The sequence below is a fragment of the Pygocentrus nattereri genome, chromosome 13 (assembly GCF_015220715.1).
Source record: "Pygocentrus nattereri isolate fPygNat1 chromosome 13, fPygNat1.pri, whole genome shotgun sequence".
Taxonomy (NCBI): domain Eukaryota; kingdom Metazoa; phylum Chordata; class Actinopteri; order Characiformes; family Serrasalmidae; genus Pygocentrus; species Pygocentrus nattereri.
Window position 1 is genome coordinate 11,037,855 of NC_051223.1, and position 144,179 is coordinate 11,182,033.

Sequence of the window (144,179 nt, forward strand, 5' to 3'; positions counted from 1 at the left end):
CTGATTAAAACGATCCAGGCAGAAGTTCAGCATTGACGAGCGCGTATCTGAAACACCTGCGTTTGGGCTTTAAAGCTGAACAAACAGAACCAGTACGTCAGTCGACTTTGGGCTGAAAGCAAAAATCTGCAAACCAAAAGACACGGAAACGTGATTTAACATGCAGCCGGCTTCCTACGCTGGAATGGTGATGAGAAAAAAAACAATATACAGTTCCTTCATCCAGAGAACGCTACAGACAACATAATTCTGAAACCACCCTTATGGTTCTAGGTAACAGGAGGGGGCAGAACACATAAGGCTTTATAAAGAGTAACTTTATAAGCATGCGCACAGTCGCCGTTCAGGGCTGCGAAAGGAAACGATCTCCTCAAGTACTTTATTACAGCTGCTTGTACAGTTCGGTATTCTTACAAAACTAGTCTTAGAAAACTACTCCCAACTAAATCACAGTCAGCCAGAGGGACAGAGTAGACGGGCCGTCCCAGAGTAGACGTTTAAAAATATAATCTCACTCCTGTCTTAAACCACTCAACGTATGGACGCTGCTCACGAAAGGCTGATGTATTCCGAGTGGATTCGGTTTGATTGTCCCTTCAGCCATACATCGGAAGCGGGTTTTGGGTTTGAGGCCTGGGGTGGGTGGGGGGGTTATGGTGTGCAATGTTCAAGCAGTCAAGTGATGAAGTTTGTCTACGATTTTCAATATTTCTGCACAGTTGAATGGTTACGTAAACAAAGTCGTTCAGAGTGGTTCAGAATTGTTCACAGTGGTGGTGATCGGAATCAGACCACCTCTAAAATAAACAGAAATTTATGACATGAAATGGTTATGATTTCGCAAGATCTGGGATACATGCTGAGGCAAAATAGTTCTCAGAGAAAACGTATTATTTATACGTTATATATTATACGTTATATTTATTATGTTCCACTATTTTCCATCTTCAACATTCCATACAAACTCAGAAGACTCGTGTAGGTTCACTGGTGGTTCTGGAATTTACGAAAGCTTTCGTAAGAAAAAACTTGCAAAAGCTTCATAAGAATGTTCTTAAATGCAATTCTTGAAAAAACTTAAGTTCTCAAGTATTTTCTTAAGATTATCTTCTTAAGAAAATCTTTAGTGTTTTCTTATGTGGGCTTCGTCGCATTTTACAGCTTCCCATAAACGACTCGAGACACAATTGGAATCTGTATCCACTATTATTTCCATTATTTGGTTTCATCCACTCCGAATAGCAAAATCAAGGAAAGGCGTCAAACCAAGTGTTTAAAAAAAATCAGCAAACTAGAACTACAGGTGACGGTGGAAGAAAGGATACAGAAACAGGATAAACAAAAAAAATCCTCATTAGAAAATACGGTAATTGGGGGGTGACGTACAAGGGTGAGCAGGAGGAGCAGCAGAGGCAGTGTCTGGGATCAACTTAGATGCTCACCTCGTCAACTCTCACAGCCCGAGAGTCTGTCATAAGGTTAAGAAAAGCTTAATATTTAAAAGAACATAAGAATTATTCTTAAGGAAACAGTTAAGAAAAGGAAATAAGATCATTCTTAAGAAGTTATGTGAAGAACAATAATTTCTCAAAACTTTTTTTTTTAGAATGATGTTAAGAAAAAACAGACACTTCTGTGAATCCGCCCCTGGTTCCTATCACCACCACTGTAAAGACGTCTGAACCATTTCACACCAAACTGCTCTGAACCTCTCTGATTACATCTCACACATGGTGTTATGCAGAGATATTGAAACACTGGAATTCCTCCTTAACACCGGAAAGTTTAACATAATAAAGAAGGAGGACAAACGTAGAAATGAAAGCCGACTGCACGGGTGGACCCTGCGGTTCAGGTGTGTGTACATGAGGCAGGGGGCTTCAGACGGACAGCGAGACGAAGCTGTTGTACTGCTGGATGTTGCGTTTGAGGATGTCCGAGCACGGCCCCAGGACGCGCTCAAAGCGCGGCCGATCCAGCTTGACGCACTTCAGCGGGCCACGGGCCACCACGGTGGCAGCACGGGGACGGTTCATCAGGAGGGCGATCTCACCTGGACGAGACAGAGAAAACAGAGAATGGAGAACAGACAGCTGATAAACTACACTCTTAAAATAAGATCTTCGGCAAAGAAAACGACCCTCTAGAGAACCATGAACACTCCAAGAACCCTTTGCATGATTAAATGGTTCTTTGCACTGAAAAAGTATTCTTCAGACTGGTGAAAAATTTGTATGCATGTGGTTCTATATAGAACCATTTGAAACGGGTTCTTCTACTGTTACGGTGTCAGGCCTGTAAATATTGAAGAACCCCTTTCAAAAAGGTTCCATACAACCATACAAAACACATTCTCCATCAGTCTGAAGAACACTTTCACAATGCAAAGAAACATTTAATCATGCAAAGGGTTCTAGGAGTGTTCATGATTCTCTATAAAAGAACCATGAAGAACAATCTTTTCTGTGCATCATGAAATGTTCTGAAGTATGTGCTGTAGATGGTTCTATATAGAACTTTTCTGAAAAGGGTTCTATGTAGCACCATAAAGGGTTCTTCTATTGTTATGATGTCAAGCTTGTAACAATAGAAGAATCCTTTTGGGTGGTGTACTTCGGTCAAGAAAATGGTTCTATATAGAATCATGAACACTCATGCACAGAGCACCAAAAAGGGTTCTTCTACTGTTACGGCGTCAAGCCTGTAATAATAGATGAATGCTTTTTTGGTGCTAGATAGAACCATTTTCAGAAAGGTTCTACACAACCATACAAAACACTCCATCGATCTAAAGAACGTTTTCGCAATGCGGAGAACCTCTTAATCATGCAAAGGGTTCTTTAAGTGTTCATGGTTGTATATGGAATCACTGTCTTTACTAAAAAACCCTTGAAAAAACATATTTTTTTCTGTGCATCATGAAAAGTTCTAAAGAATATGCTGTAGATGGTTCTATATAGAACATTTGTGAAAAGAGTTCTATGTAGCACCATAAAGGGTTCTTCTATTGTTATGATGTCAAGCTTTTAACAATAGAAGAACCTTTTTGGGTGCTATAAAGAATCTTTTCAAAAAGGCCCTATATAAAACCATCTACAGCACATTCTCCATCAATCTGAAGAACCCTTTCACCATGCAGAGAACCCTTTAATCATGCATTTTTCTGCTGAACTGTTCCTTTAATGACTCAGGAGCTAAAATGCTCCAACTAGCTGTGGTTCACCATTTAATAGCCCTGCCTTTAAAAGGCTATCTGAGCACACTCACCAAAGTAGTCTGAGGGCCCTAACCGGCCCACCTCCACAAACTCCTCATTCTCTGACCTTCGCTGCAGAACGGCTGCACAGCCCTGAGGAACCACAAACCCAAAGCTTCAGACACACAGTAACGCAGGAAGAAGAAGACAAGAGTGAAAAAGCAGAGAAGGCAGAGAACCTCCAGTATGATGAAGAACTCATCTCCAGGTTCTCCCTGCACCACGATCTTCTGACTGTCCTCGAACTGCACCGGCTCCAGAGCGTCAGCCACCGTCAAACGCTCCCACTTGTCCAGAGACTCTGGAAACCAAAGGTGATCATGTTAGTTACAAACATCACTGGGCATCACTTCCTCTGTAACAGTGAACCGCAACACTGACGCTGCTGATATTCTGATCAATACATGGGGAGATAATAAGGATTATAAAGGATTATGGTCCTGAAATCTGATTGGCTGAGCTGCGGTGGAAGCCATCTGTAACAGAGTTACAGAGTTTTTAGAGTTTTTGTATATGTTATTCATGTGTAACTACACAGTTATTAGAGACACATAAGTGGGACCCTGATTTTTTTTTGCTTGCTGCTAATAATATAAAAAAATCATACTAAATGTCTGGAGCAGTACTAAAAAGCTGAACCTCTTCCGAAAAATACACTAACCGCAGCTTTAAAACTCAGTGCTGTATTAGCGGAGATGCTCAGAGATAAGCAACACTTACCTAAAATGGACACTTTGCTGAGGAATTCTTCATACATCTTCCTCTTTCTCAAAGTGCTTCCCTAAAAGAAAAAAAACTCAGTTTAGGTAAAACAGCAGCCACTGATTTGTGAGACGTGTTTTGTGTTTTTCCGCTGTGCTGATCTGTTGCTCGGTGTATTACCATCAGTATTCTCCTGTAGCTGTCCCTGTCGATGCCCCACAGTTTGACGTTGGTCTTGGCTCTGACCGTGGCTGCTCTGGGGGTGCCATAGATCAGCGCCAGCTCTCCGAAGCTGCCGCCCTCGCCGATGCTGGTTGCCCACTCGCCATTGACATAAACCTGTCAAACAACCGGAGTGTTTTTCAGCACTGCAGAGCAGGCACATTCAGTAAAATTCAGTTTTTCACTGCATTATTCAAATAACATTAGACGAATACCAACCAGGGCAGCACATTAACCCTAACCATAACATTTCCAGTAAACTACAGTACTAAGATACACATAACTACTTGGGACAGTGCAGTGTGCAACACCGCTGCCCTCTACGCTGTAGACTGGGGTTCAGTGCCCCGTCCGAAGTGTGCTGCTGCGGAAGACACATGACCGGGCTCTGGTTAGCTGTGGTAGTTGTGGGTATTGGTCCCTAGGAGCCTCACGGTTGTTAAAATATGGCATTTTGAAATCAGATGAATATTTCTGAATCACACTGCATTTTGCTGCATGGTGCGGTTGGCACACGTAAAAAAAAAAGACTCCTCGTCTGTTCTCTGAATACCACACTGCTATTTATTTACATCCAGAACTGTCATGTGTGAAATACACATACCAGACTGACATTTAAACTGATTTAAACTTGATAACATGTCTGAGCTGAAAGGCTCCCAAGCGGTTTATCAAAAAAACAAAGTCAAGAATACATAGCATCAGTGTCCAAATAAATAAATAAACAAACAAGCAAACAACACGCATCCTGAATACGGTAACTTACGTTGTGTTCTCCGGTTCTTTACTTCCAAATTGTGTCAAGTTGATGAAGGCTATTCCATTTTTTTTTTTATTTTAGTCCATTGCTTTCGGTCCATTTATCCTAAAACTCTGACACAACATAAAGGAGCTGCTGTGCTCAAATAACGCAGATAAAAACTGTTTTATGTGGACTGTGATGATATTCACAGCGTACAATTATTAATTCCTGTTTATACACTCACCAGCCACTTTATTAGGAGTTTGGACCCCCTTTTGCCTTCAGAACTGCCTTAATTCTTCGTGGCGTACTTTCAACAAGGTGTTGGAAATGTTCCTCAGAGATTTTGGTTGGTTATTTGAGTTCCTGATGCCTTTCTATCATCTCCAACCAGTCAGCCCATTCTCCTCTGAACTCTCACATCAACAAGGCATTTTCTTATACTCAACTGCTGCTCACTGGATATTTTCTCTTTTTCTGACCATTCTCTGTAAACCCTAGAGATGGTGTGCGTGAAAATTCCAGTAAATCAGCAGTTTCTGAAATACTCGGACCAGCCCGTCTGGCACCAACAACCATGACACGTTCAAAGTCACATAAATCCCCTTTCTTCCCCATTCTGATGCTCGGTCTGCACTTCAGCAAGTTGTCTTGACCACCTCTACATGCCTAAATGCATTAAGTTGCAGCCATGTGATTGGCTGATTAGCTATATATTGTTAACATGTATCTGTATGTCAGATAAACCAGAGTGGCACTTACATCCATTTCTCCCTGATCGATTACGTAGAAGTTGTCTCCTTCATCGCCTGCAGAAACAAAAGAAAACATTTATTGATATCCATTATTTTCAATTTCATCAAATCAGAAAGAACGAACCCAAGTCGCACCTTGTTGAATAACAATCTCTCCGGCAATGTAGGTGACTGGAAACATGGCATCAAATATGTCACTGTGGGTGAGAAACAGCAGTCAGTTAGTAGATTTTCCAGAAAACCTATATAAACATAAACAAACAGGCCTGCAGTGCACGGAACTGTGGGCTGATGCCGATATACCGATTCCCGTCATCAACACTGACATGCATAAATATGTTACAAACTAGCTGGATAAGCAAGCAGAGAAACAGAACTTTAGAATTTTGTATGCAATAAAATAAATAAAATGCAAATAAATAGCTCCACAGAATAAACAATGCCATCAAATATCAACTTGAAGTATCAGTCAAATTTACTCATCTGTCTGATGCTGATTTTTGAGCATCAGTAGTAATAAATCAATAAATAAGCATAAATAATTTCCTACCTTCTTTCATTGTCATCCAAGTGTGAAAAGAGCACATTCTTCTCAATGGCTTTGGCGAGGGCTGCCATGGTTTTGTAGTCTTTAGGAATAACCTTAAAAAAAGCAGAAAAAAGACTAAATTACATGCTTTTCACTTTTTTCACACTATTCTTCAGCCTTTTTTGGGACAACATACAACTAACACAAGGGAACGGATTCTTGTACCCAGCAGACCAAGGGATGTGAATGACCATTACAACACAATGGTCAAAAGGCTGATTCATTTTCCACATGAGGCTGGAGTGACGTGACGGCGGCTAGACGCTCAGTACAGACAAAGAGAGCTGCCGTAAGCGCTGCTGACCTTTCTGACGTAGGAGGCGGCGTCCTCCTCAGTGTAGACCTCAGCGCTGATGGCTCCTCTCCTCCGGCGGCCCTTTACCACCGGATTCATGGGAGGAGAAACCTCATCCTCCCGCGAGTCTGACCGCAAACTGGCCTTCTGCTGGTTCACAAGCTGCTTAGCCTCCTCCTGCAAACAAGAGGCACTTTATCACATGCAGGCTGCATTACCCCACAACATAAAAGGGACTTCCACCAAAATTTTTAAACTAACCCTTTTTGTTGTTACATAGAACCATATACAACACATCCTCCATCAATCTTAAGAACTATTTCACCATGCAAAGAAGTCTTTGAGCATGCAAATGGTTCTTTGAGTGTTCATGGTTCTATACAGAACCATTGTCTATACTGAAAAAATCTTTTTAAGAGCTATTGAGAATTAAAGGGGAACTCCACCAATTTTTCTACATAATTCTACATAATTAAACAGTTGAGAAGAAAACAAAGTCGTTCAGAGTGGTTTGGTGCGAAATTCCCTGTTCTAGAGAAATTTAAAGTTAGAACTGTTCACAGTGGTGGTGACAGGAACCAGACCTCCACCTCTAAAAGCTCCCTCACAGAAAGTTATAACGTGAAATATCTACGAATACACTACCAGATGTCTGAGACAATAGCTCTGCACTTTAAGAACACGTCACAAATCTGACGTAGACTTTTTCTTAGGGTCTTTCTGAAGAAAACTGTGCCATGCACATCCTGCCCGATGACGGCTGCGAGAGATGGGAGAAAGGTCTGAACCCATACCGAGGACAAAACCCTGGGAGGATGCTGGAGAGAGAAGGAGAACCGCGAAGGAGTGGTGGACGGTGCAAAAGTCCTGAGACCCCGCTTCTGGGCACCTCCTCTGGTCCAGCAGCAAGGTCGCTTTGATTAGCCTCATGTTCGATCCCAGTGGCCAAGCCGCGGAGCGAGGGCGGTGATGAGGAGGAGAAGCAACAAGCTCTCTTGGCTCAGGAGCTCCTGCTGTGCTTACTAAAAGCCAGCTGAGGCTAATTTGGCATAGGCAGCCTTTAAAAATAGCAGAGGGAGAAAGGAGAGGGACGAGCAGGAAAAGACTGAGGAGCTGTTTTGGAGAAAAGGACTGCTAGGTCTAGCTCGGGCGCAAATAAGTGCTCAACTTTAGTTTTGAGTTGTGTTCGGTGTTTGGAGTAAGAAATAAAGTTAAAATGAGTGCTGCAACCTTCAATCCTGCCTCCAGCGTCCTTCCTGTTCCCTGGGTAACACATGGTGCACTACTAACACACTTAAGAAAAAACTTAGGAAGATATAGTGAACGAGGCCCGTTTATTTAGGGGTTTCAAGAAGATTTTAGCCTTAAACTCCATTCATGGTGGAGGGATACATAACATGCAGGGCGCTGTGAGGCAAAATAGTCCCCCAAGAAAACTGATTATTCCAGATTTTACACTATTTTCTGTGAGGGAGCTTTAAGAGGTGGACATCTGGTTCCTATCACCACCACTGTGAACAGTTCTGACTCTGTAAGTTTATATAGAACAGAGCGTTTCACACCAAACCGCTCTGAACGACTCTGTTTACATCTTAACCACTTAATTATGCTGAAATTAAAATAAGTAAATAAATAAAAACCTGTTACACTTTAAATCCACTTAAAAAAAATAAGAAAACAAAACAAAAAAAAACACGCAGAAATACTTTACTACACTCTTTAAAAAAGACGGTTCTTCAAAGGTTCTTCAATAAAGAAAATGCTTCTGTATAGAACCATGAACACCCAAAGAACGATTAAAGGGCTCTTCGCATCATGATGGCGTTCTTCAAAGGGATGGATATGCTGTAGATGGTTCTATATAGAGCCTTTTTAAAAAGTGATCTTCTATAGTTACGATGTCTTTTGGGTGCTACAGAACCCTTTTCAAAAAGCTCCTTTATAGAACCGTGTATAGCACATTCATGCACATTTTCCATCAATCTAAAGAACCCTTTCACGATGTTCATGACTCTATATGGAACCACTGTCTTTACTAAAGAACCACTGAAGAAGCATCTTTAAGAGATTACACACCAGCAGCTGGCTTGAAATTGTAAATAGCAGAATTTAACATATAAATCCATACAATGTAAACATTATACACAGTTGTGCAAAAGTTTTAAAACCCCAAATTACATGCTTTTCCTGGTTTTATTTCGTTCCAATGTGTTAAACTCAGTAAACAAACAGTAACTGTGCATTAAAATTTGCAGAGGTGCATCTCTGCACAGATGTTTTAACTGATTTTCACTAAAATCAACAGAAACATGTAAGCAGAGGTGTTAAAGTTCTGTAGTTATGCGGCTTCACGATCCTGCCGTCAGCACCAGAACGGGAAAACAGTGAGCGCTGACCTTCTCGAGTCTCTCGAAATACTCTCTGAGGAAGGCCATGGGCCTGTCGGGCCGCGAGGTGCACAGCTGCACGATGCAGTCCTTCAGCAGCTGCTGGATGTTGTGCTTCTGCACGTAGAGCTCACACTCGCGCAGGCTCTTCTCCTCCTCGCTGCTCACGCTGCCCGACGCCATGCTGACCTGCAGATTCACCTCTGACCTAAGGGGAAGAAGGAGACCAGTTAGGAGCAAACTTCTCTCTTTATTTATTTAACAGCAGCCAATAAGAACAGGGCTCTTTTACATACATGAGTCTTGGGCTGAATGATTCAGGGGAAATATCAGACTACGATTTTTCTAATACTGCGACTGGGATTAAAACTGTGATTATTTTCTGCTTTTCTTTGGCAAGAAGATCAGAACATCTACTGAGGCTGGAACCCTAAATGTAGTCTGCCAGAGAGCCAGTTGTGTTTGTGATGTCACAAGACATAGACATATATATACACACACACACACACGCACACACATACATTATATATATGTGTATGTGCATATATATATATATATATATATATATATATATATATATATATATATATATATATATATATATATACACACATATATATATATATATACTTGCCTAACCATAACAGTAAACATAAGCAAGGCCCTGTAACATGAAGTGCTAGAACAACTTTAGTCCCCAGAACAAGAACAGGATTACTGCAGTACTGTGATAACTGGATTAGCACAGTAATAATCTGTATGGGAAGATTATCCTATGTCAGAATAACACTCCCTGCCTGCCGGCTCGACTGATCTACATTATAGATTATAACGCAATATAGTGCATTTCTATGACATTTATAAATGAAATTTAGTCCACATAATACTACAATATGCAGAATTACAGATCACACACACACACCTCTCATGACACAGGTAATAGACCAAATAATTAAATTCAGTTAAAAGGGAATTCCACTGCTTTTTCAAAATTCATGTTTTTTCCTCCATAATTCAGTGTGTGAGGTGTAATCACAGAGATTGAATGGTTTGGTGTGAAATGGTTCAGATGTCTTTACAGTGGTGGTGATAGGAACCAGGTGTTGCCATTACTACAACACAGATATAGACATTTTATTTACCATCCAGTTTATAAGGAATCATGGAAAATAATGCAAAATCTGGAATTATATGTTTTCTTTGTGGACTATTTTGCTTCACAGCACCCTGCATGTTATGTATCCCTCCGCCACAAACGGATTAAAATAAACAGTTTAAAATACATTTCAAGCCTTAAAACCTAAAAACTAAAACAGCATCAGGCAGTGAATTCATCACCATGTGGGAACTTTCTGTGGGGGAGTTTTTAGAGGGGACGTCTGGCTCCAATCACCACCACTGTGAACAGACTATGTTTACATCTTAACCGTTTAACTAATTATGCAGAAATTTTTAAGAAATCGGTGGAGTTCTCCCTTAGAAAATGCAATTAAACTAGATAACGCGTCTCAAAGGCTCTGGCTGAAGAAGAAACGTTACAGCAGCCCTGCTTCAAGCTGGCTTCTTGTATGATTTTTCCGTTCCACCTTAAGTGGTGCAGCAGTTGCATTGCGCCCAGAGCAAAAGCAGTCCAGGCAACAGAATGCTACTACCGCACCATTTAAGGTGGAACGGAAAGTTAGGGCCGCGTTGTTTTTTTTTCACATTGAACAACTGCTTCTCAGCGTTACACCATTTTATTCGTTGTATTAAGAGTTTATATCGCTCCTGGTTTGATGTTTCGGCGGGAATTATAGATATTAAGGCCGCACGCGCCATCTTCACGTATCATAAACAAACGGCGGCAGCGGCTAGCTGTTAGCATGTTAGCTTGGGCTTCGGACCGCATCGCCGAAGGGCGGATTACCCGGAGGCCGAGCGAGGCCCGAGACGCGCAAACGGCGAGGAAACACCCGAAGTCTTACCGAGACTCGAGGCTGCAGCTCGATTCACTCAGTTCGGCGCGGTTTTAGTCCGTTTTCCCCTCTTTTTCTCCTTAGACGTCGGACGGACAGTCAACCGGAAACGGTCAACACCAATCACAAAATTTGCCATTGACGTCAATTCGCATCGCTGTGACGCGAGGCGGTAACCAGGGGCAACCTTAAAGAGACCGTTACCACCTTAAAGAAGCCGTCACCACCTTATAGAGCCTGTCACCACTTTAAAGAGCCTGTCACCACCTTAAAGAGACCATCATGATCTTAAAGAGGCTGTCACCACCTTGTAGATCCCGTCACCACCTTAAAGAGGCTGTCACCACCTTGTAGATCCTGTCACCACCTTATAGAGCCCATCTCCATCTTAAAGAGCCCATCACCACCTTAAAGAGGCTGTCACCACCTTCAAGTCACCACATTTTAGATCCTGACACCATCATAAAGAGCCCGTCACCACCTTTAAGAGCCTGTCATAACCTTATAGAGCCCATCATCACCTTGAAGAGCCCTTCACCATCTTAGAGAGCCCATCACCACCTTATGGATCCCGTCACCAACTTAAAGAGGCCGTCACTACTTTAAAGTGCCCGTCACCATCTTAAAGAGGCCGTCATAACCGTGTAGAGCCCATCACCACTTTATAGAGCCCGTCACCACCTTGAAGAGCCCTTCACCACCTTATAGAGCCCGTCACCACCTTAAAGAGCCCGTCACCACCTTAAAGAGGCCGTCACTACAGTAAAGTGTCCATCACCACCTTAAAGAGGCCGTCATGACCTTATAGAGCCCATCACCATGTTAAACAGCCCATCACCACCTTAAAGAGCCTGTCATAACCTTATAGAGCCCATCAACATCTTAAAGAGGCCGTCACCACCTTAAAGAGGCCATCACCTCCTTAAAGAGCCCGTCACCATCTTAAAGAGGCTGTCATAACCTTATAGAGCCCATCAGGACCTTAAAGAGGCCGTCACGACCTTAAAGAGGCTGTCATAACCTTATAGAGCCCATCACCATCTTAAACAGCCCATCACCACCTTAAAGAGCCTGTCATAACCTTATAGAGCCCATCAACATCTTAAAGACCCGTCACCACCTTAAAGAGGTCATCACCTCCTTAAAGAGCCCGTCACCACCTTAAAGAGGCTGTCATAACCTTATAGAGCCCATCAGGACCTTAAAGAGGCCGTCAGGACCTTAAAGAGGCTGTCATAACCTTATAGAGCCCATCAGGACCTTATACATCCCTTCAGGACCTTATAGATAAAAGAATTCCATTGGTATAAGTATGAGAACTGTGTCAAAATATATTCAATTAAAAGTGGAAGCCTGTAGCCAAAAACATGTTTGAGTGTAAATAAGAAAGTTTCTGTGTTTATGATATTTAATCATATAATAGTAGAAAATACATTTTAACATGTAATAGTTAAAAATAATAAAATGACTGGTCAGGCTACGATTAATGGGCAACTAGTCAAAGACAAAGTTGCAAAGATTTGGGATGCTTTATTTTATATTCCATTCATATTTTGGATGTTTTAATAAAAAGAAAAAATTGACTGGTACTTAAATGACTGGCAAGAGAAATCTTATAAAACGTTCTCTGAGAATTGTGATGAGTGCTTGATGGATCTAAATGGAAATGTAAGGATTTTAAAATTACGTGTTTTGTTTTTTTGGAAATGTAATTAAGCAAAAGCATTAAATATTAATATTAAATGTTTAATATTATTTGGGGTATTTGGGTAAAGTACTATATATATATATATATATATATATATATATATATATATATATATATATATATATATATATATATAGCTTTTTACACAGACCTTATATTCTCTGATTTTGATTTTCTATGGAGTCCCTATGGGGAAAAGAGTGTGATTAATTTTTAATAAGGTAATCCACTAACTTCTATATTGAGGCCATGAATTCAGTTTCTTATCATTTGTGGCCTCAATGTAATAATTTGTAGCCTCAATATATTAATTTGTGCTCTCAACATATAAAATTGTGGCCTTAAAACACAAAGGCCTCATGATATTAACTTGTGGCAACAAAATACTACATTATGTCCTCAATATATTAATTTGTGGCATAATATATTAAATTGTGGTCACACAATACTAAATCATGGCCTCAAGATAGTAAATTGTGGCCTCAATATATTCATTTGTGCCCTAAAACTACTAAATCATGGCCTTACTATATTAAATTGTGGCCTCAATATATTAAATTGTGGCTTCAATATATCAAATATATGGCCTCAAAATAGTAAACTGTGGCCTCAGTATATTAATTATAGAGAGTATAGTATGGTAATTTGTGCCGTTAATTTATTGAGTAGTGTAGTGTAGTGTGTCTTTTTGGCCTTAATATTTGTGTCCTCAGTATAGCAACTCATTGCCTCAGTATATTTATTTGTGGCCTTGCTTTATTAAACAAATAACACTGGTCAACAACAACAAAACAACTTTTTGTCTGCTACTTGAGGAAAAACAACAGATTTTTACTAATTTTGGCATGTTGATTCCAAATATGGAAACAGAATTTCTCTAGCACATCAGGATCTTGAGTTACGTAACTATGCCAATAAATGCCAATCGGCAAACTCGACTTCAATGATTTTATTAGAAAAGTACACCATGAACATACACTGGTGAAAAAAAGACACAGATACCAAAATCAATCATATGAGGAATCTCAAACTCATACAGTCCACAATTAGTCGGACTAAACAGTTTAACAGTGTGACAAACACTTGCTCTTGTGCTTGTGCTTCACAGAGGTTTCATGCTGTAGAAACCAGCAGTAGTCACCCATCATGTTTGCGTTATAGTGCCCCTGGAACCTGGTTTCCATTTCACAGATATCTTGATGGAACCTTTCACCATGCTCATCGCTCACATCACCCAAATTAGGTGGAAAGAAGTCAAGATGAAAGTGAAGGAAGTGAATCTTAAGTGACATTCTGTTTGTGGCTTTGTGGTTGCCCAAGAAATTCTGTACCACCTGAACAAATGAATCCCATGCTCTTAGTTCAAGGGGTCTGGGACTAAGCTCACAGACTTGGGGTCCATCAAAGATCCCAGCTTTAAGCTTGGCATCACTTTGGACTGCCCCAAATTTTTGCTTTAGGTATCCATCTGAGGTATCCATTGCCTTAACAAAGTTCTGGATGAGGCCAAGTTTTGTGTGCAGGGGAGGAAGGTTTATTTTCTTTGGATCAACCCATGCCTGGTGTTTTATATTGTGTTTTCCAACTGTGTGTTGGACTCGATCCGGCCACTTCTTGACTTTGCAATGATTCGCATCATCACGGCTGTCCCAGAGACACATGAAACACATATACTTTGCGTACCCCAGTTGAAGACCCAGGAGAAGAGATACTACTTTGAGATCTCCACAGATGTGGCAGTTATGACCTCTGTAGTTTATGAGGTTTAGAATGGTTTCCATTGATTCATATGTTTGATTCAAGCCATGAGCTAAAGCAACGGGTACAGAGGGCTTTTCATTTCCATGGTGTAAAAGCACTGCCTTCAAACTATCTTTACCTGAGTCAATAAACAGTCTCCACTCATCAGGTACATGGTCATAGCCCAATTCATGCATAAGCCATTTACATCAGTTCAAAAGCAAATATCATTCTCCATAGCATAGAAACTAGCCATGACATGTTCGGAAGTATGATACTATTGTACCTCTCTCCAGCAGATTCTATTCCTGTAACCGTGAAGCCAGAAGCTCAGACTTCTGCTTTGACAGCTGGAGGTCTCTAACAAGGTCATTTAATTCAGCTTGTTGAAGGAGGTGTAGCTTGTCATCTGTCAAGTCAAATTCAAACACATTTTCAGCTCCCTCATCATCATCATTATCGTCAACGGAATGTTCCTGCTCATCAGACACATCACTCTCTGAAGAAGCAGGTGGCAATGGAACCACATTTTCTGAGTCATGAGGAACTGGCTTGAGAGCAGAGTCACAATCTGAATAAACACTCTTTGATTTGTTCTTCTTTGAAAATCCAGCACTTTTTGTCATGCAGAAGTAGCAGTCACTTGTGTGATTTTTGGGTTCCTGCCAAATCATTGGGACTGCAAATGGCATAGCCCTCCTCTTGCTGTTCAACCACTGTGTAAGCCCAGAGAAGCAAACAGTGCAACATATATGGGGAGCCCAGCTCTTGTCTTGATCTCCAATTTTACAACCAAAGTAATACTTGAATGCAGTCTTTACTTTGGAACTTAGGCGCTTTTTCTGGTCATTTGGTGTGTATTTGCCACATATGTAGCAAAAATTGGGATGGTTGACACAACTATGTCTATCCATGATGAAAAAGCAGTCCCTCAAGCTATAGAGCTACTATGCAGTCCCTCAAGCTGAAGAGCTACTATGCAGCTCTAACACAAGTGATTGGAAATGATCTTGGGTGAACAGATTGTTGCTTTCTCAGGAACATTTGCAGTGTGTTGTATTTGGTGCATTTGCCAAATATCTTGCTTTTTTTCATTTTCAAAAAACTATCTTTGAGGCTAGATTAGCAGTCAATGCCCCAGAAACACTATTCCATCACTTGATGTAGCACTAAAACTTTGTTTTTATCTATTGACGGATCAAAGCAGTCACTATAAGAAATTGCAAATTTCTGGCATTGTTGATTCTCAATATTGCCAGTTAAACTTTGGTTGATTGAATTTTAATGACCATATTTGGATTCAGCACCCCAAAATCACCCAAATTATCTGTTCAATTTCAAAATGAGAAAATATTACACTCTACATCTGCGAGAGAAGTGCCAGTACAGCAACACATTAGCTTAACATTGACATGTGCATAACTGAAGAACCAGACGTGCTAGAGAAATTCTGATTATACATGATTATACATGTTGACCAGTGTAATCACCATGGCTACTTAGAGGCTCCGTCTTTTTCTGGGCGTTTCTTGAGTGTCCACTGGGATACAAATCAAACGAGACAGCAATTTGGAGGCGAACCGGGACTCTTATTTTGACGTGTAGTGAGCGCTCAGGGCTCACTGAGCCAGGCCGTGCGGGAAGCAGCAGGGCGGCGAGGTGAGTGAGGCATCGCTGCCGTTCAGGAGAGCGGAGCGAGTCTGTAAACCGAATTTGGCCGAAAATGAGCTGAACTGGGCGCCGTGAAGGAGACAGTCTGGTAGTTTTACGGTAAGCAGCTTAAACCGCCTTATATACGAGTGGCGTTTGGGCTTAAAGCCGAAGCTGGTCTGTTGTGCTGCTTACTCGAATTTTCCGTTCCACCTTAAATGCTGCGGTTGCTATTTGTAGCGTTGTCATGTCCACGCCATACGGGTGCTTGGTTGCTGCACCATTTAAGGTGGAACGGGAAAATACGAAAAGCAAGCCAGCTCCCATCCATCCAGTACCTGACCCCTCTACTGCTCAATCAAATCCTCACAACAATGTTCAACAAGACGAACAATATGATTCTTTAAGGGTTCTTTACTAAGGGGAATTTCATGGGTCTTTGTGTGGTGAAATGGTTATTCAGTTTCACAGAGACGGTCTTGTATATAGTTCTATATGTAACCTTATTGAAAAGGGTCTAGGTAGCACCTAAAGAGGTTCTATAACACTCTTTAAAAATGGTTCTTCAAGGTTTCTTAGTAAAGAAAAGGGTGAATAGTAGAGAAAACGACCACTCAGAGAACCTATAATTAAAGATCTTGAATATATCTACATAACACCCAAAGGGGTTCCTATTGTTACGATGTCAAGCTTGTAACAGTACCAGAACCCTTTTTGATGCTGTATAGAACCATACCCAACACATTCTTCATGGATCTGAATGGTTCACCAAGCAAAGAACCATTTAAGCAGGTTAAAGTTGTTTTATATAGAACTCATGATCCCAAATAGGACATTTACATATCGCTGCTGTCGGATCGAAACCTCATATCTCCAAAATGGTAATTTTACAGGAGAGGGAATAAACCTGCTTTGCTTTTAATGGAAGTCAATGGAACCAGAATTTTTTCCAAGTCGTTTTGGGTTTGCGTTTCTTTTGCTCCATTCATCATGAAATTTACACACAATGTAAAGGGCGATGGGAAATTTCAAATTATGTCAAAAACTGAAAAACATAAAAAATGGAGATACGAGGTTTTGTTCTGAGAACAGTGATATACCTTCTTATGCAGCTGCGTATGCCTATTTGTTTATTTTGAAGTTATGAGGAGTGTTTCGGGGTGGGCTGCTTTTTAAATGAAGCACAGCCAATCAGAACAGAGCTCATTTGCATAGCTCAGTCTTAAAGGCACAGGCTGTTTGATTCTAAGGGATTAAATTGACAGCCGTGGGCCCTTTAAATGCTTGACCCACCAGGTCTGGTGTCAGTGATGATGCCGGAGCTGCTGCAGTAGAAAGTGAATATATGAGGAGTGAAAGTGCAGATGGTTAACAGAGACCGTGACAGTGACCCTGTGCTGTGCTCCAGCATGTCAGTCATAACCATGGCAGCGGAACTGGGGCAGGTTTTGGGTTTCTGTACACTTCAAGGGCAGACAGGTGGAGGACGGTGTGAAGGCTTTGTAGGTGTACAGTGTTGAGATGTTACCTACACGGTGAATTTGATTGACGTGCACTGTTAATCCCTTAAGTGTCGAAATCGCCATTTGGAAGAGTGCAAGTTTAATTATAGACCGTTTTACCAACAGCATTGGCTTCAGTTTTAAGTGGGGAAATTTTACCTAATAAAATGGAGTTTGTGACCCGCCTATAGAAATTGACCAATCAGGAATCAGAAGTAAATACTATATACATGACAACACAACCGCAACTAACTTCCAGTCAGACCATCACACTATAGCCAGCCTCGGGCAAAAAAAGTGGGACTACTGTTTTTTTCTCAGCCCCAAAACAGGCCTGGATCTTAAATTATAGAAAGTATATTCACTGTATTTCAAAAAGTATTCAGTCACCCATCTGAATCATTGAATTCAGGTGTTCCAATCACTTCCATGGCCACAGGTGTATAAAACCAAGCCCCTTTGCCTGCAGACTACTTCTAGAAGCATTAGTGAAAGAATGGGTTGCTCTCAGGAGCTCGGTGAATTCCAGCGTGATACCATGATCGGACGCCACCAGTCCAGCTGTGAAATTTCCTCACTACTAAATATTCCACAGTCAACTGTCAGTGGTATTATAACAAAGTAAAAGCGATTGGGAACGACAGCAACTCAGCCACAAAGTGGTTGGCCACGTAAAATGACAGAGCGGGGTCAGCGGATGCTGAGGCTCATAGTGCGCAGAGGTCACCGACTTTCTGTAGAATCAATCACTACAGATTTCCAAACTTCATGTGGCCTTCACATCAGCTGAAGAACAGCGTAGAGCGCTTCATGGAATGGGTTTCCATGGCCGAGCAGCTGCATCCCCAAGCGCAATGCAAAGTGCCGTCTAAAGCGCCGCCCCTCGATGCTAGACCAGTGGAGACGTGTTCTCTGGAGTGACCAGTCACGATTCTCCATCTGGAAATCCGATGGACGAGTCAGGGTTTGGCGGTTGCCAGGAGAACGGTACTTGTCTGGCTGCATTGTGTAAAAGTTTGGTGGAGGGGGGATTATGGTGTGGGGGTGTTTTTCAGGAGTTGGGCTCGGCCCTTTAGTTCCAGTGAAAGGAACTCTTAATGCTTCAGCACCAAGAAATTTTGGACAATTTCCTGCTCCCAACTTTGTGGGAACAGTTTGGGCATGGCCCCTTCCTGTTCCAACAGAACTGCGCACCAGTGCACAAAGCTAGGTCCATAAAGACATGGATGAGCCAGTTTGGTGTTAATAAACTTGACTGGCCTGCACAGAGTCCTGACCTCAACCCAATAGAACACCTTTGGGAGTCAGGCCTTCTCGTCCAACATCAGTGTCTGACCTCACAAATGCACTTCTAGAAGAACAGTCAAAAATTCCCATAAACACACTCCTAACCCTTGTGGAAAGCCTTCCCAGAAGAGTTGAAGCTGTTATAGCTGAAAAGGGTGGGCCAACATCATAATAAACCCTATGGATATTGCCATAGGGTTTTGGCAATATAGTCTGTCTTCCCTATTCCATTTCACCCTATTCCATCTTTCCAGTCTCATTTGTTTACAAAAGATCAAGGATTTTGCTGATTATTGATCACAGTTGGGTTCCGAGGCTGTTGAGCTTCGCTTTCAGAGACATACTGAAGCACTGTGTTGAAAGGCCACAAACTGAACAATGAGTAACTTTAACGAGCGCCAGTGGAGGTTTTACTGTCATTATTGTGTGAGGAGAATAACACAGTAAAGGCATCGAGTTTTTCACGCCACGTCATACGTCTTTATGTGTTAACATTCCACACAGACTCTAAAAGAAGGTCCGTCTCGATGTTTCAGCTTCAAATGATTTCAATCAACATCGTACTGCTGAAGATGTGATGATAGTAGTAGAACATTCACTCATAACCTCAGAGACGCTCCTTCACCAAGTTTAGACTGAGTTCTCTTTCAGTCATCAGAGTCATCCACTCGGGGAAGAAGCACAACCCACGCTACAGAATGTTCTGTGTGCAGTTATCAAATCATTTGGCAAATCCCAAAAACTTACACAGTGCAGCTTTCACCATTTAGTTTGTACAAAAAAACCTGAAAATCAGTTGGGGTTGCTCGTATTTTAGTTTGTGGTATATCATCCAAACCTACTGCTCCTGTTAGCTACGTTAGCTTTGTAGCTCCAGCGCTAAAATACAAGACTCAAACTTCAGACTTCAAACACGTCGCAGACTACATTTGTGATAACTGTGCAGGTCCGAACTGTTCCTTTAGTGTATATTTCATTTGTTTATAGTGGTTTTATTCTATAATTGCCTGTTTTCTCAACGTAGATTATGTGACCAGGGCCTGGATCAGGTATGCAAGAGGTTGTGGTGGAACACCTGCATTTAATTAAGGGCTTTCTCAGGTTTTCTTACGCCACATACAAGTTCAGCCTCTCCTGCTTGAGAGGCACTTAGAGCTTTACCTTCTCCTATTCCGAAATTAGCAGGAAGCAGTGAGACGACCCGTCGCTTTTGAAAGCCCCTTTAACAATTAATAAGCTGCAAGACGCACATAGGATGTGCTCTTATCTTCGGAGCCAATAACCTGCTCACTTTCATGAAATGATCCTGTATCAGGTGACTCCTTATTCTTCCCTGGAGGAAATTCGTTGAGTGCAGGGTTACAGTGGTCCTGCGTCTTCCGTTCCGAGTTGGCCGTGGTGATGGAAAGTGTATTGGGAAGAAATTACTAAAATATTTACAGGTTCTGGCTTTTCGTGAAGATTGAAATGAGCTCGTTTTCAAGATGCTTCCATTTATCTGAAAGGCAGATGTACCAGGATGTCCTTCGTCGTGATGGAGCGCTGCAGGACACGTCGGATGAAGACTGAAGACGTTTTCCTCCTTGATTAAGATGATTTAATGAGCTTTTTTCCGTCTTGAAGCCCTTTTTAATGGAAGCAGGAAATTAGAAACTGGGTAAGAATGATTATTTGTGAGTTTTGGCAAGTTATAGGAGGAGGTGAATGACTTGGTAGGACTATCTCTCTAATAAAAACAGATGAAATAGACTGAGAAACATCACGTTCCACCACTTCACCTTTCGCTGTCTTTTTTTTCGACAGCTCAGTTACTTTGAGTCTGTATTTACCTTCTAAAGTTGCGCAGTAGGAGGTTGTATTCTAGTTGTGCTGCAGGAAACCCTTACTGCCCCTTACACCGCTGAATAATTGGAGTAATTTTTGTCAGTTGATTGCTGGAATAGTCTGAATATGCTCCATCATAGTTTATTTATGATATCCATAAATAAGCTATGATCCAGATATACTGGAGATATATTATCCAGATATACTGGATTTTCAGTAGAAGGCTGTGTTTATATGTGTAACAGCAGTTATATGAGTTTATTTACAGTACTGTGCAGAAGTCAGAGATTGTTTTCATTATTTTAATTCCAGGAAAGTACAAGTTATTAATTTTTCAGCATCAGAAAGCAGATTTAACAGAAGATCCCACTCGTTCCCTTCATTCCAACTTCTGTTCTTCTCAGGATCCTCACTTTCAGCGCCTCAAAGAATCTGCAGACACGCCTCTAAAGTCTTCAGTCTTAGAAGCTGGTTCATGATTTTCTGAAGTAATCAAACCCATTCACTGGTGTTGAGGTCTGGACTCTGGGGTGGTCAGTCCATCGTTCAGCTTCTTTCTTTGAGGTGTCCATCTCCTTTTCTCAGTGAGGTTCTTCTCGATCACCCACAGCGCTGAGTGGGCTTCTCACAGTGGAAGGATGGACAGAAACACCTGTGGATGTTTTCAGATCTGAAGCAGCTTCTCCTCTCTCTCAGAGATCAAAGCGTTAAGTGCTGTTTATCTGATGGGGACGGTTGATGGGGTCGACCAGCTCTTCCAGGTGGTTGTTAGGAGTATCTGAACTCTATTTATTTTTTTTGTTCTCCTTCCTAATGTAAGTGTCTTGCATCTAATCTCCTCAGAAGTATCTCCTGAAACATGAGTAAGTTATACCTACTGCCAGTGTTGAGTGGAAATTAAATAAGTACAGTTCTCTGACTTTTGCACAGTGTTGTATACAGCGTGTTTCATTGATTTATAGAGAAGTAGCAACTAGGGCGGAATGATTTTGGAAGAATATCTAATTGCGATTTTTCTGACCGATATTGTGATTATGATTTTAATTACGATTGTTTTCTGTATTTTGAGGTTTGGGCCTTTTTGGGCTCAGAAGACCAGAATGTACTTCTTCTGGTTTGAGGCTTGAAGGTTTAACACAGTATCTAAGTTACATCGTACAACAGCCTGCCAGTTAATCGTGGTTGTGATGTCACAGCACATGGACGTTAAGCTGATTCGGATTAGTTGGATTAGTCGCAGTTCACCAGTTATTAGATTAAATTTCCTTTATTTAAAATGTGCAACGTATTAGCGTTGCTGATAACAGACTATAAGGTTATGATAATCTCATTTTGAATGCTATTTTTTTTTATATAAAAACGTTTAATCTTTCAGCCCTAATAGTAACATTTGGGAATCACATAGATAACTAACTAAGGATTCTAAGTGTGGGGAATTGTAGGCCTGTGTCGGTATAACTGCACTAAACAGTTAAACTGATGATTTAACATTCATTGCTATAGTAACAATAATGTTGACATTAGAGCCGTACGATATGGCATAAATATAATACCACCATATTATTCATGATACACGATATGTGACGAGATTTATTCTTCTGACTTCTGGAAAGTTGGAAGACAAAGTCGTGCCACATTTATTCATACTGTCTGTATTCTGTATTCTTGTATTCAGCATTTCACACCCTGCACTAAGGCCCAATTTCATTTCTCAATTCTACCCCTACCCCTTGTTTTCGAGTGTCTCCTCGTCCCTTAGAACTGAGTTACAGGGCAGGTCGTTGAGATCTTCCCTCTGAAATGGGACCCTCAAATAAAAAGAACATCACTTCATTAAGAGCTACTAGCGCTGCACTGTAGGCGACCCTGCCCGTCTGCAGTGACGGCAGAGGAGGGGAAATTTCAGCTCCTCACTGCTGGGCTTTAGTTGCATTTAGGGATCATACGCCTTCAAAGGGGGGGGCAGTTATTTATTATCACCCACCACTAATTCTTCAGTGATATGAAGCTGAAGTCAGATATTCTCCATATTCTCGTTTGAATTTTCCTGTTCTGCCTTAAATGGAGCAGCAGTTACATTTTGGTGCCTCTGATGTGAGAACTGCTGGACTATTTAAGGTGGAATGGGAAAGTTAGCTAGCTAGCTACCAAGAAGACATTACTATGCTATTAGTGATTTATTATGGTTGTTATGAAGAAAAATGACCAAAATACACTGAAACCACATTAAACTAAGATAAAACAGTGGTTATCGTTATAGTGGTTATTTTTTAACAGAGAAAATTCTCACATTTGTGGGTTTCTTTGGTTTCTTGTTCTCCAACTTTCTGGTTTAAATTTTTCTCATATCTCTCTGTTTGGAGTCTCTGAAAAACCTCTGTTTGGAGGGTCATGTAGTCTCAACACTTCACCTCACCCCTCTATCTCAACAAGAATCAGGACACCTTACCCCTAGACATGACGTGGAAAACGGAGGGGTAGGGCTGAATGGTAGGGGTGAGGGTGAAATGGGATTGGGCCTAAATCTGACTAAAGAAGGGGAATTATGCCATCTTTGTATTCAGTCATGCATTTGTGAGTGTTTAAGTGCTGATGATGTCCACAATACGCTCAGAAAAGGCATTGTAATGTAATTTATGTATTGTCATGTTGCCAAGCCCTGGCAGGCAGCGAATGAGTTCTGCTGTAACCTGTTTAATCTCAGGCGCTGATGTGCTCAGTTGTGTTTGTGTCGGTGACGCTGTGAAGCGGTTTGGTGTGAATGGATCCATGTTCTCTCAGGCCGCAGAGGGAGGAGGTTCTGTGTTTGATGTAGTCTGTATGTGGTGTGTGTGTTTCAGGAGGGGGATGCGCAGCTGGAAGTGGTACTTCTCCAGGGTCATGCACCTCTCCCTTTGCTGGTTCCGGCTGTGTCCGCGGCGGAGGCGGGCGAAGCGGCCCAGGAGACTCCGGGATCTGTGGAACTACGGAAAAGTGATCCTCAATTCCGTCTACTTCAACACCCTCACCAACTGGGACACGATCCTCGACTCCATGTTCGAACCCGTTTACTGGTTGGTGGACAACCTGACCCGCTGGTTTGGGGTGGTGAGTGACCCGATACGACTCGCAGTGCTGTAGTTCCTGCTCGATTTGTAGGTCAGGTCATGTTTAAGCATCTCGAGCACCAATATGAATAATGATACCAATAACTGGTGCCCAATAAATGTGAGAGTGCTGATATATTAGTGATTTCAATGAGCTAAAACTTCTGATAAACGATATCAGTTGATATAAGCTTCAGTGTCACAAATTTTTTTATTTTATTTAATCGATACACACTGACCACACATAACGTCATGGCCACCTCCTTGTTTCTGTGCTCTTTATACATTTTATAAGCTCCACTTACTGTATAGGTGCACTTTGTAGTTCTACAGTTACAGACTGTAGTCCATCTGTTTCTCTGATACTTTGTTAGCCCCCTTTTACCCTGTTCTTCAGTGGTCAGGACCCCCATGGACCCTCACAGAGCAGGTACTGTTTGGGTGGTGGGTCATTCTCAGCACTGTAGTAACACTGACGTGGTGGTGTGTTAGTGTGTGTTGCGCTGGTCTGAGTGGATCAGACACAGCGGTGTTGCTGGAGTTTTTAAACATTGTGTCCACTCACTGTCCACTCTGTTAGACACTCCTACCTGGTCGGTCCACCTTATAGATGTAAGCACACACACCGCCACCACGTCAGTGTAACTGCTGTGCTGAGAATGACCCACCACCCAAATAGTACCTGCTCTGTGAGGGTCCATGGGGGTCCTGACCACTGAAGAACAGGGTAACAAAGTATCAGAGAAGCAAATGGACTACAGTCTGTAACTGTAGAACTACAGAGTGCATAATATTTCATTTCCCATTTCTAACGCTCATCTGTCTGTCTCTCTGAAGGTGTTTGTCTGTCTGGTGATTGCTCTCACAAGCTCCGTGGTGTTGATCGTCTACCTCTGCGTTCTCCCGCTGATTATAGACACATACCCCACTCACTGGATCCTCTGGCACCTCTGTTATGGCCACTGGAACCTCGTAATGGTGGTCTTTCACTACTACAAAGCCACCACAACCTCCCCTGGACAACCTCCACAGGTGCCTACTGCTTTCTTCAGTGACTCAGGGGGGGGGCTTTAAATTGATTTGCTCCACCCAAGCTATGACCTTTGACCCACAAATTTTAATATTTTCAGCCAGCTGTGTTTATCTAGATGCATGACTAGTGCTGTTAAAAGAATTCAGCATTTATCTCTTTGCTTTCAGGAGAAGAGTGATATTCCTACAGTGACCATTTGTAAAAAGTGTATCGTTCCCAAACCTGCAAGGACGCACCACTGCAGTATCTGCAACAAGTAAGTAGAAGAATTTGAATATTCAAATTGTCATGAATAGTAAATTTGATATTGCAATATGAAAATTAGCTTCTCTTTAAGGCCAGAAACAACAAAACACAAGTACACAAATGACCGCTCTTGGACAATGCATAGCAAGCGCTTGGTTCTTTTGTACAAACTCACTGTGTGTTCTTATGTTACTGTGGCACCTAAAACCCTGTGAAGGGGGCACTAGAGGAAAAATCATAATGGACATAGTGGATCATATTTTTATGTTTATCTTTGCATGAAATTCAGCTGCTCATCTGTTATGATAGTTGAGAAAGCACACTGGTGGTACAAGACCCCTTTGACAGCCTTGGCTGTCGTTATAGCGCCCCCTGCTGTAACGCTCACAATGCAGCTCATGCTTGCATTGAAAATGCCATGAGCTGCTGAACTCTGCACTCCAGTGGAGGGCAACGTAGAGTTTGCGTCTTACATTTTGGTCAGAGTTTTTGCTTTGTTTAGTCTAAAGAAAGAAGCACAGAAAGACTACTGCAGCTACTTAAAGGCTACAGCACTCCAGACAAGAAGCTACACACTGCAGTGGGTGGCTAGTACAGAGCACAGCTATAGCACATAGGTAGCGTTGCAGAAAAGGGCCTATAAACAAGAAGCTGAAGTTGCTTTTACACTCCACTCGTAAAGATTTGGTGGAATAAAACTTTCTGTATAATTTAGATTATTTATACGGTTTAATATCAGTGACAGTTCAGTTGCATAGTGTCTTTGGAGCATCTCATGCAGCATCATTAGTTAACTGTAATGGATATGATCATCTCTCTGGAGTGATGATTCACACAGTATCTGGCAGTCTGACGAATTGATCTGGGTTTAGTAGATGCCAGGTGAACCTGCCTGAATGCAGTTCTGACTGCCGTATTTGGTGGAGGGGGAATAATGGGCCAGGGCTGTATTACATGGTTCCAGTGAAGAGAAACATTAATAATACAGCATACACCGATCAGGCATAACATTCTGACCACCTCCTTGTTTCTGCGCTCATTGTCCATTTTATCAGCTCCACTTACTATATAGGTGCACTTTGTAGTTCTGTAGTTACAGACTGTAGTCCATCTGTTTCTCTGATACTTTGTTAGCCCTCTTTTACTGTTCTTCAGTGGTCAGGACCACTGTGGACCCTCACAGAGCAGGTGCTATTCGGGTGGTGGGTCATTCTCAGCTCTGCAGTAACACTGATGTGGTGGTGGTGTGTTAGTGGATGTTGCACTGGTATGAGTGGATCAGACACAGCAGTGCTGCTGGAGTTTTTAAACACCTCAGTGTTGCTGCTGGACTGAGAATAGTCCACCAACCAAAAATATCCAGCCAATAGCGTCCTGTGGGCAGCGTCCTGTGGGCAGCGTCCTGTGGGCAGCGTCCTGTGGGCAGCGTCCTGTGACCACTGATGAAGGTCTAGAGGATGACCAACACAAACTGTGCAGCAGCAGATGAGTCATCATCTCTGACTTTACATCTACAAGGTGGACTGACAAGGTAGGAGTGTCTAACAGAGTGGACAGTGAGTGGACACAGTGTTTAAAAACTCCAGCAGCACGGCTGTGTCTGATGCACTCACACCAGCTCAACACACACTAACACACCACCACCATGTCAGTGTTAATGCAGTGCTGAGAATGACCCACCACCCAAATAGTACCTGCTCTGTGAGGGTCCAGGGGGTCCTGACCACTGAAGAACAGGGTAACAAAGTATCAGAGAAACAGATGGACTACAGTCTGTAACTGTAGAACTACAAAGTGCATCTATACAGTAAGTAGAGCTGATAAAATGGATAATGAGCATAGAAACAAGGAAGCTGGTCAGGATGTTATGCCTGATCGGTTTATAATAATATCATATAATATAATTATAATTACTGTAGAGACCTCTGTGCTTCCAACTTTGTGGAACAGTTTGATGATGAACTTCTTCTCGATGCTCGATGATGCCACCCCTGTACACAAAGCTACACACTTAAAAAGGATCGTTCTTCAAAGGTTTTTTAGTAAAGAAAATGGTTGTGTATAGAACCATGAACACAATTTGCATGATTAGAGAGTTATTTGCATTGTGAAATGGTTCTTCAGATTGATTGAGAATAAGATGTAGATCTTTTTGAAAAGGGTTCCACTACTGTTACAGTCTTGATGTATTAATAACAGAACCCTTTTTGGTGCTGTATAGAACTCTTTTCAAAAAAGTTCTCTACAGAACCTACACAAGACATTTTCCATCAGTCTAAAGAATCATTTCATGACGCACAGAGCCCTATAATCATGCAAAAAGGTTCTTTGAGTGTTCATGGTTCTATATAGAACCATTTCCTTTGCTAAAGAGCCCTTGAATAACCATCCTTTTTAAGAATATGTAGCTCATAAAGAAATGTTTTGGAAAGTTTTGTGTGGGAAAAACGTGACTTTGAAGGCATCGTTTATCACCACAACATGCAAAACATTCACTCATATAACAAAGTCTTTGTTTCTAATAGTAAATATTCCATATTCCATGTTTTCTGTTTCTTGCAGGTGTGTTTTGAAGATGGACCACCACTGTCGTATCCTTTTTTGTTATTGTTAATTTATTTATGGTACTGGGCGGCACGGTGGCGCAGTGGGTAGCGCTGTCACATCACAGGAAGAAGGGCCTGGGTTCGATTCCCCAACTCCTTTCTGTGTGGAGTTTGCATGTTCTCCCCATGTCTGCGTGGGTTTCCTCTGGGTTTTCCGGTTTCCCCCCACCATCCAAAGACATGCAGTCAGGCCATTTGGACATGCTAAATTGCCCCTAGGTGTGTCTGTCCGTCCGTCCGTCCGTGATGTACTGGTGACCTGTCCAGGGTGTATCCTGCCTTCCGCCCAGTGAGAGCTGGGATAGGCTCCAACACCCCCCGTAATCCAGAAGGCTAAGCATTTTAGATGCTGGCTGGCTGTCTGACAGGAGAAGCGGCTTGGATGATGTCTGTCTGTCTGTCTGGAGAAACGGTTTAGTTGGTGTGTGTGTATTTATGGTGCTAATTTATTTTATATATATATTTTTCTAGCTTTCTGAGCCAAATGTCATGATTTGAACGCTGTGTGTGGATTTTGTCCTTAACCCATCTCTCTGCAGCCTGGCTGAATAACTGTGTGGGCCACTTCAACCATCGCTACTTCTTTTCCTTCTGCCTTTATATGACCATGGGCTGCTTCTACTGCAGCATCAGCGCCAAAGACATGTTCTTGGACGCTTACAATGCCATCGAGGTAGGCATGAAATCAGCTCTCATATTGGGTTTAATCAAGGTCTTGTTCTTCGTTCAATAAAGCCTGATTCTTTTGTTTACTGTGCACTAGGCTTTATTCACAAGTACACCATTAGCTTTAATAGTGTGCAATAGTGTGCTTTGTGGAGATCTTATTATGCAGATTATTACGCATGATTTAATGACTGAAATCACATTGTATTAGTATAAAATTGTCAGCATTTATTCCTGTAGGTTCTATGTAGCATGAGGTGACTTAAGGGGTTTATTGCATTAGAGTTAATAAATTTTCAATAATAAGTCACTAAGACTTTAAGGTATGTTCTATAGTCTTAAATTATCACCAAGCAAGGCTTGAACAAGATCGTTCAGAATTATTAGACATTAAATGGTTCATTGTAGTCAGATGTCTTTACAGTGGTGTTGATAGGAGCCCTGGTGACTACAGTGCAAATATAGTACTGTGTGAAGGTTTTAGGCATCTAAGCAAATTTTTTAACAACTGACCTCAGCAGTGAGTTTATCACAATATACATTAGAATAAAGTCATATTCATAATTCAAATAAACATAAAAACAATAAAAAGTAACAAGAATTTCTTGGGTCCATATTTTTCCTTGACACCTTCACAGCCGCCAAAGAGACTTGTTAATATCATCAATTACATCATGAGCTCAATTTACTGAAGCACTGATTGGTCAAACCAGGAGTTTTAAACACTTAATACTTGTTTTTTATATATATATAAAATAACTAATATTCTGTACATTTTGTTTATTCAAATATTAACACTTTTCTTAGCAAATAAACACAAACTACACAAATAAATAGATTTTGAAAATGGGTCTTGGGTGCCTAATACTTTCACAGTACTGTATAGCCATTTTATTTCCTATCCAAAACCACGTATGAGCTTACACACTTCTGAGTTATTATGTAATATGTATAATGGCAAAATAGTGATTAAAAAGTTAATCTTCAAGGACTATTTTGCCTTACAACACTCAGCAGGTATCCTTCTACCACAAATGCATTAAACAATTAAATAAATAAATACATTTTAAGCCAAAGCCTGATCTTAACTGACCCAAAACATATCGGGGATCAGGCCACATATTAATTTCATGTAGGAACTTTCTGTGAGGGAACTTTTACAGGGGGACGTCTGGTTCCTATCACCACCACTGTGACTGACCACTCGGTCAGTTTCTTTAGAGCAGAGCGTTTCACACCAAACTGCTCTGAATGACTCTCTTTAGATCTTAAATTTCTACATAATTAACTGGTTTTGACAAATTGATGGAATTCCCCTTTAAAGATCCCCGAACTGAGTGTAAGTGGGTCCTCCACTCACGGAGTGGCGCTGTGACTGAATGAGCTGACTCCAGTGAACGGCAGGAGTCTAACGTTAGTCTTGAGACATGGTTAAACAATTAAGAAGTTCTTCATGTAAACTCAATTTGTGTCCCATATGCTAAAGATCATTTCCTAGCGTATTTGGGTGCCAAAAACCGAACGGATTATAACTGTACCTCAGACAACTGTACTAAAATTAATACATTAAAAACAATGAAATATTCAGATCTTGGATATTTATGAGGATTATGTTCTGATCAATTTAAAACCAAGGCATTAATAGAGATAGTAACAAGCTTAATATGTACACAGTTGTCATTTATAGGGTACGTTCTATTGGGAGTCTGTTCCAATCTCAAACACCTTAAATTCACACTTGTAAAAATAATATTTAAATTTTTTTCGTGTTTATTTTCATGTTTTTTTGTTTTTTTTTATTTCTTTTAAAGTGAAGTTGAAAGACTTGGATTTATTACGATTTTCATTTTTAAATAAAAAATTAAATTAAAAAAAATGCTATCCCAAGTTTTAGTCTGTAGGCAGAGCCTTATTTTAGCCCCGTCCCTGTATTTCAGAGCAGGAAGTGAGGCTGCATCCCTGTCCCTCATGGCCACATGGGAGCAGTTAGATCCCATTGTTTTGAAGTAAATGTGTCCCAAAGTCTGAAAGTCAGTGAGGTAACAATAGGAATCGCCATATTTTCTGCAGTTCAGCACTTTTTATTGTTTTAAGGTAAAATATAATTATTTTCTGTGTGAACAGCTGCTCAAAGCTGGGTTTGCTGAGTTTCTGAGCTCAAAATGAGCTGAAATTGTCACCGAAACAATCACGACTGAAACATTTGGTCCAGTTTGGTCAACTTATGATTGTTATTGTAGAGACTAAATGAAATGTTCACTTATTAGTTTTAATAAAATAAGCATAATTAAGGTTTAGAGTCACTCAGAGCAAAAGGGTTTTATTCTGAAGTCCAAGATCAGTTAAAAGTCCCAAATTTGTTTACCATTCAGGACAATGATCCATATAGACCAGACTTTGATCTAAATAAATGAGTACCATATATGTGCCGCTGGGTAGACCGGATGAAGTTCCACCTTAAATACTACATAATGGGTGTGTCTGCTGAACCATTTAAGGTGGAAAGGAAAGTTTTGAATAAGCCCTGAAATCCTTTTCTCCTCTTTTTGGGTCCGTTTGGTCTAAAATAAGATGGTAAAGCTCCGAAGTGTGAAGTTCACAGAATTCAGGATGTATTTTCTTTTTGTGTTCACATGCATTAATGTTAACTATATTATCCAGCATGCATTACGCAAACACGCCATACAACCAGTGGGAATCCCTGAGGGACTGTAAATGATGGCATGTAATGACCGTGTTTGCGCTGTTGTTCCTGCAGTCGTATGGCTATGCTGAGGTGTACCTGCAGGGAGAGCCAGTGTTTGGGGCGGGGGTCCTCTATAGCCTCATGCCCCCTGGATATGCTGCAGGGCAGGTAGCTCAGAGAGGCTGCAAGCACTCACTGGACAGTCTGAATCACCGTGGCTGCATGCAGTCGTCTATCCTCTTACCTATGTGGCTGGTTTTAAACGGCGTAATCTAAATGGCGGACGGACTCCAGGGTGGCAGAGCTAAGTGGATTTCACATCAAGCAGACTGTAGTCGTATTCAGGGAAGGTCCAAGATGTACCTGCTGTTCCAAGAGGAGCCAAGAGCTCAATCCACTTACCAGTGAACTTGCAGCTCTCTCCACATACTCAGTCCGCACTTTAGATTACATAAAGTGATCGCAGCCTGTGTTTGGTGCTGGTAGTGGGCGTGATGTGGTGGTGGTGCTAGGCTGGTCAGAACCAGAGGTGGGTGGATAAGAAGTATTACTGCAGTGAAACAGTGACGAGCGCAGTAAAAGTAAAGGTACCGTTCCAATGTTCCAGTGCTGCTCAAATCTTTCAGTTCCACCTTAAATAGTACATTATGGGTGTGTCTTTTCCACCATTTAAGGTGGAAAGGAAATTTTTGAATAATCCCTGAAATCCTCTTCTCTTTTGGGGTTCTTTTGGCCTAAAACAAGATAGTAAAGCTCAGAAGTGAGAAGTTCACAGAGTTCAGGATGTGTATTTCCTTTTTGTGTGTACATGCATTAATGTTAACTACATTACCCAGCATGCATTACACAAACATGCCATACAACCAGCGGGAATCCCTGTAATGTAGCCATGGAGTTCTAGGCTACACTTGTGCTGTAGAGGGTTCTATATAGAACCTTTTTGAAAAGGGTTCTATATAGCACCCAAGAGGGTTCTTCTGTTATAAGCCATGACAATAGAAGAATCTTTTGGGGTGATTATATAGAACCATTTTCAAAAAAGACCTATCTACAGCACATTTTCCACCAAGCTTAAGAACCATTTCACCATGCCAAGAACCCTTTAATGAAAATGGTTCTTTGCGTGTTTGTAGTTCTATACACAACCGTTTTCTTTATTAAGGAACCCTTAAAGCACCATCTTTTATAAGAGTGTAATTAATACAGACGGGATATTCGGCACCCTGGTGATCAAAACGCCTTTATGTATCGCCGAATGCTTGTAGCTCCTCCCACCTTCAAGATGCATCATCAGAAGGTGATTTTCCAGGAAATTAAAGGGAAATTCTGGCCTAATATGTGAGGTAACGTTACAAAGCACAGCAGTGCATTCCTCACAACTCAGGATGTGCGTTTCCTTTTTGTGTTTACGTTAATTAATGTTAAATACATTACCCAGCATGCATTACATGAACACACCATACAACCAGTGAGATTCCCTGTGGTGCCAACCAAGCGTGACTAATGTAGCCACTGACTAATGGGCTAATGATGATCCTATAGATAGTTCTATATAACACCAAAAAGGGTTTTTCCATTGTAACAAGCTTGACACCATAACAATAGAAGAACCCTTTTACGAAAAGGTTCTTTATAGAACCATCTATAGCATTAACCTGAAGAACCCTTTAAATGACGCAAAGAACCCTGTAATCATGCAAAACGGTCTCTTGAGTGTTCATGCTTCTATATAGAACCATTTTCTTAGCCAAAGATCCCTTGAAGAACCATCTTCATTAAGCGTGTAATAAATACAGGCAGGATATTACATTTATATATCTGCTCCAAAGGCTTGTAGCTCCTCCCATCTTCAAGATGCATCATCAGAAGGTGATTTTTGTCTGTAAACAGCTCCAGGGGGTTCTGTGGTTCCACTGCGAAGGCGGAGAGTAGGAATATTCTTGATTAGGCACAGATGAAGCCGTAGCTAGATTTTTTTTATTTAGGCCGCATTGACCCTTTAATTAAAAAATGGAGTTGTCACCTAAACGTTAATGACTAAAATGGGATGTTTGATCATTTGAGAATACTCAGGAAAGTAGGAATTTACCAGAATGTTTTCCAGATTAAATGGGACTAATACCTGCCCACCTCTGGTCAGAACACTTGGTGTAATGTATAAATAGTAATATAAAAGCCTGAAAGCCGTAACTGTTTGCTAGTTTTCCAGTATGAACCTTGTGTTGCCACTTAGAACTCATTTTTTTAAATACCCGCTTCTTTGTGATATAACTAAACATGTATGTTTCTCAGTGCTGGACGAAGTACACAAACCCTGTACTTGAGTTAAAGTAGAGACACCCGAGGTAAAATATCCAGTAAAAGTAGAAGTTCCTCCCTTTAGACCTCCACTTGAGTAAAAGTACTAAAGTATCTACCTTCAAATGTACTTAAGTATCAAAAGTAAAAGTACTAAAAGAGTAATTATGGCTCTGATGTCCTGTTATCATTTTTATAACAAGACTCGCTTCACAAACTCATTTTAGGTGAAAATCCTCCAGTGTCTCTCTTGGTAAACCAGTCTTTTAATAGAACGTCATTAATTAGTGACACTGACGTCTATTAAAATGATCATAAGCACAAAACACTGAAGGTAAACAGCTTCTATCAGGGAGAACCGAGTGGCTCTGAAATCACTTTTACAGACAAGCAAAGTTTCAGTTTAAGATTTATTTACAACTTAGTTCCAAGTTTAAGTTGAATAAAAACTGGCTTTAAACTCAGGATCACAAATGAGCTCCTTTACTATGTTGATCTGTAGGCCTCTGTTCATAAACATAAACCAGCCCAAACTAATTTATTATAAAATGAAATGGTGTTTGTATAAATTCAGAAAAAAGCCGTGTCGGTCACGACTGCATATGTGGACATATTTCTATATTGTGCTCTATTTAAACAAAGTTAGGTTAGTTCATCATTTATGTTGAACAGACTCTCCCAAAATTTTATGCCGCTGCGCTGACATTGAACCGTGTGCTGCACTGGGTCAGTATGACCACCAGGTCAAAACAAGCTCTGAACAAAGTGACCGCTGTGCCCTGATTGGTGCCCTGGCTTTGCGCTTCTTTCATTTTGACATGTTACATTTTAATACGCACAGAAACCAAAAGGAACGACAGATTTCTCAAATTGTAGCGGACTATTGGACTTTAAAATGTAGTGGAGTGAAAGTAAAATGTCGCCCAGAATGGAAAAATTTTAATTACATTTACTTAGTTACTGTCCACCACTGACGTTTTTTAGATATTTCCATAAGTGCTTGTTTACTTTTTATGAAATTTTCTTGTAATTCTTTTCTTCTTTTTTACTCTATTTGCCCCCAAGAGCTATTATCAGACTCCTCACCCTCCGTTCACATCTCAGGAGAGGTTGTTTCATAAGAGCCTTCTGTACCTGTGGGTGCTCACCAGGTAAGACTCTGCTTTGCTTCTTTAAAACTCCGCTTTGCTTCTTTAAAACTCCTCTGAAGGGTCAAGGCATTTAATGAAATGTTTTTATTGATCTCAGCTCTGTGGCGCTTGCCCTGGGAGGTCTGACCATCTGGCATGCTGTGCTCATCACCAGAGGTGAGACGAGCGTGGAGAGACACATCAACCGCAAAGAGAGGAAACGGCTGAAGGAGCGGGGCAAGGTGGGCTTCTTATTCTAATGATAATCTTTTTTCCCTCTAGATGTTCTCATTCACACCTGTAGAGCTTCAGTGGAAGGCAGGCTGTCATGTTTACCATAACTTGGAATTTCAATTTGCAAGAAAAATAAATAAATAAACGAATTAATAGCACAGGTAATGCACTTGAAAGGTGTCCTCCAACACAATTATAAAGATTTGCAGCTCATGCCATGTTATCCTCGCTAATTTTGGCAGCATGCTTGAGAGAACATGAGAAACACTTGAGAAACATTTGTTGTTGTTTATCTCGCTATAAACAACATCCAAACCCCTCCAGAAACCAGGGGGCAGAAGGTGACATTTAGCCAGTGGACTTGACACAGTTTTATAGGCTGGACTGACCAGACTGATGTCAAGATTAGGCCCAGTCTGTACATGATATGTGACAGGTGTGACAGACGTGACCATGTAGGAATAAACCAAAATAGGCAGAACAGAATGTTCTAGATACAAACACAGCACAGTCACACACAACACTGTATATAATGATAATCAATAACACAGCACGAAACACCAGGGGTGGGAATCCCAGGGCCTCTCATGATACAATAGTATCATGATACATTGGCCACAATAATGGTGGGATCACAATACTGCGATATCTGTGTAACTGAAGGAGATAAAATACTCCTGAAAAGGTAAATAGCAGGAATTATGTATTAATTTGTGTAAACAATGTACAACAAAGCACAGAGCTTAGCTTTAACACTGACTGTATGCCATCGTTCCAGTGTAAAATGGCCATAAACTGCCAGAAAGCAGAACAGCTCGGGTAAAATGTCTAAAGGTAGAACACGACTGTGCCTCATTAAAACCAGTGTGTAGCCTCTTATGCCCTCCTTGGTTCCAAACCGCACTTCATGTTCTTCATAGCATTCATATTCCATAAGCTACATTCAGAAGCTGGGCATCATATGAGGCTGTAACTCTTCTTTCCAGTCAAATAGATGGTGACGTCATTTTAAACCCTTATAATAAAAGAAGCTGAACTCCGTTTGTTTTTCTACTGAAAGTCGACCCATTTTTCCCCAAATCTGGGCTATAAACTATAAACAGACGGCATCTCTTCAGTGATCTGCTCTGTAAACATTACTTTTATAAAATAATGCAAAGAGCGTCTGAGATTTTTGGCTTTCAGCAGTAAATTGTAAGGATATAGTAATATGTGTAGATCATAAAACACATTCTGTTCATTTGAGGGAAACCTTTACAATAAATAAATAAATAAAAAGTTGTTACTGAATAATTTATGTCACGATTTGGTCAAAAAATTTCAGATGGGCAAACCAAAATATACCCTGGAGAATAGGAGGTTAAAGCATTTGGCAAAAAGCTCCTTTTCCCACTACACTTTATGGGTGAAGGTCCCTTCGAAACAATCCCAGCGATAGACTTAGTAATACTGGAAGCCCTCGGGGATGCAAAAGCTGTATTCATTGTAGGCCGACATTGAATTGAGGCAACGTCAGCTGTTTTCTCAACAAGCAGATCAGAATAATGGTAATAAAAGCAGAATAAGCCGCTGTGTTGCCCCTGTACTTTATTTTAATGAGACACTACTTCTTTGTTTATTTAATTTGCCCCGTCAATCCTATGAAAGCCGAAGTGGCCCAGACCTTGGGTTTGAAAGAGGACGGTTTCTCCCCATTATTGGCCATTTCTCCCCTGTCAGCTTCATTTTCTGCACCGCAGGTTTACACTATTCATTCAATTAACGGCTTAGCGTCACCATGTGGAGTCATTAAGTAGTGCATCGATAATGTATCGCAAAACAAAGTGATGTTTTATCCCACCCCTACTAAAGCCCCTACACAGCAATGCATTGCAACGCTAATTGTCATTTTTGACTTTAAAACATGTTGGATTACAAGCACTAAAGCACTACTTATAGTAATAATAATAATAATAAATTGTCTTTCTAGGTGTTCCGGAATCCATATCACTATGGAAAAATAAATAACTGGAAGATACTCTTTGGTGTAGAGAAGTCCAGGTATGATTTTTCCCTTTGTGCATCTTTTCACTCTCTAACAGAGTCTGATACAGATTGTGTTATGTTTTTATTAGGCCTGGTGCTATAATTACATAATCACTTGACTGCTGTTATTTAAGCTGCCTGCAGTCGTTTTCCAGTGTGGTTTGGTTTCGCTGTCATTTTGTGCCACAACAAGCAAAATGTGGACACTGTGTTTGACTGGATTGAGGCAAATAAATGGAATAACAGAAAGCAGTAAATGCGTTAATGAGATGCATCGTGCGACTTGGTTCTGACTTCTGACTTGTTTTTCCAACATGTTTAGAGGGCAGCACTGAGGAACGTTTGTTTATTAGTTAGCTGTGTAGCTAATTCTAATTCTCTTAAACTCTCCTCTAAAGGCTTTTCATAGAACATGATCCTCATATGTTTCATATCTAAATGCTCTGTTATCTTCATTCCATCTACTTTCCAAACCCGCTGCAGCAGCTGCAGCAGCTTCAGCAGCTGTAAACTCTCTGACGCCGTTTCACACGAGTCTCCGATGTGAACTGAATGAAGAATGAAGGGTTTCCGGCGTGATGGTCAGTCCTTAGTGATTTCCTGAGTGTTCTTCGGTCAGTTTCACACAGAATGTAGACGGACCTACAAATCCACCAGCATCCACCAGAGGCAGATGACATGCATCTCAGACCCTCTTCATAGGCTCATAACTCCGCATGAGCTGGAATGGAAAGGGTGGTTCTATGCATTAAGGAAGGATTTGAACTGGATTTCTGAGCTGGATCATCACAGAGATACAGACACAGATATAGAAACAGAGAATTTGACACCAGGGTGAGTTCATGGACCCCAGAGGGTTAATCAGCTGCTGTGACAGCCCTGGTTCTTATAGAGGAAATCCAGTGAAAGTACAGGTGCAAATGGTTATTTATTATTCAGTGATATGCACATAGTAAAAAGAGTTTTTTTAGGGTCAAAATGATACAATAATTTGGTGACCAATACAACTTTTAAAGAGCTAAAAAAACAGCTAACAGAAAATATAGCCCAGTATTTATATATTAATTTTAAACTCCAGTAGTTTTATATGTAATCAGTCATTCAGAGTGGTTTGGTGTATAATGCCCTGTTTACAGTGGTGGTGATGGGAACCAGATGTCCACCTCTAAAAGCTCCCTCACAGAAAGTTCCTATATGAACTTGATGAACTCCATTCATGGTGGAGGGATACATGCGGGGCGATGTGTGGCAAAATAGTCCCCAAACAAAACTTATTATTCCAGATTTTCCATCATCAACATTCCATATAAACTCAGAAGACGTGTAGGTTCTCTGGTGGTTCTGGATGGTAAATAAAATGTCTATATTCTGAGTTGTAGTCATGGTGACCCCTGGTTCCCATCACCACCACTGTAAAGAGCCATTTCACACCAAACCTCTCTGAATAATTTGAATGATGCTGCAACCAAAAATGTTAGTATTAATTGCTGTATTTACAGACATTTTTTAGCAAACACAATTAAAACAACAGGCATTTTCCAAAAAAAAGAAAGAAAGAAAGTAAGTAAATAAATAAATAAAATTACTCAGGTATTCACTCATCCATCCAAATCATTGAATTCAGGTGTTCCAATCTCTTCCATGGCCACAGGTGTATAAAACCAAGCCCCTAGGCCTGCAGACTGCTTCTACAAACTTTAGTGAAAGAATGGGTCGCTCTCAGGAGCTCAGTCAATTCCAGTGTGGTACCGTGATCGGACGCCACCTGTGCAACAAGTCCAGCTGTGAAATTTCCTCACTACTAAATATTCCATAGTCAACTGTCAGTGGGATTATAACAAAGTGGAAGCAGTTGGGAATGACAGCAACTCAGCCACGAAGTGGTCGGCCACGTAAAATGACAGAGCGGGGTCAGCGGATGCTGAGGCTCATAGTGCGCTGAGGTCGCCGACTTTCTGCAGAGTCAATCACTACAGACCTCCAAACTTCATGTGGCCTTCAGATCAGCTCAAGAACAGCGTAGAGAGCTTCATGGAATGGGTTTCCATGGCCGAGCAGCTGCATCCAAGCCTTACATCTCCAAGCGCAATGCAAGTGTGGAATGCAGTGGTGTAAAGCGCCACCACTGGACTTTAGAGCAATGGAGACATGTTCTCTGGAGAACAGAGAACAGACGAGTCTGGGTTTGGCGGACAGCCCCTTCCTGTTCCAACATGACTGCGCACCAGTGCACAAAGCAAGGTCTATAAAGACATGGATGAGCCAGTTTAGTGTGGAAGAACTTGACTGGCCTGTGCAGAGTCCTGACCTCAACCCGACAGAACACCTTTGGGATGAATTAGAGCGGAGACTGCGAGGCCTTCTCGTCCAACATCAGTGTCTGACCTCACAAATGTGCTTCTGGAAGGAACAGTCAAAAATTCCCATAAACACACTCCTAACCCTTGTGGAAAGCCTTCCCAGAAGAGTTGAAGCTGTTATAGCTGCAAAGGGTGGGCTGACATCATATTAAACCCTATGGATTAAGAATGGGATGTCACTCAAGTGCATATGCACTTTTTATTTTTTGTATTATTTTATTTTTATTCTCTCCAACAGTCACTGGTTAACGCGGGTGCTCCTGCCCTCTAGTCACCTGCCCTGCGGAGACGGGATTGTCTGGGACAGCCCTCTGCGTAGAAAGGAGGCCATGGCCATATGAGCTCCCAGTCACACAGAATGGACCCACATTTAAATCCAGACCTTCACCAGCGGAACCGGTGGAATCGCTGCAGCTCGTGAAAAGGAGAGAATCTGCACTGCTGTGCCGCTGAACCTCTGCTCCTCTTCAGCCTCATCACCAGGAGAACCTGTTCCTGTGTGTGTGTGTTTGTACTGTAGTGTATTAGTGAGTCTCAACTGTGTACCGAGTTCAGAACCTGCACTTGGTGCCAAAGATCTTCTGCAGAAAGATCTGAATGGGATCATAACCAGTGTTTTATAGAATTAGAATATTTATTAAAATATTAAACTCTTAGAAATAAAGGTGCCAAAGAGGAGCGATGCCATAGATGAACCACTTCTGGTTCCCTAAAGATTTTGGATGATATTTCTTTGAAAAAAACTTTTTTTTTTTTTAACCCTCCTGTTGTTTTCACATTTACTGATATATAACATCTTTGAGGTCAATTTGATGCCAGCAATTTAAACCTCTGGGAAATGTAACACCCCTCCATGTGGTGTGAACTATCGGTGGTTCTCGCACTGCTACAGGTCAGGGTCCTAAAGCAGGGGGAAGCCTTTTAAACACAGTGACCTCATTTAAAACATCCAAAACAAATGTGTAAAATTAAATTTTTTTTTTGCAGTTAAAACATCAAATTGACCCCAAACAGATGCATAGAGAATGTATACATAAACATATCAGCTTCTTCATTTTATGTTGACTCAGTTGTCACCATATTTGACCCCATTCAGTGTTTAACAGTATCAGTGTGACTGTGTTAAACAGGGTCCAGTTGAGCCCCAAAGACAATAGGAGGGTTAAAGTAATGGATTGTTAATTGGTTCTGTACTTAGTTCCTTATATCCATTTCACAATAGGGATGCACCAACCATGAATTTTCAGATTTCTTTACAGTTAAACTAGTGATTTTTAATTTCTTTTTTATCAGCGTTAGAAGCTCAAACTGGCTGAATCTCAAAGGGCTCCCCACTCCCTGATACAGTGCACTGAACAGGCCATGAAACTTGCTTCTACACCCAAACGGTGCAGTGTTCTAGAATGTGTTCTATAGCGAGTCATGCCGCTTATAGTGGAGTATAAATGGCTTTCTGTAGGACATATAAAGCACTGCTTGGCTTTAAAAGCCAATTTCATGACCTACATGGTGCACTACATAGGGTTGAAATGTGCTAGACTTCCAGTACTTTCTATTATTTCATTATGAATAACCTTATTTGCTCTTTAAAGGAATGGCTCTGAAAATCTTCTTAACCAGTTTCCACTTACCCCAATTATGTAGTTGAGACATGTTTAATGTCCAAATTTAGCATCTGTAGCAGGTGGAGCTGCAAGGTGAATGATGCTTAAACAGTCAATTGTCACCCAAATCTTTTCTGTGAAAACAAAAAATTACTATGAGCTATAAAAATGAATAAAACTTCACCATGTAGCTGAACTAACCAGTGTTCCCAATTCAGGGGCTGGATCCTTTGAAGGCTGCTTAACTGAAATGAGACGGTCATGAAACGCCGCTCCTGTCAATTTCTGTAAAGTTCTTTAAAGATGGAACCAGAAACTTTGATTTTAGCTGTTTGTTTTTCATTTATTAGAGCTGGAGATGCTTCACTGTCGACTGCTGCAGAGTTTTTTTAATATAATTCTTGTATAATTAGCTATTCGCCTCAGTTTAAACCCAATATTTATTATATTTATATAAGTAACATATAAAAGTGTCTCTTCAGCCGCCAGTGGCTTCTCTGTTGATGCCACCCATTGGATCCTTTGCTGCCCTGAAAAAGGACACATTTCACGGCCACATATGAAGGAGCCTTTGAAATGCTACGGCCTCGTTGCGCCGCTGTGACACAATCGGCCTTCCAGTGCAGCCTCTGAAGGATGCAGCCCCTGAATTAGGACCCATTGGAAGTGCAGCTGGGCAGACGCTTTACAGAGTAATTGACTGAGTGATGTGTGCAGGCGAAGGAGAGGCAGAGTTTAGCACAACACCAGGGGGCGTTCAGTCTTGAAACACTGCTGTTTTCCTGCAGTTTCTGGATTGAACGACTCGTTTTATTGTGCGACGGGTTTCGAGGTACGTTTTCTCTCGTTTGCTGGGCATCAGAACTGTTACCCAATCAGCAGCAATGTGTATGTTAACCCTGCCGTATTAAAAAGTGCACATGAGGGTTCTAATAAAGTTCCCTACAAATAAGGCTGCTGCAGCTCAGTGTTCCCAACAATTAAAAACATATTTTTAAGTGTTAAGAACATAAAGAAACCCATTTCATCTCTAAATATTGTTCAAAAAGGACACTAAGGCTTGGTCCCATTTCTTAGTTCTACTCCTACCCCTTGTTTTCGAGTGTCTCCTCACACCTTAGAACTGAGTTACAGGATAGTGGTTGAGATCTTCCCTCTGAAATGGGAGCCTCAAATAAAAAGAGCATCACTTCATTAACAGCTACTAGCGCTGCTCTGTAGACAACCCTGCCCGTCTGCCATGACAGCAGAGGAGGGTAAAATTCAGCTCCTCACTGCTGGGCTTTAGTTACATTTAGGGATCATACGCCTTCAAAGAGGGGGGCAATTATTTATTATCACCCACCACTAATTTTTCAGTGATATGAAGCTAAAATCAGAGGTTCTCCAGTTTCTGGTTCTGATTTTCCCATTCCACCTTAAATAGAGCAGCAGTTACATTCTGAAATGCTGGACTATTTAAGGTGGAACGGGAAATTTAGCTCCTGAGACATCAGGACTGATAGTGATTTATTATGCTTGTTATGGAGAAAAGGACCAAAATACACTGAAACCACATTAAGATAAAATGATGGATATTGTCATTTTTAACAGAGAAAATTCTCCATGTGTGGGTTTCTTTGGTCTCTTGTTTAGCCATTTAGGTTTTTCATTTTATCTCATAACAATCCATTTGAATTCCCTGAAAAACCTCCGTTTGGAGGGTCATGTAGCCCGAACACTTCCCTCTACCCTCCTACCCCTAGATGTGAACACAGAAAACAGGGCTAGGGCTGAGTGGTAGGGTTTGGGCTGAAGAATGGCCTTCACAGCTGCCATAGTTGCAACACTTGCATTCAATGCACCACTGTTTCCGTTTAAACAAAGCAGCTTTACAGAAAAATCAGAGTCCGAGCTCCCATGAGTGTCGCCAGTGGCAAGGAGAAACTCCCTAAGAGCAACAGGAAGAAACATGGAGAGGAACCAGAAAACATGTTGCTCTGTTTTGTCAGCCAAGCTCTCTAAAGTCACCCACATTCAGCTACACGGTGACGTCTTGGTTCATATTTTATAGCTCATGCTGTCCTAAACCACACCAAGTCTGCACCCCCTTAATGAAGAGCTGGGTGTCAGTTGAACAGGCTGAGAGAAGCGTTGGGGCTGTATTTGGGTGACTATTGACTTCTAGTGTTGGCAGCGTTAACCTGTTTACCTCATAAACCTGTAACACAGTTCTGACTGATTGCTGCTTGCATTTTGAGCCGATTCCAAATCGCAGCCCGACCTTTATTTGTAAGAGTCTATAAGCTTTTTGAATGTCCAGTCATTTTCTAAAGTGCCCCAAGCATTTCAGAGAGTAGGACAGCAGTTTAGTGCAGTTCCTGATGGGTGCAGTTGTGTATGCAGTGTGTTTTGAGTACTTTTTTATAATCATTCACTTTTTTTTGAGCATACATCTCCATAAGCATGCTGAAAACATCTGACGGTGTGCCTGTGATTATATCCGAAATCCAACATAAAACATTTACACAAGGTTTCATTTCATTTCATTCCTGTACAGCGACATGAGGAAGCAGCATGGTAGCAATAACGACCACTATGACTGTAAAAGGTCCAGGAGCTGTGCTCCATCTGCTGTGCATATTTGTACCTTTACTTTTTACAATAAAAAATGTTTTAATTAAATGATTGCTTTTGTCTCCAGGTGTTAAAGTGAGCTGATCAGCCTATCAAGGAGGTGCTGAATGATTTCTGATGATGATAACAGATCAACATGATATTAATAATACTAGTTTGCCCCGCCTGCTGGTGAATGGTGACATCATCAAAAAATCAGATGGTTTAGGTGCATCAGTTACATTTTTGGCACCTTAGGCCCCATTTAAGGTGGAACGGGTAAATTCGAACAAGAAGCCGGCGAATGAAAAGTGACACATTTTACAAGAATGTGTTCTACTTTTGCTGAAAAGTTTCCTGCTGGAGATGGGAGAAAAGCGGCTATAGCTGAGCTAAAGCAGAGCAGAGTGAGTGTGTTTTTGTTTAGATTATATTTTTAGCCTGTACTAGTTCATCAGCACATACTGAGATGTTTACAGCAAAGATAGTAAAACGTTACTTCCATAAAATGAACGTAAAATGTGGTTTGTTTTTGTTGAAAGAACAAAATTACTCTTCTTAACATTTGGGTTGCATTTGTGGCCCCTGATCTAAACCATCAAAGACCTTTTAAAACCAGCCTCTGACAAAAGCTGGATTTTTCAGCAGGGTCAAATTAGACACTTTAGAATGACATAAAATAACCAAAAAGTCCTTTAAACTGCTAATGGGAGTTATAAATGATTCCAGCTGTCTGAGCAGGAGAGAAATGAGTAAGAACTAGAACCTTAAGTTCAGTCATTCCTGCTGGTGTAGGTCTTGGTCTCACTGTTCACTGCTGTTGGAAGAAAACCTTGTAACTCCAAAATAATAACTTTACAGGAAAAGGAAAAAACCTGCGTTACTTTCAGTGGAAGTCAATGGAACCAGAAATTTTCCAAGTCATTTTGGGTCATTCCTTTTGGTCCAATCATCATGGAATTTACACACAGAGTAAAGGGCAACAGACATTTTCAAACCATCTCAAAAACTAAAAAAGCTACAAAAACTGAGAAACGAGGTTTTCTTCCACCAACGGTGAAATGCTTCTTTATTAAACCCTGCAGACAAATTTGTGGCCGATGGTTCGTGATTATGACAACAACCACACAGACGTGAAGCTCTTTGCTGCTGTGATGTAGCGCTGATGTGTCCAATAATGCTGGTGTATCAATTCCACTCCACACATTTACAAAGAGAGGTTTATTGACAACTTATTGACACTTAAATATTACCCACTATATCCTTGGCTTAAGTTTCACCGTGAGGTTCCAGTGTTAGTTAGTCACCCAATAAACCCTGCAGCCTTAAGAACCGTTTAAAACACTGAGGAAAGTTTGTTAATCTTAATACACAGAATCTAGTCAAATTTAAAAAATGAAGTCAGTTTATTTATTCATCCACAATCAAATGTCAGTGAACGCTCAGTTGGACAACCAGGTTCTCGTCCTTCAGTTTGACATCTGCTGCGTCATAAAACTGCTTAGGTTTTTGTCCTGCAGAAGAGAAAAAGGTGCTGCCCAGGTGTAAAAAGCGTTCATAACAATTCAACATCTCTAACCAGCATTAACCGGGAATGGCACAAGATGTTGGCTCAGAGCTACAGCACCACCTGCTGGACAAAACCAGCTGACTGGCTGCTTTAAAGGCAAAACGTTACAGTGCAGTATTTTGGTACATTTCCATAAAAGTAGCTCCCAGTGTCTGTTTAGACCGGACTCGGCCAGAACTCAGACTGTGCGTGTTTAGAGTAGACGCAGTTAGATTTCTGGGGGTGGGGTTAGTGAGGTGGAGGCTGAGGATGGTGAGGTGTTTGTCTCCAGAGGAGAATCTATGCAGGTTCTCTCTCACAGGGAACTTGAACTTCTCCCCCAGTGTGACTGACTGCAGCCCTGGGGTCTTCACCTGCCCCCTGGACTCCCCAACAAAAACCTGTAACAGACAGAGCACAGCATGCCAACCTCCTGTTCAGGACAAGTAACAAAGCCAAAATCTGCCTCAAATGCACTACAACAAAGACAATACAGCCAAAATATCTAACTTTAAAATCACTTTTAATGAAGTTTTAAAGCATTAGTATCAAAACAATTTAATTCTGCCCCTCATCCCCTCCGCTAATCGTAGTACCTGCTCTGTGAGGGTCTTTGGGGGTCCTGACCACTGAAGAACAGGGTAAAAGGGGGCTAACAAAGTATCAGAGAAACGGATGGACTACAGTCTGTAACTGTAGAACAAAGTGCACCTATACAGTAAGTGGAGCTGATAAGATGGACAATGAAGATAGAAACAAGGAGGTGGTCAGAATGTTATGCTTGACCCGTGTATATCCAAATAAAATAAAGGACTGTGAGGGGAAAATTAGCGATAATGAGGGGAATTTTGTCTAATACTCTGCTTAAACACGGGTTTGCCGGTGCAGAACAGGATGCAGGATCCACCAGGTTCACCATTGGTCTATTATCCTCTTGCTATCAGGGATGTTGGAGTCTATTAGTGTTCACACAGACTCACCATTCTCCTCGCGCAGACACGGCCTCCTTCCTCACCAGCCTCTTCTTGTCGTCCAGAGGAGCAGCCAAAGCTCTCAGCACTCTGGCTCGGAAAGGCAGGACCTGCAGCGGGACAATGTTAGGACAGTTAGACTGTTCAGACAGCAGGAGGTCAGGTGTTTTTCCACTGCACACGGTTTCAAACCAATGACAATTTGAAAGAGTGCAATTTTTATTATAATCTCATGGTCTTTATCAACACTGACACACTGCAAGGTTTAAAAAGGAGAAGGGACATTTTAAACAAAAGGAAATTAGACCTAATAACATGGAGCTCGTCAATTGCTTTGAGATCACAACCTCAGTTAACTGGCAGGCTGTCATGTTATTTAACCTAGATATTGTGTTAAGCCTTCAAGCCAAGCTTAACGTATCGAAAACATTCGCTATTAAAGTCATAATCGCAATATCGGTCAGAAAAATGTCCAAAATCACTCTGCTCTAGTTTTGGCCTCCAGTCGACTCAAAACAGTGTTTTGCTTCACTAAAAACAGGCTTTGTGAAACACTCTCAATGTTTATCCACCTCTAACTTGAGCATCTGTAGCCGTTTTCATTTGTTAAGTGTGCAGAACTGAAATACGATTTGTTTCTGTGTGCTCAGCACTTTGGGGGCTGATTTGTGAGTTACAAGCATGATTATAATTGAATTTGGCTTTACTTTCCATTAAGATGCAGTGTGGAGGTTTCAGGGTGTAACATTACTGCTCTCAGCTCTAATATATGGGCTGGAGGGTCAGGGAACTGGCCCTGTGACCAGAAGGTCGCTGGTTTGATCCCCTGAGCCGACAGTCCATGACTGAAGTGGCCTTGAACAAGACATCTAACCCCCAACTGCTCCCTGGCTGCTGTGGATAGGGTTGCCCACTGCTCCATGCAAGTGTGCTCACTGCCCCCTAGTGTGTGTGCTCACTAGTGTGTATGTGGGTGTTTCACTGTTAAATGCGGAGGTCTAATTCTAATAAAGGTGGCTGATGGTTCTGAATCCTATTCTATTCTAAATGTTCCGTCACCTCGACTGTAAATATGAAAAATACCTGAAAGATTCTAATGATCATAACGTCAGATTCAGAATAAATACTAACTGCATAATTGAAAAGGGATCAGCTTCTCTGCCCAATCAGGACTGTGTGGACGTTTCTGAGACGACTGCACGGTGAGCTTTAGGTTTGCTTTGCTGCCATCACCCTGTTAAAATGCTGCCATCACACTGTTCGGAAATCTCTGCTTCAGCTCTGTGTTTACAATTTGACATCTTCAGAAAACACTGCCAGTCTGAAGCGCCTAATTTGGCTAAGAAGGTTCCTTTTTTCCTCATTCGCTTAACTTATGAAACTATATATTTCTGCGCACACACAAATGTCTACATTTACACAAAACAGGGCGTAGAATCAAAGATCACACAGGGTGTCCCAAAAAAATGACGTCACTTCTTGGTCTAATAACAGCCAATTCTCCCTCAAATGACCTCAAATTTGAACAAAATGTGTAAAAACTAGCCAGGTTTCATTTTTAATGTTTTTTTTCCAGGTTGAAGAACGGCGGTCACTAGAAATGAAAGGACTGTGTGTGTTAGAATATGCTCGAACACAGTCAAACGACTGAGCAGCGCATTTTCGAGAAAATTCAATAGAAATGCACCTGGACTGGACAGCAGATTTGGACACGTAACAAAAAAAAAAAAAATCCTAAGAGTATGGCCATCTGTGCAGGACATCGGGATCTGGACGACCACCAGTATCAGAGGTTATCGTGGATCAGGTTCCAGAAACATTTGTGCGAAGCCCCAGAAAGAATCCCAGATTCATCGCACAATGCTTGCGAATGACACTACAAGCTGCAGCTCGTTCAAATGAAATCGGCTATAAAATCTACACCCCTCTGAATTTCTTGTTCGAGTTTTGATAAATAAATCCTGTTCAGCTTGAAGCCGATTTAATTCCGTTTGCCAGGACATGTAGTTCCTCAGATACTCACATCTCAAATGATGTCGATTTTTTTGGGGAAATTTTTTTGGGCATTTTGGTCTGTCGAGTGTGAAAATATCTACAATGTTTTGAGGAGGCTAGCACACAGGCTAATAGTGTTAGCATTAGCTCCCAAAATTGCCAGTCATTCTCCAGGGCATATTTCGGTTGGTCCATCTGAATTTTCATGACACAAAAAAACACCAACAATTTACATTTATTTCATGCAGCTTCAAGCAATTATTCACTAACTGCATGAAACAAATGTAATTCATTTATTTATTCCCCCCAGATTAACAGAACATGTGTTTTATGATCTACACATCACTATACGCTTACAATTTACTGCTGAAAGCCAAAAATCTCGACGCTCTTTGTGTTATTTTATAAAAGTAATGTTTACAGAGCAGATCACTGAGGATCTGTTTATAGTTTGTAGCTCAGATTTGGGTAAAAAGGGGTCGACTTTCAGTAGATAAACATACTGAGTTCAGCTTCTTTTATTATAAGGGTTTAAAATGACATCATCTATTAGACTGGACAGAAGAGTTACAGCCTCATACGATGCCCAGCTTCTGAATATAGCTTATGGAATATGAAAGATATGGAGAATATGATGAAATGTGTTTTGGAGCCACCTGTGGTTCCACAGAGTTAAAGAGGCTGGCTTATCACATTCTGGAGCTCTTATTGATGATGTAACAGCACTTAATGACTTCATCCTCACCTGGAAGCGTAAAGAAATGGGTAAAGTGTCATTAGCTTCAGCTGAGGTGTGAGCAAAGACCCTTCGGTACCGGAACGATGACCAATAGAAGACGCACAGTTCCAGCTTTCTGGTGCCAAGCTGTGCTCAATGTAAAACACTCCTGGATTTACTTATTTGTGCATTTATCAACCACTGCACATCATGAATAAGCATGTTACCTGGTGTTCAGGTAGGCGGGAGAGAGCGTGGACACAGCGCAGGGCAGCAATCCGTACTTTCTTTTTGCATAAACAAAAAGAGAGAAGAAAGACATTAAATATTAAACCAAATGAGTTAACGTGGCAAGCAAAAATGGACACTACACTGACAGACACAGCAAACCTTCTTGCCACAGCTCGCATTGATGTGCCATCCAGGATGAGCTGCACTACCTGAGCCATTTGTGTGGGTTGTAGAGTCCGTCTCATGCTACCACGAGTGTGAAAGCACCACCAACATTCAAAAGTGACCAAAACATCAGCCAGAAAGCATCTGTACTGAGAAGTGGTCTGTGGTCCCCACCTGCAGAACCACTCCTTTATTGCGTGTGTCTTGCTAATTGCCAATAATTTCCGTCTGTTCCATTTGCACAACAGCATGTAAAATTGATTGTCAATCAGTGTTGCTTCCTAAGTGGACAGTTTGAATTCACAGAAGTTTGATTTACTTGGAGTTATATTGTGTTAAGTGTTCCCTTTATTTTTTTGAGCAGTGTAGAACTATTTTCTTTACTAAAAGAACCCTTGAAGAACCACCATTTTTAATAGTGTAGTGAATAAAGTACCATCGAAGGGCTGGAAGTGAGAGACAGCAGACGGGAGAACAGGGCCTCCAGCTGAGTGGTCAGTGCAGGGGGAGGGTCCAGCAGCACAGGCTGAAGGCAGGACAGCGTGGAGAGCTGCACTGCCTGGTCAGGACATGACAGCGCCTCCAGCAGGAGGGGCAGCAGCTGAACATTAAATGACAGAAAGGAGAGGCTAATGTAAAATATCAGTGCACACATCACTGAACAGAACACTACAGTACACAGGGTCCAAAAAAGTTTAGACGCTGTGCAAATGTAAATAAAAACAGAATGAAATGATATGCAAAATCATTTTAACCATACTTTAAAGGAAAACATTACAGACATCATATCAATGGTCAATATATATATATATATATATATATATATATATATATATATATATATATATATATATATATATATATATATATATATATATGTATGTATGTATGTATGTATGTATGTATGTATGCATGTATGTATATAAATTGCCCATTTTGAATTTGATGCCAACAACATGCAATATGTTCCGAAAAAGTTGGGACGGGAGGCCTGTTTACTGCTGTGTTTCATCACCTCTTCTTTAACAGCACTCTGTAAGCATTTGGGAACTGCTGTAGATTTGGGAGATGCTGCTGTAGTTCTGAAAGTGAAATATTTTCTGTTCTTGTTTGATACAGGATTTCAGCTGCTCATCAGTTTCAGAGTCTACTTTGTCGTATTTTTCATTTCATAATGTGGCAAATGTTTTCAGTGCTGACCGGTCTGGACTGCAAGCAGGTCAGTTTAACCTCCGGACTCTTTTAATATGGAGCAATGCTGCTGTAATACATGCAGGACGTGGTTTTACATCATTTGCTGAAATAATCAAGGCCTTCCCTGAAAAAAATGTCGTCTGGACACCAGCATATGTTGCCAAAACATTATATATATATATATATATATATATATATATATATATATATATATATATATATATATCACTCAGCTTCAATGGTGCCTTCACAGATGATCATGTCACCCATGCCATGTGCACTAATGCCCCCCTATACCATCATGAATACTGGCTTTTGAATTGCGCACTGAAAACAAGCTGAGTGGTCTTTAGCCTGGAGGACACAGTGTCCATGATTCGATTTGTCAGACCACAGGACACTTTTCCACTTCCCTTCAGTCCATTTTAAATGAGCTCAGGCCCAGAGAATGTGGCAGCGTTTCTGGATCCTGTTTATATTTGGTTTCTTCTTTGTGTTTTAGAGTTTTAACTGCCCATGCAGTGATTTCCACTACAGAATCCTGTCTGTTTTTAATGCAGTGCCATCTGAGGGCCTAAAGATCACAGCCAGCAGATACTGGTTTTTGGCCTCGTCCCTCACACACAGAGATCTCCAGATTCTCTAAGTCTTTTAATGATATTCTGTACTGTAGACGATGAAAAGCAGAAGTTCTTTGCTGTTTTATGTTGAGAAAAGTTCTTCTTGAATTGTTGCTCTATTTGATGGTGCAATCTTTCACAGAGTGGTGAACCCCTCCTCATCTTTATGTCTGAAAGACTCCGCCTCTCTGAGATGCACTTTTATACTTAATCATGTTACTGACCTGCTACCAATCAACCACCAGGTGTTATTTTTAGCACTGGAACTGAAGTTCAATGGAAAAATGTGTAACTGAAACAGCGCAGACCTCTACTGTACAGCACACGGTTCTGCTATGAACTGCTATGCCCTCTCTTTTGTTTTTCACTCATCCCTCTTTAATCAAGCTGTTGAAACGTGCTGGAACGCTACCATCTGCCCAGAACACTCACCGCAGGGAGCTCCGTGAGCTGGACCTGCCTGGGCAGGTTGTTTACCATGTGAGACAAGGCCTTCAGATAAACAGACTTCTTGTCTGAAAAACACAGAGACACATGATCATCAGAAGCTGTTTTTCAAGGTTTCCACATTTGATGCCACATTTAGCTGCACTGCTGATCTTCTAGTGGAAGCACCTTTCTCCGCGCTGGTGAAGCCTTCTATGAGTTTGGCGGAGTTCTCGGCGAAGAAGCGTTGCCGGTACATGATGCGCACGTCGGCGTGGCAGCCACGGTTCAGCACGTCGCTAGAGTCGCTCATGAGGAGGGAGAAACTGTCGGCTGCCTGAGAACCCAACTCAGCATCGCTTAGCAGTGAGAAAAGCTGGGAACGAGACAGAGAGAAAGGAAAGGCTTGTGAACATGAAGGAGACATGATGCAAGACTCATATCAAAAATAAATTAGAATTATTAAAATCAAACAGTTTGGATGAATTTTTGGTATTAACCTGATGACTAAGCTGTTTGGTTGCTCAATTCGGTATCAGCAGCCACAGCAGCCAGCTGGGCTCAGCAAATGTTACTTTTGTTTATTCTTCAGGTTTTTAAATATGTTAGTATAGTATTACATATCATCGCCTTCCAAAGAAAAACAGGCATCTCCAAAATAGTAAACTCCAAAACGCAAAAAATGGAGATACGTTTTTCATTGGACAGTGACGATGCATTATCATACCTATATCTATGACTTTTCCATACAAACCCCCTGCGATCATTGACATTCTGTCATTATAAGCTACAACAGCGTGAGGTTGTGCGGCTGCAGCGAACAGTAACTTACTTTTCCATCTTTTATCTACAGTTATATGCAGAAGATTGAACTCCTCTGTTCAAACAGCATGTTTTGTTCATTTTCTCAGAGAGAATAAGTTTACACATCCTCTGCGGAGAAGACTCTAAGATATGACATTTTTCTGCACAATTTCTATTTATTTTGCTGTGCACAACATAATGTGACGCAAGTTTTGCACAGGTCGCCTTTTTTGTTTGTTTTTTTTCCCTCATTATGTTAAATAGACAGTAACTGTATGTTACAATGCACTGAAGTGTGTCTCTGTAGATGATGATGTTCACTTATTTACACTCAGAAAATCAATAACGTGGAATTTGACATGGGGCGCACAAACTTTTGCACACGACTACTGTATGTCAGCTTTAGCATGCTATGCTACAAAGCATCCACATCCCTTGTCATAACGTTTAGCAAAATCATACAAGAATACATTTCTGTCTATTAGTGTAAGTTATACACATTATATATATTATACACCAATCAGCCATAACATTCTGACCACCTCCTTGTTTCTGCGCTCATTGTCCATTTTATCAGCTCCACTTACTGTATAGGTGCACTTTGTAGTTCTACAGTTACAGACTGTAGTCCATCTGTTTCTCTGATACTTTGTTAGCCTGTTCTTCAGTGGTCAGGACCCCCATGGACCCTCAGAGCAGGTACTATATGGGTGGTGAGTCATTCTCAGCACTGCAGTAACACTGACTGGTGATGTGTTATTGTGTGTTGTGCTGGTCTGAGTGGATCAGACACAGCAGTGCTGCTGGAGTTTTTAAACACCTCAGTGTCACTGTTGGACTGAAAATAGTCCACCAAAAATATCCAGCCAACAGCGTCCAGTGGGCAGCGTCCTGTGACCACTGATGAAGGACTAGAGGATGACCAAAGACAAATGGTGTAGCAGCAGATGAGCTATTGCCTCTGACTTTACATCTACAAGGTGGACCAACAAGGTAGGAGTGTCTAATAGAGTGGACAGTGAGTGGCACTACTGTGTCTGATCCACTCATACCAGCCCAACATTTATCATTATTATCATTATTATTATTATTATTATTATTATTATTATTATTATTATTATTATACAACATTGTTATTGTTGTACAGCAACAACAACAATAATAGTAATGATAATAATAATAGTAGACAATAACACTGATACGGAAAACCATATCATGGGAAGATTAATACATTGTGGGAAGACCTGTGGTCATATCAGCCAGCCCTGTAGTTACTCAAGAACTTTAGCAGAACTTTTATTACCTTGTCAGTGAAGACAGTGGACAGAGGATGGTACCGCAGCAGCAGAGCTTTGGCCACCTGCACAACAAGGGAAACATCTCAGAATTACACAATCAAATCACTGCATAAAGACTGAAACCACAGTCCAAACCACAGACGCTAACAGAAACTATAATAATCCAGCAGTTAATGAGTACAGAAACGATGAAGTGTAAAACCCACAAATTAAAGAGACGTATTTATAGTATTTATATTTGAACCCCAGTATATATTAATTTGTATTTATTCTAATGCTACACAATGTTTACAGGGGGCCATGACACAGGTGTGGCATGGGCGATCATGGACGAGCAAGAGAGAGAAAGACAGACAAAGACAGAAAGATAGATCGAGATCGAGATCGAGATCGAGAGAGAGAGAGAGAGAGAGAGAGACAGACTACTACTGAGAAAGAAGTGAAGTGAGAAAGGAAAAGTGAGAGAAAAGACCAAAAAAAAGAGTCAGAAAGACAGGGGATGTTAGGGAGAGAGAGAGAAGAGATAAAGTGATAGAGAGATAAAGAAAGGGGGGGATAGAGAAACAGAGCAAGGAGAGAGCGAGAGAGAGAGAGAGAGAGAGAAAGAGAGAGAGAGAGAGAGCGCGAGAGAGAGAGAGAGAGAGCGCGAGAGAGAGAGCGCGAGAGAGAGAGAGCGCGAGAGAGAGAGAGCGCGAGAGAGAGCGCGAGGGGGGGGGGGGGGGGGGGGCGGGGTTTACCCAGACTAGTAAAGTGAAGGCCTGAATCCGCTGTGCAGATGATTCACAGTCTAACGTTGCTCTGATTCTCTCCAGCGTCTTCTCCACCACTGCATCAAGGGCTCGGCCTGAACACACAAACATCTCATCCACACACTTTCCTCCTCGCAGGCCGCTGCGCAGACCAGGTAAGAAAACTCTCTCAAATAACTCATTCATTATTTCCTGCGGCACCGCCGGATGAAAAAGAGCCCCGTCGATTACGTAACGAACAAAAATAAGGCAGTGAAATTCGAGGCCGAGGTCATTCGGAGTGTAGGATTCCCGCTTACCTGCTGCTCTCTTGTTGATCAGGCCGGCGAAGCACTTTGCGCCCGATGTGTAGGAGAAGGTATGTGTGCACATGCAGCTCAGCTCCTCCAGCTGTCCCAGAAGCCTGTCCATGTCAGGAATGTCCACCTGCCAGACCAATAAACAGACTGACTGGCTAGTAAAGACAGTTTCAGATCACAGCTTCTCACTTTTACTGGGGAATAATGGTAATGAACCGAGAAGTGGTTCAGTGTAGGCCTGGATGATGGGGTGGTGTAACTAACGATAATCGCTGTTTTGGTAAAAGAACCAAGAGAGAATTAGAGGATTAATTTACCATTAAACAGCTTGAGAAATAAAGTTTGAGAGGAGAGGCTTTTAAGGAAACTGCCTGTGTTATCTCTCTCTGCTCAGCTGTAATGCTGGCTTTACTGCGAATTCCCTCTAATTTATGTGAACAAAATCAAAAATGAATGTTGACGTTCTTTGGAGCTTCACCCTCAAAGTGACTTGCTGCAGTAAAAACGAGTTAAAATGACTGCAAGTCAGCGTAGAGCTGTTCATTTAACTCTAACCTCGAGAGAAAGTTCCTCGGATCCTCGTCTGCGGCCGGTGTGCAGTATTTTCTGTCCAGATTAAGTGCTGAATCATGAAAATTGCATGTTGTAACAACAGAAATTGGCTTGTTTTTAACAGCGAAAGCACAGACGTGGCTTTGGAAATGGCCTGAAGGTTCTCCAGCAGGGGGGCTGTTAGCACGCAAGTCTGGAACTGTACTGGAGGGATGGAACACATTCTTCCAAAACATGCAGTCCCCTCTAGAAGTATTGGAACAGCAAGATCAATAATTTTGTATTTCTATACACTGAAGACATTTAGGTCAGGCCAGAAGCAGCCAAGCCATGACACTACGTCCACCATGCTTGATCAATGAGATTGTATGTTTAAGATCACAAGCAGTTCCTTTCTTTCTCCATAGGTTGGCCTTTCCATCACTTTGGTAGAGGTTCATCTTGGTCAGTTTGTTTCTGTTTCAGAACTTTTGTGGTTTGTCTCTATATTTCTTTGTGATTTCTAATCTGGCCTGGATATTCTTAACGCTTTCGATGTCTTCTTTGAACGGTGGATTGCAACACCTTCATCCCTACCCTGTGGAGGTAGTTGGTGAGGTCACCAATTGTTGTTTTTGGGCTTTTCTTTACAACTGTCACATGTTTCTGACGTGGTGTCTGGTTTTTTACTAAACAATTTTTTTTCTTTAATAAGACATTCAAAATTGTTGTTGGACACGTCAGTGTTTTTTCTTAGCTTAAAAATGGTTTCAATAGACATAAAACTGGTCTTCATGTTGCTTTATTCTTTTAACAACAAATGTATTCTTAATAGGTGAACCCCAGGGCTCAAAACAAGAGCAGACTTTGATATATTATTTTTAAAATTCTTGCTTGTTTCTTGAGTGATCCTCGCTTAATGAGTGCAAGACGTATGCATTTGCGCTGCTTTCAAGGAATTTGGTGGACAGTAACAGTGTCAGTACCCACTTCTAATAGAACGCAAAGAACTTAAAATACTCAAATGTAGGACTTATAGGCTTTAGATTTGAATCTGTATGAATTTGTATATTTCAGCAGCATCTTACTAATTCACAACCCTGCACTTCACCTCTTATTCTCCAGGATTTGGTTTGTCCATCTGAATTGTCATGATCAAATCATAAGGCAAATTATTTAAATAAAGTAATTACATGAAATAAATACAAATTTTTATTTTATTTATATATTTATTTGTCAAAGCTCCTCAAATTCACAGAGCATGTGTTTCATGATCTACATATCACTATATGCTTACAATTTACTGCTGAAAGCCAAAAATCTCAGACGCTCTTTGTGTTATTTTATAAAAGTAATGTTGACAGAGCAGATCACTGAAGTGACGCTGTCTGTTTATAGTTTATAGCCCGGATTTGGGGAAAAATGGGTCGACTTTCAATAGAAAAACTTTTATTATAAGGGTTTAAAATGACATCACTATCGATTTGACTGGAAAGAAGATTTACAGCCTCATACGACGCCCAGCTTCTGAATGTAGTTTATTAAATATTTTGGAATCACCAGTGGTCAAAAGGAGTTTGAGAGGCTACAGGATTTAAACTCAAAATGTAAAACCTTCAAAGTAATTAGTCATCATTGCTAATATCTCACCATACGGCACTAACTCTCCTCTGTTACTGTGAAAACATAAAAGTGAGAGTTTCTGAGTAAACTTACGCTGCGTGGGAGGGAGCACACACAGGCCATGAGCAGACACACAAGCTGAGACTGGTTCCATGACTCGGACTGACTCTACAGAGAAAACATCACAACATATCAGCAACAGCTCACAGTCACGCCGTATCACACAGCTTTACTGTCCAGAGAACAGAGCACGACTGATACAGTACATTATTCTGAACTAGAATCATCCAGACACGCTGACCACCCGACTGGAATCTCCTCAAACGAGCCCCCAGAGCGAAGGGTTAAGGGTGTCAGCGGACATGGCACGAACTAACAACACCAAAATAAGCTTTTCACATCAGAACGACACAACAGACGTGCCGCAGTGTTTTTAGCAATCAGCAAAGTGTCTTCAAGTGAGAAGAAGACACCTTAAAACATCCTCAAAACAGGCAAATGGTGAGATGCAGCTACTTTGCAGCTTGGAAAAGTGGAAGGACTATGGAGAGCTTGACCGCCTAATTCAGGAGCCAGAGCTTCATAACTGCTTCTGTCCACAACTCTGATGTTTGAAACTTGGGCCCAATCCCATGTCACCCCTTGCCCCTACCACTGAGCCCTCAGCCCTGTTTTGTGCGTTCTTGTCTAGGGGTACGGTGTCCCGATTCTTGTTGAGATAGAGGGGTGGGGCGAAGGGTTGGGGCTACATGACCCTCCATGTAGCCCCAGAGACTCCAAACACAGAAATATGAGAATAACGGCTACACCGTAATTTCAGCTCACTCTTTCGTACTCTTTGTACTGATTCCACAGCCGCAGCTATATGAGTCCAGGCTGAGAATTCAGGGCTAGGCTAGTTGTCTCCAATAAGGAGATCTATGAGCAGAAAAAGAGCCAAACATCTGACCTTCAGTAGCTGAATTTGGGACGGGTAGGCATTTTCCGGGAGGAAGGACACATCTCCGTTTAGGAAGAGGGACACGACCTGGACAGCCATTTGGGTAGCCAGTCTAAAGTGAAGCAAAACAGCACAAAACAGAAGAAAACAGCACGTCACAGCTGTACAGTGTTTTATTAACAGGATATTCACTATGTAATCGCTCTGATCTTTTTGCATATATAGTGAATATTTTCCTTTATATATATAACCTTTATAGCAAACTATTTTTATGCAAATGTTAATGCACAGTTACTTTATATTTTATTTTTTTGGGATTGTTACCCAATTTTCTCCTCAATTTTGTCATTTCCAATTCCACCCACTAGTTAGGACTCCCCCAGATCTGTTACGTCAGCTAACAGACACCTGTGCTGACTAGTATCACGTTGACTGATGGGGGGAGAAGGAGGGCCATCCTACCCACCCAGAGAGAGCGCTCTCTTGGACTCAACAAGAGAGCTGTGCTCTCTTGGACTCCCGGCTACAGATTGCTGTAGCATCACCAGGGACCAGACTCATAATCTCCTGATGACATGGCTTCGCCGCTCAGGAACCTCCGTTACTTTATATTTGATTACCGTTAAAAAACGAAAAAAAAAGAAGCAGAAGTGATTGCAGCATGTTCAAAAGTTTGGACAGCACTTAGTAATACTCCCTTCATCAGACACAACTTTAAATGTTCACAAGTCACAACTTTAAATGTTTTTTGTATCCAGCCAGGAAACCTTCAATTAGGATTTTTTCATTTCCACCCACACCTCCTTACAAAACATTTCTAGTTTTACAATATTCTTGCATGAACAGCACGTTTAATACCTACCCACAGATTTTCAGGAGACTGTGGGGGCCATTCCAAAAGCTTTAGGTGTATTCTGAGGTGTGTTCTGGATCACTGTCCTGTTGTACAAGCCTCTTTCTAGCTTCAGTGTCTTGACTGACTGAAATTTGCTTCCAGAATTTGAATGAATGATATTCAGCAGAACCCATTCCTCCATCTACCCATGCAGTGTTTCCTGGGACACTGGCTGCCACAAAACCCCAAAGCATAACAGACCAATCCCTATGCTTAACAGTCAGCATGGTGTTCCTCAAATGCTGCTCCTATTTTTCCTCCAAACATATCTTTGGTGTTTGTGACCAAACAGCTCTATTTTCACTTCATCGGTCCGCAGCACTTGCAAAATGCTTTAGGCTGATCTAAATGTTATTTTGCAGACTTTTGTGATGAGCTCACAGGTGAGGTTCCCTTCTGATGCCTCTTCCACACAGATCATGACTGTATAACGTTGCATAGAAGAACGATGATCAACCACTCCTGTGTCATCTATAGCCGGGGTTACGCTACATGACTACATGACCCCGACTTAAGCCCCGATTCTCAGTCTGGCTGAGTCTGAGCTGGTTGGGTCTAGTCTGCAGATTTTTGGGTCAGTCGGAGTTGACAGTTGGAGAGAGAGTAAAGTCATGTTTGAGGGATGCAGACTCAGACTTTTGGCCTCCCGATTGTGTTGGTTTTTTTTTTTTAGTTTAGTTTTTTTTTTTAGTTTTTTAGACCCAACTCTGAGTGAAATCTAGTATAAACTGGTCAATGACTCAACTTGAATGGATTCTTGCAACAGCTAATGAAAATAGAGCACAAAAGAAGAACCTTTCTGCAGGTCCTTTGCTTTTCCTTTCTGGCAGCAGCTCTATCTATCTGAGAGTTCCAGATCTACCACAGTTCCCCTTAATTACCATTTCTTAATGACTTTTTAGAGCTGGAAGCGCTTTGATATCTTTTAACTATCTTTGTGGGCATCAATTAGCTTCATTTTCAGATCTTCAGGCTGCTTTAAGGAGTCCTTGGTTGTTGAATGTTAAAATATGGCCTGAAAAGTCAGAGAATTTGTCATGCTCGGTAATTACCATCTTATGACCATTCCTAATGACAATTCTTGACCTGCTTAACCCCTTGTAATAAGTTCATTAAGGCCTAACGCCTTAAGTACTGGGACTGCTGCTGAAGAGGCTGCGTTTATTGTGTTTACTTCTTTTCACTTAAAAGATTAACAAAATATGCAAACCAGCCAGGCCGGCATGCCATTTTTTGCATGCAACCACATACATTTTAGCTGTACCACCCAGCCCTAGTTACACGCAACTTTTGTGGGGTGACTTTCAACAGAGGAAACTCATTTCCTGTGGCTTCTGCTCTCTTACATGTCTCTGTCTGAGTGTGTATGGAGCTGTCTGAGCAACTGCGAGAGCCTGTGTGGTTTTCCTGCAATCGGAGTGACTCACTCTGTCTGCAGCTCTGCACAGGCTGTGCTTATTACAGGAACTATAGCCAACAGCACGGCCTCCTGGGTGAGAGCGCTGCTGAGATCTGAGCACTTCTGACCTGCATACACAAAAAACAGCTCGTTTATTGCCGTGTGCTGTGCACAATGTATTAATACAACTGGAATTTCGCTGAACTGTCATAATATCTGCATAACTCAACGTAAACACAGTCATTCCGAATGCCAGTGAACCTGAGTTTTCATCAGTGTAATGTTGATGGGGGTAAATAATGGAAAATTTGGAATTTTTCCTTGGGGACCTGCATGTATCCCTCCACCCTGAATGGAGTTTAAGTTCTCTAAACTATCACAATTTATGGTTTCACGCCAATCTGATCTGAATGACTCTGTTTACATCTTAACTACTTAATTATGCAGAATCTTTTTTCACATCTGTAAACTTTTGAACTTAAGACAATCAATCTATCAAACAACAACTATTAATCTTTGATATCAGGCCAAACACTTGTATATACATGCTGTATATAAACAGAGCAAGATTTACTCTGCAGAGCTGCCTGAAGAGCCATTCCCAGCAGTCGAGGAATGATGACGTCATGGAAAAAGCGGCCTATATCCTCCGAACCTCGGGCCTGTTCGGCTATCCTCTGCAGACTGTGGCACACCGAAGTCACGTCTTCCACAGAGAAACTGCTGCTACCTGCATGAGGGAGACCAGGATACATGGAGTCGTTTTTGAAAAACAACAGATATCGCAATCTATACCAGTTTATTACTGAAATTCTTAAAATATTCTTTGCATTTGAGGTTTTCCCAATAATTACATTTAGATATGCAAATGAGATGTTAGCTACTTACATATGCATACAGTTCCATGCTTTAAAAATTTCAACATTAATTTTGTTGTACAAAATCTCGCACATATACAGGGTGTCCCAAAAAAACAGACATCACTTCATAGTCCAATAACAACCATTTCTCCCTCAAAATGACCTCAAATTTTTACAAAATGTGTAAAAACTAGCCAGGTTGAATTCTTTATGTTTTGTTTTCTGGTCGAAGAACGGCGTTCACTACAAATGAAAAGGCAATTTGTGTGTTAGAATACACCCAAACACAGTCAAACAAGAGAAAATTCCATTAAAATGCACCAACTGGAGCTGCGCTGGAGGCTGTTACACAAGGCATGTTACAGCGTGTTTAGCAGGACCTGGACCACTGACTGGACATGTCTTGTCACAGGCGTGCGCATAGTAAACATTAGTGAAGCTGTGAAATCGATTATAAAATCTACACCCCTCTGAATTTCTTGTTCGAGTTTTGATAAATAAATCTTGTTCAGCTTTAAGCCAATTTAATTCCGGACATGTAGTTACTCAGATACTCACATCTCAAATGATGTCAATTCTTTTGGGACACCCTGTACAGTAATGAGCAATACATTTTTCAGAAAAGAATCAGAAACAAACATAACATTTCATGAATGCAGGTGTTCTAGATTTTGGGTTCTGAATGTAGAGAAAAGCTCAGAAAAGCTTAGCTCTCAGAAAACACGCAGTATTTATGGGAATGCCACACAGAAAAGTTATATTTCATATTTTTTTGCGAAAAAAAAAAAACAAAAAACAAAACAAAACAAAAAAATCAGTTCTTCAAGGGTTCTTTATCAAAGGCAGTGGCTCTATTTAGAACCCAGAGTTATATAGAAACATTTTATGCTTAAATGGTTCTCTGCATGGCAAAATGGTTCTTCAGACTGATGGAGAATGTGTTGTACATGGTTCTAAATAGCACCAAAAAGGCCTCTGCTACTGTGACAATGTCAAGCTTCTAACAATATAAGAACCCTTTTTGGTGCTATACAGAACTATGTAGAACCATATATAACACGTTCTCCATGAATCTGAAGAACCATTTCACCATGCAGGGAACAAATGCAAATTTTTAAAACTCATGAACCCCTGAACTTTTACAATCGACAGGAAGCTTTCAGTTTTTCTTACTGCACCTTTAGGACTGACACGTGTAAATGAGCTCTGTTCTGATTGGCTGCCTCTTTTAAAAAGCAGTCAGGGCTGAAACTCTACTCATAACTTTTATGTAAAAGGGGCCGGGCTACACAGCTGTAAAGTGAATAAGCAGATGTGTGTAAAATGATGAATTTTTTTGTGACCTCATAAATACAGGGACTTTAAAACAGCTTAGTTTCCATATATGGACTTCACTGATGGTTTATTGGTACGTTTTGAAACTTCACAAAACACTCTTTTATTCCAAAAATGCCAGGAAAATTATTTTGCTTTTCTATGACACGGCCCTGTAATGTAGCTCAACTCAGTCATTGGAAAGGCTGTCTGAGGAATTCTGTATGCAGTATGAAGCTCCAGTGAACGCGAGAAGGGTCCGTTTACCTGCATGCACAGACGCTAAAACCTCCAGCAGCACCGGCGCACTCTGCTGCACCAGACCGGGCTCGGTGGAAACTGAGGCCAGCGCTGTCACACACCGCTGCCGGGCGGCACCCTTAGACCAACCCTGAGATGGAGAGGAGTCGTCTCCTTGTACCATGGGTTCTGTGGAGGAGGCAAGCTTATTAACAGAGAAACACCCTTTGGTTCATTAGACTAAAGATCCTCATGAACATTACAGTCAGGCCTTCAGAGTTTGGGCCACAAATGTCCAAACCTGGTCAAAAAACAAGTAAAAATAAAAAAATTAAAAATCACCACTACAACAATGTTAATTTCTGCTAGCACTACTGTGGCGCCAAGCTAACGGTGATGCACATTAGTGTTTTGGCTATTCTGGACTAAACAGTCATGTAAAGCTTGTAAAAGTCATTCCATGTGTTTTATCTGAAGCTTGTTACAAACAATAACACAAATTTGATCTTCTGTATCTATCAGTTTTACAGTGACTCTTTAAGTAAAGAGTCCTGATATAGAGCCACTGTTTTACATTCCTAACAACTAACCGGACACTGCTTAGACTTATGGGTGGGCAGTAAGGTGATGTTTTATCATTATTGTGATAAATTACATCACACTATGCTTTTCTGAATATATAGTGATATGGTCAGTACTTAAAGAACTCTGAACAACTGCATGCGTCATTACAAAGAAAGTATAAATAGTCCTATTTAATTGGATTTAGTGTAGCAGTTTGTAAAACACTTAATAAAAATCGTTGTAGCTAATTTTTTTTATTATTAAAGTATTTTTGGCTCGTTCATCCCAAAGTATTAAATCTCAGAAAAAAAAACTGTGATGCATATTGCATATTGTGAAAATGTCCTGAATTATTGTGATACAGTGTTTCTGCCATATCGCCCACCCCTACTTAGACTACGACTCGTTTCCAGTCAGCCTGTTTGACATCTGTTAATATATCTGGGCTATGCTCCAGTAACTTATTTCATACATGTGAATGTGTAGTCTGCAGAATGCAGTGAAGTCTGCTGGCTAAATAAACTGCTGATGTTAAGAGGAAGATAAACAGGTACCTGAGAATATTTCATCCTTCAGTCTTGGAATCATTCGGGAGGCGAAGGCTGCGGGATGGAGACGGGACAGCGATCCTATGCTCTCCACTACCGCCAAACTGAGACAGGAGACAGTAACTCGTTTACATGCACACCAAGTTCTTAGACTAAAGGCCAATTTAGAGCCCAGACGACGAGTGTCGCTTGAAAAAAAAATTATGTAAAAGAGACTAAATGTGTGTCTGCCAGGGCGTTGCAGACCTTATCGCATACATCAGAAAATCTGAAAGAGCGCAGATGCTGATGCACACTCCAATTAGACAGACACTGTAAAAAATCAATGTGCTTGACTGTTGCTGTGGTCACCGTGTATGACTGTGTGTTTACTGCTGCTTCAGAAAGACAACAGGTCACCAGCTACTCAGAACTAGGATTGATTTGTTTTCGTTTTCAAACCTTTTTCTACGACTGCGATTAATTTACAAAGTTTTCCGAGCAGAAAAAGCACCCGTGACGATGTAATGTCCTACTGCACTGCACTTTCAGACTAACCAGAATATTTGGGAATCTGGAAACTCTGCATGACTGAGTTAAGTTAGTTAAGTGACCCTTATTCGTCCCACAACGGGGAAATTTCACCTCTGCAGTGAAACACCACCTACACACTAGTGAACACACACACTTGGGGGCAGTGAGCACACTTGCCCGGAGCAGTGGGCAGCCCTATCCACAGCGCCCAGGGAGCAGTTGGGGGTTAGGTGTCTTGCTCAAGGGCACTTCAGTCATGTACTGTCGGCTCAGGGGATCGAACCGGCGACCTTCCAGTCACAGGGCGGGTTCCTCCAGCACACAACTGCCCCCTGAGAAAGAACTCATGAGTGAAACACGTGTGTGGAAATCACGCAGTATTTCTGGTTGCCATAGCAACCCTGCAGCCTCAAATCCTGTTGATTTTCACTGCAGCAGCCGTTTTCTGCTCGGTGTGGTTTTACTGCAGTATCAGCAGCTGCATCGTCGTACAAGTTTTCAGACACTAACAATGATGTTCTATTCCATCATTTTGTTGCTGACGCAGGACTATGAAAGCCTACAGCGCTTATTTGTCGAGCGACACTTCGCACCCAGACTAAAGTGGACCCAACCAGCTTCACCAGAGCCATATAAACAAAACTGCTCCATTTATAGTCCTGTTAACATGCATGCCAGCACAGACTGACTCAACAATGTGAGACGCCCCCTTCAGGATGCAAAGAAGCTGGCACACGTATAAATGTTCCTATTTCTTTCCATGTAAATGTCTAATATAGTCTGATCTATTTCTGAATTAGTTTTGAGGACAGAGATTACACTCAGCCATAGGACTGAGGTGTTTCACCACTAAAAATCACGTTGGTCAAGGTTTAGACTTAGTCTGGGAAATCAACCCTAAGGGTTTCACATGAACCACAATACGACACAATAACGCAATACGAGCCCTTCAGCATTAGGTGGCCATAGAGTAGTTGTCACATGTGGAACTGCAAAAAGTGTCATAATAATAAGCTTCAAATCTCTGTGTCAGAGCCAGTGAAGAAATCTACGTGTTTATATTCATAAACATTATTATATCGCAAATATCAGCAGACTGACTTGTTTTAAAGGGCCCATATCAAGAAAGTGAAAAAATGTTTTGTGACCTCACAAATCACAAAATCCAGCCTATTTACATATATCTCTCTATACATCTTAAAGCTGTTTATTTAGCTCTAGTTTACTAATATAACGGAGCTCATTCATGCATACCAGTCCTAAGGGGACAGTAACAAAAACAGCGATTTAACAACGCTAAAAGCAATAAAGAGAGGCTGGAAAATGAAATTGGACTGTTCTTGGTACAAAAACACACACAGATGATAAGTGCACATTTAGGATATGGGCCCTTTAAATGCACTAAGATTAGGTCCACTAAGAGCTTCAATCAGACCACAGCTACTGAACAGCCCTCTTTAAATTGGTCGCAGACTAATAGCCACCCACTGGCGTGCAGGTAAACGTCCGATATTTACAATAATTACGATGCTTTCAGCTCTAAGATGATGGAGCTACCTGACTTGAGCGTCCTCCTCCTCCAGAACTAGCCTGGTCAGATGGTCCACCGTCATCTCCACGTCCGAATCCGCTAGAAGGCCTTGACAGGACAGAGCGAAGGTCAAATAATCATCACTGAGAAGCTTTTGAAGTTTCCTGTTTACTCGATTTTAGAGAAATGTCCAGCATCGTGGTGTCACAGTTTAAACTGATATTTACATTAGCATTAATAAAATGAATAAGTTAATAAGTGACTACAAATTAAGTGAATAAGTTTGCTTTAATAACATTAACATTAATAAAAATGAACCTGTTAATAATAACAAAGGTAATGAGCTTCCTGCAGTGCTAAAAGAATGTCTTATAATCTTGAAAGAGTTTGTTCTGAATGGTCTGGTTTGATCTGTTAAAGTGACACCAACGTGAATCTTGCACTGTACCGTAAACGGTAACCGACAGATACAAATTCACATTTAGAAAACTCAGTTTAGTTCATTTTCACTTCCATTAAATCATTTAAAATGAGCTCCCGATATGAGCAGCCAGTCAATATGAATATTTAGTGAGTGATAGCGACTTCTGGCAGCTGAAAAGAATGAATTAACAGACACCTGATTATGTTGACTGATATAAATGATGTGGCCTAATACTCGTCACATTTCTTAAACGAGACTAAACAGCAGAACCTAAAAAGTCTTAACCCTTGACTGCACAATGTTGCCTCAGGGCAACAAACTCACTTTAAAATGACATTATACACATTCAGGCAATGATGGGGTTAACAATAAAAACTCAAAAACACTGAGTAAGTGAATAAAAGGCATGTACTTAGTCATAGTACCTCTTAGTAGGCGTCTCTCTTTTACCATTCAGTACGTTTTGTTTTCGTAATGAGAATTTGCAGAAATATGTTTGTTGTCATGAAGCAACACTGAAATGGATTTAGCCAGTCACAAGACAGGTGTTCACCACAGGGAAAAGGACCCCTCTAAAAGGACCCCTGCACACACTGAATGTATGTATGTATGTATATTTGTGTGTTATATATATATGCACAGTGCAGGGTTAAATTATCTTGATATTGTGCACTGCTTCTGCTGTGTCTTTGTTTTGTGTGATAAGATAGCTGAAAAATCTGTATTATTATTATATAAATATTGTCAGGGCACGTCTAAGAATTATTAGCAGTGTTACCGGTTCCTGTTAATTGTGTTCTAGGTATAATATGCTAAACACGCTAGTACAGACACTAATAACTGGAATTTTGCTGATACAAATAAATCTGTAGGTCCTCAATATCAGCCCATATTGCAACAGCGTGAGCTGAGTGTGGGCGTCCGCTCACCGGGCTGCTGCCCCAGGGTGGTGAGAACTTTGGTAGCGGTGATTTGGAGGCCGGCACTGGACTCAGCCAGAGCGGAGAACACGGCGCTGCACAGAGGCTTCTGGAACGGCAACAGCACGGTCTCCTCTGAGAGAGACGACAGAACAAACATGAACCACACAGTAACCTACAGAAATACATACAGACTGTCTGTATACAGCGCTCAGCAGTGCTGTGCTCAACACCTCATTTAAACTCTTGGAGAGTAACAGATTTAATGTCTCTGTAAGTGTAAGAGTGAATCCATGAACAGCCTGGGTGGTGTTGGGTGGGGGTAATCGGAGGAGCAGGATGTTTTATTAGCACATACCTCCCTCTGCAGGCCGGCTGCTCGGAGTGGGCTGGATGAAACCATGTAAAACCTCCAGCAGGGTGCGCCGTTGAGCACACTACACAAACGAGAGCAAGTCAGGACAAATTAGAACAATTAAAAAATTAAGAAATAAAACGTACACTGCAAAAAGTGAGATCTTCGCAATTGAAATCATCCTAAATCTTGCCAATATGTCCAATATGTCTCATTTAGAGACTGTCGTAAGCTGAGTTACACGTTATTTAACTTATTTCTTGTTTGTTTGTACTTGTTCCGAGTGCATGAAATTCTCTCACGTCACTGGCAGAGATCAAGAAAGCTGCTTGATACAAACCAGTTTATCCATTAACAATGATTAATTTCTCAATTTATAGCGAGATAAGTAGACTTTCTAAAATCAGTTAAAACATGCAAAACGTCTCGAAATAAGTTAAATAATCTTTTATATAAGCTTATAATCTCAAAATGAGAAATATCAGATACATTAGCTATATTTAAGATAATGTTACTTGCCAAGATAATGTTTTTTGCAGTGCAGCATGAACACTTGAATAAAAATCATTACAGATGTTCCAGGCTGGGCTGTTGTTAGAAGCGCAGATAAGTACATACAAACACAGCTTATGCTTCAGGCACTGGTAGTTGAGGATCTGTAAGAGTTACTGAATTATATATTCACTAATTAAAAGATTTATAGCAAGTATAGACACTATCCAGCCAAAGGCCTGCAGACACCTGACCATAACTATGGGCATTAATATGAAGTTGCCCCACTTTGCAGCTCTAACAGCTTCCACTCTTCTGGGAAGCTTTCTATAAGATTTTGGAGAGTATCTGCTCATTCATCCAGAAGAACATTTGTGAGGTCAGACACTGATGTTGGCGAGAGGTTCTGGCTCACAATCTCCATTCTAGATCATCCCAAAGGCGTTCAGAGGGGGTCAGGTCAGGGCTCTGTGCAGGACACTGGAGATCCTCCACACCAAACTGGTCACTCCATGTCTTTACAGGGCTGCTTTGTGCTCAGGGGCTCAGTCCTGCTGGAACAGAAAATGCTCTTCCCAAAATTGCTTAATTGTGTAAAATGTCTTTGTGCTGTAGCTTCAACACCACCCTTCACTGGAACTGAGAGCCCAAACCCTGAAAAACAGTCCAACTCATCATCCCTCCTCCACCAAACTTTACTGCTGGCTCTGCATTCCAGTAGGTAACGTTCTCCTGGAGTTCACCAAACCCAGATTCATCATCAGACTGACAGATAGAGAAGATTAATCACCCCAGATAACACATTTCCACTGCTCCAGAGTCCAGTGGCGGCACTTTACACCCCCTCCAGCTGACACTTGGCATTGCACATAGTGATCTTAGGCTTGTGTGCAGCAGCTCAGCCATAGAAACCCATTTCATGAAGGTCCTGAAGCTCATATCTTTTGCTGATGTTGCTTCTAGAGGCAGTTTGGAACTCTGTAGTGAGTGATGTAACAGATGATAGGTGCTCTGTGCTTGTTAACAACCTTTTTTACATGTTTTAGGTGATTTTAGTTAGTCAGCTGAGCTGTTGTTGCTGCTAGATGTTTCATTTTCTCAATAACAGAACTTACCAGTTGACCTGGGCAGATCTAGCAGGGCAGAAATTTCACTATCACATGGCAGGCTTGGCATCCTCTGACAGTGCCATGTTTAAAGTCACTGAGCTCTTCAGTATGATCCTCTACTGCCAGTGTTTGTCTATGGAGACTGCACTTGATTTTATCCACCTGTTAGCAATGGGTGTGGCTGAAACACTCATAATAAACCAATCGGAGGGTGTCCACATACTTTTGGCCACATGGTGTACATTTAAATCTTTCCCAAATAATCAGAGGTTTGAGCTGAGTAAGCGACTGACCACAGCAGGCTCTCACTGGACAAAATGGATCTCCACAGATGACCATGTATGAATGCTGTCCTGCCCCAAACCCACCTGAGTTCTGGAGCTGTACTGCTCCAGAAGAGCGGGCAGCACCTCCGCCGTCACAATCAGGCTGGACCTGTAGGAGGCGCCGGACGCCGCCTGCAGTAGTTTAGCACTGGGCCAAACCAGCTTCAGGTCTGGCTCACAGAGATGATGCTTACAGTCTGAGAGAGAGAGAGAGAGAGAGAGAGAGTGAAGGAGAGTGAAGGAGAGAGAGAGAGAGGAGAGGAGACAGAGATACAGAGAGAATGAGAGAGAAGGAGAGAGAGGGGTGGGGTTAGAGAGAGAAATAAGGAGAGAGAAAGAAAGAGAGGGAGAGGGGAGAGAGACAGAGAGAGACAGAGAGAAAGAGAGAGAAAGAAGTAGGGAGAGAGAGTGAGACACAGATAGAATGAGAGACACAGAGGAGGGAGAGAGGGAGAGAGAGGGAGAGAGGGAGAGGGAGAGAGAGAGAGAGAGAGAGAGAGAGAGTGAAGGAGAGTGAAGGAGAGAGAGAGAGAGGAGAGGAGACAGAGATACAGAGAGAATGAGAGAGAAGGAGAGAGAGGGGTGGGGTTAGAGAGAGAAATAAGGAGAGAGAAAGAAAGAGAGGGAGAGGGGAGAGAGACAGAGAGAGACAGAGAGAAAGAGAGAGAAAGAAGTAGGGAGAGAGAGTGAGACACAGATAGAATGAGAGACACAGAGGAGGGAGAGAGGGAGAGAGAGGGAGAGAGGGAGAGGGAGAGAGAGAGAGAGAGAGAGAGAGAGAGAGAGAGAGAGAGAGAGAGAGAGAGAGAGAGAGAGAGAGTAGGATAGAGAGGGGTGGGGTCAGAGAGAGAAACAAGGAGAGAGAAAGAGAGAGGGAGAGGGGACAGAGACCGAGAGAGACAGAAAGAGAAGTAGGGAGAGAGAGAGAGACACAGATAGAATGAGAGACACAGAGGAGAGAGAGAGGAGAGAGAGTGACAGAGAGAGGGGGGCAGAGATACAGAGAGAAGGAGAGAGAAGAAGAGAGAGGGGTGGGGTCAGAGAGAGAAACAAGGAGAGAGAGAGAGAGAGAGAGAGAGAGAGAGAGAGAGAGAGAGAGATTTCTTGTTGTTCCAGATCTTGCCTTGACTTCCACAGTTCCCCTTAACTGCCATCTCTCAATGTCATTTCAGACAGATAAACCTTAACGAGTTATTTAAGTTCTGAGACTTTACATCATTTAAATACATTTATACGTTAATCAAATATAAATCAACTCTGCATTAACATCTGCAGAATTATGATTATTAGTTCTGCTTTATTGGGTTCACTTCACTTCAAAAATAAACAAACTGCGCCCCCAAACTTTTGCATCCAATTGTTAGTCATAAGACAGTAGCTGGTACCTTTGAGGACGAGCTCCAGGAACACCTGCAGAGCGTCCTCAGAGTCTGACGTGAGGACAGAGCGAGACAGGCTGGATGTGAGTGCGCCGAGAGCTGCGAGACCCGCGGACTCCACTCTCTCACTCGCCGTCTGGAAGACCTGCAGGTTTGACGCGAGAGCTCAGGCTGGGCAACTTGGCAATATTTATCACTATCGTGATAAATTAGATGACAATATGCTTTTCTGAGCGTATCCTGGACATTGCCAGTGCTTAAAACACCGACTAACTGCATGACTGAATATAAAGAGAGCATAAGAGTAATAATTATTCCTGTTTAACTGGATGCAGTGCAGCTCAATGTTTGAATGTATGCTGAATACAAATCACCAGATTCATAGTTTTTGGAAGTATTTTTTAAATGTGGTTCTGCTTCAGTGCAAATATACAGGTTGAGAATTGACCATTTGAATGTACAGTACTGTAGATCGATTTAAAACAAAAAATATACAATTCTGGATTCTAGAAACTACTTGGTGCTCTTACAGTAAAGATATAGGCCCAGTCCCATTTCACCCCTCGCCCCTACCACTCAGCCCTACCCCTCTGTTTTGCGCACTCATCTAAGGGTAGGGGGTCCCGATTCTTGTTGAGATAGAGGGGTGGGGCGAAGTGTTTGGGCTACATGACCCTCCAAACAGAGGTTTTTCAGAGACTCCAAACTGAGAGATATGAGAATAAAAAGAAAAAACAGTAAGATGGAGAACAAGAGACCAAAGAAACCCACAAATGTGAGAATTTTCTCTGTTAAAAAATTACAATAAACATCTTATTATCTTAATTTGATGTTATTTCATTGTGTTTTGGTCCTTCTCTTCATAACAAGCATAATAAATCACTATCAGTGTTGACGTCTCAGGGGCTAAATTTCCTGTTCCACCTTAAATAGGTCAGCAGTTACACTCTGGCACCTCAGCCATCAGAACCGCTGCTCCATTTAAGGTGGAACGGGACAATTCGAACAAGAATCTGGAGAATATCTGACTTCAGCTTCATATCACTGAAGAATTAGGGGTGGGTGATAATAAATAATTGCCCCCCTCTTTGAAGGCATATGTTGCCCTAAATGTAACTGAAGCCCAGCAGTGAGGAGCTCAACTTTACCCTCCTCTGCTGTCACTGCAGAGGGGCAGGGTCGCCTACAGAGCAGCGCTAGTAGTGTTAATGAAGTGCTGCTCTTTATTTGAGGCTCCCATTTCAGAGGGAAGATCTCAACCACTACCCGTAGATCAGTTCTGAGGTGCTCAAATCTTTTGAGGCGGAGAACATAATGGGTTCATTATCCCACAGAGAGGCTCTTAATGTAAAGGAAAAACAGTCTGCTGAATTAGTCGCTAACACAGAAGATGAATGCTTGCTCAATGTCACATTACGCCACAGTTTTACACCATGCCGTCCACCATAAGAGGCGCCACATCTGACCGTAGAGCAGTTAGGATTTTGACATTTTTGAGCTTCAGGGATGAAATAAAAACAGCTCTGGCCTCCAGATGGACAGGATAGTGAATAGGCATCACTTTCCTCACCAACACCTTTCACCATTTCTCACTCTAACCACTCTGACTGATGTACTGCCACTGTTCTCACTGCAAGCTTGTTTTTCAAAACAGTGGCGGAGTGTTGCCATCACTCGATGGAGAAAGTGGCACTGAGAGACGGCGGTGACTGGAGGAAAGACTTCTAATCATTATTTTGTGAACCGCAGCTGCAGCCACAGAAATACTGAACAGGAAACCTTAACATGAGGCAAACTAACATGAGCTAAGTACCTTCTAGCAGTGGCAAACCAGGACTGAGGCTGTTTTCACACCTTTGCTAAAGTCCATGCCAGAGTTTCAAACTGCAAGGGCATCAAACTGAACACGTAGCTGCTTCTTTAATGGTGATTTTGCAGGGAGTCAATGATCTGTTACTCTCACATTCACCACCATTTGGGCCAAAAACTCTTACAGAAAAGTCACACAAGTGAAATATTTCTATTTTCTGAAAGTATGCATGAAAATAGAGACTCTTATTGTCTATGTGCATCACAATCAAAGCAGTAATGATAAACTTTACTTGATACCTGCTTCTTTATGACTGGCTCATCAATCTGAATGTAACCAATCAGCAACGGCTCATATTCACAGTCAATGATGTATCTAGAACCTCTCTAGAGTGATAGAGATGCCGCCTCTATATTCCATTCCTAACAACTAACCCAAATCTGCCTGTCTTTAGTCAGTGCCAGATCTATAACTTCCAGAAGGACTAGAGTGATCATTTTGGTCTCACTGTAAAATCAAAGTGGTCAGTTCCTCTGTCACGTCCTAAAGACACTGGTAGTTAATCTAACGTGTAGGGCCTTCAGAACAGCCCCTGAAGTCCTGACCAATGGGACAGCAGCTTGGCTGTATCTACCTAGATACCGCAGAGAGAGCAATCCTGATTAAGGGTGAAATAGGGGGATTACTACCGTACTTGCAGAGTTTAAACACAAATATTGCGATTCTAGTAAATCAAAACGAACTAAAAAACACAAACATGCATTTTTTTACTTCTCTGTTGTTACTAGATGTTCTCTGGGGGCCCTGACGGTTCTCCACTGCCTTGCAGCTACAGTCTACCTGAGGTTACTGTTTGGCCGAAATAAGAGAAATGTCCTCACCTCTCTGCGTATGGAGGACCACAAGCCCGGGAGGAACTCAGCCAGCTCTTTGTGTCCATAGACAGGCGAGCAGGCGGCCTAGAGCAAACAAGAAGTGATTACTTTGATGCTTGGAGCCTTCTGCAGATTAGATTTCAGCACCATATCAGATTCTCTACATTAGATTTCAGATAAAAAGCACTGAGAACACATGCCACAGGACACACACTACAAGACTCACTGCTGGAAGAAACAGTAACTTTATAGAAATTAATGTCTAATACACTGCAAAAAATAGCATCTCGTCAAGTGAAATGATCCAGTGGATCCAGTGGATATTTCTAAGATTTCTCATTTCGAGATGGCTGTGCACGTATTATGAGATTATTTTCCTCATTTCTAGACAGTATTTATTTGTTTTCGGTAATTTTATTAAGTAAAATAGTCTCACTATAGTGGACTATAGTGGCACATAAGTTTGCTGTTTTTAAGCACATTTCTTACAACAAGCAACATTATCTGCCAATATAGTGAGACAATTTTACTTAATAAAATTACTGAAAATAAGTAAAAAATATGTCTAGAAATAAAATAAGTAATTTATCTTAAATCAACGTTAAAACAATCTCAAAAGGAGAAATATTGCACTTATTGACTATTTTTATGATTGTTTTACTTGATGAGACACCTTTTTTGCAGCGTAGTAATACGCTTATTAACACTTAATAACCACATGCGCCTTTCCTATACATATATCTTGGCAAATGAAATGAACATAAATATACTCAATAAATCTAATATTTCTCCTTCTGAGATTGTTTTAAGCTCAATTTAAGATAATTTCTTTTGCTTTATTTCCACTTTTTTTTGCTTATTTTAGGCAATTGTATCACATAAAATTCTCACTATAACCTCATTAATACATCTATTTTTCATTATGAGACAGCTAAGAATACTGTAAGAATAAATAATAATAATAAAAAAAACTTATTTCTATCCAGTGAAATTGTCTGTGCTTGTTTCAAGCATTACATCCTGATATGAGCAACATGATCTGCCAGTAGAATAAGGCAATTTCTCCAGATAAAATTACTTAAATTATCATCTTCCTTGGATACAAACACTCAAGCGGTGAAGAGCATCTCGTTCTGTCCACAGCAGTCCTTTCACCCTTTACCGCACTCGAGAAAGGAAGTGACGTTAGAAATAGAAGTAGCGAGGTGATCCAGTCATGCAGCATCACAAGGTTTTGAGGGTTTTAGTGCCTCGTGTGAAATAAACCTCACTCCACTCAAGCTTCTGGATCAGCGTTGCAACGATCAACAATAATAATAAACCTTACTTGGTTGTCAGTTTATCAAGTTGAGTTTAAACACTCATGTCGCTGATGTTCAGCCAGAAATCAAACGCAGATCTTTGCTGTTATTTTATGGCTCGTCTGTCGTTTTTATCAGCTGCAGCTCGAACTGCAGGAATGACATTAGAGCAATAAGTCAGATGTTAAAACAGGCAGATTATACTGTCAGTAAAGCACCGACATGCTGGTAGAAGAAGAGGAAAGCTGGTTCTACTGATGATTCCCTCTTTCATCATAAACCAGCAGTGAACTGAACAGGGTTCTGTTGCAAGCAGATTGAGACCCGCAGGTTTCGGCTCTTTGTTTCAGACCTGAATATTGGTGGAGCGTTGACACACACAACGGAGTGAGCTAGTTTGATCAGCTCGCCCTGAACAGGTCAGGAGAAACACCGTGAGGAACATCTCTGTCTCTGACTGACTGCACTGCACTGCGTGCTCCTGGCTGCACCGTCTCAAACTGATAACATCTAATTGGTCTGTGACTGTGGTGTTTTTGTTTGCACGTCTACCAGCCCACTTAGACCTACTGCCTCCTCATGAGTTCAGGCCTACGGACCACTAGAGTGCATCACGGCCCAGTGGTGGTCGGCGGCCCACAGGTCCTGTTTTCAGGAGGACCAGAGATCGGTTGTATGCTTTGGGGCTCGAGAACAGCTTCCACACTCGACCAAAGGTACCGAACTCGCAGAGCAAGCGGTCTTGGGTCTGGGAAAAAGCTCCAGTGTGAAAACGCTCATACAGACTTGATTTTAGATTATTTCACTTGGCAAAATCTCTTTTTTGCTGTGTATAATGTGAAGTACAGCAGCACAATCGAATAAAATATCTTGGAAAAACATCTTTGATTAACCCTTGTGTGGTGTTCAGGTCTGTGGGACCCGTTTCAGTGTTTACCAAAAGAAAAAATTATGCAATTTATTATTATTTTAGCCTCAAATTCTTGGCCTTTGCTCATTTTCTGTGAAGAACAATAAAATAACCCATTTTCAGTGCTTCATTCTGTTCCCCCCCCCCATTTATATTACACATGTGGTGTTGGGCTGAACCCACGGGGAGTAAAAGTGTGGAGGTGCTGTGTTCTTCACTCTATTCTCCTACATGGCCTGCTGTTAGCGTGTGTGTGTGTGTGTGTGCGCGCATGTGTGTGAGAGGGTGGACAACATGGACAGGCTGCTGACTGGCTACAGCTGCTACAGTAGAACCCTACACTGGCCACTTGTGATATTTTGAACATCTGGTATTTCTACATAAATTGTTATGGCTGTATTGATTTAATAAACACTAATGTGGTGGATCCAGCACACCACTGAGCAACAAACACACCAACAACACACAAGGGTTGAACTAGATGTCACTAAACATCTACATTACAGTAAGCATGTAAAGTTGGCAAACTGACTTAATTGCAAAACCTATAAAAATGTTCTGGCCTCTCGAGCAGATTTGATTAGACAGTCCTGATTTACCAGAGTCTGCAGAGAGTCCACTTTGGCATTCTGGACGTCTGAGTCGAGCTTCTCGATGATCAGCGGCAGGAGAAACTGTCGACACAGAGAAACCAAATCAATAAACAAACAAACAAACAAACAAACCCCGCTGTACACTAAGCTGCCTTCAGCGATGCATTTAAGTATGAAGTTCAATCTGCAACACCACCAAATCAGATGCTGTCAGAATGTGTTTCTCTCTACCTCTGCGAAGCGCGGTGTTCCTGTGAGAACGCCTCGGAGAGCCAGGATCAGATCCTCGTGCGTGATCCCATGAGGGTCGTTGGGTGGCTAAACACAGAGAGTGGAACGAGTTAAACATTTACTAACATGTCATTGCGTGTTGTTTCACATGAACACTGACTGCAAACAGGAGAGGATTACAGTTTCAATTAGAGCTGAGCAATGTGGCAATACCCATCATTATCATGGCAAATTAGAGCACAAGAAGCTTTTCTGAGCAAATAACAGATCTTAAGATAGTTAAGTGACCCTTATTAGTCCAACAGCGGGGAAATTTCACCCAGTGAAACACCACATACACACTAGGGGTCAGTGAGCACATTATCCATGGCGCCCGGGGAGCAGTTGGGGTCAGGTGTCTTGCTCAAGGGCACTTCAGTTATGTACTGTCGACTCAGGGGATCAAACCAGCGACCTTCCGGTCACAAAGCTGGTTCCCTAACCTCCAGCCCCCGACTAACCCCATATCTTCAATACGTCTATAACACTGTACAACTACATGTTTAAATACAGAGAGTATAATTACTATTTGGGTGCTGGATCATTCTCAGCACTGCAGTAACATTGACATGGTGGTGGTGTGTTAGTGTGTGTTGTGCTGGTGAAGGACTAGAGGATGAATTGAATTTAGAACCATTTGTCACTGTGTTTCACACACTGTGAAATTAGACCTCTTCATTTAACCCATCCGTGCAGGGAAACACCCACATACATGCACACTAGTGAACACACACACTAGGGGACAGCAGCACACTTGCCAGGAGGGGTGGGCAGCCCTATCCACGGCGCCTGGGGAGCAACTGGGGGTTAGGTGTCTTGTTCAAGGGCACGTCAGTCATGGACTGTCAGCCAAGGGGATCGAACCGGCAGCCTTCCGGTCACAGGGCTGGTTCCCTAACCTCCAGCCCATGACTGACCAACACAAGCTGCGTAGCAGCAGATGGGCTATCGTCTCTGACTTTACATCTACAAGGTGGACTGACAAGGTAGGAGTGTCTAATAGAGTGGACAGTGAGTGGACACAGTGTTTAAAAACTCCAGCAGCACTGCTGTGTCTGATCCACTCAGGCCAAGACAAAACACACACTAACACGCCACCACCACGTCAGCGTTACTGCAGTGCTGAGTGAATATGAATATGAAGCAGGACTCTTACGTACAGGTGTGAAGTCTATGGGGAAGTAACAGGATGTGACTTCAAAGAGCTCCTCTGTGAACTGACCTACAGAAAAAAAAACAGTGTCTGTGTTTACATTTTCTCAAATGCGACTGAATTCATTCTGATTATGGATCAAGACTGAGGTGTTTATTCTCACTCTATTCTCCAACCTGATGAAAATCTCCATTTACATGCTCAGTACAAGTGATCAGACCCAAAATTATGCGCATCTGCAAAGAGCCACTTAGCATATATTTAGTTTACATTTCATTATTTGTTGTATTTAGATTTTTAAATGCATTTAATTTTATATATATATATATATTTTTAAAGCATTTCAGTTCATAAATGTACAACCCCAATTCCAATGAAGTTAGGACGTTGTGTAAAACATAAATAAAAACAGAATATGATGATTTGCAAATCCTTTTCAACCTATATTCAATTGAATACACTACAAAGACAAGATATTTAATGTTCAAACGGATAAAATTTATTGGTTTTTGCAAATATTCACTCATTTTGAATTTGATGCCTGCAACATGTTCCAAAGAAGTTGGGACAGGGGCATGTTTACCACTGTGTTACATCACCTTTCCTTTTAACAACATTCAATAAGCGTTTGGGAACAGAGGACACTAATTGTTGAAGCTTTGTAGGTGGAATTCTTTCCCACTCTTGCTTGATGTACAACTTGATGTACAACTTGATGTACAACAGGTGCTCAACAGTCCGGGTTCTCAGTTGTCGTATTTTGTGCTTCATAATGTGCCACACATTTTCAATGGGAGACAGGTCTGGACTGCAGGCATGCCAGTCTAGTAACCGCACTCTTTCACTACGAAGCCACGCTGTTGTAACACGTACAGAATGTGGCTTGGCATTGTCTTGCTGAAATAAGCAGGATATCCCTGAAAAAGACGTTGCTTGGATGGCAGCATATGTTGCCATAAAAAACCTGTATGTACCTTTCAGCATTAATGGTGCCTTCACAGATGGGCAAGTTTCACACCCCCAAACCATCAGAGATGCTGACTTTTGAACTTTGCGCTGATAACAATCCGGACAGTCCTTTTCCTCTTTGGCCCGGAGGACACGATGTCCATAATTTCCGAAAACAATTTGAAATGTGGACACGTCAGACCACAGGACACTTTTTTTTTCCACTTTGCGTCAGTCCATCTCAGATGAGCTTGGGCCCAGAGAAGCCAGCGGCGTTTCTGGGTGTTGTTGATATTTGGCTTTCACTTTGCATGGCAGAGTTTTAACTTACACTTGTAGATGGAGCGACGAACTGTGTTCACTGACAGTGGTTTTCTGAAGTGTTCCTGAGCCCATGTGGTAATACCCGTTACAGAATGATGTGGGATTTTAATGCAGTGCCACCTGAGGGATCGAAGGTCACATGCATTCAATGTTGGCCACTTACTTGCAGAGATTTCTCCAGATTCTCTGAATTGTTTGATGATATTATGGACTGTAGATGATGAAATCCCTAAATTCCTTGCAACGGCATATGAGGAACGTTGTTCTTAAACTTTGACAATTTGCTCACGTAGTTGTTCACAAAGTGTTGATCCTTGCTTGTGAACGACTGAACCTTTCAGGGATGCTCCCTTTATACCCAATCATGACACTCACCTGTTTCCAATTAACCTGTTCATCTGTGGAATGTTCCAAACAGGTGTTTTTTGAGCATTCCTCAACTTTCCCAGTCTTTTGTTGCCCCAGTCCCAACTTCTTTGGAACATGTTGCAGGCATCAAATTCAATTTGATTTGTTTGTAACAAAGTTTATTCAGATATTTAGATTTTTTTTATATTTAAATTAGGTCTAGTTCAAATAACACAGAACTGTAATATATTAATACTGTTTGGCATTGATTTATCAGACTTTATAGTAATAATTGTAATTACAGCAATTACTAGAAACAAAGTTCTCATTCTGATGTGCAGCAGAGACGTGAATGTGCAAGTTTGAATGTGATTAATTTTGCTCAAATACTTTTAACATTTAGCGAAAACCAAGGCATGTTGTTGGTGCCCCGATCTCCTCCACTGCCATCACAGCATGTACTAGTATAATCACAGTACTGGTGCTGTGCCTGGGTCCTGCAGATCTAGCGTGTGGGATCTATACTCACTGAGGTCGTAGCCTCTGTGAATGATGTTCCTGGCGATCTGGAATGCCAGCAGGAGGTTGCGAGGGTCTCTCTCTCCGTCCACCGCCTGCACAAACCCAAACACGAAGTCTGGGCCCAAACCCTTGAGCTCTGTGGAGAGAACAGGGGAGCTCTACTGTGGAGTGACAGCTGAAGGCATTAGAGACAACATGTGATGCTGCTCGGCGCACTAATGTGTCATTTTAAAGAAAGTGATAAAAATGGAACCACAGTAGTCATGACGCTGAGTAAGATCCTCCTTACCCTCCTCCCTCGACTCCATGAGGCTGATCAGCATGTTGTAGACAGACGATCTCTCAGCCAGCATCAAAGACTGTAAAACCACAGTTTAGAAACGCTCAGTTTATATCACAATACCTACATTTAGAGCCGGTTATTCATTCAGCCTAATGAGAAACCATAGAACAGACTCGGTTTATATCACAATAACTACATGTAAGGGAGCTTATACAGGTGCACGTCTGGTTCCTATCACCACCACTGTGAACAATACATTTCTCCAGAGCGTTTCACACCAAACCATCTAAATCTCTCTGATTACATCTCACACACCGAGTTATGCAGATGTTTTGAAGAATCAGTGGAGCTGCCCTTTAATTTCCAATGATATTTATTGTCAGGCAGCTGCAGCAAGTAGTACATACAGGTATTGTGAGTTGAACAAGGCCAAGTTATTAAATAAATTAATAAAACATAAGAATTCTTTTAAATATAATTATGTAGTGATTGTGAGAGGCTGTGTGTTCATTTACCTGCACATGGACGTCCTGGAAAAGGGATTTCAGCATAGACACTGCAGAGCCAGGAGGCAGGACTGAGCTCTTCGCCTGCAGGACACACACAATCAGTCATTATCAGATCAAACTCTATTTCTCACTGCTTACCAGGAGCCACACTACAGAAACATCTGAACTCTGAAATCCTATCAGTTTGCTCTCCATGATGATTTCAGAACGGTCTGAGTTTCGGACAGTAGCTATTCCAGAATAACAGCTCCTACCTTCATCATCTCATCATTAACTCCAGATCAGAAAACAGCATCACACAAACATCCTAACTAGACTAAACAATTTTGCCAGCTGTAGGAGACACTCAAGCCATTTGAACGTTTTTACTTCTTACTTTGCCACAAACAGAAAACGGACACTTTTAAGATCACATCTGACCGACAGACGATTTGGTCAGAATCTGAAGATGAGACGACACTAAATTCCCAAACTGTCGTCACCACTGAGCTTTTCAGTCGCAGCTATGAAGAAGAACAGCCAAACAACCTGGAATCAGCCAGAAATGAACCCAATACCATTCGCCAAACTAAACGGGCTGTAAGCTTTACAGACTGGCTGGAACAAAACAACATTAATACTGATCTGGAAAAAACTGACCAAACTGAGCTGAACCTGATATTGAGTCAGTTTTATGGCTCAGTCTGATTTGGTCAGACTCTGAAGATCAGACTACACGTGTGGCGAATGGTATTGGGATAATTTCTGGCTGATTCCTCAGTGGTGACGACAGTTTGGGAATTTAGTGTAAGGAACTGGAGAACGAACTGCCGGCTGTGCAGCGAGTGGGCGGAGCTTGTTACTCTGACGTAGCAACAAGCTGCTCGTTAAGGAACTATAATTTGGAGGAAGGAACTGAACATTAAAACATATTAAACGCCATGTTCACGGCCCAGTTTATTAAATTCTTACTTTATTTATTTAACTGTGGTATAAAAGCAGTAGAACACTCAAGGAGTGTGTTATCGCCAATAACATCATGGCTGTGATGAACTACGGTCACCAAATCACAGACGTGAAGTTTATTAGGAGGAATAATGTTTAGGAAATGGACTGGGGAGCAGAGAACAGTGCTGATAAACAGCAGGGGGCGCTGTTTATTAGGAGGAACGTTAGCGTTTTGAAATGAGAAACTGGGGAGCTCTGAAAAATAGTAGTGGGCGTTTTGATAAACAGCAGGGGGCGCTCTCACAGTATTGACTACTTACAATTTATTCCGCTTTAGATTTGACCTTTATTACATCAGTAACAGCAGCTGTAACTCAAACTTTTTAACATTATTTTGATATGATTATGGTGTTGCTTAGCAACCAACAATCAATCAAAATAATGTTATGAATGTGAGTGACAGCTGCTATTACTGATGTAAAAAATGTCAAAACAGAACTAAAGGTCAAAACAGAACTAAAGAACTGTGAGTGCCCCTGCTGTTTATTAGAGCGCCCCTGCTGTTTATCAGAGCGCCACCTGCTGTTTATCAGAGCATTGCCACTCCCCAGTTTCAGTCTCCATTTCCCAAACGCTTTAGCCGAGCACGCTAACGTTACTCCTCCTAATAAACAGACACACGTTCAGCTTCGCCTCCTCATTATTCACCACCATCACTGTAATATTTCATCATCAACATTATGTTGATGATGTTTGTGTGATGCTGTTTTCTGATCTGGAGTTAATGAGGAGATTATGAAGTGCGGAACAGTAATTCTGGAATAGCTTCTGTCTGAAATTCTGTCGTCATGGAGACGAAACAGATCAGATTTCAGAGTTAGTATGTTTCTGTTATGCGGCTCCAGTAAGACAAGATTCCGGACTCCATGTCAGGGCTGTGATGTAGCTCAGACTTACCAAGGCCTTGAGCCCCCGGAGAACATGCGGCGTAATGGCATAATGATCCTTCAGCCTGTTCTCATAGAAAGCGATCAGGACCTCCACTGCGGACAGGATTCAGAGATTACAGTCATCCATGTTCTGCACATGCATGATGCAAATTCCGAGCTTGTTTCCAAAACTAATTTGCCTTTTAGGAATTAGGAATATGTTTGATGCAGACGCTGCACACGGACCTGCTTTCCATGCAAACGAGAGCGACGGCTTGGAAGTTAAATAGAGGAAAGATAATTCAATAAAGTCCAGATTGGTAACCAAATAACAATAACAGGCTGCAATAAGAGCAGCTTGGAGACCAACTAGACGTCACACGTTAAGGCATTTTCCTAGTTTGACCCCTTGCCCCATCCACAGTAGTGCAGGCTGAAGCCCAGCTGCAGTGCTGCACGTCGCTCTGATGCAGAAATCATGTCCTTGAGTTAAAGTAGAGACACCCAAGGTAAAAAAATTACTCCAGTAAAAGTAGAAGTTCCTCCCTTTGAGGAGACCTCCACGTGAGGAAAAAAGTACTCAAGTATTTACCTTCTGCATCCAAAATAATGTTACTGAACTACTGAAAGTGATCCATACATTCTGATGAAAACTACTTTGTCTGTGAATACATACTTTGAATGTATGGAATATGGAAGTCCAGAGACTCACCCTCCCTCTCGGAAAGGCTGCTATAGCATTCCTGTAGGACCTCAGAGAGGAGCTGGACCCCTCTGCCCCGCGTCTGCGCCTGAGAGCTCGTCAGGCTCAACCTGAACACGGACAACAAACCAATCATGCTCCACCTACTGAGTGACAGCTGTACAATAACATCACTACCTTCAAAATTTTATTTCCTTTTTATTAATATTTACCTAGTCTTAACTATCAAAACAACCAAACTGAGCTTAACAGACTAAAATCACATTGTGTATGTCTGACTTTACCTGGTTAACAGGTAGAACTTAAAGTCCTGCACATATTGTAGAGACTCTGATTTTTGCTGATGGTCGTGAAATAGTGGAAAATCTGGAATAATAAGTTCTCTTTGGAGACTATTTTGCTGCACAACAGCCTGCATATATCCCTCCACCATGAATGGAGGGAGTTTAAATGGGAACTCCACTTATTTCTTATTTTTCAAAAATTCTATATAATTCAATGGTTAAGATGTAAACAAAGTTGTTCAGAGTGGTTTGGTGTGAAATGGAGGGGCAGTCATGGGCTGGAGCTTAAGGAACCTGCCCTGTGACCGGAAGGCTGTCGGTCTGATCAATAAAGGATTTGAATATTCTTCGTCTTCTAGATGATGCAAGTTCATATTTTCAGGTAAAGCGGCGTGGCATGAAGTTTGAGTTTTACATTATGTTTACATTACATCACGTCTTCTGTGAGTTTATTGGCTGGTTGCAAAGCAGAAATCTGATTACTTTGTGACTCATGTAGACCATTATCTGATTACTCAAGTGCATATAAACGTGTTGATCAGATTACTGACACAATCTGACTACTGAGTGCATGTAAACACACTCGGTGTCATAATCATCAGGCAGTGAATTCATAACCATTTCATGTAGGAACTTTCTGTGAGGGAGCTTTTAGAGGTGGACGTCTGGCTCCTATCACCACCACTGTGAACAGTTCTGACTCAGTAAGTTTATCCAGAACAGAGCGTTTCACACGAAACCACTCTGAACCGCTCTGTTTACATCTAAACCGGTTAATCATGCAGGAATTTTGAAAAATCGATGGGGTTCTCCTTTCAGAAGGTCACATGTAGCACAGACAGACAGCTGAAGATCTTACCCCAGCGCCTCAACCAGCTCGAGAACAGTGAAGTGTCCAGCCTTGACACCTTCAGGAGAGACGAGCAGGAAGAAAGGCATGACATCAGCGCCAGAACAGAACCAAAGAGTCCTGAGACACTGAGAACTCAACATATATCACTTAGAACCGTGTAAACAGGGGCAGCAGGGTTCTCCTGACCAAAGTCTACATGCTCCACCACTCCTGCAGGGCCCACGTTAAAGTATAACGCCTGCTAAGCACAGCTACACTCTCAAAACAAATGACCTGTCCAGTGTTCTTTAGTAAAGGGAACGGTTCTATTTAGAACCATGAGTTCTATATAGAACCATTTGCATGCTTGGGTCTTTGCATGGTGAAATGGTTCTTCTTCTTCCGTTGCTTGCTTGACATCATATCCATTTTCAGTGTTAACATAGAACCATTTTAACAAAATGTTCCATACCTTTAAAAAAAGATTGTATTTCAAGGGTTCTTTAGTACAATATTAGAACAATTTGCATGATTAAATGGTTCTTCTGTTGTAACATGCTTGACATCATAACCATTTTTAGTGCTTAGGTGGAACCGTTAAAAAAGTTTCCATTCTCTTGAAAAAGATGGTTCTTCAAGGGTTCTTTAGTACAATATTAGAACAATTTGCACGCCTCTGTTCTTCAAGGTTCTTCTGTTGCAACATGCTTGACATCATAACCATTTTAAGGTAGAACCATTTTAACAAAGAGTGCTTGCATGGAACCGTTAAAAAAAGGTTCCATACTTTTAAAAAAGAGGTTCTTCAAGGGTTCTTTATTATACAATATAAAACTATTTGCATGCTTTAAAAGGTTCTCCATATGATGAAAAGGTTCTTCAGATTGATGGAGTGTGTTGTATATGGTTCTATGTGGAACATTTTCACAAAAGCTTCCATACTTTTAAAAAAGATGGTTCTTTAGTTTATTATAAAGAACAACTTACACGCTTAAGGGTTCTTTTAATCTTCAGACGGATGGAGTGTGTTGTATATGGTTCTACATGGAGCCTTTTTGAAAATGTAAGCAAGTTTGAGTGTTCGCTGTTCTACATAGTATACTAAAGAAGCTTTTTTTTTTTTTACAGTTTTGGTTCTATATAGCACCAAAAAGGGTTCTTCTCTTGTTATATACAAGGCCGTGATAACAGAAGAACCCTTTTTGGTTCAGTACAGAACCATTTTCAGAAAGGTTCTGTATGTAACCACACACAATACATTCTCCGTCAAAGCTGTAAGAACCACTTCATCATGCAAAGCATGCAAATGGTTCTATGTGGAACTCATGGTTCTATATAGAAGCATTGCTTTTACTATAAAACTCTTGAAGAACCATCTTTTTAAAGAGTGTAGCACACAAAAGCAACCGTGCACGAAGCTGAAGTTAGCTGCTCATTGGAATTTTCCGTTCCACCTTAAATGGTGCAGCAGTTTCATTCTGGCGCCTCAACTGCTGCACCATTTAAGGTGGAACGGAAAATTCCAATGAACAGCTAGGACGCGAACTCCAGCCTAACTGTAAGGTTACAGTCGATGACAAGTCGCCCTTTTGGGCCGATATAAAGCAGTTACTCGCGCAGTGACCAGTTTTTTCGCTCATAAACCGCCTGAAAGTTGCTGGTTAAGTCCGCTTTGCTGCACACAGGATGTGGGAGCGTTAGCGACACGCGAGTCGAGTCACTCCACCGGAGCATCTGTAACCCTCCCAAAAAACGCCCGACTTTTTTGGCCTTCTGCCACCGATAAAATGATAATGTACCTTCTGCAACATCCGCAGCCTTACTGTCCGCCTGTCCCGCCACAAATTCCTCCACCAGACCGGCCAACTGAGCGCCTTCGGCCGCCATGGCGAGGTAGCGATGCCCGACTCGTGGGCGAATCGGCTCTCTGAATCGACTCTTCACCACAAGTCGATTGACAAGTTCAGCTGAATCAAAAGTTTTTGTAACGTGTTACGTAATAAAGTCTTGTAATAATCTTACAGGTTAGTACAACAGCATCGTAAAATACTGCATATGTGTCAGAATTTCTCCACAGCAAACCATACTGTGGGTGCGGGGATCCTCAGGTGACGTGGTGATTATTTTTTGATAAGGCATGGCCACGAATTATTAGATTGAGGCCACAAATTAATACACCGAGGCCACAAATTAATAGATCGAGACCACACATTACCATTTTGAGGTTACAAATTATTATACTGAGGCCACAAATTACTATATTGAGGCCACAAATTGATATATTAAGGCCACAGATTAGTATGTTGAGCACACAAATTAATATATTGAGGCCACTAAGTAGTAATTTGAGGCTACACATTATTGTATTGAGGCCACAAATAACTGTATTGAGGCCATAAATTACTATATTGAGGCCAACATCAGGTAAACCTGATGCTGGATAACTGATTCAAAATACAGATATTTAAAGTATTTAAAGGTAAAGTATTGATTAAACTGCCTGATCTGATCTGAGTGATCAGCTCACTCGCTGTATCTTCCTGTCACAGACGGACTTGACTGAGAAACTGACTTGTGAGTCACTGAATCGGACGTCCGATTCGCAAAAACGGACACTCGAAAAGAATCGGCTCGTCAAACTGAATCGAACTAAACCAGCATTGTGGCGAGCTGCCGAACTCGTCAGAGCGCGCGCATGCGCCCTCGGCCGCGCGAGCACGTCACGGTTAACGGGCTGCAGCGAGTTAAATTCCGTCCATCAGGAGCATTTACCACCCAATTACCATTAGAGACCACGAGTTTCCTATAGGACAACTTTAGATCCCATTAGGAAATCATCAGATACTGGAGCTGCCGGGTAGAAGGAGAAGAGGTAGATCTCCGAGGTTTATGGATGTAGTGAAGGTGGATATGGAGATGGTTGGTGTAAAAGTAGAGGAGGCAGTAGATAGGGCAAGATGGAGGCAGATGATCCGCTGTGGCGACCCCTAAATGGAGCAGCCGAAATAAGAAGAAGAAGAAGGAAATCATCAGATACACCTGGAACTTAATACATTCATTTATGGTTTCATTGTGTGAATTTCTGAATTTGTAATTTGTAGCCTAAACATAGTAACTAGTGTACTCAATATAGGAATTGGTAGTACTGTTACAGGTAGATCACACTGTTACGGGTAGATCACACTGTTACAGGTAGATCACACTGTTACGGGTAGATCACACTGTTACAGGTAGATTACACTTTTACACGTAGATCACACTGTTACGGGTAGATCACACTGTTACTGGTAGATCACACTGTTATGGGTAGATTACACTATTACGGGTAGATCACACTGTTACATATAGATTACACTGTTATGGGTAGATTACATTGTTACAGGTAGATCACACTGTTACAGGTAGATCACACTGTTACAGGTAGATTACGTTTTTACAGGTAGATCACACTGTTACGTGTAGATCACACTGTTACTGGTAGATCACACTGTTATGGGTAGATTACACTATTACAGGTAGATCACACTGTTACGTGTAGATTACACTGTTACTGGTAGATCACACTGTTATGGGTAGATTACACTATTACGGGTAGATCACACTGTTATGGGTAGGTCACAATGTTACGTGTAGATTACACTGTTACTGGTAGATCACACTGTTACGGGTAGATCACACTGTTACGTGTAGATTACACTGTTACTGGTAGATCACACTGTTATGGGTAGATTACACTATTACGGGTAGATCACACTGTTATGGGTAGGTCACAATGTTACGTGTAGATTACACTGTTACTGGTAGATCACACTGTTAAGGGTAGATCACACTGTTACGTGTAGATTACACTGTTACTGGTAGAACACACTGTTATGTGTAGATCACACTGTTACGGGTAGATCACACTGTTATGGGTAGATAACACTGTTACGTGTAGATTACACTGTTACTGGTAGATCATACTGTTATGGGTAGATTACACTATTAAGGGTAGATCACACTGTTACATATAGATTACACTGTTATGGGTAGATTACATTGTTACAGGTAGATCACACTGTTACAGGTAGATCACACTGCTATGGGTAGATTACACTGTTGCAGGTAGATCACACTGTTACGTGTAGATTACACTGTTACAGATAGATTACACTCTTACTGGTAGATCACACTGTTACGTGTAGATTACACTGTTACAGGTAGATCACACTGTTACGGGTAGATCACACCATTATGGGTAGATTACACTGTTGCAGGTAGATCACACTGTTACGTGTAGATTACACTGTTACAGATAGATTACACTGTTACGGGTAGATCACACTGTTATGTGTAGATTACACTGTTACAGGTAGATCACACTGTTACAGGTAGATCACACTGTTACGGGTAGATTACACTGTTACTGGTAGATCACACTGTTATGGGTAGATTACATTGTTACAGGTAGATCACACTGTTACAGGTAGATCACACTGTTACGGGAAGATTACACTGTTATGGGTAGATCACACTGTTATGGGTAAATGACACTGTTACAGGTAGATCACACGGTTACGGGTAGATTACACTGTTGCAGGTAGATCACACTGTTATGTGTAGATTACACTGTTACAGATAGATTACACTGTTACGGTAGATCACACTGTTACGTGTACATTACACTGTTACAGGTAGATCACACTGTTATGGGTAGATCACACTGTTACGTGTAGATTACACTGTTACTGGTAGATCATACTGTTATGGGTAGATTACACTATTACGGGTAGATCACACTGTTACATATAGATTACACTGTTACGGGTAGATTACATTGTTACAGGTAGATCACACTGTTACAGGTAGATCACACTGCTATGGGTAGATTACGCTGTTGCAGGTAGATCACACTGTTACGTGTAGATTACACTGTTACAGATAGATTACACTCTTACTGGTAGATCACACTGTTACGTGTAGATTACACTGTTACAGGTAGATCACACTGTTACGGGTAGATCACACCGTTATGGGTAGATTACACTGTTGCAGGTAGATCACACTGTTACGTGTAGATTACACTGTTACAGATAGATTACACTGTTACGGGTAGATCACACTGTTATGTGTAGATTACACTGTTACAGGTAGATCACACTGTTACAGGTAGATCACACTGTTACGGGTAGATTACACTGTTACTGGTAGATCACACTGTTATGGGTAGATTACATTGATACAGGTAGATCACACTGTTACAGGTAGATCACACTGTTACAGGTAGATCACACTGTTACGGGAAGATTACACTGTTATGGGTAGATCACACTGTTATGGGTAAATGACACTGTTACAGGTAGATCACACTGTTATGGGAAGATTACACTGTTATGGGTAGATCACACTGTTATGGGTAAATGACACTGTTACAGGTAGATCACACGGTTACAGGTAGATTACACTGTTGCAGGTAGATCACACTGTTATGTGTAGATTACACTGTTACAGATAGATTACACTGTTACGGTAGATCACACTGTTACGTGTAGATTACACTGTTACAGGTAGATCACACTGTTACGGGTAGATCACACTGTTACGTGTAGATTACACTGTTACAGGTAGATCACACTGTTACGGGTAGATCACACTGTTACGGGTTATTATACATACATATACATATAAAGTAGTGTAACAGTAGTATTACTACTAATTTCTATATTGAGTATACTATGTTTAGGCTACAAATTACCATATTCGGGACACAGATTCATACAATGAGTCCACAAAAATACCAGATTAATATAATGAGGCCACAAACTAATATGTTGAGTCAGCAATATACTATTGAAGCCATGAATTCATATATTGAGGCCACAGTTTACTATACTGAGCACACAAATTACTAAATAAAGGCCACGAGTTATTGCCTCAATATATTAATTCGTGGCCACCATATGTCTCCTCTGGGGCTCCGTCCTGCGTCCAATCGCCGAAGGTTTCTCACGTTTCCGTGTGACGTCGCTTGCTGCGCTCTGCGCCTGCGCGAACAGCCACAGTCGTGTAAAGGGGCTCTGACTCTCTGGCAGGCAGAGCGATTCTGACTCTGACTCGGATTCGGAGGCAGAGCTCGACAGTGAAAGGTTTGTGAAGGTCCGAGCCTACAGAACCAGCATGTAGACGCGGCTGTACTGCTATTAATGGTGTTTGTTTTCCCGTAGTCCGGCTCCGGGTCTCTGACTGGACTGGCCAGCTGGAGCAGGACAGCTAAACGAGCTTTAGCTCTGCTGGCGGACCGAGAGAAGCGGAGAAGCGGACTCAGACTGAGCCGGAGAGCTGGTGAACTATGCTGGCCGGACTCTCAGAGGTCGAACCTGTCCGGCTGTTGCGCCTCAGGACGTCGTTTTGGCGGAAACGTTGACGGTTAACGTAGGTTGACCTAGCTAACCCAGCTAGCCTAACATTAGCCTGCCTCGCACCAGAAGTTGAGAAACTGAAACCGAACTCGGTGAAACAGCCGCAGAGTGGCTCAGGATTCAGAACTTAATATCCCTGCTTCTTTTTGGACTCTCGGAGGCATAAAACGGTAAGAAAAGTCGCTGCTACTGGTTGATTTCGCCGCTGTGAACGTTGGACACTTCAGGGAACGACGCTACTCTAACTACAAGTCCGGACTTGCAGACTCGGTCTTGCGTACTCGGAGGCTCGCTAACTTCCCTGAAGTGCCTTCTCGGAGCTAAAACTCCCTAAAGTCGTCTCAAGGTGATCCCGGGAAGAGCTGCTGTACCTTGTGCAGTGTTTATTTGACGGTGAAATACGGGTTTGCAGCTTTACAGGAGCACACTGTGAAAGACGGTGCGTTGTTTACAGTAAACACGCCACACAAAACAGTTTACAGTTACGTACGAGCAGCAGAGTCGCCAGTAAAGTGCTGTAAATTTACAGTAAAATTGTAAAATATTTACTGTGAATATATGCTACTTTACTGGCAACCCTGCTGCCGGAAAACTACTATTTTATTTTATTTTTATTTTATTCTAGCAAATGAGTGCATAAGAGTGAGTTCATAACAAGTAATGAGTAATCAACAATAATATTAGTCCCTAATGAATTCTAACTGTCTAAAGCGCTAAGAATGATTGTATTTTTTCCCTTTGTAAAAAGCTGTTTTCAATGGATGAGTCTGTTTCTGATTGCCTGTATAGTATTTTCTTTTGCGTTTATTGTGAAAGACGGTGCGTTGTTTACAGTAAACGCACCAAACGGTTTACAGTCACTTACTAGCAGTAGAATTGCTAGTAAAGTGTTGTAAATTTACAGTAAAATATTTACTGAAAATATATACTACTTTACTGGCAACACTGCTGCCAGAAAACTACTCCAGTTGTTTTTTTTTTTTTGTTGGGGGGGGGGGGGTATGCATAACAATGAGTGATTAGTGACTATTATTATTGTTGATTAATTGGTTCTAACAGTCTAAACATTTAGTTACCAGCCCTGAGAATGATTGTCTATTTCTGTAGGTGAGTGTGTTTGTTTGCATGTGTTTTATTGTGTATTTATATTATATTTGCATTTACTGTGAAGGATGGCATATTTAGAGAGGTGCATTGTTTACAGTAGCACACCAAACACCAGTAATATTGCAGTAATATGCTGGAGGCAGAGTTGGCAGTAAAGTGCTGTAAATTAACAGTAAAAATGTAAAATATTTGCTGTGAATGTAAACTGCTTGGCTGGCAACCTTGCTGATTGTAAATCGCTGTGTTTTTTTTTTTTTTTTTTTTTTTTTTTTTTCCTGTATTTTCTTTTTTTATGGTGTAGCCAAGGGAGAAAAACGTCACCGCTGCCCTCATTTACCTCATCGAAGCGAAGTTTTTCCTTGTTTGGAGCAGCAGCCGTGTGTTGTTGATAGCCGACACAGTTCTGCGCAGAGCTCCAGCTTCCTGGTGTTGGACGTGATCAATCTCCAGTGAAGAATGAGGCTGGGATTGAACTGACAGCCATGGGAGGATGTGTGGGGAGAGAACGGCAGGAGTCCCGCGGGCAGGGATCGTCTCGAGGGGGAAGGAATCAGAGAAAACGGGGAGGTAAGACGAGTGATTAGTGCTTAAGGAAGGCCTGATTCATTCAAAGGGGAATTATACTGTGTGTGTGTGTGTGTGTGTGTGTGTGTGTGTGTGTGTGTGTGTGTGTGTGTGTGTGTATATGTGTATATATATATATATATATATATATATATATATATATATATATATATATATATATATATATATATATATAGTGTGTGTGTGTGTGTGTGTGTGTGTATATATATATATATATATATATATATATATATATATATATATATATATATATATATATATGACTCAGTTGGTGAGACAGTCATTCAGAGAGTTCTTTACAGTGGTGAAGAACGAGGGGTCACAAATATAGGCATTGTATTTACTATCTGAAACCACTGCACCGAGTTTTATATGGAGTGTTGATGATGGGGAAAATAGTGGAAAATCTGAAATAATATGGATATTCTGGTCTTCTTGGCCAAATAATCATATTATGTAAGTATTTTAGACTGAATAAAACTGAAAAAACATTCTTTTTTTTTTGGTTGAACTGACACCATTTTTACATATCCCCATAAAGTATAACAAAAGTGTGTTATATGAGCCCTCTAATTCAATCATCCTCTTAAAATCCCCCACTTATGACTTACTGAGGCTTGTTCATTAACTACACAGGCTTCTAGCTGAGCTATTCTTAAGCTATAGAAGTGTGTAGTAAAACTAATCCAGGGGTTGACAACATGTGGTTCTTTTACTGTCCTGCAGAATCAGATTAGTAGGTAAAATAATAATAAAATAATCCTTCTTTACAGTAAAATAAAGCTCTGCTGATCGTTCTAAACAGTTTAACAGTAAATGGTCTTAAACGCTGGAGTTAATGTAGAACTGCTCATTCATCCTTTAACCCTGAAGATCAGTGCAGACTGATGGCCACCATAGCAACACAGTCTCGCCCAGCTAGTAGCAACGAAACGGCAAAGAGAGAGATTTAAGACGAGCATTGATAATTTGGAGATGAGTGGACTTAGTGTTTATAATCACTCCAGCTGGTTTCCTGATACGTTTAACCTGCAGTGAGAAACTGACAAACACAAAATCGTGAAGCTGAAAGTTCTCGTTAGAATTCTCCCGTTCCACCTTAAATGGTGCAGCAGTTACCGTCTTGTGCCTCATGCACCATTTATGTGGAACGGGAGAATTCTAACAAGAAGCTGGAGAATGAGAAGCGACTTCAGCCTCGTAAGAAAAAAGCTTCCTGCCAGAGATGCGAGAAAAGCAGCTGAAACTGAAACTCAAAGCAGAGCAAAGTGAGTTTGCATTTTCGTTTATTAGATTTTTAGCCTGTACTGCAGGGAGATGCACTCAAAAGAGGCCCTGAATATCCTGCTGTAACTCCCATTAGGATGAAGCAATCTGAACCAAAAAAATAAACTACATACATTGACGTGTGTGTTATTGACTGCATTACATGCGATGCTGGAAGTGGTCTCCGTTTTCTGTCAGACACATGAATGGAGATCTAAACCGATATATTGACCGTCTTTGATGCATCAAACCGGCTCCTCTGTTCGAGTTTATGAACCTTTGTAAGGTCAGAGTTTATATATACTGGAGGGACTTCCTCAGTTTGTGAAGTACCAGTGCATTTTTCATGCCATTTGCATGAACCGGCCCTGGCTTTCTGAATGCTGCTCAGCCTGAATGATCACTCTGCAGTTTCATTGAGTGTTGCCTTATTGACAGTAATAAAGCTCATCTGTTTGGGTCCAGCTGTATATCAAGGCCGTTCTCATTGGAGGCAGCAGGGTAACAAGTCAGATTTGCAAATGTGTTGCCTTTCGGGCGAAGCGGTGAAAGCTGCGAGTTGTATTACCTAAAGCCGTTCAAAAGAAATCAGTCAGTCAATCAATCAACCTTCATTTAACCTCTGAGAACATTGAGGGTGATCCTCATGTACAGTGTTGCCGAGTAAATACAGTGAAAAGGGATTTATTATGAACATATCAAATAATAAAAGTTACTTTAATAATAAAAATCTGTCAAATCACGTGTAAATATTAAACACTAAATAATACATAAAAATACAAAAAAAAGAAAATGTGAAACAGTAATTAAAGCTTAACTAAAATGCGAAAGAAGATAAATAAAACAAGAGGAGAAGATCAAAAAGGAAACTAAAACGAAATAAAATTAGAAAATAATAAAATAATTAAAATAAGAATATGAATAATAATAAAAAATGGAGAGAAATAAGATATAATAAAATAGCTAAAATAATGGAAATAAGACAATAATAGTAAAAATCAGGTAAAACAGTGTGAGGCAGAGTGGAGGTGGTTATAGAGTAAGAGTTTAAAGTGACTGTAAAGTGAGCCAGTGAGCTGAGGTGTAGTGGTTCCTGTAGTGAGGGTCCAGTTGGCTGGTGCTGTAACTAAAAGCCAATTTTCCCAGTTCAGTAAAAACGATTGACACCTGGCATGTGATCCTACCACCGGAGCGAGTCTGATTTTTTTAATGATGTAGTTGTCGTTTTTAATCTGTTGTGTGTTTGTTAACTCCAACGGTGCTGCTGTGTCTGATCCACTCACAGCAGCGCAACACACACTAAGGCCCAATCCCATTTCACCACTCAGCTCTACCCCAATGTTTTCCGTGTTAACGTCTAGGGGTCGGGTGAAGTGTTGGGGCTACATGACCCTCCAAAAAGGGAGTTATTAGGAAAAAAGAAAATCCAGTAAGATGGAGAACAAGAGAGCAAAGAAACCCACAAATGTGAGAATTTTCTCTGTTAAAAAATTACGATAACCATGGTATGATCTTAGTTTAGTGTTATTTCAATGTATTATGGTCCTTTTCTCTATGACAAGTATAATAAATCACTAGTAGTGCTGATGTCTCAGGAGCTAAATGTCCCGTTCTACCTTAAATAGTCCAATAGTTACACTCTGGTGCCTCAGCCATTAGTACTGCTGCTCTATTTATGGTGGAACGGGAAAATCTGAACGAGAATCTGGAGAATATCTGACTTCAGCTTCATATCACTGAAGAATTAGGAGTGGGTGATAATGAATAATTGCCCCCCTCTTTGAAGGCAAGTGATGCCCTCAATGTAACTAAAGCCCAGCAGTGAGGAGCTGAACTTTACCCTCCTCTGCTGTCACTGCAGACGGGCAGGGTCGCCTACAGTGCAGCGCTAGTAGCTGTTAATGAAGTGATGCTCTTTTTATTTGAGGGTCCCGTTTCAGAGGGAAGATCTCAACCACTGCCCTGTAACTCAGCTCTAAGGGATGAGGAAGCACCCGAAAATAAGGGGTAGGTGATGAAATGAGAAATCGGACTGGGCCCTAACACACCACCACCAAGTCAGTGTTACTGCAGTACTGAAAATGACTGAGAATTCTGAGGGCAGAAACTATACAGTCAGTGGAGCTGATAAAAGGGACAGTGAGTGTAGAAACGAGGTGGATTTAATGACGTGGCCAGTGTGTGAGGAACCCAAAGAAAACATTCTAGCACTTCGACTGTTTTAAGAGCGGCATCTGGGTTGAAAGGATTTGAGTTGTAATGCCAGTGAGGAGCGGATACCGCGTCTCTGTCTGGGTCCAGCTCAGCAGAATAAACCCCATCAGTGTTCCTGTTCCTGCACCACAAAACCATCTTCACATTCCATTATAACTTGTAAGTCGTACTATGTTAGTGCGATTGTGCCTAGAGCAGAGTTCTAGATAAATATCTCCTCGTCAGAAACGTGTTTAGACGTGTTTTTTCCTCTTCGCAACCACGTTTGTACTCTCTGTAAGGGGGACTATTTGGATTATTTGCATGCCCTTTTATTTGCGTGCAGCAAAGTTGGTTAATGTGCCTGTTTAGAGAGAGTTTCAGTGAAGGGAACACTGGATTCAGCAAAGTACGGTGAAGTTTAACTATTAAAACTGTTTAAAAAAATGATAAAATCATAGACAAAGACTGTACTATTCCACTTTCTTAGGATGAATGATTGCCCTGTTCTTAAATATAGGTCTGCAGGATTTGATTTTAATGAGGATATTAATGTTACTTACGATTAAAGCCTGTGAGCGTTTTCTATAGAAAACCACATTTAGTATTTTTATATTACAGTTTATGTACTATTTAAGCAGTAGAACCCAAGAGGGAGTGTATTTCCGCGAAATAACATCACGGTGTGATTTGATGGCCGTAGATCATCACAATCATGATGTTATTGGCGATAACACACTCCTCAAGTGTTCTTCTGCTTTAATACAGCAGTTAAATACAGTAAGAAATGAATAAACTGGGCCATGAACACGGCGTTTAATATGTTTTAATGTTCAGTTCCTTCCTCCAAATTATAGTTCCTTAACAAGCAGCTTGTTGCTACATCAGAGTAACGAGTTCCGCTCACTCGCTGCACAGCCGGCAGTTTGTTCTCTAGATCCTTACACTAAATTCCCAAACTGTCGTCACCACTGAGCAGCTTTTCTTCTGTCACAGCTGCCGACTGAACAGCTAAACAACCTGGAACCAGCCAGAAATTAACCTAATACCATTCACCAAACTTTTCTGATCTTCAGAGTCTGACCAAGTCAGAGCCATTAAACTGACCCAATATCAGGTTCAGCTCAGTTTGGTCAGTTTTTCCAGATCAGAATTAATGTTGTTTTGTTCCAGCCAGTCTGTAAAGCTTCTTACAACCCGTTTAGTTTGGCGAATGGTGTAAAACTACATTCACATTACAAGCCTCGTTGCTCAAATACGATCTCTCCGACATGACAGTTCACACTCATTTAGGTCAGTGACTCAAATCTGTCATTAATGTGATGAACCAGCCGGAAATGAAACCTCATGAGCTCATCCTACTCAGTAGCGTCACGTAACTGAATCGTTGCATCATCATCACAAACTAATGAGCAGAATGAGCTTCGCTGAGAAGATCATTAACACTGATCAGCTCTCAGCTTCATTGGTGAGATGAGCTGCTTTTCCACGGTTTACAGGCTTTAACGTCTTTAACGTTTGGCACTGCTGCCATGGTAATGCTGAATGATGGTCACATGCAGCGGAAAAAAAGCATGAATTCCGGTCTGATTCACATCACATTTACAGCATTTAGCAGACGCTCTTATCCAGAGCAACTTACAAGAAGTGCAGGTCAATGTAGAGAAAATATCTTTGCTAGCTACCAATAGCTTAGAGAGTCCTGAGCTCAGGTCCTGCTAGAAACAAAATGTCACTGCAGACACAGAGAGAAAAAGGAAGAGTTGAACGCAGAACTCTGTGCCATTCAATGCAATAAAATTACAATAAAATACAATACAATAAACTACAATACACAGGGCAATACAATAAAATATATATATGTGCAGCTTATAATTCAGTGCTCATTTAAGTGCTGTGTAAAGAGATGCGTCTTCAGTCTACGTTTGAAGACAGCAAGACACTCTGCTGTTCGGACAGCCAGTGGGAGTTCATTCCACCACTTGGGTGCCAGTACAGAGAACATTCTTGGTGCCTTGAAGGATGGCGGGTCAAGCCGAGCTGTACTCGAAGGGCTCGTGGTACAGTTCGAGATTTCACCATTGCCATCAAGTAGGTAGGGGCTGGTCCATTTTTGGCTTTGAAGGTAAGCATTAGGCGTTTTAAATCTGATGCTTGCAGCTACAGGGAGCCAGTGAACATCACATTAAGGTACCATGGCCATGAATCGGATATGCATTCGATCTAGGACCACATATGAAAGCGACTCGGTCGGATTTGAAGAGATCAGATTTGTGTCCACACAGCCCTGAAAACATCAGATCTGAGTCACATTAGGGCAGGAAATCGGATTTGTGCCACTTCAGCCTGGTAAAGTGAACGTAGGCTTAGTGTTTCATCATGAATTCAACTTTTAGTATTTAGTGTATTAAGCTGTAGAATAAAATCAGCATGGGGTCTGTTCTCTGAACAGGTGTTCCTGCATCATCGTGATGCCGTGACATGTCGACTCCGTTTCATAGTGTCTGTGTTCAGTTTGTGTGAGTGAACGTACTCGTGGTGTTCGGCCGTGTGACACATGATGGCCGTCGGTTCAGCCCAGATGGAATGCTGTGCATTCGCTAATGAGAGCTGATACTGGAGTAGTTGGCAGCCAACACCCTCAGAACGCTGCACCGCCCGGTTATCTTCAGCCACAGCGCGGCGTCTTCAGCGGGAGATAAGACTGTCTGCTGCTATGTCGCCACGGCAGGCTGATGATATAGTCCAGCCTATAAATCTGCAGCGTAATGCCCACTTCCTGCCTCTCTCCACACAGCAGCCAAGTCTGAAGAAGCTCAGATGTTCGTAGATGCTTATGAGACCACAGATCCTCTTATGGTGCTGAGCAATATTAATATTTTAATATTTTACAAATATTTCACCCCAGCAGGATGTTTAGGTCAGCGTTAAGAGTTAATGAACTGGCTTTAGAGTTAAAACCACTAAATTTGATGAGTTTGCGTTAGTACAGTTAATGAGTCCATTAATAATAGGTTAGCATTAAAGTTAATGAAGCCATTAATTAATTAATAAAATGAATGTTAGCATTAAGTAGTTCATAAAGATAATGAGTCAGCATTAATAATGTTAATAAACCCATGCATTAATGAAGTTGGAAATAGTAAAGGTATAGTAACATTAATAAAGTGAATATTAATATTAATGAGGGTAAAAAGTTGTCCTTAATAAAGACACTGAACTGACGTTAATAGCGTTAATTAACTTGTGCATTGATGAAGTGAATATTAGAATTTATAAAGTTAACATTAATAAAGTGAAAGTTAGTATTAATGCTAATAGCTCGTATTAATAAACTAGTATTAATGAGGTGAATAAGGTAGAATTCATAAAGGTAAGTTAATAAAGAGTATTCCTAGGTTAAAGTTAATGAAAGTAATAGTCGGTGTAAATAATGCTGATGAACTTGTACATTTTTACAGTAACAGTACTACGACTAATAATAATAATAATTATTATTATTATTATTATTACCTTTTTTTTTTTTACCAGAAAAGAAACTCTGAGATTTAAAAGCTCTGAAGCCAGTATTCATGATAGTTTAGGGGGGCATTAGTGCACGTGGCATGGGTGACGAGCTCATCTGTGAAGGCGCCATTAATGCTGATATATGATGATATATACATGTTTTGGCAGCATATGCTGGTGTCCAGACGACATTTTTTTCAGGGAAGGCCTTGATTGTTTCAGCAAATGATGTAAAACCACGTCCCGCATGTATTACAGCAGCATTGCTCCATATTAAGAGTCCAGAGGCTAAACTGAACTGCTTGCAGTCCAGACCGGTCAGCACTGAAAACATTTGCAACATTATGAAATGAAAAATACGACAAAGTAGACTCTGAAACTGATGAGCAGCTGAAATCCTGTATCAAACAAGAACAGAAAATATTTCACTTTCTAAATTATGATTTGTCTTTGTAGTTTTTTCCTTCAAAAATATGGTTTACATGATTTGCAAATCATTAAATTAAATTTTTCTTATCATGGCGTCCCAACTTATTTGGCAATGAGGTTGTATTTTTATGGATTTCAAGTTGTCCTGTAACTAATCTGAAGCTGGCAGTGAATATCACAGTTCACTGTCAGTTCCTGGATATCATCAGTAAAGAGTTCTGAGTAGAATTAAAAGCTCAGGAGCAAAAACAGGAGCAGGAACAGGCTCCGGAGCAGGAACAGGCTCAGGAGCAGGAACAGGCTCAGGAGCAGGAACGCTGCTTTTATGGATGTCACTGTGGATATAATCCACATTATTTATAGATACAGAGCTAAAATCTTTCAAACTGAAAAGCAGCATCTCGCACCGTCACTATCACTGCATATACTGATACTGTACATCTCCCACACTCTTAATGAAAATGGTTCTTTAGTAAAGTCAGTGGTTCTGCCTGGTCTCCGTTTTGTCTCCACTCCTCGTCATCATTCAACATCAACACCAAAACAAAAAAATTGTGTCTTTAAAAGATTTTTTTTTAAAAATCCTCAAAAAAGATCTACCCTCTAAGAAAAAATGGTTGTTCAATGGTTCTTGAGTAAATAAAATGCTCCTGTATGTAGTCATGAACATGCAAAGAACCATTTTAATGCTCAGTGGTGAAATGGTTCTTCAGATTGATGGAGAATGTGTTGTATATGGTTTTCCATAGAACCTTTTGAAAGTGGTTCAGAAAGGGTTCTGCTACTGTGATTGTCTAGGTTGTAACAGTGGAAGAACCCTGTAAGTTGCTGTGTAGAACCATACATGATATGTTCTCCATCAGTCTGAAGAACCATTTTACCATTAAGCATGCCGATGGTTCTTTGAGTGTTCATGGTTCTATATAGAACCCCTGTCTTAGCTAAAGAACCATCTTTCTTGAGACAGTGGCGCTACATAGAACCATAAACACTCCAAGAACCATTTACATGCTTAATTGGCTCTCTGCATGCTTCTACATAGAACCCTTTGAGACTGGTTAAGAAAGGGTTCTACTGTTGTGACAATGTGAAGCTTGTAACATCCCCCCGTTTTGGTCCTGTATAGAACCATATAAAACACATTCTCAATCGGTCTGAATTGCCATTTCACCATTAAGCATGTAGATGGTTCTTTGAGTGTTCATGGTTCTATGTAGAACCACTGTTTTTGCCAAGGAACCCTTGAAGAACCGTCTTTTTTCAGGAGTGCAGCACTATCTGACTGTAGTCTGCGCTGGAGTGAGGCCTGAAGAGGCTGCCTGGATCGCAGCTGCTTATTTGAGACTAAAGATCTCCGTGTGGTTTTGGCTCCGTGCTGAACGGAGAACGCTGTCGAAATAACCGGGTGTGGGGACGCCGTGAAGGAGGAGTTCTGTTCTGCTCAGTTGTTTGGCCCCTCAGAGGAGCCTTATGGTGAACCGCGAGTATGTTCCTCCTTTGTTGTGTCTTTATAGGCATCAGAGGAGACGCTGCCCTGTGATCGGCTCATTATATCCTCACTGGCTGTAACATTCCGCAGCAGTAGAACCCGAGTGCCTATAAAACAGGCTGGAGTTAAAGTCTCCACCCAGACACACTTAGAACATGGACTGAACTGCTCTCTTAAACAACATGGTTCTTCATGGCAAAGAAAATGCTTCTACATAGAACCATGGACCCTTCGCACGAGTAAAGGCTCCCTTTCATTATCATCCACAGAATGTGCTGTAGATGGTTCTATGTAGAACCTTTTTGAAAAGGGTTCTGTATAGCACCCAAAAGGCTTCTGCTATTGTGATGATGTCAAGCTTGTAACAATGGAAGAACCCTTTTGGGTGATATATAGAACCCCTTTCAGAAAGGTTCTACATAGAACCATGACCTCTCGAAGAACCCTTTAATCATGTAAAGTGAATGTTCATGGTTCTTTAAAGAACCGTTTTCTTTACTGAAGAACCCTTCAAGAACCATCTTTTTTATTTTATTTAAAGTGTGCATGTCAAGTGTGTAACAATAGAAGAACCCTTTCAGGTGCTATATAGAACCCTGTTCATAAAGGTTCTATATAGAACCATCTACAGCATGTTTTCCATCATGGGTCATAAAGAACCATTTCATTATACAAACAACCCTTAAATCATGTAGAGCGTTCTTTGAGTGTCCATGGTTCTTAATAGAACTGTTTACTGAAGACTCTTAAAGAACCATCCTTTTAAAAGTGTAGGCCTGGGTGATATCTGAACATAATTAGCACCGGATGTTCTACGCTCTTAAAAAAAAGAAGGTTCTTTAATAAAGACGGGAGTTCTAGAACCTTGAACACTGAAATAACCATTTGCATGCTTTAAGGGTTAATGGCATGGTGAAATGGTTCTTCCGATTGATGGAGAATGTGTTTTATATGGTTCTATGTAGCAACAAAACCGTTTGCATGCCATAATCCTTTTTGGTGCAGTCTTAAGGAGTAAACCTTTTGATCATGCCATTAACCCTTTAAGCATGTAAATGTTTTTTTTTTTTAGTGTTCATGGTTCTATTTAGAACCATTATCTGTGCTAAAGAACCCTTAAAGAACTGTCTTTTTTTAAGAGCGTAGTTAAAAAGGTGTGATTATTGATTAGAGCCTCATTATATTGATATTCTTTTAGTCCAAAATGTTCATGTACTGTGTCTGCTGCGTCCTCACACCTCTGCCTCTCACCTGCCTCAGCGCAGCACTGCGCCGCGAGTCAGAGCGAGTGAAAGGACAGCCGAGCAAATCCTCCAGCGTGTCCTGATTATGTGCTGCACCTAAGCCGCCCACACTATAAATAATTTGTTTGGATGAAAGGTGACCTTTTTAAACCCTCAGTAACAGCCAGTCGTCCCTCTGTGCTGCTCACGAGTCGGAGGGCCTCAGAGACTCTCCAGAAACCCCCCAATATTCATATTCTTGCCATATTGTGGCTCTTTAAATCTGCTTCTTTTGAATATGAGGTTCCGCCATATGTTTACCTGACTGAGCTTTGCATTTTGATCAGGAGCTTGAGCTTATCAGTTCACATGCAAACGGGTGGGAATGCTAGTTGTTGTTTAACCCGAGGTCAGGTGAGGCAGAGTGCTCATTGCATTAAAAAAATGGATTCTGACAGGGCAATTCCACCGATTTTTCAAAATGTATTATGTTCTAGAGAGACTCTACTTTCTTTACTGTGATGGTGATGGGAGCCAGGGGTCGCCGTGACTACAACACAGATTTAGACATTTTATTTACCATCCAGAACCACCAGAGAACCTACAGAAGTGGGCAAGATAGCAAATATGTAAAATCATGATACTTTAAGAAGTCATATGGTACATTATATACCATGTAATACCAGGTTTAAACATACCATCAAATGGAATAGTAAGAACCTATGCAGGTAAACTGGACTAATTATGCTCGCTTTAGATACAAGCATGCGAATAGAAAAGTACTGGCATCATATCATCAGTACGCTCAGATAAGCATCATTTTGTGGCATAGTTTATCACATTAACAATAGGTTGTCATATTGCCCAACCCCAGTGAACCCATACGTGTCTTTTGCATTTTTATGCATGATGTTATTGATGGGAAGATAGTGATAAATCTGAAATAATATTTTTGTTTTTGCCTAGCAACGCCCTGCAAGTACCTCTCCATCATGAAACAGCGTCTCAGACATCAGGCAGTGAATTCAGAATCATTTCATGTACGAACTTTCTGTGAGGGTCTTTTAGAGGGGGACATCTGGTACCTATCACCACCACTATGAACAGTTCTGACTCTAGTACCGGAGCGTTTCACACCAAACCGCTCTGAACTGCTTTATTTACATCTAAACCATCTAATTATGCAGGAGTACATATAAGGGTCATTCTACAGAAACAGCCACTTTCCTGTCTCTATAGGAGTCACTGGTGTTACTGATCCTCACTGGTGTTCCACATAGTAAAGGAAACACCAGAGACGTTTTTAATGAACAATGTGTTTTACAGAACGGCTGCTACAGAACATCAAACCACACGCTGTCAGTCATGGAACATCCGCTAAATTAATTATATATTTTCACAATGACCTCAGAATAAAGCTGTTCACACCAATGACGTCAGCTAAAAGCTTCATATGAAATCATGAGCTGAATGAGAAATCTCTGAGAACTGAAAGACACAGTGGACTCACCATAAGCTTTTCTTCATAGACCCTCAAAAAACGGGTCAAAGGAAGTCGAGTGATGTCACTGTGTGACTTTTATTTCAAAATAAGAGATCTTTAGTTACGCTGTAACACCAGTGACACGACTCCTGGGAACTTTCATTATATATTTTATTATATTTTTTTGGCATTTTGTTTTCTTTGTCATTTAAGTCATATGTTCCATTGTCATGTAGATATTATTGCAGTTAAAATTGCAGAAAAACATTTTTACGTTTTTTTATTCAAAATATGGCCTCAGCTTTTACATGACTGTGAGGACGAGATCTGTGGTGGTTGGATTCTGTATGAATGATTTATAAACCAATATTGATAAATTGAGGCGCAAAAAGACATGTTGTTAAAATAACATTGTTTTATTTAAAATTGTAACTCCCACGTGTTTGTGTAATATATCTGTAAATGCTAGGGACATAAAAGTGGACGTTTCTGTAGAAAGACCCACATATTCCACTCACTCTTTTCAGGATTTTTATGACTCTATATTTTGGTCTAGTTTCTTGTCCTCTAGTCTGTATGTCTCGTACACAAGGCTGTTTTTGTGGCCAACACACAATCCTAAAGAGAGCCACATTACTCATTATATAGGATCTTACCTGTTGTGTTGGGCTCAACATGGGTTGTTTACTGTAAACAGGGCCTCTGTTGTCTCCTCACGGAGCAGCGTCTGGCCGTGAATTTGTCAGGCCTTATTGCCTGTAAGCGCTATTGTTTGTAAGATGCTGATTGCAGACATATTGTTGACCATAAATGTGCAGTTAAAGTGGGAGAGTCCTCAGTGTGGTCAAATAAACAGCGCACCCACGAGACTCACTGTGTGAGCCGATGCCATTCTTAACATCACGCACTGCCGAGATGACACTGTAGGTCTGGAATTCAGATCCGTCTCGGCCCTTATTGTGCAAAGATGCAGGTATTGCAAAATAGCACTGCAGTGTTTCTTCAGCTTTGTTATGCTCTTTTCTGCAACTGCATATAAGCTCTTTAGCAATTTCCTTATAACGGTTTGTCTTGAGCTCGAAAGTCCTGCTTGAAAGTCCTTCCTCACTGTTGCTATTAGACTGTTCAACTAGCACTGCTCCCATTAACCAGGCAACACCTATGAAACCACTATCGTTACCATAAAAACCACCTGTCAACACCCTAGCAACCTCTTGGTACAAGATAAGAAAAGAGAACCCTTTATTAGTCCCACAACGTTGAAATTCTAAACAGCGACACCATCGCAAACAGCTAGTGACCCCTATGCAACCACTACTGATACCATAGCAACACCGTAGCAACCACCTAGGATACTACAGCAACAGCCTGACAATACCCTAGCAACAAGTTGGAACACCATCGCAACCAGATAGCAACACTTTAGTAACCACCTGGGGTGCCTTAGCAACCACCTAACAACGCTTGTGCAACAACCATCAATACCACAGCAACCATGTAGGATACTATAGCAACCACCCAACAATACCTTACCAACCTCTTAGAACAAAATAAGATGACCCATTATTAGTCCCGCAACAGGAAAATTCTCAACACCAACACTGTCACAACCAGCTACCAGCACCATAGTAACGACCTGGGTTACCATAGCAACCACATAGCAACAGCCTGTGTTACGATAGCATCCACTTAACAGCACCTTAGAAACCACCTAAAAAGTCAAACGTCTGGCAGCCTCCTAGAAACCAGCTGGGCTTTGTTTCAGCCGCACAGTTGCTCTTATTATCATGTTTATTATTTAATGCTGATCATAACCCCTTTAAGTCTTCGGGACCACCAATGGTTCCAGAACGCGCTTTGTCATGTTCTTCATAACTGTCATATTTCATAAGCTACGTTCAGAACCTGGGTGTCGTATGAGGCTGTAACTCTTTTTTTTTTTTTTTTTTTTTTTTTTTCCCAGTCAAATAGATGATGTCATTTTAAAGCCTTATAATAAAAGAAGCTGAACTCAGTTTGTTTTTCTACTGAAAGTCGAGCCATTTTTCCCCAAATCTGGGCTATAAACTATAAACAGACGGCGTCTCTTCAGTGATCTGCTCTGTAAACATTACTTTTATAAAATAACACAAAGAAAGTCTGAGAATTTTGGCTTTCGGCAGTAAATTGTAAGCATATAGTGATACATGTAGATTATAAAATACATGTTCTGTTAATCTGAAGGGCTTTAGGAAAAAAAAATGTACATTTTTTTTCATGCTGTTGCTGAATAATTTCCCTTATGATTTGGTCATGAAAATTCAGATGGACAAACCAAAATATACCCTGGAGAATAAGAGACTAAACCAGTTTCTGACTGAAAGGCTGAATATGTGAGAGTTGGAGTTAATGCTCTCTTGGTTTGATGGAGATTTTGTGAAGGACGTGATGTTTGTCATGGCAGCTCTGGTGTAAACTGAGTACTAAAGTGTTCCACTGGGAACAAGCAAAGTTTCAGTTTAAGATTTATTTACAGCTTAGTTCCAAGTTTAAGTTTAGTAAAAACTGGCTTTAAACTCAGGATCACAAATGAGCTCCTTTACTATACTGATCTGTAGGCCTCTGTTCATAAACATAAACCAGCCCAAACTAATTTACTATAAAATGAAATGGTGTTTGTAAAAATTCAGTAAAAAGCAGCGTCAGTCATGACTGCATATGTGGACATATTTCTATATTGTGCTCTATTTACACAAAGTTAAGTTGGTTCATCATTTATGTTGAACAGACTCTCCCAAAATTTTATGCTGCTGTGCTGATGTTGAATTGTGTGCTGCACTGGGTCAGTATGACCAACAGGTCAAAACAAGCTCAAAACAAAGTGACCGCTGTGCCCTGATTGGTGCTCTTGCTTTGCGCTTCTTTTGTTTTGACACATTACGTTTTAATACACACAGAAACCAAAAGGAACGACAGATTTCTTGAAATGTAGTGGAGGAAAAAGGAAGATATTAGACTTTGAAATGTTGTGGAGTGAAAGTAAAAAGTCGCCCAATAATGGAAAAACTTCAGTACGAAGTTTTACACGAAAAAAATACTTAAGTACAGAAACTAATTACATATATTGAGTTACTGTCCACCACTGTCATCAACAAGAGAAGAGAAACAACTGGGCAGTTTTAAAACTACTACTGAAAACGTGTAAAAACATGTGAAAGTTTTTCCGTTACGCAAGGCTGCTGTATGCACACACAGAGCAAACAAAAATGTATGTTTTTGTTCCTTTTACTTTACTTTTCCAATGAAGACTGCTTGACTTGCTCATGACTCATTATGTTGAAGGGGAATTTTCCATCTCGATACAGGAGTTATTGCATATGAAGTGATGTGCGTACATGTAGTTTTTCAAAAATATTTGTACAATTAAATCACTGCGCAATAAACAGAGCATTTCAGAGCGGTTTGGTGTGAAACTCTCTGTTCTAAATTAACTTAGTCAGAACTGTTCACAGTGGTGGTGATAGGAACCAGACGTCCCCCTCTAAAGCTCCTCACAGACGTTCTTACATGAAATGGTTATGAATTCACTGCCTGATGACTGAGACGCTGTTTTGTTTAGAGAACTTGAACTCCATTCATGGTGGAGGGAGACATGCAGGGAGCTGTGTGGCAAAATAGTCCCCAAAGAAAACTTATTATTCCAGATTTTCCACTGTTTTCCATCAACATTCCATATAAACTCAGAAGACTTATGTATGTTCTCTGGTGGTTCTGGATGGTAAATAAAATGTATTTGTGTTCTAGTCATGGCGACGCCTGGTTCCTATCACCACCACTGTAAAGCCATCTGAACCATTTCATACCAACTGCTCTGGATCCCACTGTTTACATCTTAACCACTGAACTATAGAGGTTTTGGAAATTTGGCGGAATTCCCCTTTAAGAGCAAGTCAACTACATAGCAGCCAGAGTAATGCTAATGGATCTCTTAAATCTAAACACTTGTGGGCGTATCAAAAACCCATGTATGCCCATGTTTTTTTCAGTGATTGGACTATGCAGAAATTCTTTAAAAAATGGCGGAATTCCCCTTTTGAGAACAGCCCTGATTATTCATAAATGAATGTGCTGCTCTGTGTTCACCATTATGTTAAACTCGACTCTCTAATTCTTTCGTTCCCCCAGCCCGTAACGAACCCTTGAAGAAGGACAGGCCCCGGTGGAAGAGTGACTACCCCATGACGGAGGGTCAGCTCCGCAGTAAGAGGGATGAGTTCTGGGACACCGCTCCTGCGTTTGAAGGCCGGAAGGAGATTTGGGATGCCCTGAAAGCGGCTGCTGTCGCGCTGGAGTGCAATGACCATGATCTGGCTCAGGCTATAGTAGATGGAGCCAGTATCACACTGCCACACGGTGAGAGGAGCTGCACAAACATCCTTCTGTTTCTGTAGATTGATATTTAAGCAGTAGTACCTGAGAGGCAGCGTTTTATCGCGAAATAACATCATGGCTGTGACTTGGTTACTGTAGAGTTATTGGCAATATACACTCCATGAGTGTTCTACTGCTTTAATACAACAGTTAAATACAGTAAGAAATTAATAAACTGGGCCGTGAAGGCGGCGTTTAATGTTTTAGTTCCTTCCTCCAAATTATAGCTCCTAAACAAGCAGCTTGTTGCTACGTCAGAGTAACGAGCTCTGCCCACTCACTGCACAGCCGGCAGTTCGTTCTCCAGCTCCTTACACTAAATTCCCAAACTGTCGTCACCACTGAGCAGCTTTTCAGTTGGCAGCGGTGACCCAAGATCAGCTAAAAAAAACTGGAATTAGCCTGAATTGAACCCAATACAGTCGGATCAAATCAGACCATATAACTGACCCAATATCAAGTTCAGCTGAGTTTGGTCAGTTTTTTTCCAAGATCAGTATTAATGTTGTTTTGTTCCAGCTCGTTTAGTTTGGCGAATGGTATTGGGTTCATTTCTGGCTGATTCCAGGTTGTTTAGCTGTTCTTCTGTCACAGCTGCGACTGAAAAGCTACTCAGTGGGGACAACAGTTTGGGAATTTATTGTCGTCTCATTTTCAGAGTCAGACCGAATTGGCTGTCGGTCAAATGTGATCTTAAAAGTGTCCATTTTCTGTTTGTGGCAAAGTAAGAAGTAAGAATGTTCAAATGGCTTGAGTGTTTGAGGTTTGTGTGCTTGAAGGACCCTAGGAGCTATGTTGTCTGGAGCAAAAGCTCCTGGTAGGGTCTCCCATGGCAAACTGGTCCTAGGTGACAGGCCAGACAAAGTGTGATCCATAACCACCCCTATGAGGACAACAAAGCAGGACTTGTGTACCCTGCCCGGATCAGGGTTACCGGGGCCCCACCCTGGAGCCAGGCCTGGGGGAGGGGCTCGCCAGCGAGGGTCTGGTGGCCAGGCATTCACTCATGGTGCCCGGCCGGGCCCAGCCCGAAGGAGCCACATGAGTCCCCCCTCCCATCGACCCACCACCGATGGGAGGGGCAGTAGTAGGGGTGCGGTGCATTGTGGATCGGGCAGTGTCCGAAGGCGTGGGCCTTGGCGTTCTGATCCTCGGTTCCTGAAACTGGCTTTTGGAACTTGGAACGTTACCTCACTGGCGGGAAGGAGCGCGAGGTTGAGAGATACCGGCTAGATGTAGTCGGGCTCACCTCAACACACAGCTTGGGCTCTGGGTCCAATCTCCTTGAGAGGGGCTGGACTTTTTTCTTTTCTGGAGTTGCCCATGGTGAGAGGCAGGTGTGGGCTTTCTCATAGCCCCGACTCGACTTGGCGCCTGTATGTTGGGGTTTTCCCCGGTGGACGAGAGGGTAGCTTCCCTATGCCTTCGGGTTGGGGAACGGGTCCTGACTGTTGTCTGTGCTTATGCACCGAACAGCAGTTCAGAATACCCAGCCTTCATAGAGTCCTTGGAAGGGGTGCTTGAAAGTGCTCCTCCTGGAGACTCGATTGTCCTACTGGGGGACTTCAACGCTCACGTGGGCAACGACAGTAAGACCTGGAGGGGTGTGATTGGGAGGAATGGCCTCTCTGATCTGAACCCGAGTGGTGTTCAGTTTTTGGACTTCTGTGCAAACCACAGTTTGTCCATAACGAACACCATGTTTGAACACAAGGATGTCCATAAGTGCACATGGCACCAGGACACCCTAGGCCGCAGTTCAATGATTGACTTTGTAGTTGTGTCAGCGGACTTGCGGCCATGTGTACTGGACACTCGGGTAAAGAGAGGAGCTGAGCTGTCAACTGATCACCACCTGGTGGTGAGTTGGATCAGGTGGTGGGGGAAGATGCCAGTCAGACCAGGCAAACCCAAACGTATAGTGAGGGTTTGCTGGGAACGTCTGGCAGAAGAACCTGTCAGATTGATCTTCAACTCACACCTCCGTCAGAACTTTGACCAGATATCGGGGGAGGTGGGGGACATTGACTCAGAATGGGCCATGTTCCGCTCCTCCATTGTTTAAGCGGCTGACTGTAGCTGTGGTCGCAAGGTAGTTGGTGCCTGTTGGGGCGGTAATCCTCGAACCCGGTGGTGGACACCCCAGGTGAGAGATGCCGTCAAGCTGAAGAAGGAGTCCTACCGGACATGGTTGGCCTGTAGGACACCAGAGGCAGCTGGCAGGTATCGACAGGCCAAGCGATCTGCGGCTTCAGTCGTTGCCAAGGCAAAAACCCGGGTGTGGGAAGAGTTCGGTGAGGCCTTGGAAAGTGACTTTTTAAGATTCTGGCAAACCGTCAGGCGACTCAGAAGGGGAAAGCAGTGTGCCACTAGCACTGTATATAGTGGAGATGGTGTGCTGCTGACTTCGACTGAAGACATCATTGGGCGGTGGAAGGAATACTTTGAGGACCTTCTCAATCCCACCAACACGTTATCCAGTGAGGAGGCAGAGTCTGGGGACACGGGAATAGGCTTGTCCATTACTGAGGCCGAAGTCGCTAAGGTAGTTAAAAAGCTCCTTGGCGGCAGGGCTGCAGGGGTGGATGAGATCCGTCCCGAGTTCCTCAAGGCTCTGGATGTTGTGGGGCTGTCTTGGCTGACACGCCTTTTCAACATTGCGTGGACATCGGGGGTGGTGCCACTGGATTGGCAGACTGGGGTGGTGGTGCCTCTTTTTAAAAAGGGGGACCGGAGGGTGTGTTCCAACTACAGGGGAATCACACTCCTCAGCCTCCCTGGTAAGGTCTATGCAAGGGTACTGGAGAAGAGAGTCCGGCTTATAGTCGAACCCCGGATTCAGGAGGAGCAGTGCGGGTTCCGCCCTGGTCGTGGAACACTGGACCAACTCTTTACCCTCTCCAGGATTCTGGAGGGTTCATGGGAGTTTGCCCAACCAGTCCACATGTGCTTTGTGGATTTGGAGAAGGCATTCAACTGTGTTCCCCGGGGTATTCTGTGAGAGGTGCTTCGGGAGTACGGGGTACATGGCTCTTTGCTACGAGCCATTCAGGCCCTGCACAAACAAAGCAGGAGTTTGGTTCGCATGGCCGGCAGTAAGTCAGACTTTTTCCCAGTGAGAGTTGGACTCCGTCAGGGCTGCCCTTTGTCACCGATTCTATTCATAATTTTTATGGATAGAATTTCTAGGCGCAGTCAGGGGATGGAGGGTGTCCGGTTTGGTGACCTCAGGGTCACATCGCTCCTGTTTGCAGATGATGTGGTCCTATTGGGGACATCAGGCCGTGAACTTCAGCTTTCACTGGATCGGTTTGCAGCCGAGTGTGAAGCAGCCGGGATGAGGATCAGTACCTCCAAATCCGAGGCCATGGTTCTCACGCGGGAAAGGGTGGAGAGCCCTCTCTGGGTCGGGGATGAGCTCTTGCTTCAAGTGGAGGAGTTTAAGTATCTCGGGGTCTTGTTCACGAGTGATGGTACAAGGGAACGGGAGATTGACAGGCGGATTGGTGCTGGGTCAGCAGTGATGCGGGCTCTTTACCGGTCTGTTGTGGTAAAGAAAGAGCTGAGCCATAAGGCAAGGCTCTCGATTTACTGGTCGATCTACGTTCCCACCCTCACCTATGGTCATGAGCTTTGGGTAATGACCGAAAGAACGAGATCGCAAATACAAGCCGCTGAAATGAGTTTCCTCCGCAGGGTGTCTGGACTCTCCCTTAGAGATAGGGTGAGAAGTTCGGTCATCCGGGAGGGACTTGGAGTAGAGCCGCTGCTTCTTCACGTCGAGAGGAGCCAGTTGAGGTGGTTCGGGCATCTTGTTAGGATGCCTCCTGGACGCCGCCCTTGGGAGGACCCAGGACACGCTGGCGTGACTATATCGCCCAGCTGGCCTGGGAGCGCCTCGGAATCCCTCCCAGGGAGCTAGTGGAAGTGGCTGGGGAAAGGGAGGTCTGGGCTTCATTGCTCAGGATGCTGCCCCCGCGACCTGAACCCCGGAGAAGCGGAAGATGATGGATGGATGGATGGATGGATGGATGGATGGATGGATGGGCTTGAGTGTCTCCTACAGCTGGCAAAGCCATTGCTTAGCAACGGTGTCTCAGTGGAGTGATACAGCATTCGTGAAAAATGGTTCTCAGCCAATCAGCTTGCGTGGCCGGAACTGTTGTATATTAGAATAGTGAGAGTTTTGTGGGTTAAAGAGCAGTTTGGTTCAGTTTCTGTATTAAATTTCTCTTTGAAATCACATAATCTGTAATGATCTAAATGCATTGAAACAAGCATTTCTCTGGAAAATAGTGGTTCTAAACTTCCAATACACAACTAGTTCTGGGTAATATGACGATATTTTATCATTATCTTAATGCATTGTGTCACATTGGCTCTTATTCTTCCAAGTTCCATGCGGTCAGATCTGACTGTAAAATGAACGACTCATATTTCACCAACAGTCTGGTACACATTTAAAGGTCGTTAATTCAAGGGTTCTTTGGTAAAGAAAATGGTTCTATATAGAACTGTGAACATTCAAAGAACCCTTTGCATGGTTGAATGGTTCTTTTTTGCTGTGAAAGTGTTCTTCACATAAATGCAAAATGTACTGTATATGGTTCTATGTAGAAGCTTTTTGAAAATGGTTCTATTTAGCACCCAAAAGAGTTCTTCTGTTGATACAAACTTAACATTGAAACAATAGAAGAACCCTTTCTGAAAAGCTTCTATATAGAACCATCTACAGCACATTTATCAATCTGAAGAACCCTTTAATCATGCAAAGGGTTGTTTGAGTGTTTATCGTTCTATGTAGCACCATTTTTTTTTTTTTACTAAAGAACTCTTAAAGTACCATATTTTAGAGTGTAAATTTGAGCAGAAACCTGAAAAAAAAAAAACATGATTTGCAGTTGACTAACCAAAACTATAATCAATATCTTCTGTAATACTACTAGTAATAATAAAATATTAGAAATTAATAATAATACTGAACTCACAAGCTGCTGAATGCTACTGGCTTCCTATTAAAAAAATGAATGAATTAGGCCATGCTTCATGTAAATTATATGTAAATGAGGTTCCAGTAGGCTGGTGCTTGATTTCATGCACCGAAGCCGATTCATTCCACTCCTTTCCTCATCATCATCACTTTTATTTATAAAGTGCATTTCCCATGTTCAAGGACACTTTACAATCACACACTCCATGGTTCCCCATGCCAGTGGACAGGATTTCACTGACCACAGTCCAGAAAGAGTCCTTAGCTGCAGGGAAAGTCTTCAAGGCCAAAAACGTCCTCAACCATGAAGAGGTAGCGTTTTCCTGCAGCCGAATGCCACCAATCCAGGCAGCCTCATAGCCGCAATGCAGCGCCGCCCAAGCAGCTGGCCCAGGCTGCAATGTAGCTTCGATCAGGTCCCGGTCCAAAGAGCCTTATAGCTGCAATACAGCACACAGACAGAAACCCACACAGTGCTATACCAGTGCTATTTCCTCGTCGTACTAAAGCAGCTCGTAAGTCATTAAAGGCGCTCAAATCTCACACCTTGCTCTTTTTCTAAACAGCTCTGATGAGCTGTGTAATAAGCTATAACAATATAAGCTATAACAATATAAACTATAACAAAAGCTATGATAGGGCCCAGTATGTGTTTCTGTGTGTGTTGACTAACTGCGTGTTTTATTAAAAACAGAACGTAGTTAGTTGTGTGTTTTCTTTCAATTGTCTCTCTAGTCTCTAGTGCACTATCTGCACAAAGCTCAGATCTTCATATCTCACCTACAGGGTCTCTGACTGAGTGCTATGACGAGCTCGGCAACCGTTACCAGCTGCCCGTCTACTGCCTGGCTCCACCCGTCAACCTGATCACCGAGCGCTGCGATGAGGACCCGGTGGAGAATGCGGAACCTCAGACGGCCTCCAAGAAGGAGTTCCAGCTGAAGGTCCGCCTCTCTACGGGCAAAGACCTGCGGCTGAACGCCAGCATGGCCGACCCCATCGGCCTGCTGAAGAAGCAGCTCCAGGCCCAGGAGGGCATCGAAGTGGCCCACCAGCGTTGGTTCTTCTCAGGCAAGCTCCTCACGGACAAGACGCGCCTGCAGGACACCAAAATCCAGAAGGACTTCGTCATCCAGGTCATCGTGAACCAGCCGACGCCACCCAACCACTAAAACGAGCCAGACTCTGAGCTCCGGACCAAATCGAAATAGCTGTGGACGTTTCTTGCACAAGATGTGTGGCTGTTTTTTTTATTTCTATTTTTCTCCTCATTTTTTAAAGAAATAAAAAAGACATTGCAGGGGATTTCCACCAAAGTTGCACCATAATTCACATGGTTCAGTGTGGTTCAGATGGTTCAGATGTCTTTACAGTGGTGGTGATAGGAACCAGGGGTCGCCATGACTACAACACAGATATAGGCATTTTATTTACCATCAAGAACCACCAGAGAACCTACACGAGTCTTCGGCGTTTATATGGAATGTTGACGATGGTGTTTTATCTTTTTACTGCGTGAAACTTTCTGTGCTTTTAGAGGTGGACGTCTGGTTCCTATCACCACCACTGTGAGACATTTTGACCCTGGAGCAGAGAATTTCAAACCAAACCGCTCTGAATGACTTTCTTCACGTCTCTACAGTTGAATTATGCAGAAAATCTGAAAAATCAGTGGAATTCCCCTTTTAACAAGAAACAAAGCAATGCTGCATTTATTGCTTGTCAAACAGTCTCATTAGAGAAATGACGTTGCTGGTTTCTGATTAAAAACAGTGAGCTGGCTCTTTCACTAGTGTGAACTCTCAGTAGAACCCAGTGAAAGTGAATCCGCCACCTGGAAAGCCCCGCTGACGAAAAAATCGCCCTAATGAAAAGCTTTTTAAGTGCCAATATGAGGAACAGCTTCGGAAGGAAAAAGCACATAATCTCTTGACTATGCATCGTCTGGAAAAGCCTAATGTTTGGAGGATCAGGGCGACCCGTACCTCAGCGGTCCTGCTCCGGAATGGATCTCAAGGGGTTTTGATTATTGTTTTTTCTTTCTATTAATTCTTTAAGAACATGATAATCTCCCGTGAGCTTCATTTGCACACTTGAATATACGTACAAGCTTCTATACGTATTGTGCGCCTTTATAGGAGAGACGACTTCTCAGCTGATTGTTGTTTCTTGATGTATGTTTTGAGGTCTGTCTGTCCAGCATTTTCAACATGCCATCTGTCTCTTTGTAGCGGCTGGACCCACAAAGATATTGTCGTCTTGGTCGACAGATCGTCCCACTTGTGTAATACCTGAAATTCTGTGTTAACACAGAATTTCACAACTTGACTATGCAATTTACGTTTGGGTCGTATTTCAGTTTTAGTGCCCTCAGTCTGTGTAGATGCCTCCACTGTCCTTACTGACCTCACAGAAGTGGTTCATTGTGGGTGACGGACGACGAAGCAGGCCTACTGTACTTCCAGGTTTGAATCCGATCCAGAACACTCAATAAAAGGAAGATCTGCGTAAGGGTTCCTTGCGGCTCAGTCTGACAAATCTTGGGTTAAGCGTTCTAGATTTATGATCTTGTCTTGTACGTTTGGCTGCCTCCCAGTGGACTTTTACCACTGTAGCAGGATAAAATAAAGATTTTCCTTCATTTATATAATGTTCCAAGCTGTCTTTTTGTTAAAGCGCAATTCCACCAAATTAAAAAAATATCAGCAACGTTTAATGCGTAGATGTAGACAGAGATACTTGGCAACTCTGTTTTCTTTACAGTGGTGGTGATGGGAACCAGGGGTCGCCATGACTACAACACAAATATAGACATTTTATTTACCAGAACCACCAGAGAACCTACATAAGTCTACTGAGTTTATATGGAATATTGATGATGGAAAATAGTAGGAACTTTCTGTGAGGGAGCTTTTAGAGGGGGACGTCTGGTTCCTATCACCACCACTGTGAATAGGGCTGACTTGGTAAGTTTATATAGAACTGAGCATTTCACACCAAACCACTCTGAAGCAACTCTTTTTACAGCTTACCCATTTAATCATGGAGTAATTTCCTATTTGTCTTATGCTTTCTCGCGACGCTGGTCTCTGGGCGTCTAGCTGAATCCTGCTGCAGATGAACCGGTTGATCTTCAGGTTTGAAGCTCAAGGAAGCAGATCAGGACGCAGGTCCCTGTGAAGCTGCAGAGCCTTTTGCTAGCTTCATTTGCAGAGGTTCCTAGATAGACCGCACACTATCACACTTTTTGAAGCCTCATCTTTGCACACTTTCATCTCTGAATTCATCTGCAGGACATAAAGCAGCATCGCGTCCTAAAATGAGTGAGAACAACGTGTTGAGTTTCTCATAATCGGGGCAACATTTGTGAACATTCTGCTTAGCTTCGTCTCACCTTGTTGCTGGACAGTGAAGAAAATGTGGTCTTAAAGACAGTTCTTCAGGGGTTCTTTAGTAAAGACGGTGGTTCTATAGAGCCATGAACACTTAAAGAACTTCAAATGGATCTTTGCATGGTGATATATTTCTTCAGATTGATGGAGGTTATGTTGCATATGGTCCTAGATATACAGAATTGAAGCTCTATGTAGAGCTATATGACACCAAGCAGGGTTCTTGTGATGATGTCAAGCTTGTAACAATAACAAAACCCTATTTGGTGCTTTACAGAGCCATTCTATCAATCTGAAGAACAATTTCACCATGCAAAGAACCATTCAGGCTTGGAAATGGTTCTTTCATGGTTCTGTGTAGAACCACTATCTTTTAATAAAGAGTGAAGAAAATATTTTATTTCCAAACATGTTTCTGAAGACAAACGGTCCACTAGAGGTGTGGAACATTTACATTTACATTTATGGCATTTGGCAGACGCTCTTATCCAGAGCAACTTACTGTTTGATCATTTTACATAGGTAGGCGAAGGTGGTGTTAGGAGTCTTGCCCAAGGACTCTTATTGGTGTAGTGTAGGGTGCTTACCCAGGTGGGGATTGAACCCCAGTCTACAGCGTAGAAGGCAGAGGTCTTAGACTACACTAACCAACCACGAAATGGAAAGAATAAGTTCTCGAACGAAATGGAAAGAAATGCATGTAATTTAAATTTGATCAAACATTGACCACTAGGTGGCGTTGAGGCTCAGGGTTGGGCGATATTAAAATATCACAGTGCTTTTCCACAATAAACATGATGTTTTTTTCTGAGATTTGGTACGTTGGTTCTGCCACATTTTAAAAAAAAACACTTTCAAAAACCTTCTGTTTCACTTTGTACGTACAGTATTAAAAACTTGGTAAAGAAAGGGTTCTTTAGTAAAGAAAATTGTATGATGATCGGGACAGGGTCCTATAGATGGATGCAGAATGTGCTGTAGATGGTTCTATTTAGAACCTTTTTGAGAATGGTTCTATATAGTACTCTATATATAACCAATATATATGATCTTCTGTTGTTAGTGTCAATCGTGGAGCAGTAGTAGAACCCTTTTCAAAAGGTTCTATATAAAACTGTTAATAGCACATTTTCTCAGTCTGAAAAGCCCTTTCATGATACAAAGAACCCTTTAAGCATAGAGTTCTTTGAGTGTTCATGGTTCTATATAGAACCAGTTTCTTTACTAAAGAACCATGTTCTGTGCTAGAATGTGTCTAATTAAATAGGACTGATTATCCTCTCGTTATAATGAATAGTGCAGTTGTTCAGTGTCTTTAAATACTGACGATCTCCAACATATAATCAGAAAAGCATGTCGCTGCTGTTGGAACAAAACCTTGTATCTCCAAAACGGTAACTTTACAGGAGAAGCAAAAAACCCAGTTCACTTTTAATGGAAGTCAAAGGAACCAGACGGTTTACCAAGTAATTTTGGGTCGTTTCTTTTGGTCCATTCATCATGAAATTTACACACAGTGTAAAGAACAACAGGCGTTTTCAAAATATGGTAAAAACTGAAAAATGGCAAAAATGGAGAAACAAGATTTTGTTCTGACTACAGTGATATTGTAGGGTAATTCAGGGCTGAGATCATTAATGATTTATTAAAAATGGTTATTACTTCCCCCCCAATTTCTGCCATTTGCTCTTTTCCAGAAAGACATATAGCTTGATCACTTTACAGAGGAAGGCAAAGGCAGTGTTGGGAGTCTTGCCCAGGGGCGAAGGGCTTACTCATTATAACAGCTGCTGCAACCAAATTTACACACACAGCTGTGAGCCGTTTAGTCGCCGTGATGCCTTTTCATGTTGTCGTTTTTATGGATGAAGATGTGGATGTGATTTTTAATGCACTCGCTATGATATGCTTCTTTATACTCGCACTAAGGAGACGACGAGGAAGGAATAATGGAATAATTTGTTTTAGCCAGTGCGATTTAAAGACACCACCCGTTCTGCTCAAACATAACACAGACCAACACTAACTCAGCTGAAACATGAGTTGTGATGTGGAAGACGGCATTAGAGCTGATTACGCTTTCAAAACCTTTGTTTTGAGGGGCTTTATTTGTTTTATTTTATTACTCTGTTTTTTTTCCTTCATACTCATAAGCTTTGTCGCCCCCCCCCCCCCCCCCCCCCCCATCTGGTGCAAATGGAAACAGTCCTAGATATAAGGAGGAAAACCACGTATCTCCGTTTTTTGGCCTTTTTCTGTTTTTGGCATAATTTAAAAATATGTGTTTCCCTTTACATTGTGTGTAAATTGAATGGACCAAAGCAAACGGTCCAAAATGACTTGGGGAAAATTCTGGTTCCATTGACTTACATTAAAAGTAGAGTAGGTTTTTCCTTCTCCTGTAAAGTTACATTTTGGAGATACAAGGTTTTCTTCCAACAGCAGTGATAATCTGAATTTTATTGGAAAATACTTCTGGTTTTATATCCTGAAAATATCTATATATATTAGTAATTTGACTCAGATTAATAACACATATGTGATTTGGCTTGTGCTATTTTGACCCAAATGTATGTTTTTGGATCAAATTGATTACTTAACTACTTTTTTTTAATCAAAACTGAAGTTCGTCAGGAGTGAGTGAGTCTCAGTGCATCACACATGAAAGATCTTATTTGCATATTGCAGCTTTTTAGCAACACCAGCACTGCAAAATCCAGTATTACAGCCTAGTGTTGCATTCGTTCAGCACTTCCTGAACATGGTTGTTCATCAGCCTGCAGGTTAGAGAGGTGCAGGGAGGAGATGCATGTTTGGATCCATGCTGTTGTGTATTGGCTGACCTTGGAGGTGTTCTCCTCAGACTGCTGGGTCACTCTCCATGCTTCTGTTACTACTTAACTGAATCTCAGCACCTCACTGTCCCAACACAAACCCCTAGTTTAGTTGCTTATGCTTATATTTGGGTTCCAAACCCCGAATATAATTTACTATATTACTGATTTTCTGATCTATGCTGTTGATTTACAAAATCCACCGTATAGGTTTATTCCGCTGATTCCTCTAATTGCCTGCATAACTCCGTGTGTGAGGTGTAAACAGAGAGATCCAGAGTGGTTTGATGTGAAATTGTTCAGACATCTTTACAGTGGAGGTGATAGGAACCAGGCGTTGCCATGACTACAACACAGATATATATTTATTTACCATCCAGCACCAACAGAGAACCTACACGAGTCTTCTGAGTTTATATGGAATGTTGATGATGGAAAATAGTGGAAAATCTGGAATAATCACTACATCAGTTAGAACTGGAGAAAATTATCTCCTCATCAAACTGCACAACCTGTACACTTGATGCAGTTCCCACAAAACTATTAAAACAGGTATTACCAGACATAATTAAACCACTATTAACAATAGTAAACTCATCATTAAACCTGGGGCATGTTCCCAAAGCCTTTAAACTAGCAGTAATTAAACCTTTGATCAAGAAACCAAATCTTGATCCTAGTGTACTATCTAACTATAGACCTATTTCAAATTTACCATTTATTTCTAAGATTTTAGAAAAGGCCGTGGCCCAACAACTTGGCTCTTATCTGCAAAGAAACCAGATCTATGAAAAATTCCAATCTGGATTTAGGCCTCATCATAGCACTGAGACAGCTCTAGTTAAGATAACAAATGATCTGCTTCTTGCCGCTGACCAAGGCTGCGTTTCTTTACTGGTACTTCTTGATCTGAGCGCAGCTTTTGATACAATAGATCATAATATCCTCCTAGAAAGATTAGAGAAAATGGTCGGTATAACTGGAACTGCCTTATCGTGGTTCAAATCATACTTGACCGATCGTTTTCAGTTTGTGAGGGTAAATAATATACCCTCCAATTATACAAAGGTTAGATATGGAGTTCCACAAGGCTCTATCTTAGGACCGTTATTATTTACGTTATACATGCTCCCCCTGGGCAAAGTTATTAGAAAACATAATGTTAATTTTCATTGTTATGCAGACGACACGCAGCTCTTCATATCAGCCAAACCTGATGACAAACAGAGAATAAAGAAAATGGAGGATTGCGTAAAAGATGTGAAATCATGGATGTCACACAACTTTCTTCTATTAAATAGTGATAAAACAGAAGTTCTTCTATTAGGCCCTAAAGCTGCTAGAAATAAATTATCACACCTAATGTTGAATCTGGCCGACTTCTCAGTCACACCTGGTTCAACAGCTAAAAATCTTGGCGTTATCATAGATTCAGATCTAGCATTTGATAAACACATATCTAATGTTACTAAAACAGCTTTTCTACATCTCCGTAACATCGCCAAGCTAAGAAATGCTTTATCCTTACATGACGCAGAAGAATTAGTACATGCCTTCATTACGTCAAGGCTAGACTACTGTAATGCACTACTGTCAGGATGTTCTAGCAGTAACTTAAATAAACTTCAGCTAGTTCAAAATGCTGCAGCCAGGGTCCTTACTAAAAACTACTACTACTAGAAAATTTGACCATATTAGTCCAGTCCTATCAGCTCTTCACTGGCTTCCAGTCAAATTCCGCATAGACTATAAAATTCTCCTGTTAACGTATAAAGCCCTACATGGGCTCGCTCCTGAGTATCTGAGAGACCTTATCTCCTATTATGAACCACCACGATTACTTAGATCACAGGGTGCTGGCTTCCTAGTAGTTCCCAAAATTCAGAGAAGCTCTGCAGGAGGAAGAGCTTTCTCTTATAAAGCGCCCCAACTCTGGAATAATCTCCCCGATAATGTTCGGGACTCAGACACAGTCTCAATCTTTAAGTCTAGACTAAAAACTTACTTGTTTAGTTTAGCTTTTGGTAGTTAATGTTAATTCCCTTTAGATAAGGCTGCAGATCCAGGGGTTCATGGACATAGTGAATTGTGGGTAAACTGAGATGCTGGTGCTGCTGTCACTCACTACATGCAGTCACTCAGGTTTGTGGACGGTGGAGTGGGTGAATGCCAGTGTCTCAGGGAGCCTCCGTGTCTATGTTACCTTCTGGCTCTCTCCCTTTAGTTAGGCTGTTATATTCAGACATGTCGGAGTCATTAGTCACACTCTGATAATTTTTTACATTTTCTGTTCTTCATAAATCCAGTCTAAACTAATTCCTAAATCTTTCCTTCCTCCGAGTTACTGACTGTCCACCGGTCCGGCCCAATACTGATGGATGTCCCACCCTCAAGTCCCCCTGTCCCCCTGATTGACCAGACTGATGGAAGTTTCTGGAACGCAGCTTCTCCACTACAGATCACATCCAAATCTATATGAACTCTAATTGTTTCCACTGTTGATTATACACACCTGAATATATTAGAACTGCGTGGATGTAAAATTGACTTTTCAATGTTTAACTTATAAGTTGTCTGACCAGTGGTAGGATGGTCCCCCCTTTAGATGTGAGTCTTGGTCCTCCCGAGGTTTCTTCCTCCTCCAGCTCTGAGGGAGTTTTTCCTTGCCTCAGCGCTCACGGGGGTTCTGTATATTCTGTATATTCTGTATATTATGTTCAGTGTTTTGTCTGATTCTCTGTGCTGTGATTCCCATTTTTGTAAAGCTGCTTTGTGACAACATCAGTTGTAAAAAGCGCTATATAAATAAATTTGATTTGATTTGATTTGATAATACGTTTTCTTTGGGGACTATTTTGCTGCACAGTGCCCTGCATGTATCCCTCCACCATGAATGGAGTTTAAGTTCTCAAAACTATCATAAAACAGTGTCTCAGTCATCAGCTCTGTTTACATTTTAGCCACTTGATTATTTTGAATTTAAATTGCTGGGTGTTGTTTTATATCTGATATTAATACCGATACCAATACCTTTCCCATATGATATTTTTTACGGTACCTTTTTTAACATCAAACCAAAAGTGTGTGTGGCTTCAATGAGAAATGAGTATAAGTTGCTGGAACCGGGTCGTATTTACAGACCACAATGAAATGCAGGCTAATTGAGAAGCGCATATGTTCATAACATGCGCACAGAATGTCATTTAGACAGCCAATCAGCGTTGAGATTTTGGGACAAGCATGCTTATTGACTCATGGATGCTGATTAGACTGACTACTTTTAAAAATTTGTATGGAGTAACATGGGATTTTCTGTTATTCTGGATTGTACTGAAGTAATTCTGTACAAAAAATAGTACTGAATTCCGACGCCCGGCCTCTCCTTCACCCCACTGCAGTCTTCAGTCCAAAATTACGAAGAGGCAGGACTGTGTTAGCGTCCTCCATCAGACCCATTCAGCTTTCTTAGCCAAGGCTTCAGAACGTGGCCTGAAGCAGCTGATTAGCCGTGACCTCTGCATAGCTGGCCTGCTGGCCTGCTGCTAAACCTGCCTGACCTGCTCCTGCCCTTCAGCAGAATCAGGAACCCTCCTGATGTGGCAACAAATCTTCAGCAAAACCTGCTGTTTTTAATTGTTCAGCCCATTTCAGACACTGGACAAAAATACACATAGAAAAAAATACATTTAGTAAGTCATAATAACAAATAAGTATGAGTTACTTTCTCATAATGATGACTTAATGTCTTGTAATGATGCATCATCTATAATGATGACAGCATCTCATCATTATGACTTGCTTTCTCATAATTATGACATCTCATAATTTTGGCTTGCTGTCTCATAGTTGAGTTACTTTCTCATAATTATGACTTATCTCATAATGCTGGCTTGCTGTCTCATAGTTATGAGTTGTTGTTGTTGTTGTTGTTGTTCTTCTTCTTCTTCTTCTTTCGGCTGCTCCCTTTAGGGGTCGCCACAGCAGATCATCTGCCTCCATCTTGCCCTATCCACTGCCTCCTCTACTTTTACACCAACCATCTCCATGTCCACCTTCACTACATCCATAAACCTTCTCTGAGGTCTACCTCTTCTACTTCTACCCGGCAGCTCCATCTCCAACATTCTTTGCCCAATATATCCACTATTCCTCCTCAACACATGTACATCTCAACCTGGCCTCTCTGGCTTTATCTCCAAACTGCTCCACCTTCACTGTCCCTCTGATCTGCTCATTTCTAATCTTGTCCATCCTTGTCACTCCCAACGAAAATCTCAGCATCTTCATCTCCGCCACCTCCAGCTCAGCCTCCTGTCTTTTAGACAGAGCCACAGTCTCCAAACCATACATCATAGCGGGACGCACTACTGTCTTGTAAACCTTCCCTTTCACTCTTGCTGCTATCCTTCTGTCACACATCAGCCCTGACACCCGTCTCCACCCACTCCATCCTGCCTGCACCCTCTTCTTCACCTCTTTTCTACACTGCTCTGGATGGTTGACCCAAGATATTTGAAGTCATCCACCTTTATGACCTCTACTCCTTGTATCTTCACCTTTCCACCTGCCTCCCTCTCTTTCTCATAATTATGACATATCATAATGCTAGCTTGCTATCTCATAGTTACTTTCTCATAATTGTGACTTATCTCATAATTTTGACTTGCTATCTCATAGTTGAGTTACTTTCTCATCATTATTACTTAGCATCTCATAATTATGACTTAGCATCTCATCATTATGAGTTATTTGCTCATCATTAATACTTTCTCATTATTATGATTTATGATATGATTATGACAGTATCTCATAATTATGCCTTACTTTCTCATATTTATGACACAATTTTGACTTGCTATCTCATAGTTATGAGGTACTTTCTCATAATTATGACTTGCTATCTCATAATTATAACATAGCATGTCATAGTTATGACTTACCTTCTCATAATTATGACATAATATCTCATATTAATGATTTAGCATAAGTATGACTCACTTTCCCATGACTTAGCGTCTCATAATTATGACTTGCTGTCTCATTGTTATAAGATTGAATCTCATAAGTAAGACTTAATATCTCATAAATGTGAATTACTTTCTCATAATTGACTTACTGTCTTATAATTTACTTATCATAACATAATTATGACTTTACAGTCTCAATTATGACTTACCTTGTAATAATTATAATAATTATCAAAAAAAAAATTTATTATTATGGTTTCTTAAATACCTTACTTAAATACCTGAAAACTGGCATCCATGAGATTCTCATCATGTCCATCTTTTAACGAATAGCCAGCTAACTGGCTAACTGGCCCGCTGCTAAACCTGCCTGACCTGCTCATTCTAACGCTAATGTGTCGTAGCATGAACACCTGGTCAGTGTTCTAGATAAGAAACTAAGTGCAGATGCGACAGCGGCCAGTTCCACTGGTTCCTCTGGTCCGGTCAGTGACTGCACTGAATAATTAACAGGTTTGAAGATTAAATGACCGCAGTCTTTCAGCTGCTCTGCTAACACCATGCTAATACTGCTAACAGCAGTCCAAGACTCCCTCAGAATTACAACCGGTTTGTCAGGAATACTTAACCAGGTGTAAGTTTTTAAAAAGATGAAATTTTCATTATATACTTGTACAGTATCTGGGTCACTCTAGAGAAATGTCCATTTCTGTGTCCTTAGCGTTTACAGATATATTACACTTAAAAAAATGTCAGGGTTACAATTTGTTTACATTTTCAAGTAAAACAATAAGTTATTTTAACAGTTTCACCTTCTTGAGCCTCAATATATCAATATTGGTTTATAAATATAGAATCCAAGCACCACAGAAGAGCTCGTCCCCACAGTCATGTGTTTAAGCTGAGGCCATATTTTGAATAAAAAACACATTTTTCTGCAATTTTAACTACAATAATCTGTACATGACTATAAAATATATGATCTAAATGACAAAGAAAACAAATAAATATTATAAAATATATAATGAAAGTCCCCCAGGAGTTGTGTCACTGGTGTTACTGTGACCAACTTTATTCTGAGGTAACTGTGAAAAAATAGAACACAAATGGACTAAATTACATATTTTAGTGGATGTTCCATGACTGACAGCGTGTGGTTTGATGTTCTGTAGCAGCCGTTCTGTAAAATGCATTGATGATTAAAAACGTCTCTGGTGTTTCCTTTATTATATGGAACACCAGTGAGGATCAGTAACACCAGTGACTTCTATAGACACAGAGAAGTGGACGCTTCTGTAGAATGAGCCATACACTGTGTGTACGCTGTTCACGTTTATACAGTGTAGGCCATGTGAGTGGTACACTTTTGTGGGAATTGTTGTTTAGCTGCTTTTTGGCTTGTGAAAGTCAAAATGCTGTTTTCTGACATTTCAATACGTTCTTTCGCCTCCAGACTCCGATCAGAGGGACTGAAGAAGCTGCTGTTGCCGCGACAACTTCTCTCTCTTTTCTAGGGACTCTGTCTGGATGCTGTCTGGACTCTTCCAGTCCTCTCACAACTACCATCAAACAGTGTGTCAGTCATGCTGTAACTTTCTGTGAGGGAACTTTTAGAGGTGGACGTCTGGTTCCTATCACCACCACTGTGAACAGTTGGTAAGTTATCAGTTGGTAAGGTATCTAGAACAGAGCATTTCACACTCAAACCACTCTGTTTGACATCTTAACCACTTAATTACTCAGGGGTTTGTGATTAATGTTAGTTTTAACCTTTAGGCTGAAAGAGCTGATCCCAGACAGAGCACTGAGTCCACATAGTTTGGGCCAAATGTGTAGCAACCTGCCTCTCATCTTAGATTATTATGCCATCTAGGGGTAGATATGAGGACTTACAGCTGCCGTGTTTGTTTCTGATTAAATTGCACACACCCTGGTGTAAATGATCAGTCTGGGTCCTTCTCAACCTCTGCTTGTCTAATTATGCTTTCATTCAACAAAAAACAAGCACTTGAAATAATTTATTTGAGACAAACAAACTCCCGAAAACTCCATGCTAAGTGTGTGATTTTAGTTTTGTATGTCAGTTCATGTTGGTCAGATAACACAAGCTTCCGAAGTGGACAGTTCAGAACTGCACAACGTCCTTTTAATTTGAAAATGTAATATATAATATGTCAAATATGATATAGACTAACTTAACTAATGTCAGTGGTCAGCTTTAATAGATCCATTAGCATTACTCTGGCTGCTCTGTGGTTGACTTGCTGTGGTTGACCGCTCTGAATGAGTCTGTTTACATCTTAACCAGGTAGGTAGACAAATGGTTGTGATTGAATGCTGTTAAATAGCCCAGCAATCAAAGTTAATATCAGAAACTGTAAAGCCTATATACACTGATCAGGCATAACATTCTGACCACCTCCTTTTTTCTGCACTCACTGTCCATTTTATCAGCTCCACTTACTGTATAGGTGCACTTTGTAGTTCTACAGTTACAGACTGTAGTCCATCTGTTTCTCTGATACTTTGTTACCCTGTTCTTCAGTGGTCAGGACCCCTATGGACCCTCACAGAGCAGGTACTATTTGGGTGGTGGATCATTCTCAGCACTGCAGTGACACTGACGTGGTGGTGGTGGTGTGTTAGTGTGTGTTGTGCTGGTGTGAGTGGATCAGACACAGCAGTGCTGCTGGAGCTTTTAAACACTGTGTCCACTCACTGTCCACTCTATGAGACACTCCTACCTTGTCGGTCCACCTTGTCGATGTAAAGTCAGAGACTCATAACAGATAGCTCATCTGCTGCACAGTTTGTGTTGGTCATCCTCTAGTCCTTCATCAGTGGTCACAGGACGCTACTGGCTGGATATTTTTGGTTGGTGGGCTATTCTCAGTCCAGCAGTGACACTGAGGTGTTTAAAAACTCCAGCAGCACTGCTGTGTCTGATCCACTCAGACCAGCGCAACACACGCTAACACAACACCACCACATCAGTGTTACTGCAGTGCTGAGAATGATCCACCACCCAAATATTACCTGCTCTGTGAGGGTCCATGGTGGTCCTGGCTACTGAAGAACAGGGTAACAAAGTATCAGAGAAACAGATGGACTACAGTCTGTAACTGTAGAACTACAAAGTGGAGCTATACAGTAAGTGGAGCTGATAAAATGGACAATGAGTGTAGAAACAAGTCTGAGACATACAAATACTTTTTTGCATTTGTTAAAGTATTTTTTATTTCTAAAATAGATGGTATGTTAAATTCTAAAAGTGTGGACAGTCTTTTTCAGTGAAGCAGAGCGAGCAGAGTTTGGAAACTGATGAGATTAGTTTGTTCTCAGCATTTAATGATCCTTGTTATGCAGCTGGAAGAAAGGAAGAGGAAGGCTTGTGAAGGTCTGGAACAAATGAGGTAGGTGTTGCTGGAATCTGAGGAAAGCTGACTCCCCCAGCATGAAAAGAGCTGACTCTGCTTTCTGGATGCTTTCGTGGCTTCTCTCACTGAACTGATGAGGCCTGCTGGGTTGGAGAGGAACGTTCACCTGCCGTGACCTTCCTGACGCCTCTGCCCACGCAAGCCACATCAGGCCTGGTGGAACGTCTGGATTCCAGCTGAGTTTGCTGAAAACGACCACCAGATGGCAGTGTGCACAAACAAAAGACACTGGATGAGTCCTAATGTGTTTTTTTTTTCTCATTTCCTGTTACTAAAACTGTAAATACTGTGGCCTGATGTTGACATGGGCTCATATTTGTGTACCAGAGGTGGGCAGAACAGTCCATTTTCAAGTAAAAGCTTTGATACTTCTGTGTAGTAAAGGTAAAAGTACCTTTCCAGAAAAGGACACTTGAGTAGAAGCTGAGAAACCTACTCATCCAGTATGTATTAGCACAGCACAGCATATAAAAGGCTGAAACTGGCTTTTTGTTCAAGTCTTCTGCACCAGCTGGATTTAGATGGAAATGGAGAATAAGAGGCTAAATTTGTTAGGCTCTACTCCTTTTTGGATCCCTTTGGTCTAAAATAAACAACCAAATCTCCAAAAAAAAAAAAATCAACAGTGAACACCACAGCATGAAATTAAATACAGCTAGGAACTAAATATTAATATGGAAGTGCAACTCAGGAAAAAGTAGACCACTTTGGTCATTAATCAATACTCAGGGATGGTCAAATCCATCAGAAATATTGCATAATACATGGAACTGAGTAGACGTAGCTACTACCCTTCTCTGTTTGTCACATGGGCGGCCTAATTATTGTGCTGCCTTTGTTGACCCGTCTGGACCAAGTCATTTCCTACCTATTAATTTGAAATCCCTATTTTAAAGGTAGATTATAACTCAATCCCACTCGGCTACCATGGCATTACTGTGCTGATGAAAAGCAGAGACCCTAGTTGACCCCAGATGACTCAGTTGCACGTACCCTGTTATACGGAGGGCTGGAGGTCAAGCACACAGATGAGAGCCATGAAATTACTGTTTTCTTAGACCTATGTGGTCTTCTGAGGCACATACTTTTACGAGCAGGCAACAGCAATATGTGCTGGTAAAGGACTTTGGGTGAGCAGTTTATGTGACTAAAAACGAAAGCATGTAGACATTAGCAGCCTCTTTTTTTGGTAGCAGTTCAAACTGTGAGAACCTTTTAAAAAGGTTCCAGGCCTGGAACCTGATGTTGTGTCCTAGGTACATGTTTCATCTGACTTACGAGATTGCAAAGAGTCAAAATATAAAAAAGCTGTGCACTGAATTGACATCTTAAGACTGACTTCACCAAAACAGCCCACACAAACCAGTAGTGTGGCCATCGAAGATGCACTATGTAAGGATTTGGTGACACCTCCGGTGGAAATTTGTAACTGCATGCAGAACATTTGCATGGGTTGTGCTTTGGATAGGTCACAGTGCTGGTGATAGGAACCAGACGTCCCCCACTAAAGCTCCTCACAGAAAGTTCCTACATGAAATGGTTATGAATTCACTGCCTGATGACTGAGACGCTGCTTTATGATAGTTTAGAGAACTTAAACTCCATTCATGGTGGAGGGATACATGCAGGGATACAAACAGATCTCTCTGTTTACATCTTAACCACTGAACTATAGAGGAATTTTGGAAATTTGGCAGAATTCCCCTTTAACAGCAAGTCAACCACATAGCAGCCAGAGTAATGCTAATGGATCTCTTAAATCTAAACACTTGTAAAACTATATCAAAAACCCATATTTGCCCATGTTTTTTTCAGCGATTGGACTATGCAGAAATTCTTTAAAAATGGGTGGAATTCCCCTTTGAGAACAGTCCTGATTATTCATAAATGAATGTGCTGCTCTGTGTTCACCTCTGTAATTCTTTCGTTCCTCCAGCCCGTAACAAACCCCTGAAGAAGGACAGGCCCTGGTGGAAGAGTGACTACCCCATGATGGAGGTTGTATTTTATTTATTAGATAAAGGGAACAATTCAATTCAGAGGTAGTTTAAAGTGATAAATCGCAGCAGTAAATGTTTGAAAGTCACAACAGAATCGCTCAGTGGCTGAAGCATCACGATCATATCGTATCTCCTCTACGTTGTGGTTGCTTCCTGAACTCAGCATTACTTAAGCGGCAGTGATTCAGGCCGCTGCGGTTCAGGTCAGGGTGAAGAGGAGGGCCTGAGGTTAGAATCTGCCTGCTAGGCAGTCCAGCTGGAGGAGGGCGATAAAAGCCCCAGCCGTGAGAAGTGCTCCGGTCAGGAGCGGCGCAGGAGAAAGGCAGGGCTGTAGGCCTCAAAGAGACATTCATAGGCCTCTGGGCTGACTCCACGCTGCACCCACGCTCTGAGCAAACAGTCCAGGAGCTGGAAGTGCGGAGGAAAAAGCCGCTATTGATGTCGTTCCACAAGGAGCTGAGTGTTTGGGCTCTTGCACAGGAGCTCAGCGCACAGAGAGTGAAACCAACACAGGAATAACTCCTTATCTAGAACCCGAGTCCAGTTTAGCAAGTTAAGAAGCTGATCTCTCACTCTAACTGGGGTTATTAAGCTGTTTGAGGGCTCTTTTCATCTTCATCTTCATATTGATGGCACATTTGCTGGGTCGTTCTACTCAGCGTCTAATTCTGGGTCACCAGTAATTCATCTCTGAAGTTTCCATATTGGCAGTGGTGCATTTTTTCCATCTTTTGTTTCTTCTTTTGCTTAAAAAACATGACGTGAACGTGACCCAAGTGGAAAAATTTAAGTCCGGAAGGTGCAGATCCTCCTCAGGGTTTTGTTCCAACTGCCTGGACAGCTCAGAGCTAATTTAGGGAAGCTGGAACAAAACTGTGGAGAGGATTTTAGCTTTCTGAACCTGAGCTAACCATCTCTGCTCACTGTACACCTTAAATACAGCACTTTATAGCACAATTTCTGTTTATCTGCTGATTTTAACATATTGGAAAAATCATATATATAATATGACTATCAAACGATTAAAAAACAATTAAAGAATTTCATATAGTTAATCACATTTTTTTTAAATCTGTGTAAATGTTATAGAAAATAAGGATTTTTAAGTGAAATGTTACAATTAAAATGGTGAACACATTTTATGCTAAATGTACTTGTGTTAAAAACTGCTGGGACAAGAAAAAACTTTAAGGGAATTTTATTCACTCACATACTAGGCAGTAATACTGAACCTACAGAACACTAAATTGGATTTGTAATAGATTAGGGAGCTGCAGTCTCAAATATAAGACATGTAGTCACATACTACTGTGTCTCAGTTCAGATATGTAACAAAGAAAATAAAATACATTACTACCAAAACTATCACTACCACGTTTACATGCAGCCTAATAATCCGTTAATAATCCGACTAATAGCTCAATCGGAATAGAACACGTCCATGTAAACGCCTCAATCGGAATAGTCTAGTCCGACTGAGGCCATTCGGAATACAATTTCTATAGGATTGAACGAGGCGGCCCTGCGATGGACTGGCGACCTGTCCAGGGTGTATCCTGCCTTCCGCCCGAAGACTGCTGGGATAGGCTCCAGTACCCCCCGCGACCCTGACGGAGAAGCGGCTTAGAAAATGGATGGATGGATGGATGGATGAACGAGGCGGGTAAACATCTAAATAACCCGTTAAATAGAAGAATAATAATCGTGTAAACACCTGAATCTGATTACGCTCCAATGGAAACGTGGAAGTACGTTCTGCGCATGCGCGTCGCTCCACAGCGAAAGGTTTATGCCGTTCAACACGGCGGAGCAGAAACTGGTCTGCAGAGGAGACGAAGTTTGCTCTGAGCTTTAAAAGACGGCGGTGGGACGGACGTCCAGCTTATGTGTCTCAGAACACGACGTCTTCCTCTTGGCCTTCTTTAATAAGGATATGTGAAGGACGTTTTTCTGAGTCTGACGTCAGTTTAAAGCCATTAAAAACACAAGCGCTGCTCACTGCTGCTCATCTCACTCTGACTGGACCTCACGTGTTGTTCGCTGTCATGGTAACGTTTACTCTAAACGCATGCGCGTCATTTTGCATCGGATTACTTGTAGCGAGCATGTAAACGAAGATTTTCATCAGACTGTTGAATAGAGTGAGAATAAACACCTCAGTCTGAATCTGTAATCCGATTGTTTTCAGTTGGATTGGTAAAAATCTTTGCAGACACTTACTCCTCTACTCTTAATAAGAGACGTCTCAACATGTCTAAGGATGACTCTCAGGGCCAAATAGAATTTGCGTTAACGGCAATATTTTTTTGAATCGCGTTAAATTGAGATCGCGTAAATGCGTTATTATCACGTTAACTTCGACAGCCCGAATGTGAAGATAAACATCCATCCATCCATCCATTTTCCAAGCCGCTTCTCCGTCAGGGTCGCAGGGGGTGCTGGAGCCTATCCCAGCAGTCATTGGGCGGAAGGCAGGATACACCCTGGACAGGTTGCCAGTCCATCGCAGGGCGTGAAAAGAAATAGGTATTTTCAAATTATGTTAAAAACTGGAAAAAGACAAAAATTGAGAATTTTGTATATAAATATATATATATATATATATATATATATATATATATATATATATATATATATATATGTGTGTGCTATAACTTTTGCACAGGACACATTTTATGTTTTATTTCTTGGTCTCACTTTATTTTGATATATCTGTACATATTCAAATTATTAACAAACTCATGATTCTCAACAGTGTTGGGATTAGGGTCAGGTTTGGCTAAAGCATAACACGCCCAAATACTTTCATAACATTTAAAAATAATGTTGCACAGAAATGCAGCTAAAAAAACAAAGATTTCAAACTGCAGCACCCTCTGCTGGCTCCTCTCCTTTCACCATGTAAACATTGCCCATACATCATTGGAGCATTACAGAGGAATTCTTACTCATAATTATATAGATGTTGAGATGTAAACAGATGGTGGTTTGGTGTGAAACGCTCTGTTTTAAAGAAACTTACAGAGTCAGAACTGTTCACAGTGGTGGTGTTAGGAACCAGACGTCCCCCTCTAAAAGCTCCCTCATGGAAAGTTAGGGTTGGGTTGGATCAAGCATAGAAAAATAAGGTGAATTTAATAGAGAATTAGTTGAATGCATGTTGAATTGCAGGATAAGCATCTACAATAGACTAACAAAACAAGGTGTGACCTGTTTTTCACCCAACAACTGAACCATGGAGCGCTGAGTGTACTGATGATGTAAGAACCTGTTTTTTGTTTAAACTGAGGGGCTGACAAATTATGTTCTTAACTAGAACCGGGCTGGTCAGCTGCCTAACAGGCTAAAATATAGCAAACATGCTAAACAGCTGCATTATTAATATCACAGGCTTGGATTAAAGCACTTACAGTATGATTTGCTGTAAAACTACAATGTAAAAAACTAAAAATGTCACTTGAATGTCTAACAGGCTTCAGATGTTCGTGTTTCAGAAGTTGCGTCAAACCCAGGCTGAATCCCAAATGGCTCTGTACTTGCTAAATAGTGTTCTAGATATGAAAGTTTAGAGATTCTAGCCTCTACAGCCAAACAATGCATCATTTGTCAAGTATAGACGTGTCCGAGTCCCAAACGACTGTTTCTTAGCTGTATTTTCTCTGTTGGGCTGCAGGACCCAGTATTTATAGTGCACTATGTAGGGAGCAGAGGGGCATCGCTGGATTGGAGCTAAAGACTCAGTGGTGATTTAGTGACCAAAAAGTGCTTATAAATCAAAGGTTTTTACATTACACAGTGCTGTGATATCATATGTTTATTATTATATGACAAAAAGTTAAAGCATTCATGAAATGACCGCAGTAAACAGTGGTGGCTGACCGAATGTTCTTCTCATTCAATGGTCCATGGTTCTTTGGCAATGATACTGTACTTAAGGAACATTTAGACTCAGAACGTCAACAAATACATGGAAAGAATGTTGGACCTGCAAATGACCACAATTTATGTATGAATGCTGCAATATTCTACACTGCTCAAAAAAATAAAAGGAACACTTAAACAACACAATATAACTCCAAGTAAATCAAACGTCTGTGAAATCAAACTGTCCACTTAGGAAGCAACACTGATTTACAATCAATTTCACATGCTGTTGTGCAAATGGAATAGACAACAGGTGGAAATTATTGGCGATTATCAAGACACACTCAATAAAGGAGTGGTTCTGCAGGTGGGGACCACAGACCACTTCTCAGAGCCTTTCTGCTTTCTGGCTGATGTTTTGGTCACTTTTGAATGTTGGTGGTGCTTTCACACTCGTGGTAGCATGAGACGGACTCTACAACCCACACAAGTGGCTCAGGTAGTACAGCTCATCCAGGATGGCACATCAATGCGAGCTGTGGCAAGAAGGTTTGCTGTATCTGTCAGCGTAGTGTCCAGAGGCTAGAGGCCCTACCAGTACACCAGGAGACGTGGAGGAGGCCGTAGGAGGACAACAACCCAGCAGCAGGACCGCTACCTCCGCCTTTGTGCAAGGAGGAACAAGAGAAGAACTGCCAGAACCCTGCAAAATGTGCATGTGTCTGCACAAACGGTTAGAAACCGACTCCATGAGGATGGTATGAGGGCCCGACGTCCACAGATGGGGGTTGTGCTCACAGCCCAACACCGTGCAGGATGCTTGGCATTTGCCAGAGAACATCAGGATTGGCAAATTCGCCACTGGCGCCCTGTGCTCTTCACAGATGAAAGCAGGTTCACACTGAGCACATGAAGGCCGCACAGCCCTCCATGTGCTCACCAGAGGTAGCCTGACTGCCATTAGGTACCGAGATGAGATCCTCAGACCCCTTGTGAGACCATATGCTGGTGCGGTTGGCCCTGGGTTCCTCCTAATGCAGGACAATGCTAGACCTCATGTGGCTGGAGTGTGTCAGCAGTTCCTGCAAGATGAAGGCATTGAAGCTATGGACCAGCCTGCTCGTTCCCCAGACCTGAATCCGATTGAGCACATCTGGGACATCATGTCTCGCTCCATCCACCAACGCCACGTTGCACCACAGACTGTCCAGGAGTTGGCGGATATTTTAGTCCAGGTCTGGGAGGAGATCCCTCAGGAGACCATCCGCCACCTCATCAGGTGTATGCCCAGGCATTGTAGGGAGGTCATACAAGCACGTGGAGGCCACACACAATACTGAGCCTCATTTTGACTTGTTTTAAGGACATTACATCAAAGTTGGATCAGCCTGTACTGTGTTTTTCCATTTTAATTTTGTGTGTGACTCCAAATCCAGGCCTCCATTAGTTAATAAATTTGATTTCCATTGATGATTTTTGTGTGATTTTGTTGTCAGCACATTCAACTTTGTACAGAACAAAGTATTCAATGAGAATATTTCATTCATTCAGATCTAGGATGTGTTATCTGAGTGTTCCCTTTATTTTTTTGAGCAGTGTATATTAGTGTTTTAAGCCTGTTTTCCTGAATGCACATCAAAGAGACTGGACACAGTAACCGCTTTAATCTGCTGAAAGAGGCCAGAGTTTTATTTCAGTGCTCTATTTGCTAAGTCACTGACTCGCTGATAAACTCCTCCCTGAAGCTTCCATGTTGGCAGGGTTGCGTTTGTTTTCCGTCTGTCGTCCCGGCTCTTCGAAAGCGCCTGTGACGTCAATCACGACAGATCCAGAAACGAATGTGGAGCAGATTATAACTCTCATTAAAACAAATCACTTCCTGTGATTTATATGCTTTTACACAGTGCTCAGCCAGAACCAGAGCTCCACCCAGCATGCTCTTCTCCTCTGTCCAGAATGGTCAGCAGGGGCCGTATCACAGAAACGTCCTCTGTTTTTGTCCGAGGATCTGACAGGTCAAGATAAGATTTTCACAAACTCGTATTATGGAAGCAAAACTGACCTAAATTTAGGAGTCTTATCATACAGCATCTTATCTCCCGTTAGGAAACCATAACCTACTCGATCAAAGTCGACAATCAGCTGTCTGTTTCCTAGCAACTGACCATAAACACACAGCTGAAACGTAAACAGGTAGTGAAAATAATGGGTAAAAAGGTCAAAACAGAACTAAAGTGTGATAAACTGAGTTGTAATCACTGTGAGAGCACCCCCTGCTGTTTATCAGAGTGTCGCCGCGCCCCAGTTTCAGTCTCCATTTCACAAACGCTTTAGCCAAGCACGCTAGCATTACTCCTCCTGATAAACAGACACGTGTTCAGCTCCGCCTCCTCATTATTCACCACGATCACTGTAATATTTCATCATCAACATTAACACAGGAAGGCGATCAGAGGGGCGGTGGAGTTCGAGTCGGCAGTGTCTGAGATTTTTAAAACGCAGAAAAGCAAAACATCTACCAGTGAAAGTCGCATTTTACAGAAGAAATAAATAGAGCTCATTATGCTGGTAGTGACCTACGCTACCTGACTCAGCTGCCTAAAAACCATATAAACGGGCCTTAAACAGAAGTTAGGACCCTGTTGGGGTTCATCCTAAAGTTAGGACAGGATTTAGGAGGTTTAGTCTAGTTAGGATGTTTGTGTGATGCTGTTTTCTGATCTGGAGTTAATGATGAGATGATGGAGTTAGGAGCTGTTATTCTGGAATAGCTTCTGTACGAAATTCTGTCGTCATGGAGACCAAACAGATCATATTTCAGAGTAGAGATGGTTCTGTAATACAGACCCAGAGCTGGAGAAGATTCTACAATAACATTCAAAATGAAGTTCTAATAAAATGAATATCCAGAATGAAGTTCTAATAAAATGAATATCCAGAATGAAGTTCTAATAAAATGAATATCCAGAATGAAGTTCTAATAAAATGTATTTATTAGAACGAAGTTCTTCCCAATCACGCCTCTCCAGGTCTCCCAGTTATTGCCAACATGAGCATTGAAGTCTCCCAATAAGATTATGGAGTCTGTAGGCGGGACCCTTTCCAGAACCCTGTCCACTCGCTCCAAGAAGGTTTAATACTCTGACCTGCTTTTTGGTGTATAAGCACAGACAACAGTCAGAATTTTCCTCTCTGTGGTTTTAATTTGCATTGAGACGACCCTGTCGTCCACCGGGACAAACTCCAACTGCATGATCGCCAGCCGGGGACTCGTGAGTATCCCCACACCTGCCCGGTACCTCTCACCCTGTGCAACCACTGAGTAGGAGAGAGACCAACCCCTATCCAGGAGTTTGGTTCCAGAGCCAACACTGTGGGTGGAGGTGAGCCCAACTATATCTAGTTGGTACCTCTCAACTTTCGGCACAAGTTCTGGCCCCCCGCCCCCCAGTGAGGTCACATTCCACATACCAAGAGCCAGTTTCTGCTGCAGGGGCCTAGGCCGCCCAGGGCCCCCCTGCAATCTCCCACTGCCTATACGGCACTGCACCACTCCCCCATGCTGGACCTTGCGGGTGGTGGGCCCACATGGTCTCCCCACGTTGCCTTTTCGGGCTGAGCCTGGGCAGGTTATGTGTGCTGCCCAGCCACCAGGCGCTCGCCGGGGGACACTACCCCCAGGCCTGGCTCCAGGGTTAGGTTCTGGTGACCCTCTCCCGGGCAGGGTACGTGATCATTTGTGTCTGTTTTTCAAGGAGGGTTTTTGGATCACGTTAGTCTGGGTCTTCACTCCAGAACTGTTCGCCCTGTGAGACCCTACCAGGAGCATATTGCTCCCAATGACTTTGCTCTGAAGATCCCTAGACCACAACAAGCCCTTCTGCCACGACAAGGCCCTGATCAAGGAAAGGAATATCCAGAATGAAGTTTTAATAAGGTTAATATCTAGAATAAAGTTCTAATTAAATTAATATCCAGAATGAAGATCTAATATAATTAATATCCAGAATGAAGTTCTAATAAAATTAATATCTAGAATAAAGTTCTAATGAAATTAACACCCAGGTTGTTCTGTATATCAAATAACATCCATAAGCAGATAACAAAAATGACTAGATTACATAATTTAATTTAATAATTACAATTATTTTCCCCTAAAAAAGTGCAAAATTTAATGCAATATTTTAAAATACATTTTTATGCCTATTTGTAATATACAGTCATGTGCAAAAGTTTGTGCGCCCAGGTCAGATTCCAGGTGTAAATAAATAAACACATCCTCTACACACTTCTGCATATTTAATGCATAATTACAGTTTATTTGCTAAATGTAGCCTATAAAAATAGATAAAATATGTTAAAATTCCCGTGACCCTGAGGGAGAAGCGGCTTAGAGAATGTGTGTGTGTATGTTAAAAAATGTATTTGTTCCCCCAAAATTTTAAATTGGACTTAATTCACTTGAATTAAATTGGAATGCCCAAACTGTATCTACACTGTATCACTTTGTACAATATTGATAAAAACAACAACTGAATTCAAATTTCTGAATGGTCAGTCAAAGCGTGATGCTTGTAAGTGAGGGTGATTGAATCTGTTTGCAGCCAGAGCAGCTAATAAAAAGTAAACATTCCTCTCCAGGCCCCCCGGCTGAATTGCTCAGTTTCCTCTCTGGAAAGTCTGACCGTCCCAACCAAACCCCCAGCCTGCCCATGCTCTTCTGTGTTCGTGTAGTGGTGCTGGCCAAAGCATCTGCTTCGTTGGTGTGGGGGGCACATGCGTGGGCCTGGTGATGGGGGGACAGTAACGACGGGCGTCTCTGAGCCCTGAACGGGTCTACTTCCGGCAGGTACGGTGCTGCTGTCCCTGCGTGCTCCCGTCTCCAATGTGTCTGGGCAGATTTACAGGAAAAGGCTGGCTGTTCCGAGCATGAGGACAGAAAAAAGGAGTTTTGAGGTCACAGCTGCTGATGAGTAAGTGCTGAGGGGGTTGAGAGAAAGAGAGAGAGAGAGACAGAGAGAGAGAGAGAGAGAGAGACAGAGAGAGACAGAGCAAGAAGGAAGAGAGAGAGTAAGAGACAGAGAGACAGAGAGAGCGAGAAGGAAGAGAGAGACAGAGAGAGTGAGAAGGAAGAGAGAAAGAGGGAGAGAAACATTGCTTATATCTTTAGCATTCACAGTGGTGGTGATGGGAACCAGACGTCCCCCTGTAAAAGCTCCTTCGCAGAAAGTTCCTAAATGAAATGGTTATGAATTCACTGCCTGATGACTGAGATGCTGTTTTATGATAGTTTAGAGAACTTAAACTCCATTCATGGTGGGGGAGACATGCAGGGTGCTGTGCGGCAAAATAGTCTCAGAAGAAAACGTATTATTGCAGATTTTCCACTATTTTCCATCATCAACTTTCCATATAAACTCAGAAGACTCGTGTAGGTTCTCTGGTGGTTCTGGATGGTAAATAAAATGTCTATATCTGTGTTGTAGTCATGGCAATGCCTGGTTCCCATCACCACCACTGTAAAGACATCTGAACCATTTCACACAAAACCGTTCTGAGCCTCTCTGATTATGCAGGAATTATGGTGCAATTCTCCTTTAAAATAGCAGGATTAGCACATTAGAAGGGGTGTCTGGATACGTTTAGACATCGGGTCAAGCTCAGGTGAGGTCATTCACTTCCTCATTCTCTTACTTAGCTACTTTATCAGCCTTGGATGACTCCTTCCGACAGTGACCACTTGTGGACATGATGACACACTCTCTGCCAGCTGGAGCTCAGAGGAACAAGCAGTGCAGTACAGCACACTGGCTGCTTACAGCTCTCTCTCTCTCTCTCTCTCTCTCTCTCTATCTCTCTCTCTCGCTCTCTCACACTCTCTCACTCTCTCACACTCTCTCACTCTCTCTCTCTCACACACACTCTCTCCATAAGAAGCTTTCCTCTGGAAGCTGATTGCTCTCTGATGGTTGTTTACTAGTAGATCCCCTGCTGTCTGGACTGGCTGCTTATTATACTACGAGTACGAGACTAATCCGGTAATGGATGTTCCCGCAGGTGAGACTCAGAGACAGCTGCAGTCCTCCCCTCACCTGACCGGAGGCTGGACTATATGGACTATACCACCATACAGCACTAACTTAGACTAAATAATACAAGACCAGTTAAATATCAGACACATATCACAATGCAAAGAAATCAGAGACTCGTTTAGTGGAATATGGGACTGGTTTAGTGGAATATGGGACTGGTTTAGTGTGATATGAGACTGGTTTAGTGGAATATGAGACTAGTGGAATATGGGGCTGGTTAATTGGAACATGAGACTGGTTTAGTGGAACATAGGGCAGGTTTAGTAGAATATGGGACTGGTTTATTAGAATATGAGACTGGTTTAGTGGAATATGGGACTGGTTAATTGGAACATGAGACTGGTTTAGTGGAACATAGGGTAGGTTTAGTAGAATATGGGACTGGTTTAGTAGAATATGAGACTGGTTTAGTGGAATATGAGGCTGGTTTAGTGGAATATGAGGCTGGTTTAGTGGGATATGTGGCTGGTTTAAGGGAATATGGGACTAGTTTAGTGGAATATGGGACTGGTGTATTGGAACATGAGACTGGTTTAGTGGAATATTAGGCTGGTTTAGTGGAATATTAGGCTGGTTTAGTAGAATATGGCACTGGTTTAATGGAATATGAGGCTGGTTTAGTAGAATAGGGGACTGGTTTAGTGGAATAATGAGCTGGTTTAGTGGAACATGAGACTGGTTTAGTGGAATACAGGACTGGTTCTCTACTGAAAGACCTTCTGAGTGTAACGGCATGCTGGGAACTTTGTTGTGTGCTGATTCTTTGTGGTTTTAAAAGTGCACTCCTGGCTGCAGGGCACTAAATGTCCACATGCAGCGTTATCAACCATCAGAACGGTTCTGGATTAACTTCTGTCATGGTTCATAATCAGATTCATTACTGTGAAGTGCTGCATGAACTTCTAACCTGTTTTTGTCATAAACTTGCTTCACAGTCATGCTCAACTTTTCACCCATGCTTTCATACCTGACAACCTGAATATCTTTGAAACAATCAGTAGTCCAGTAGATTTTTAAAAGTAAGGACAACATTCAGGCTTCAGGATGATTGTTGTTACTATTTTACAACCTACAACCCTGTTTCCAAAATTTGGGACGCTGCGCAAATAGTACAAAGACAAAATTTCAAATGTTGAAACCAAGAAATTTTGTTTTTTGGAAAATATGTGCTCATTTTGGAGGCATGTTTACCACCGTGTTTCATCACCTCTTCTTTAACAGCACTCTGTAAGTGTTTGGGAACTGAGGAGACGTTGCTGTAATTCTGATACAGGATTTCAGCTGCTCATCAGTTCAGGGGCTCCTTTATTGTATTATTGGTTTCATGATGCGCCAAATGTTTTCAGTGGTAACTGGTCTGGACTGCAGGCAGGTCAGTTTATCACCTGGACTCTTTAATATGGAGCAGTGCTGCTGTAATACGTGCAAGATGTGGTTTTACATCATCTTGCTGAAATAATCAAGGCCTTCCCTGAAAAAGACATCATCTGGACGGCAACATATGCTGCCAAAACATGTATATATCGTTCAGCATTAATGGCGCCTTCACAGATGAGCTCATCACCCATAGCATGTGCACTAATGCCCCCCTAAACCATCATGAATGCTGGCTTTTGAACTGTGCACTGATAACAAGCCAGACAGGTCCCTCTCATCTCCTCATGCAGCGTCCATGATTTCCAAAAAGAACTGTTTTCACAGACTTTGGTTTTCAGAAGTGTTTCTGAGCCCATGCAGTGATTTCCTCTACAAAATCATGTCTATTTTTAATGCAGTGCTGCCTGAGGGCCCAAAGATCACGGCCAGCAAATACTGGTTTTTGGCCTCATCCCTTCCATACAGAGATTTCTCCAGATTCTCAGAATCTTTTAATGATATTCTGTATTGTAGACGATGAAAAGCAGAAGTTCTTTGCTATTTTACGCTGAGAAACGTTCTTCTTGAATTGTTGCTCTATTTGATGGTGCAGTCTTTCACAGAGTGGTGAACCCCTCCTCATCTTTACTTCTGAAAGACTCCGCCTCCCTGAGATGCTCTTTATACCCATCATGTTACTGACCTGATGCCAATCAACCACCAGGTGTTTTTTTTTAGCATTACACAACTTATTGTTTTAGTGGAATATGGCGCTGGTATAGTGGAATATGTGGCTGGGATAGTGGAATATGGGACTGGTTTAGTGGAATATGGAATATGGGACTGGTATAGTGGAATATGGGACTGGTTTAGTGGAATATGGGGCTGGTTTAGTGGAATATGAGACAGGTTTAGTGGAATTTAGTGGAACATCTTTACCAGCCTTTTGTTGCTCCTGTCCTGATGTTTTGAAACACGTTGCTGGCATCAAATTCAAAATGGTGTATATTTTTCAAAAATAACAAAATTGCTCAATTTTAACATTTCATTTGTTGTCTTTATATTGTTTTCAGATAAATATGGGGTTTCAATGATTTGCACCTTTTCATCCTGTTTTTATTTACATTTTGCACAATGTCCCAACTTTTTTGAAACCAGTGTTTACAGATAACAGTGAGTCATACAGTGTCAGAAACCTCCTAATCAAGACTTTGACTTAACATCTCTGCACGGTTTGAGGCATTCAGCAGTTAGCACCATGCTGCCAAGCACCTGTAAGCTTCCATTACTTGTTATCTACATTAGCCTCATAGCTCCAGCTCTAAACTGAAAGAAGCGAACTTCAGACACCAAATGTGTCTCGGCTGATTGACCACATGTGTTGTTTTGAATTTTCATGGTCACCAAAAAAAATTTACTGAATTGCTGTCTATTCTTGTCTGCTTTAGGAATTTGTCAAAACAAACCGACAGACATTCTTTTAGCCACACCTCTTGTGTTTTTATTCTTTTCATGGTGTGGTGTGTGAGGGGGGGGATATGATTGACACTTCCGCTGTGGGCTTTAATGCAATGACCATCATCTGTTTTGCATTAGGAGGCATGTTCTTTCTCTACATGCTCTCCCCTCCCAAGCTCAACCCAATTTGCTGATGCAGACAGGAACCACTGGATTGCATAAACGTTCATAGCCCTGTTTATTTAATCTTTCATTTTTTTCATTATGCTTACTAACTCAACAAGCTGGAAGGAAGAGCTCAGCAATGCTGACTGTGCATGAAGCTGAAAAGTCAGAGATTAGCTTCATAATATGACTTTGATCTGATCACTTTAGCTAAGTGGTATTTACTGAATGTGTTTTTGTAATGTGGTATTTTGTGTAAACACTGACCATGAATAACATTCTGACCACGCTCATTGTCCATTTTATCAGCTCCACTTACTGTATAGGTGCACTTTGTAGTTCTACAGTTACAGACTGTAGTCCATCTGTTTCTCTGATACTTTGTTAGCCCCTTTTTACCCTGTTCTTCAATGGTCAGGACCCCCATGGACCCTCACAGAGCAGGTACTATTTGGGTGGTGGGTCATTCTCTAGTAGAGTGGACAGTAAGTGGACACACCACCTCAGTGAGGGTCCAGTAAATGTTCTATTTATTATATATGTCTTATGCAACCAACTGAAGCCAAAGACACATTTCCAAAAAATGTATAATAACATTTTATTCTATGTATGTTTGTGACATCATGCAGTTTCGTGGCTGCTGTAGGTCCCATTGACTACATTAACACATTTCATCCACTGTTTCTTCAACTCTGTGTCCAGTTGCTCCAGGAGCAATGTATCATGCCCACCAGGCTGGAAAAGGAAGCTAAGATTCTCACAGCTGTTGTTTCAGAGGAAGGAAGTCAGTGTGGACAGACACCTCAGCTGCAGTATTGTCCTCTAAAGGACGCTGACATTTCCCTCTGGACCCTGAGTGATCGGATCTGTGTGTTTGTATCAGGAATTCCTGACTTTGTAGGGAAATAAGAGCAAAACAATGCTAAAAAAAACAGGAGCAGTGAAATGTGACTTTGCTTTTAAAAAAAAAACATCCATCCGTCCTCTAAGCTGGTTCTCCCTTAGGGTCACGGGGGGGTGGGGGGGGGGGGGGGTGGGCTGGAGCCTATCCCTATCACAGGGCAGACAAACAGACACTCACACACTTACACCCAGGGGCAATTTAACATGTCCAATTGGCCTGTGGGAGGAAACCCACACAGACACGGGGAGAACATACAAACTCCACACAGAGAGGACCCCGGTCACCCGACCGGGGAAGCAAACCCAGGCCCTCCTTGCTGTGAGGCGACAGCGCTACCCACCGCGCCGCCCAAAAAAAACACATTTCATTTTTATGCTGAATAATTTTTTATTTTTTTAAAGTTAAAAATTTTAATAATAATTATATAGATACATATTCATAAGGGGTACCTTATACATGTGGGGCATATGCATGTGCATATATTTGTTATTTACATAAATATTATATTATATATATACACACACACACACACACACACTGAGTTTCCAAAAATATTCACTCCCCCATCCCCACAAATCATTGAATTCAGGTGTTCCAATCACTTCCATAGCCACAGGTGTATAAAATCCAACCCCTAGGCCTGCAGACTGCTTCTACAAACATCAGTGAAAGAATGGGTCGCTCTAAGGGGCTCAGTGAATTCCAGTGTGGTACCGTGATCGGACGCCACCTGTGCAACAAGTCCAGTTGTGAAATTTCCTCACTACTAAATATTCCACAGTCAACTGTCAGTGGAATTATAACAAAGTGGAAGCGATTGGGAACGACAGCAACTCAGCCACGAAGTGGTCGGACACGTAAAATGACAGAGCGGGTCAGCGGATGCTGAGGCGCATAGTGCACAGAGGTCACCAACTTTCTGCAGAGTCACTCACTACAGACCT

The 144,179-nt window shown here is 41.6% G+C and overlaps 4 protein-coding genes across 6 annotated transcripts; 2 read left to right on the forward strand and 2 right to left on the reverse strand.

The window, feature by feature from the left end:
• Positions 1-342: 342 nt before the first annotated feature.
• On the reverse strand, positions 343-11,034 carry prkar1ab (protein kinase, cAMP-dependent, regulatory, type I, alpha (tissue specific extinguisher 1) b). The gene is made up of 11 exons (XM_017725374.2): positions 10,913-11,034; positions 8,958-9,156; positions 6,571-6,738; positions 6,228-6,319; positions 5,813-5,874; positions 5,685-5,731; positions 4,139-4,297; positions 3,977-4,037; positions 3,436-3,557; positions 3,268-3,349; positions 343-2,053 (listed from the first exon to the last, which is right to left on the reverse strand). The coding sequence occupies exons 2-11, from the start codon at positions 9,129-9,131 to the stop codon at positions 1,881-1,883; spliced, it is 1,140 nt and encodes a 379-aa protein (XP_017580863.1). The 5' UTR covers positions 9,132-9,156; positions 10,913-11,034; the 3' UTR covers positions 343-1,880.
• A 4,939-nt stretch (positions 11,035-15,973) lies between these two features.
• On the forward strand, positions 15,974-41,797 carry zdhhc16b (zinc finger DHHC-type palmitoyltransferase 16b). Its single transcript, XM_017725373.2, has 10 exons — positions 15,974-16,121; positions 23,455-23,701; positions 24,538-24,732; positions 24,901-24,989; positions 27,542-27,570; positions 28,125-28,258; positions 34,301-34,386; positions 34,484-34,607; positions 36,569-36,639; positions 39,223-41,797. The coding sequence occupies exons 2-10, from the start codon at positions 23,462-23,464 to the stop codon at positions 39,323-39,325; spliced, it is 1,071 nt and encodes a 356-aa protein (XP_017580862.2). The 5' UTR covers positions 15,974-16,121; positions 23,455-23,461; the 3' UTR covers positions 39,326-41,797.
• A 2,592-nt stretch (positions 41,798-44,389) lies between these two features.
• On the reverse strand, positions 44,390-85,622 carry mms19 (MMS19 homolog, cytosolic iron-sulfur assembly component). The gene is made up of 31 exons (XM_017725372.2): positions 85,486-85,622; positions 83,714-83,762; positions 82,580-82,680; positions 81,896-81,981; positions 80,018-80,092; positions 79,509-79,578; positions 79,227-79,355; positions 77,085-77,146; positions 75,886-75,972; positions 75,661-75,735; positions 72,857-72,934; positions 70,172-70,310; positions 68,829-68,983; positions 66,863-66,941; positions 66,514-66,639; positions 65,187-65,268; positions 63,123-63,220; positions 62,032-62,193; positions 60,165-60,320; positions 59,619-59,718; positions 57,306-57,408; positions 56,450-56,524; positions 54,203-54,329; positions 53,892-53,998; positions 53,160-53,216; positions 51,242-51,428; positions 51,059-51,141; positions 49,249-49,413; positions 48,644-48,703; positions 45,713-45,813; positions 44,390-45,133 (listed from the first exon to the last, which is right to left on the reverse strand). The coding sequence occupies exons 1-31, from the start codon at positions 85,571-85,573 to the stop codon at positions 45,103-45,105; spliced, it is 3,093 nt and encodes a 1,030-aa protein (XP_017580861.2). The 5' UTR covers positions 85,574-85,622; the 3' UTR covers positions 44,390-45,102.
• A 3,758-nt stretch (positions 85,623-89,380) lies between these two features.
• ubtd1b (ubiquitin domain containing 1b) lies at positions 89,381-115,411 on the forward strand. Of its 3 annotated transcripts, none has more exons than XM_017714327.2 (5): positions 89,381-89,811; positions 89,890-90,523; positions 91,493-91,758; positions 107,531-107,758; positions 113,553-115,411. In XM_017714327.2, exons 3-5 carry the CDS (start codon positions 91,674-91,676, stop codon positions 113,936-113,938), a joined length of 699 nt encoding a protein of 232 aa, XP_017569816.1. In that variant the 5' UTR covers positions 89,381-89,811; positions 89,890-90,523; positions 91,493-91,673; the 3' UTR covers positions 113,939-115,411. The 3 variants fall into 3 exon arrangements, with proteins under 3 accessions (XP_017569816.1, XP_017569818.1, XP_017569817.1); XM_017714329.2 differs by having other exon boundaries at positions 89,890-90,254; XM_017714328.2 differs by having other exon boundaries at positions 89,381-90,523.
• The last annotated feature ends 28,768 nt before the right edge of the window (positions 115,412-144,179 follow it).

Excerpts from the sequence above, each read along its gene's own strand:
- ubtd1b (XM_017714328.2), top strand. The coding sequence starts at position 91,674 with ATGGGAGGATGTGTGGGGAGAGAACGGCAGGAGTCCCGCGGGCAGGGA. Across the intron at positions 91,759-107,530 it reads GAATCAGAGAAAACGGGGAG|CCCGTAACGAACCCTTGAAG; the intron begins GTAAGACGAGTG and ends TCGTTCCCCCAG. Across the intron at positions 107,759-113,552 it reads CAGTATCACACTGCCACACG|GGTCTCTGACTGAGTGCTAT; the intron begins GTGAGAGGAGCT and ends TCTCACCTACAG.
- zdhhc16b (XM_017725373.2), top strand. The coding sequence starts at position 23,462 with ATGCGCAGCTGGAAGTGGTACTTCTCCAGGGTCATGCACCTCTCCCTT. Across the intron at positions 28,259-34,300 it reads ACGCTTACAATGCCATCGAG|AGCTATTATCAGACTCCTCA; the intron begins GTAGGCATGAAA and ends TTTGCCCCCAAG. Across the intron at positions 34,608-36,568 it reads GGCTGAAGGAGCGGGGCAAG|GTGTTCCGGAATCCATATCA; the intron begins GTGGGCTTCTTA and ends TTGTCTTTCTAG.
- mms19 (XM_017725372.2), bottom strand. The coding sequence starts at position 85,573 with ATGGCGGCCGAAGGCGCTCAGTTGGCCGGTCTGGTGGAGGAATTTGTG. Across the intron at positions 82,681-83,713 it reads GAGCTGGTTGAGGCGCTGGG|GTTGAGCCTGACGAGCTCTC; the intron begins GTAAGATCTTCA and ends GTCCGTGTTCAG. Across the intron at positions 72,935-75,660 it reads TGGACTCTCTGCAGACTCTG|GCCGCCTGCTCGCCTGTCTA; the intron begins GTAAATCAGGAC and ends TGTTTGCTCTAG.
- prkar1ab (XM_017725374.2), bottom strand. The coding sequence starts at position 9,131 with ATGGCGTCGGGCAGCGTGAGCAGCGAGGAGGAGAAGAGCCTGCGCGAG. Across the intron at positions 5,732-5,812 it reads AGAGATTGTTATTCAACAAG|GCGATGAAGGAGACAACTTC; the intron begins GTGCGACTTGGG and ends TTGTTTCTGCAG. Across the intron at positions 3,558-3,976 it reads CAGCAAAGTGTCCATTTTAG|AGTCTCTGGACAAGTGGGAG; the intron begins GTAAGTGTTGCT and ends TTTGGTTTCCAG.